This window comes from Cryptomeria japonica, chromosome 11 (genome assembly GCF_030272615.1).
Source record: "Cryptomeria japonica chromosome 11, Sugi_1.0, whole genome shotgun sequence".
NCBI lineage: Eukaryota > Viridiplantae > Streptophyta > Pinopsida > Cupressales > Cupressaceae > Cryptomeria > Cryptomeria japonica.
This window is the reverse complement of record NC_081415.1, coordinates 379671979-379816157: the sequence shown is the minus strand read 5'-3', so window position 1 is coordinate 379816157 and position 144179 is coordinate 379671979. Positions and strand designations below refer to the sequence as shown.

Sequence of the window (144179 nt, the reverse complement as noted above, 5' to 3'; positions counted from 1 at the left end):
TGAAAGGAAATTTTTTGAGAACCAGTGATTCACCCCTCCCCCTCTCAGTGATTCTCCATCTTGGGTAGATTTCGGCCTGAGGACACAATGGTTTGTTTAGTATCTATCTCTACTCCAATTTTTGATGGCTCAATTTTTTCTATTTGGAGTCGCAGAATGGAAGTTTTTCTATCCTCTTTAGGATTTGATGTATGGATGTCAGTAGTAGATGGTCTCCCTAGAAAGGTTAGTCTTCCTACTAAATTTGTAGAAGAAAGAAGAAACCAGTGCAATGAAGAAGCCATGAAGGCTACTCTCAGTGGACTCACCGGTGATGTCTCTTCACAGGTGGACAGGTGTAAAATAGCAAAGAGCTTATGGGAAAGATTGAAGAAGCTCTATGGAAATGAACCCTCAACTGTAGAACCAGAAATCAAAACAAATATGAGAAATACCTTTCATATTTATCTAGATGAGGAAGATGGATCTTCCAGCAGCCGCAATAGTGAAGAAGAAGGAGGTCAACTCTTTGTGGTCCAAGAATTTAAAAGTGGTTGGGCAATCACCTCTCCTCAACAAGATGTGTTGAGCAGTGATGATGATGAAGAGGAAGATGTGGCAGATAGATCTAGCCATCAAGATCCTTCTGATGATGAAGAAGCAGGAGAAGTGGACCTTGAAGGAGAGCTTGTAAATACACTTGAAGAACTCAATAGAGTTAAAAGAGAATACAATCTATTCAAGAATGTTGCTATTGTGGAATAAAACTGGTTAGTCAAATGCCTTGAAGAATCGGAGAAATGCATCTCAGAGTTGAAGACTTGGGCAAAAGACACCAAGGTATGCTGGTGTGAAGATCTAGCCTCTCAGCTAGAGATAAAAGACAAAAAGCTTTGATGGCTGCTTGAAGGAAACAAAGGCCAGACCTCTCCAGTTAGAAATGTTCCTCTAAAGAAGGTTGACCTGACCATAACTGGTGTGAACCTACAAACAAAAATGAAGTTCAATGCTGCAAGAAGGCATCTTCATACAGATCCCAGAGGTAAGTGGAAGATGGGAGAGGAAAAACTCACCGGAAGCAGGAAGATGATGAAGCAGCAAAGGAGACCCTCCACCAGAAGAGGGCAAAGAAATGCTACCACCCACAGGGGGAAGCAAGTGTGGGAGAAGAAGAAGAGATCATATGAAAGAGGTGCTCATAATGGACAACCAAGGGTCCATTCCCAAAAAGGAAAAGATGGGGATGCAAAACCGGCAAGATCTTCTCATTCATGGTAGAATAAATATGTAAGCCATATGTCATCATTTACCAGTTATTGTTTTACATGTAATGTTTATGGCCATAAGGAAAGGGAGTGTATAATGAGATATAGAAAGGATAATGTAGGATCTCATAGAAATCATGCTTATGGGAAGGATGTATCCAGAAGTAGATACATCCATGTTCCTTCTCCCAGTCATGCAAAGATTGTTTGTCATAACTAAAATGGATCTGGTCATGAAAAGTTTGAATGCAGAAAGAGGAACCCGCTATCACATGGAGGCCGACAAAATGGCCATGCTCTGCAAAAAAGTGTAAACAGAGCATATGGAAGGCAGAGACCTACATGGAACCAAAGGAGATATGTCCCTACAGGAGTAAGAGGTCCACCGGTTCCCGTTGTTAGTCAAAGCAGCATGACCAAGAGAAGATGGTCAAACTGGTATGAAAAGAGATTCCCCAAACATGAAGTTGGAATGGATGTTGTGTGCTACTATAGCACTATTTCCTGTTGTAATGCAGAGACCAGAAAAGAAAGAGCCCATCAGCAAAAGAAGGCAAACCCTGCTCCCAAGTCCAAAAGTGGGGAGAAGAATGAGATTAAGCAGGTATGGAGGAAGAAGACCATGGACCAGCTTTGTGCATTTAATGCACAAGTGATATCTCCTAAAGTCTAAAGGAGATGCAGGATCGTAGGGGAAGTAGCACATCGAATTTATCATTCACCCCCTCAGTAATGAAGGCAACATGGAAAACCATGTTGTTGTCAGTATGGAGGAAGAAGATGACAAGTGTATGAAGAAGTTTTTCTATCTACACACCTACTTATCAGTGTTGGATCACCATTGCATGATTCAAAGAGTTAAGGTTAACAATTGGTATCAAGTGTTAACCGGTATAAGAAGGATGTCACCGACATGTATACAAAATAGGTTATGTAAGATAATGATGTTGGGAATCATTGCAATAACCTCAGTAGCATGGAAGGTTGAGTTCATGTCTCAGATGGCATTGGAAAATACCTGAATGACATATGATTGGCCTCGTTATTGATAATGCAAGCATGCATATTTTTGGGCTAACCGATTTTGATTTTTGGCATGATGATAACATTTTTTGGCATTGTGTAGATCCAAAATCATGTCACAAGTTGTGGTGGATCTAATGGAGTTGAAGGATCATCAAATGATCACATATGCATAGCTAAACTGGTATATGGAGGAAATTGGAGTCCCAATATTGTATGTGACTAGAGATGAGGACCTGAGATGTATGACTCATGAGGAGTTCAAGTTCTCATCATGAAGAGTCTCATAATGAAGAGCCGACTTGCTTGAACTTGCAAGGATACTGACTACCCAAACTGTAAGAGATGGAAATTGTAGAGGTGTTGTAGGTTGACTGGCAAGTAAGCAGTATTCACTGACACATCAACAATCGGTATTAGTCTTTCATGGCTTCGGACCTGCATACTCAATTGGTGTTAGTTGATGGTTAAGATCCTCATCTCAAGTGTTGTGACTTGAGAAGATGTAACAACCGGTGACAAGATAACAAGTGGTATCAAAGGAAGTGTTACATCCAATTAAGACAAAGGGAGAGAAAGAGTTATGTCAGTAACCAAAAAATACAGGGAGGAATGATATTCTGACAATGCCCTTTGTCATTTTTGTCAAAGGGGGAGAAGGATTATGTAGTATACCAGATACTACATGTGTTGACATCAATGCCAAAGGGGGAGATTGTTGGCATTGTGTTGTCATTGATGTTTATGTAGTATACCAGATACTACATGTGTTGACATCAATGCCAAAGGGGGAGATTATTGGCATTGTGTTGTCATTGATGTCAACCGGTATGGGATGACCACCGATAGTAGAGATGTATGTGAAACACTGCTATGAAGAAGTCTTGCATATCACCTTGTGTTGCAGAACATTAGAAATGGTAAGGAAGATGACCTCAGGAGTCACCAGTACAACGGGTTAATGCCTGACTTGTGTGATAAGATAGAAAGGTGTTTTGAGCGGCTATTTGTGATGAAGAGGCAAAATGTTATCTAAATCACATCAACACTAGAAGAGAAGGATGAACTGGTATGTTGTAAGGATGCAAAACAGTAGGACTCCCACCAGATGAAGTTGCAGTCATCATGAGAAGCAATGACTGACAGTGAATATGCTCACATAGGTGTTACCCACATGAGCAGATGACAGGGTGTTACTTCACCAAGTAAGTAGGGCTTATCTCCTATATGCATTAAGTGCATTATAGTGTGGAGAGATAAGAGTGAAGAGGTAAAGGCAACCACTTGAAGGATCACACCAGATCTACCGGTGAATTGAAGGAATGCCCTAAATGCTTAAGATTAGGGTCTTGCACTAAACTGACAAGAGAAGGCATGATTAAGATGCCAGTACAGAGGAAGTGTGAAGTGTTTGTCATCTTCACAAATCGGTAGAGGAAGAAACAACATCAATCAGGAAGAAAGGCTGAGTAGATGTAAACATAGGAATCTGACCTCACTGAAAGAAGATAGGAGTCTTGTGAAGTTTGATGACATGGTGCTATCAAGAGTGGTAACCGGTATATGAGTCCATTGGTTATATAAGCAAGGTGCAGTTGTAGAAGATTTCCCACTTGTGGAAATGAGCATTATTTGGATTTACCAGTCTGGAGATTGGTTTGAGACTTCTATCGACAGTTCAAGATGAGAGTAGATATGATAAGGTAACCAGTAAGATGGTTGAGACCGGAAGGGTTAGCAAACTAGCAAAAGTAAGGAACAAGTAGGGTGGTTGGTCGGTGATTCTACTTGGACCGACTTGAAGTGCCAAGCTGGTAGATAGTGGATATGGATGCCACATGGAGTCAACATGGCCCATGTTTGGATAAAGATAGACTGTACATCGACAGGGTTGTTGTAGGGTTGGTTAGCTTTAATGAAAAGTCACCCAAATCACGGGACATGTTGCAAAGCTATTGTAGGGGTTTGAAGCTCGAGGTCTAGAGGACAACTACAAATAGCTAAGAGAAATTAAGAAGATTGAGGCGATGAAGGAAACAACAGGACAACTCATTTGTGATTGACCGAGGGATTAGCTATGAGGGTAAAAAGCAAGTCGCCAGAAATGGAAGGCGTGATCTAGGAGATGCGACTATGGCAGAGTTGTGCGTTCAGATGTCAAAAAGATCAGATCGTGTAAGATCTGATTGGATTTGGTTTGCCTCAAGGATGGTGAGGAAACCCTAACCGCCTAGTTTTTGAATTGGTTTTTGGAGGGAAAACCAGTCTATAAGTATACGACAAAAGAGGAAGAATAGTGTTGCTGAATAGAGGAATATAGTGTGATTACGAGGTTGAAGACTTCTGCAAGCAAGATCAAATCAGCCAAGTGCTCAAGGAGCATCTGTGAGAAGAGTGGAAGTGAGAGAGAATCGGGTTGAAGCTTTCAACCGGTTGAAGGAAAGAACCGATAGTGTTCATACTGGCAGAGCAGAAGTGAAGGAGGGTGAAGAGAGGTAAATTGATAGTGCTTATCAGCAGAGAAGCAGTAGGTGAAGAGTTGTAGAGAAGTGAGTCGGTGAAGCAAAGAAGGTATCTTGTCGATAGCACAAGATATATGTAATGGTTGCAAGATTCACTTGTGACAAGATAGCCACTTATGTATTTGATATTTACTTTGTGAACACTGAGTTGTATCTCGGTGCAGGGGTTGTAGCTCCTTGGGTTGGTGCTCTAAAGTCAAGGGTTGGTGCTCCTTTGGGTTGTAGCCCACAAATCAGGTAGGGGTTGGTGCCCTAAACTTTGTAACTATGTTTTACTGTGAGGTTGGATTGGAGCAGTAGACTCCAGCAACATTTCTCACTGAGGTTTTTCCCATCTTGAGTTTTCCTCGTATATGTTGGTGTTATGTGATGTCTCCTTGTGTGTGTCTATATTTGAGTTAGTCTCATCACTAACGGGTAAGTGTGTATTGTGTTTGATTCACAAACCAGTATTCCTCACAAAGGAGAGTTGAAAGGAAAATTTTTGAGAACCACTGATTCACCCCCTACCCCTCTCAGTGGTGCATTGTGTCTAACAAGGCCGACCTTGTTCATTTTGCACGTTAGGTCTTGTTCTTCGAGTTTTGATCCCTTTTGGGCCGACTGGATCCTTTGGATTGATATATATATTTATAATCATGCTTTACAATGTAATCAATAGAGAATAAATAGAAGATCAATTAGGATCAATCAAAGATAGACTGTGCCTAGAAGATAGATCTTTCGATTCAAGGTCCTGGTTGTGACCTATTCTACTAGGCCTATGTGTCGGTATGTTGTAACTTGATTGTTATCGGTTGGATTTAATCAAAATTCATACAATAAAACTATCTATTCTACATTGCTCCATCATATCTGTGTATTTCCATTGTGTTTACTCTTGTTGACCGGTTTGGACTAATCTCCTTGAGGTCCCTCCTCACCGGTGAATACTTCATTCTTGAAATAAATGGTATCCACAATATCATCATTAGTATCTTCCCATGTATCTAGAATCCTGGCTAGATTCAATTTTTCAATCTGCTCAAGTGTGAGGCAACTGAAATCAAGTTTCCTCACGTCTTCATAATCTCTACAATCTGCCCAAACATCCTTTAGCCAATGCACATGTACATAATTCCTATGGATCTTATTATTCATTCCATGGAAATCAAAGTTATTATGGCCTTTTATTCTTCTCATTATCACCCACTACATTTCCTCCTCCATGTTCTTGGCTTTAGGGGTGGTTAGTACTGAATATTTGACAATAGACTAAGAAGAATTGAGACCAGTCTTGTGTGAAGAAGAATGTCTCACATGTACATACACTAACTGATGACACAACTCCATTACAATAATCTTATCAGAGGGATACCTTGGTAGCATAAAAAGTTTGCCTGTGAAGAAACCTACATAGATGTATGTGAATGTAGAAAATTGCAAGAAGAGACATCCATACTCACAAACTTTGTTATATGTTGCATCAAAAAGTCTCTTTTTTCTACAACTCCTTGTCAAATAAGCACTTCCATACAACAAAGAAAGCATCATTGACACTTCAGAAGTGACTTCTCCAATTGGAAATGGTCAACCAGAGAATAATAATCCTCATACTGGAGTCTACCTTCTATCACCTTTTGTAGATAGTCTTGGAAATTGCCTCATGGAGGTGGCTACATATACAAGGTAGGAAGTCATATAAAACTTCAAGGTGGTTCTGACTTCCTTCAATTGTTCACAAATCGAATCACTGATTAGCTCACCTCAGTCTATCTTATCATTTCCTTTTCTGATGATATTCATATATAAGCACATCCATGTTTAAAAAAATGAGAATCTAGAAGTCCTTTTATCCATGGCAACAAGGTGACAATATCATTATACTCCTGAGTGAAATCACTTCTATGAAAGAGCTTTGGACAACAAGATGTTGTAGAGTTTCTAGCACTTTGCAAGAAAACCTTATTGATTATTTTCTTACGCTTGTCTTCATTCTCCTCATACCATTTCTATGCACTTGCTAGAGTGATATCCACAACTTCCTCTGTATAAGAACCTTTGAAAATACTTTTTAAATATTCACTATCAAGACGAATGACTACATTCCCACCTGCATCTTTGATTTGTCTAGTAGTAGGATCAAAGCGTTCTGATGGTGCCAATACAAAGTCAAGGTTGTGAGCTGCTACTAGGAAAGATGCATATTTGTGGAGCTCGCTAGCTATAAGGAAGGTCATCCTTTATTAGAATAATACTTTATTATTTTATTATTAATGCTCAATATTGTAAACTTAGTGTAAATATCTTAATAAGATCTTGCTTGATCTTATTGGCAGTTTCTTTTTAGAAACTTGCCCTCTTGTAATTCTTTGTAATCCTATTTATTGAGCGTTTGCTCATTGTTAATAGAAATTCAATTTTTTACCAATTACTTGTGTAATATGGTATCAGAGCCAAGTTATTTTTGAAATAATTTTTCAATTAAAAATTCGTCACGAATTTTTAACAGTTTTTTTTTGAAATTTTTCTTTGTTTATTCGAAATTGCTACTTTGGCAGTTCATTTTTTGCTATAGCTACTAGAGTTTTCTCGCTATTTTCTGCCCTCTCCCGCGGCCCATCTCTCTTGCATTTTCCATAACCACATGACGCATTTTTTCTCCCGCCTGCAATTTTTTTCTGCCATTTTTGGACGGAAATCTACATTTTTTATTAGGGTTTTTACCCTTCAAATCAAGTCAAAAAAAATTTTGATTGCAGATTCTTGGTGGATTTTTTGAGATCTCAACTGGGTCGTCATTAGAATTTTCTGGGTGCCTTTATTTTCGAGCTAGCAGATCCAGATTCCGAAAACAAATTCTTTTTGGGTTTTTCACAAGGATTTATGGGTTGTCTTTGGATTTTTTTGGGTCAACCAGAATTTTTTTCTTGAAATTTGTGCCAACTGTACTTCATTTTTTGAAGTTTGTACCTGCATCTGCCTCTGTTTCTACATTGGGATTCAAATTTTTTGAATTTTGTGCCAGCGCCTCTTCTCAGTTCTTTTCATTTTTCATGCATTGGGAAACATGCAAGATGGCGTCATTGACCAACTTGATGTTGGAAGGCAGTCAACGATTTAATGGGAAAAATTATAATAGCTAGAAGCGGCGCATGCTGACTATTTTTGAATATCATTTCTTAGATAATCTTGTTTTGGGCACAGAGTCCCGTCCTCAAACACTTGGAGCTGACCAAGACAAGTTTGATGACCACAATCGAGAAGTTGTTATACATCTCAAGCTCTTTGTTACAGATGACCAGCCACCTCAGATTCCTTCCAGCAAGTCAGCTACAGAAATCTGGAAGCATTTGAAGGATTTGCATGAGACATCCAACAAGAGTCGAGCCTTTTTTCTGAAGAATCAATTGTTCTCCATTATGATGGATGAACGCATGTCCTTACAGGAGCATCTTACAAAGATTAAGGACATTCAAGATTAGCTCGAAGCTATTGGTCGGCAAATGGAGGAAGAGGATATGGTAGTCATTACTCTGAAAATTCTACCAAAACCATATGAGCACTTTATAAAGACTCTCAACATTACTTCTACTAAAGTTGATCTAAAATTTCCAGAGTTATGCACCAAACTTTTGGAGCAGGATCATTGGAAACAACATTTTGGCAGTGGTGCTACTTCAGCCTCCTCAGAACATGCCTTTGCTGCTAAATCCTTTCACAAGGATAAAGGAAAATCCCAGTCATCCCAGTCCTTTCAGCAGAAGGCCTCTTCTCAGTCTCAGGATGGTTCCAAGAAAAAGAAGGTGCAATGCAATTACTATCACAAATTTGGTCATATGATCAAAGATTGTCATACCAGATTGGCTTCTGAGCAGTGAAAGCAGGGAGGGTCTCAGCCTAAAGACAATGTTGTTGAGCACACAGAGCATAAATAGTCTACCTTTTATGCCTTCATGGCTAAAAGACCTGCAGATCATGTGAAGTCTTATGTCTGGTACATTGATTCTAGTGCTTCTCATCATTTCACTCACAGGTGTGACTGGTTTGTTGAGTTCTCTCCCTACACTGATTCAGTTATTTTTGGAGGTGGTGAAGAGTACACTGTTGTCAGCAAGGGCAACATTCAGATACAGTCTGGAGGGAGGAATCTCATATTCCTCAATGTGTACTATGTTCCTGGTATGGAACTTAACCTCCTTTCTATCAGTCAGATTATGTGGCATTCTCCTTAGCTGGATGTCATTTTCAGTACACATAAGTGCTCGATTGTTGATCATGCTTCTAGCACTACTGTAGTTGTTGGCATTGAAAATCATGGTCTATATAGACTTGTGGATACAGGTGATTCTCTTGAGCATGCCTTCACAGCTAAATCTTCATCTATCGGCAATCTCTGGCATCAGTGATATGGTCACCTGAACATTCATTAGCTTGCACAGCTTGTTCGGGAAGACTTAGTACATGGTCTCCCTGATATTCAGACTCAGAATCATCGCGTTTGTGAAGCTTGCCAGGCTGGGAAACAACACCGGACACCATTCAAGGATGGTGACTCGTGGCGAGCCTCTAAGGTACTACAGCTGGTCCACGCTGATGTATGTGGTCCTTTGAATACTACTTCTGTTACTGGGTGCAAGTATTTCTTGCATTTTGTTGATGATTTCAGTCGTAAAATGTGGGTGTATTTCCTTAAGCACAAATCAGATGTGTTTACTGTATTTCAGAAATTTAAGGCCTTAGTAGAAAAAGAGTCTAGTTCTTCTATTATTACTCTTAGGTCTGATAATGGGGGGGATTTTTGTTCTTCTGCTTTCTCTACTTTCTATGATACACATGGCATCAAATGTTAGTTAACCACACCATACACCCCTTAACAATACGACATTGTAGAACATCGTAACCGCACCATTACAGATATGGCTAGGTCTATGATGGAACATAGAAACATTCCTAAGATATATTGGGTAGAAGCAGTGTTCACAGTAGTCTATCTTCTTAATAGGTCACCCACTCATGCTATTAAAAATAAGACTCCTAAGGAAGCATGGTCTGGTCGCAAACCTAGGATCAGCCATTTGAACATTTTTGGCTCTTTAGCTTATTTGTGGATTCTTGATGCCAAGCACACTAAGTTGGATTCCAAGAGTCAGAAGCTCATGTTTATAGGGTATAGTGACAACCATAAGGCTTACCGACTGATTGATGTAGACTCTTATCGTCTTATCTTCAGTCGTGATGTTGTCTTTGATGAAGAACGAGGACCATTTCAGCTTTCCTCATCTCAGCAACATTCTGAGGATCAGCCTTTGAAGGCTTTTGACTTAGATATCTATCTTCCATTTGGTTCACCTGAACGGAGGGATGATGCACTACCTGAGTTTCCTCTGGAAGATGTTCATCTTCCTCCTCCTGATCCTGATCCACTTCCTCTTCCAGATATTTCTCCTGCTCCTGATGTTGGCACATCTACTCTTCGGCCTAAATGGTGGGCTAAGACCATCAGTGATCTTCATCCTTGTGTGGGGGAAAAAGCGAGACTAGGTTATCATGCCCTAATCCTACCTTTTGTCACACATTACGGAATACGAAAGAGCCTAGAGGTATCACACAATTCGCTACTTCTTTTTGTGAAAGAGAGAGCCACGGGCTACCTATTAGGGTTTCTATTCCTTTGTTGTAATTGAAAGGTAAGATTATGCAAGTTCAATTCCTAACCCTAGAATGCAAGTATGAACTAATAACAAGATTAAAGAATTGAACTTAAACAATGGAAAGCTATAAATACAAGGATGAAATAAGAATGCAGATGTGTACCCGGAGTCAAAATCGGACTGAAAATGTGCAGGATGGGGGCGCAGGTGCCACTGTCATGATTCTGTCCTAAAAACTACACCGGAAACTGCTGTTTTGCACTCTGGAACACTATCGAAAACTGTCGGAAATGTTGCCTGTCCGGAGGACCAGGGCGCCCAGCGCCCCTATCCCAATCTTTTGCTCTGCAATTTGATGCAAAGTGCTGTCTCGACCTGTTCTCTCTGGATCTATATGCTGCGGCGTCGTCCGAGTCCCGAAACCTGCACTTATATCTAAAAAAGGGTGTATGGGCGCCTATATAGGGTTTTGCCTTAGTCAAACCCCCGCTTCAGTGATTTCCACATCCACGAATAGCCAAGTTGTTTTGTAAAATGTATTGTGTGTGCAGACCTAGTGTGTGTGCAAGGTCCTAAAATGCAAGAAAGCAAACTAGAGCAACCTAGAAAGTAAACCCTAATTGCTTGTAAATGATAACGTAAATGCTCTAAATCAAGATGCAAAGTGATCTAAAGCATGAATAAATGAGATATTGAAGCTTTATGCAAAAGACATGAAAACAACATGAAATCGTACCCAACCCTCAAGGGAGAGGTACAAGCCAATCTTCAGTCGGTAATCTCCTATTGTTCTTCAATGTCTTCCAAGCCCTAAATGGATGAATGGAATTGATAAATGCTTGATAGAGGGATGTTGTAAGATGTTGAAGTCTTCAAAGATCTGCTCTTTCACTGCATATGAGGTTCCTGGAAACAAAAATCCGATCCCTTCAAATGAAGAAAGAGAGCTCTTATGTATGAAACCCTAGGTCGCAATTTCGTCTTTTGGCCGACCTAGAGATTGAATATCCCGCCAATTTCTTGGGGTTAAGCTTTATTTTATGATTGGATCGCGCTCCTAAAATTTCGGGAAAAATGTCCGGGACCGTGTGCACTCCGGGCGCCACGGTCCTGACAACTTTTCACCAAATTTTCAGGGCCGTCAGATATGATGTTTTTAGAGAGAATCCCGAAGTTACAGGTGATTTCGAGATGTTTTGACCCCCAAAATCAAGCCCCCAAGTTCGAAATAGGACTTAATTAGGGTTTTCGATTAGATGATACATTGGAGGAATAGAATGAAAGGGGCACGCTTTAATGAAAGGGCCCGACTTTGTGATGTGGAAGATGATGAAATAGAACCTTTAGACCTAATTAATTTAATTAATTAAGTGCTAAAGGGGAAATGAAATGCAAAATGCAACTGCGCCAAGGCTGGTGCTAAACTAGGTGTTAAATTGTACCACTTTAGCAAGTGCGTACAATTTATGACGTTACATTTAGCCCCCACTTTAGCGGTCATATGAGTACTACGTGCATATGCAAGCTAAAGTACAGAAAAGTAAACATCATTTGAAAAAAGGATATATCCATAAGTTGTCGGACGAAGCCCCCAGCGGTATCTGCAGTACACAGTTAGGAACCGCACCCTACAAAACACACGTTAGATCACAAAAATCACCTAATGCTTACTAAGGAAAGTGATGAAATTTGTGAGTAGCTGTATGCCCCCCCCTGTTTCAACTTGCTTATTAGGGAGGTGAAACAGGGTAGCATGTTTACTTACGACAAATTGTGTAAGAGAGCATTGATGAGGGACGTTCACTAAATAGGCTTCATCAGAGAACTTTTTGGAACATCCTGAGAGTAAGGGAATGAAAATACGATTCCTACGCAACGAACGGTTTGAAAATCGCATCTCCCAAACTCAAGTTATGATGAAATGAGTGAAAGAGGAAAATTAGGGTTTTGAAAGTAAAGGTAAAGGAATGAACGTATATACCTTGAAAGAGACATTTGCATTTGTCACTTTGTTGATTCTGAGTACTGTTCATTGCAGCGGAGCCCACATAGCCATCATCATGCCTTCACAATGACCGGAGCGTCCCACGAAGATTGAGATCATGCGACAGGCCATGATCGACGACGAGCCACTGGACGAGGTGAGTTGACTAAACTTTGACTTTTGATTTTCTGCATTTTGAATTTTCTGTGATCGTTTGCGGGCCTTGAAGGCTGACCCGGGCCCCACCCAGGGCACCATGGTCCCTGTGGGGCGCCCTGGTCCCCCCAGGGCGCCATGGTCCCCTCAGGGCGCCATGGTCCCTGACAGGGCGCCATGGTCCCAACCAGGGTGCCATGGTCCCTGACAAGGCGCCATGGTCCCAATCAGGGCTTGGCATACGATGTTCGACAGTTTGCATGAGCGATTTTGATGATCGAGTACTGATTACGGTTATGTTTTTGTGTTGCAGGGCCTTCCATACATGAGAGAGCATACAGCGGGACATATTCTTCGCAGTTTGCAAGATCAGATTCTGCGGCTGACTCAGGTAGAGAGAGACACATTATCGATCATGGGATTATGGTATGTGATCCTCATGCCAGCCATTCGGTTCCATCCTGCAATGCTGATGGCATTGATGGAGCGATGGGATCCTGACACATGCACATTTCATCTTCCAGTAGGGGAGCTGATGGTTACACTCGAGGATGTGTACCGTATACTTTGTCTTCCTATTAGAGGAGCGACTGTTACATATGCGACCGATCGGTCAGCGAAGGATCATCAGAGGGAGCAGGTATATTGCATAGGGAGAGTCATGCCGAGCGAGACGAGAGGTCGCATCATGGTCAGCTGGCTCTTACATCCTATAGGGGAGGTACCCCTTCTGAGACGCCTTATGATCGCCATCATAGCACTAGCCGTCTGCCCTAATGGGCGAGGCATGCACATGCATGGGGGTCTCACATGGTGCATCAGAGCGATGGAGAGACACATGAGAGTGTATGCTTGGGGTCGGAGTATGCTTGTACATCTCTATCACGACCTTGAGGAGTATGTATTTGGACAGGGTTGCAGTTTGATGACATGCACACTTCTGCAGGTATGGATTTTAGAGCACTTCACATGCACCAGGCCTATTGGCTTTCCGCTGAGTACGGCTAGCAAGCGACCTAGGGTGTTTGCTTATCCACTTACCAGCGAGTGGAGATTTGGAGATCTGTTATATTGGAGAGTGATTTTTGATAGACTGACAGCCGAGGTGACGGTGTAGAGACCTTACCTGCGGATGCACAGATGGGATGGGATGGAGAGACAGTTAGCATGCTTACAGAGGAACCGCCTACTGCAGGGACGATATTCACACATCATAGTCCCTTTCTACTTTGACTGAGTACGGAGGCAGTTCGGGCTAGAGCAGTGTGTTCCAGCCGATGTGCCCATCTATACTCGACACTCACGGGTACTTCCCAGACCTAGAGCAGTAGCGAGACCGACGATAGATGACATCGAGACTATAGATATAGAGGGATCTGATCAAGATGTAGTCACTGATTATTCTGCAGAGCCTGGAGCACAGCGCAGGTATGTCTCATGGTTTATGAGATCATATCCAGGTCCTATCTTTCCACCAGATCACCCGACAGGCCATCCAGGCCCATGGAGACATGGAGACCGAGATGAGGACCAAGGATCCAGGTCAGAGGAGCCAGAGGAGGGAGAGGGTCATGAGGAGGTGGGAGATCCTGATCCACCTACAGGCGACTAGCCCAGCGCCGAGGAGAAGGAGGACACAGATAGAGATGAGGACGAGGAGGAGAGAACTGATGATGAGGAGAACGAGGATGCAGATGAGGATGAGGATGCAGATGAGGATAGAGATGATGAGGAGGAGTCAGATGCAGCTCCTCACCATTCAGGGGATGATACCATAGCTCTGGATCCTCCTCTTATTCCCCAACAGGGGGAACATGAGGCGATACGGAGACCTGTTCCTAGTACCGTCCAGCCTACACCCATCGTGCATAGATTAGTCAAGCGAGGGGAGCCTAGTAGATCCCAATCACAGATGCTACTGTATCATGATCCCTACTGGCGTGAGGGAGACCCAGGTATAGTAGGTTTAAATTGATTATTAATGTTTTGATGATATAGAATGGTACTAATACAAAAATCTATTCTACTGCTACAGCTAATGTGCAGGAGTGGCGTTCCCTGATTCAGCAGGCAGTGACAGACATTTCCACGATAGCATAGATCCCCAGTTCCTCACAGATTGCCTATAGGCCTCAGGGGAACGTGGGTCGGCATGAGGACTTGTTTTCCCCATTCCGAGTTTAGGTAGACATATGGAGGGAGAGAGAGAGAATCCTATCAGAGGACCTTCAGTGGGTGCAGTGAGATCTAGCAGCAGCTCAGGCCGAGGCTACCACCTATCGTGTGATCCTTATGGATAGGGATCGTAGGAGTTCCTCTCGGAGTCACTCACGGTCTGTATCGCGCTACACACCCATGGGTCCACCTTCACGGCCAGATCAGGAGGGAGCGTCCAGTCGACACTCTCCAGCCACTAGTCCTAAGGATAGGAGATGATTTTATGATGTAGGAGAGGTCACATTTTGGATGTATAGTGACCTATATTTGTATACGATCCACATATATATATGTATATATACATGCTTCTCTTTTGTCTCAAATGTGTTATCTTTAATGCTTAAAACAATGTATATTTTGCTTTGATTAAATCTAATACATTTGGTAAATGTACATGTATGTTCAAAATTTAAATTCCATATGATTGATTTCTCAATGCACCATGATTAAATTGATACGTGTGTGACTTAATTAAATATTTAATCAAGTACTACATTGATGATAGGGAAGAAATATGCATTAAGTCTAAGAATCATATAACTAACGTGATTTAATTTTGAACTTAAACACCACATGATACGATTCTACTTAACACATAAAGACACTGTATAATATGCTAGCATAATGGAAATGTAAATCTTTTACAACTTACATAAATGAATTCAAGACAAACTATGAAGTAAGGAAACACGCTTGTCAAGAACGAAGCAATATAGATTAAATATCATAACATTTAATTCTATTTTGCTCTAATTAGGAGATACTAACATATTACCCAATGTTGAAGAACTGAAAAGAAGATAAATAAGGAATGAAGAATTAAGCATAATATCTACGCAAGTGCATAGCATTTATAGGTTCTTTAAGAGGCGTACCGTCTACATCCACTATTTTGTAAGCACCTGATCCATAATCCTCAATAACGATATATGGTCCAAGCCAATTAGGACTAAATTTTCCTTTTTCTGCAGGTAAGGCATTCACCTTGCACTGATTCTCATAAAGGACTAAGTCACCTACAGAGAAGGAACGTTGAATAACCTTATCATTATAGCTTCGTTGTAGAGTTTTGTGATACGCTTGAATATGCTCAAGAGCGTTTATACGTTGTTCATCAAGCATCTCAAGCTGTTGAAGTCATTGTTCTCTATAAGAGTCACCATCTACTATACCTTTGAGAGAAACCCTAAGTGATGGAATCTCTAGCTCTAAAGGCATAATAGCATCAGCACCATAAACAAGATTATAAGGAGAAGTTCTCGTAGCAATTCGCACACTCGTTCGGTAGGCCCAAAGAGCATAGATTAGCTGGTTACTCCAATCCTTACCATGCTTATTCACCGTTTTGCGAAGAATTTGTTCGATTATTTTATTGGATGATTCGGCTTGACCATTTGACTGAGGATAGTATGGTGTAGAAAATCGATGTTTGATATGATACTTCTCGAGGAATTTCTTCACGTCCTTGTTCTTAAATGATGTCCCATTATCTGAGATTATAGTAGAAGGTATCCCGAATCGAGAAATGATGTTTTCTAGAAGAAATTGACAAATCACTTCAGCAGTGGTAGAGCGAAGGGGAATAGCTTCTACCCACTTCGTAAAGTAATCTGTTGCGGTTATAATGAAGGTGTGTCCTTGAGATGAAGGAGGAGAGATTTTACCAATAAGATCCAAACCCCATGCGGAAAAAGGCCAAGAAGCTACTTGAGAACGGAGTTCTTGGGCAGGAGCATGAATCAGATTATTATGTTGTTGACATTGATGACATTTCTTAACAAATGAAAAAGAATCCTTCTGCATAGTTTTCCAATAGTATCCCATACGAAGCAATCTATGAACCAAGGATTTGCCTCCAAAATGCCCCCCACAAGCACCTGAATGCGCCTCCTCAAGAGCAACGGGGATTTTTGATTTGTTAAGACAGCGAAGGAGAAGACCATCATAACCCCTTCGGTAAAGGACATTAGAAAGAATGATATATCTAGTAGATAGCTTGCGGATTCTAGCCCTAGTGTTTCTATTAGCGGAATCAGGAAAGGTACCATCGGTCAAATATCTTACAATATGCAAGTACCATTCATCTGAGTCTATAAAGTCACAACATGTTACCAGACTAGGATCATCTACAATAGCTGGAGAAATAAGGTTGTGAATAACAAATTTAAGATCAACCACAGGGTCCTCTAAAGATACAAGAGAAGCCACACATGCCATTGCATCCGCATGTCGATTATCTTTTCGAGGAACAGGTTCCATGGTATAAGAATCAAATTTTTGTAATAAAGAGATGGCAAGGTCTTTATATTGTGATAATTTGTCTTGTTTTGCTTGATATATTCCTGTTACTTGTCTTATAATCAATTGCGAATCTCCATAGATATGTATGTGTTTTATGTTCAGAGCTAAGGCTGCATTTATTCCCGCTATAAGAGCCTCATACTCAGCAATGTTATTGGTACACAGGAAATTTAGACGATAGGATAAGGGAATGGGTTTCTTTGTAGGAGAAATCAGAACAACACCTGCCCCCAATCCCGTACGACACTTAGAGCCATCAAAGTATAACTCCCAAGTTTCATCTTTCTCTATAGAAAGAATGAAGTCGTCAGGAAAAGACTCAGGGTTAGGGAAGGAGAAAGGTGAAGGGGCCTCAGCTAGGTGATCGGTCAACGCTTGCCCTTTAATTGCTCTTTGTGAAACAAATTTAAGGTCAAATTCAGTTAACATCATAACCCACTTAGCTAGGCGTCCTGATAAATCAGTTTTAGAGAAAAGATGCTTCAACGGATCAAACTTTACCATGACGTGGACTTCTGAGTTTAAGAGATAATGTCTCAATTTCTGAGTTGCAAACACCAAGGCCAAGCATTGTCTTTCTATCGCAGAATATCGGGTCTCATAATCGAGTAAGGTACGACTTATGTAATAAACCGGACACTCCTTACCATCTTTATCATGTTGTGCCAATAATGCTGCAAGAGCATGAGAGGACGCAGCCGTATAAAGAAGGAAGGGTTTAGAAAGTTCAGCCGGTCGAAGGATAGGAGGATTAGCCAAATACATTTTTAAATCTTCAAATGCTTGCTGACAATCCTCATTCCATTGAAAAGTGATATTCTTTTTGAGAAGTTGAGTGAAAGGAAAAGTACGATCCGCAAGTTGAGATACAAACCTACGAATAGCTTGAATCTTTCCTTGTAAGCTTTTAAGTTGAGACACATTTCTAGGAGGTGGCATGTTGACAATAGCATCTATTTTCTTAGTGTCCACCTCAATCCCACAATGCGAAACTATGAATCCTAATAGTTTTCCACTATCCACACCAAAAACACATTTTCGGGGATTCAAGCGCATGTGATATTTACGAATCCTTTCAAAGATTTGACGAAGGATTTTAATATGATCCATGCGAAGAAAGGATTTGGCTAAAATGTCATCAACATAATCCTCTAAAATCTTATGCATATAATCATGAAAGATAAGGGTCATCACTCGTTGATAAGTTGCACCGGCATTTTTAAGTCCAAAAGGCATCATTATCCAACAAAACGTACCCCAAGGAGTAGTGAAAGCGGTTTTGAATTGATCTTGAGGGTTAATAAAAATTTGATTGTATCCTGAAAAACCATCCATGAAGGATAACAAGGCATGTCCTGCCGTAGAATCAACTATCATGTCAATGTTTGGAAGAGGAAAATCATCTTTTAAAGAAGCCTTATTTAGATCCCGAAAGTTGGTACACATTCTTATTTTGTTATCTGGTTTAGCCACAGCGACAATATTTGAAATCCATGGGGAATAATCAATAGGGCGGATAAATCCAGCCTCCAATAACTTTTTAATCTCAGCCTTAACAAGCAGAGCCACCTTAGGATTCATTTTTCGAATCTTTGGTTTCACGGGCTTAGCATCAGGAACTAAGACAATGTTATGAGTAACAATCTTAGGATCTATACCAGGCATGTCAGAGTATGTCCAAGCAAAGATCTCGGGAAATTCATGCAATAAATCTTCATATTGTTTTTGTTCCTCTCCGTCCAAACATTTTCCAATTTTAATAACTTTCTCTTTATTGCAAGGGTCCATCTTAACATCAGTGGTGTCACTTATGAGAAGATTACTTTGTTGAGGAGTATCCTTTAGCTAAGGGAATTCTTTCACAATCTCCCCATTATCCGTCTCTTTTCCAAAGTAGGCTTCAGTGTTCAAACAATAAGGGAGTCCCCTATTGTGATGATAACGAGGAAGAGTGTCATATGCTCCTAAAAATTCAGCTAAAGCATCATCGGTAGGGAAAACGTCAAAAGCACAAGCACACGAAGGATCCCCATCAATGTACTCGGGGTGTTGCATTGATAGAGAGGTAGAAATAACATTAACACTAATGCATGGTCTTTTAGAAGCTTTAGTGCACTTGCAGGGATTATAGCCAAGTCCAAAGGCATAACTGTGAAAATTAGTCTCTAGAGGAACTTTTATCCCTTGTTCATGAGCACCGCAACCATTTCCATGATACCCATGCTTAGCAAAAATGCGAAAACCATGACCATAACGATCAGCCATTTCAGGAAGAGAAGGTGGTTTTTCATAAGACAAAGAATCAAACTCTTCATAATTAGAGGTGTGAGGAGAAGAAGTTTGAGAAGCGGCCACAAAATTATTACTCATAGGTTCAGGTAAGATTGATTGATTTTTAGCTTCTTCCTTCTTTTCAACTTTAAGCTCTCTAGAAGGAACCTTATATTCACCTAAAAAGATGGGATTAAAATCAAGAGATCCCCAATCATCTTCTTCGAGGATCTTCCCAGGATCAAAATCCTTCTTATGTGTCGTTTCAAGTTGAGAAGAATCTTCTTCAAGAGCTCCAGACTCATCCAAAGAATTTTGATCATCAGAGAGCGAGGATTCACCGATAGGTATCTTATTTAAAGAGTCATCACTAGATGAGGATGGCTTAGAAGAACCCCCCTTGGAAGTAGATGTTTGCAAACAAGCTTGAAAATTAGTATCACCTATCAAGGTCTATGTCTTATTGTTATAAATAAATTTAACTTGTCTATGCAATGTAGAGGGGACAGCTTGCATACTGTGAATCCAAGGTCTCCCTAGTAGCAAGTTGTACGTTAGATTTCCCGACATAACATGGATAGGTGTAGGCAAAGTAACAGGCCCCACTGTGATGGGTAAGGTGATAGTACCTAATGAAGTTTTAGCCACATTATCAAAGCCTCGAATAGGACGAGAATCCGGTTCAATTAAGGATGTATCCACATTCATCTTATGCAAAAGATTAATGCTACACACATTAAGACCAGAGCCATTATCTACTAGTGTTCGCCTTATAGCAGTGTCTTTCATGATAACCACAATCATCAAGGGATCATATTGATGTTGGATTTCACTAGTAGGCAACTCATCTTGGGTAAACACAATTTGAGCTTTAGGATTCATCACAGAGTTAACCAAAGATGCTATATTACTAGATGTATTCGGTGGAGGAACATTCAAATCTTTCAAGGCATCTTGTAACATTCCATGATGAGTGGAAGAAGTTTGAATCAAATCCCAAAGGGATATCTTAGCAGGGGTAGCTTTAAGTTGTTCTATGAGATCATATTCCTTACTAAGAACTTGCAAAATACGGGGAGCTTGTGGAAGAATCGGTTGAGGATTCGGAAGAGAAACTGGGATAACAGGAGGAGGACTAGGCTGCCTATTATTTCTGGTATGATAAGTATGGGCAACCACATGATAACTCTCTCTAGTTATTTGCTTGGCATAATTATAAGGACTTATAGGTTTTCTTCCTTGCACAGTGATGATTGGTTTATTCGGAGTACGAAAGGAATCATGATCATACCCTCCTTGGATAGTAAGGAGAGGTGATTTAGGACCTTGAAAGGTGGGAGAAGGATAAGCTCCTTGGACTTCAAAGAGAGGCTTTTTATGCTCATTCAAGTTTATCATGTTAACCAATTTAGAAGTCTTGTTCTTGTTTAAAGATTTCGATAAAGCCACAAAGTCATCAAGAGCATCATCCAACAAAGCATGATCATATCTATTAAAAGGTTTATCTTTTGATTCAAAAGGAGACATCTCCTCATAGAGGGGATTGTTGAAAACAACCATGTTACTAGATTTAGTGGAAGAGTTGATAGGAATGTACCCTTGAGAGGACTCATTCAATTTATCTTTCTCATCACAACAAAATGGCATAGTAACAAGGTTTATGAGTTTTTGGTAAAATGAAGGTTTGGTATTTTTAGGGTTCAAAAACTCATCTAAAGCTTCATCTAATTCATCTTGGCTATACTCATAATAATCATCATAAGCATGAACATTTTGCAAATAAAAGTCTGACATTTTGAAATAAAAAGTGCATGAAATTTAAACACACAATGCAAAGAAACACACTCTTTTTTTCTTTTTTTTTTCTTTTTAATGAAAATGAAATGAAAACACACTAAATCTAGATCTAGATCTAATAGATGTAATGCAAGAAGAAGCAATGATAGGTTCACGTCGGGTTCACCAAAATGTGTGGGGGAAAAAGCGAGACTAGGTTATCATGCCCTAATCCTACCTTTTGTCACACATTACGGAATACGAAAAAGCCTAGAGGTATCACACAATTGGCTACTTCTTTTTCTGAAAGAGAGAGCCACGGGCTACCTATTAGGGTTTCTATTCCTTTGTTGTAATTGAAAGGTAAGATTATGCAAGTTCAATTCCTAACCCTAGAATGCAAGTATGAACTAATAACAAGATTACAGAATTGAACTTAAACAATGGAAAGCTGTAAATACAAGGATGAAATAAGAATGCAGATGTGTACCCGGAGTCAAAATCGGACTGAAAATGTGCGGGACAGGGGCGCGGGCGCCACTGTTCTGATTCTGTCCTGAAAACTGCACCGGAAACTGTTGTTTTGCACTCTGGAACACTATCGGAAACTGTCGAAAATGTTGCCTATCCGGAGGACCAAGGCGCCCAGTGCCTCTGTCCCAGGGACCAGGGCGCCCAGCGCCCCTGTCCCAGTCTTTTGCTCTGCAATTTGATGCAAAGTGTTGTCTCGACCTATTCTCTCCGGATCTATATCCTGCGGCGTCGTCCGAGTCCCAAAACCTGCACTTATATCTGAAAAAGGGTGTATGGGCGGCTATATAGGGTTTTACCTTAGTCAAACCCCCGCTTCAGTGATTTCCACATCCACGAATAGCCAAGTTGTTTTGTAAAATGTATTGTGTGTGCAGACCTAGTGTGTGTGCAAGGTCCTAAAATGCAAGAAAGCAAACTAGAGCAACCTAGAAAGTAAACCCTAATTGCTTGTAAATGATAACGTAAATGCTCTAAATCAAGATGCAAAGTGATCTAAAGCATGAATAAATGAGATATTGAAGCTTTATGCAAAAGACATGAAAACAACATGAAATCGTACCCAACCCTCAAGGGAGAGGTACAAGCCAATCTTCAGTCGGTAATCTCCTATTGTTCTTCAATGTCTTCCAAGCCCTAAATGGATGAATGGAATTGATAAATGCTTGATAGAGGGATGTTGTAAGATGTTGAAGTCTTCAAAGATCTGCTCTTTCGCTGCATATGAGGTTCCTGGAAACAAAAATCCGATCCCTTCAAATGAAGAAAGAGAGCTCTTATGTATGAAACCCTAGGTCGCAATTTCGTCTTTTGGCCGACCTAGAGATTGAATATCCCGCCAATTTCTTGGGGTTAAGCTTTATTTTATGATTGGATCGCGCTCCTAAAATTTCGGGAAAAATGTCCGGGACCGTGTGCACTCCGGGCGCCACGGTCCCGACAACTTTTCACCAAATTTTTAGGGCCATCAGATATGATGTTTTTAGAGAGAATCCCGAAGTTACAGGTGATTTCGAGATGTTTTGACCCCCGAAATAAAGCCCCCAAGTTTGAAATAGGACTTAATTAGGGTTTTCGATTAGATGATGCATTGGAGGAATAGAATGAAAGGGGCACGCTTTAATGAAAGGGCCCGACTTTGTGATGTGGAAGATGATGAAATAGAACCTTTAGACCTAATTAATTTGATTAATTAAGTGCTAAAGGGGAAATGAAATGCAAAATGCAACTGCGCCAAGGCGGGTGCTAAACTAGGTGTTAAATTGTACCGCTTTAGCAAGTGCGTACAATTTATGACGTTACAATCCTGATGAGCTCATTGAGGGTAGAGCTTCTAGAAATAAGGGCAAACAACAAAACATAGTTAATTTTTCTCTTATGGTTAACATCCACAGTATGTATGAGCCTCAAACATATGCAGAGGCCAAAGGGATTCCAAAGTGGGAATAGGCAATGGATGCTGAGTTCCAATGTCTTTAGAAGAATCACACCTCGGTTCTTTTAGATCTTCCTCCAGGGAAGAAACCCATTAGCTGTAAATGGGTATATAAGGTCAAGTATCATGTAGATGGTACCTTAGATAAATATAAGGCCAGATTAGTTGCTCAGGGATTCACACAACAAGAAGGCATTGACTATGAGGAGACTTTTGCTCCTACTGCTAAGATGAGTACTATTTCTCTTCTTCTCGCCATTGCAGCTCAATATGCTTGGAAAGTCCATCAGATGGACGTGAAGAGTGCCTTCCTCAATGGTGAATTGCAGGAAGAAGTCCACATGACGCAACCTCCTGGTTTCAAGGTTGTCGGTTCAGAACCACAAGTGTGTAGAGTCTGGAAAGCACTCTATGGACTTAAACAAGCTCCTCTAGCATGGTACATAAAAATTCATCAGTACTTGGTTGCTCATGGCTTTTAGCATAGTCCTTCAGACAGTAATCTGTATATCAAACACTCCGGTAATGATATTCTCTTTCTTGTTGTCTATGTGGATGACTTGATCATAACTGGGAATTCAGCACATTTGATTTCAGAAATCAAACAAGATTTGTGCAACACTTTTGATATGATAGATTTAGGACTTCTTCATTATTATTTGGGTGTTGAGGTTTGGCAGACTGATAGCAACATCTTCCTTTCTCAGTCTAAGTATGCCAGAAGCTTGCTTGACAGGTTTCGAATGGCAGGATTGCAAACCTGCTTCCACACCTATGGAGACTGGTCTGAAATTGTCAGCCAAGTCTGATTCTCCTCTTGTAGATGAAACACAATTCAAGCAACTAGTGGGCAGTCTCACCTATATTGTTGCCACTAGACCTGACCGCAGTTTTGCAGTGAGCTACATCTCAGGCTTCATGACGACCCCCAAGGTTGATCATTGGGTAGCCACGAAGCGTGTCCTGTGCTATGTGAAAGGCACCTCAGATTATGGACTTCTTTACACTAGGAGTGATGATCCTTGACTCGGTGGGTTCACAGATTCAGATTGGGCAGGCGCAGTTGATGACAGGAAATCAACCTCTAGATATGTGTTCAGTTTGGGATCTGGTGCAGTCACCTGGACTAGTAAGAAGTAGCAGGCAGTGGCTCTCTCTTCGACAGAAGCAGAGTATAGAGGAGTTGTTAAGGCAGCTTGTGAGCCAGTTTGGCTTCGTCGGATGCTTGGAGATATGCAAATATCTCAAGCAAGTCCGACTCCCTTATTTTCGGACAATCAGGGAGTTCTCAAACTTGCCAAGAATCCAGTCTTCCATGAAAGAACCAAACATATAGAACTTCATTATCACTACATTTGGCAGTTGGTTGAAGATGGATCCATTTAGTTGTTGTATGTTCCTACCTCAGAGCAATCAACAGATATTTTCACCAAACCCCTCAGTCCAAATAAGTTTGTAAAATTCAGGGGGTCTATTGGTGTAGTTGCTAGATTGAGCATTAAGGGAGGGTATTAGAATAATACTTTATTATTTTATTATTAATGCACAATATTGTAAACTTAGTGTAAATATCTTAATAAGATCTTGCTCGATCTTATTGGTAGTTTCTTTTTAGAAACTTGCCCTCTTGTAATTCTTTGTAATCCTATTTATTGAGTGTTTGCTCATTCTTAATAGACATTCAATTTTTTACCAATTACTTGTGTAATATCCTTGAGGGGGCCTCCCGAACTCTTTTCAGAAACTCCTCCATGTCAACATGCCCTATTTCAATGTCCCAGATCTGGTCCACATTACATTTGATGAAGCTTTTCGAGAGCATGTTCAAGTACTTAGCGTACTTGTACTTCATTTTCTTCCATGTTGATTTGCTAGGAGAGGGCTCGAACATTTGCCAAAGACTGCATTTTAACACCAAAAATTAGTGTTCAGAGAATCATCATCATCAAACTTACATTCTTGCTGATCAGGACGAAAACTAAAAGACAAAAATACATCTGGAGAAAAAAGTAGAAAAATTCAACAGGTTGGGTTTTGAAACCCGACTTGCACTAAGGAAGGTCAATCCTACATATCGGGTTTTAAAACCCGATGTGCAGGATAAAACAAATGGACTAGCAGGTCAGAGAATAAAACCCAACCTATAGGCTTGAGGGTAGTACTAGCATGTTGGGTTTTAAAACCCAACATGCATCTCACAATGAACATAAGGCATGTCAGGTTTTAAAACCCGACATGCTTGCCAAACAAATCAATAGGCAGATCGGGTTTTAAAACCCAACCTGCCCAAAGGGGTAAAGCAAAACTTCATGTCCAAATTTAAATCCCGACATGAAGAACATGCCAGAAGGAGGAAAAAATAACAAGTTGAGATATAAATCCTAACCTGTCCCAAAAGGGTAGATCATCACGCAGGTCAGGATTTATCCCGACCTACTTAGGGTACAACATATCTAAGGGGTGTCAAGTTTTAAATCTCGGCACCTCTTTGGGCATGAATCTGTATGTAGGGTTCTTGAAATCTAACCTTCAAAAAAGGGGAAATAAATACGTCAAGATTTAAAACCCCGTCATGCTAAAGCAAAAATAATTCTTAAAAAAAACCTAACCTGAAGAATGAAAATACGAAAAACCCCAAAATGAGAAAACAGCCAAATAAAATTAAAAATGATACAAAACTTAACTCGAATAACAAAAAGATCAAACAAATCGGCCTTCAAGAACCTCAAAACCCTAAACGCACTCGCAGAGCTCAAGAACAATCAATCAGTGATTAAAAATGACGAATTAAAATGCCAAAAAGGGTTTATAAACTTAATTAAAAGTGCATTAAATTCACTTTCATTAACATGGTGCACTATGCAGGTCAAGAAATAAAACCCTTGACCTACAACCAAAATAAGTTGTAGGTCGAGTTTTATTCCCCAACCTGCAGCTTTGCAAAAAGGTCAACTTCATGTCGAGAAATAAAACCCAACATGCAACTTTAAGCTGAAGATCAACAGATTGGGTTTTAAAACCAGATCTACTCCAAAGAGAAATCTCAATTGTAGGTCGGAAAAAAAAACCCGACCTGCCAGTAAATGGAAGAAAACCTGCACATCGGGTTTTAAAACCTGATGTGCAACTTAAGACTAAAACATGCAAGTCGGGATTAAAAACCCGAGATGCATAAAAAGTGAAAATAAAAGCTAATTCCTACAAATAAAAAAGACATTTAACTAAGACACAAAAAGGGCATGACTTACGAGGAAAGTTGACCAATCTTGGAGTATGTGAGATACGAAATGGACAAGTTTCGTAGGGGTTATCTCACGATTCGGTCCAACTGAATTCAGTGACAACACTTTATCATCTCCAAATCTTACTATACCACCATCATACCTTTCCATATTTACAAATTTACTTTTTATCATCTGTCATATGATGTGAACAACCACTGTCAATTACCCATTCATCTTTCTCTTCAATCTTAGCAGCCAAAGCTTTCTCCTCAACAATCTAGCTTGTAGGATTCACTGGTACCAGATCATCTTCTTTGATAGCAATAAACACAAACTCATCTCCTAAATTCCCATTATCTAATTCCTCTTTTGTCACACCTTCATCAGCAGCATAATAGCATCTCTTCTTATTTTTGTACTTCTAGTAGGGCTTGTAGGGTTTATCATGCTTATCATGCTTCTCATATCTATCATGCTTATAAAATCTATCATGTGTTTCATGCTTATCATACCTAGACATTCTTTCATGTGTTTCATGCTTCTGATAACTTTATTAGAAGAGTTGTCAACAGGGAAGCAAAATGTTCTATCTTATTACAAGATAAACATTTCAAAGGTAAATTTCCATCATACTTATCGACTCCTTTAGGCATTCTCTGAGCAATAAGTGCTTCAAGATCATCCAACTCTTTCTCATGTTCTTCCATCTCTCTCATCTCTCTTTCATATCTTGAAACCCTAGATGAACTCTCTCTCAGATCATACAGTTGCTTCCCGAATATAGAGGCTTTAAATGCAGTCTTAGATTTACCGTGTGATTCTCCAAATTCGCTCAACTCAAATGCAGCCAACTTACCAACCAACATATCTCTTGTCACAATAGTCACACTTTGGATCTCATCAATAGAAGCAACTTTAGCTTTATAAGCAAAAGGCAAGGATCTCAATACCTTAGCAACAAGCTCATCTTCCTCAAGAGTTCAGCTGACACATCTGATGCTCATAACAAGCTCAATTACTTTAGCCATAAAGGAAGTTATGTTTTCATCTTCTCCCATCTTTATGTCTCATATTTTCCCTTCAAAATCTGCAATTTAGCAACTTTAACTTGTGCATCTCCTTCATACAAGACCTCTAGCTTTTTCCATATCTCATGTGCAGTCTGAAGTCCCATCACATTAGTCATCTCTAAATTGGTCAAAGCATGCGGCAAAGCTTCCTTAGCCCTTATGTTATGTTCAACTTCCTTGATCTCATCAACAGTAATAGGTCCATCCGGAGGAACATTATAGACATTCTTTGTAATCTTCCAATATTCTTCACCAAGACACTTTAAAATAACTTCCATCCGGTCCTTCCAAACAGTAGAATTATTTCCATCAAATCTAGGACTCTCTTTTCTTAAACACATAAGTTTTCATCCTAGATCTCCTAAAGCGGTTAAGATTCTTCCAAAGGATCTAGCTCTGATACAACTTGTTGGCAACAACAAGGAAGGAAAACTGAGAGGGGAGGTGAATCAGTTTTCACCGGATTATACCAATTAAGCACAATCTCGAATTTGATCAACTGCAACAAAAAGAAAGATAACAACAATAACAACACACATAACACCAATATTTTTGATGTGGAAAGGGAACCTACCCACAATAAGATGATACTCTGCAATAGTATGTGTAAATATTACAATGGGGAATGCATGTGCATTAAGGCACATTTCCTAGAGCTCGCTGCTCAAATTATAATGAACTAGAAGGTGCCAACCCTCAGGGAAGGTTCACTTCCTTACAAAAAGCTTCAGACTACACTCCAGAAAGAATGAACTACAAAAAATAGCATCTGCTAATGCCTGATGAAAGTTTCGGTTAAGCTCAAAATTTTGCCCTTCACCAATCTCTCCTCAACATACCATAGTGAAAGATTAATTCACCTAATCGCACATACACCACTCTCTAATAATGTAGACTCAATACCATGACTCTAAATTATATGAACATTACACCCATTTATACAAATCATCAACCTTGACTATAAGGTCGACCCAACCCATAGCACCTAATTACAAAATTACATCACACAGTACGTAAATCAACCACCAAACCAATACAATGCCATAGACATCACAACATGGACCTAAATCAACTCCTCAAACATGCACAACCACCAAAAATCTCGCCAAGATCAACCGCAACACATTACACCACCAAAATACGCATAACACAAAGAATATCACCAGACCAAGAAGATCATCAAGAACTCGCACAATAATCAATGCGGACCACCAAGACAAATAGGAAATGGTTAGGAAACACCAATGAGCACATTAGAACCATCCGCAATAGTTGCACCAACACCACTTATGCAAATATCCATCAATCAACATGCTAACATTCAAGAACACTTAACAACAGCAACTCAGATAAGAAAGATAGCTTTCGGAGCACCAAATCATGAACCATTTGAAATGAAGATACACACAAACATCCTAAACACTCTCCCAAATCTACAACATGAGACATGATCATATTGGAGCTCACTGGATCAAACTCTAGAACACTGCAACATTGAACACTGAAAACCAGTCTCCATACTAGAATCTACAACTCGACCAAATCACCACAAAGCATCATGAAATCAATAAAGAATGAAGTAGAGACACTAGAGATACTTCATGTTGAATCACAAATCCAAATCAATTCTCTGCAATCATCAGATTACTAAAATATTTCTCTACAACACCAAAACACAGGCATATGTTGACATCAATGACAACAACATATCCTAGCAGCAGCAATGTCCAACATAGGGAACCAAAATGGATTTAGGAGATGGATTAGAGGAATGCTTAGTTTGTGGATTAGAAAATTTGGATGCCATTGGATATTTTTATTTTGAATATGTTGCTTCCTTTTGTATACACATAAAAATGGCTATGAGCGATTAAATAAATATTTTATATTTATTTAATAATTATTCTTCTATTAAATAGTTAATTTGAAAAGATTAAATTATTTAATTCATTTTTCGTGTCTTTCTATTAATTAATTTAATTGAAATATTTTATTAATTAATTCATCTATTTTATTCCTCTAATTAATTAAATATCTAATATGTAATTATCTCCTTCAATCAATTAAATATCTAATATTTAATGGTTATTCTCCTATCCTATAGTCTCAAATATTAAATGATTTCTTAAATTATTTAATCTCTTATCCAACTCACCTTACATCTCCACTTCATCTTCCCTTTGCCAACTCATCCATCATGTGGCTAAGGAAATTAATATTTCTTAAATATTAATTCATCATTTATCTTCAACCTCCAAATTTAATGAAATATTGTGTACGTACACATATTTCATAACCTCCTTCTATATTCTCTCCAGCATCCCTATATCCTAGGAAGGACTTGAGTCCACTTGTCCTCTCATGCCTAAATTTTCTCCAACCATCCCTAGATTCCCTTAGTCAGCAACCCAGTCAAGGTGAGATGAGTGACACTTGTCTTCTCCTTCCCCCTTTCTCTCAACCTTCACATTTGCTCACAGCCATCCAAATTTGCAGATCTGATCATGACCGTTGATCTGGGCCACATCATCTTATCCTCTCAAAGTCTATAAAATCAGGAGTTTGAGTTGAGAAAGAGTTAGTCTTCAAGTCAATCTTCAAGTGAATTTGCAAGCTAATCATTTGTGAAAACTTATGCATCCATGAGTTTTAATCTCGAAGCAAATAGCATAATCAAATAGCATAATCATTTAGCATTGCATATCATAGTATCAGTTATCAGTCCATTCTTCATATGTCATCTTGGAAGCTATCAGTGCTTGTGAGAGAGCACACCATCTACAACCAGGAACAATGGAGTTAGGACACAATCAGACATAAATCATGAAGGTAAAAATAGTGTTTTTATTTTATATGTATTTCATTTAGTTTCATTGGTTGAGTTTGGATTTCCTGTAGCATTTCCTTGTATTTTGTGAAAATAACATGTTGTAGGTAGCATTTTGATGATTAAATTCAAGTCGACACATTTTGGCGCCCACCGTGGGGCTACAGGACCTCGCATATACTCTTAATATTCTTGCAAAAACAAATTTAATGCATTTGTAATGCCGATTCACGCATGTGTGAATTCTGACAGTGCTTTTCTTTGATAGGTTAGTGCATTTGTCCTTCAGGTTAGCGCATTTGTCATGTAGGTTAGCGCTTTTGTCTAAGAATCCACGCATTTAATCTTCAGGTTAGCGCTTTTGTCCTTTAGGTTAGCATTTTTGTCCTATAGGTTAGCGCTTTTGTCCGAGAATCCACGCATTTAATCTTCAGGTTAGCGCTTTTGTCCTTTAGGTTAGCATTTTTGTCCTATAGGTTAGCGCATTTGTCAGTTTGGTTAACACTTTTGTTGGAGAATTCTCGCTTCTTAGTCCACAAAGCAGCACTTTTATAGTGCAAGTTACTGCTTTTTCCCTGTAGATTAGCGCTTTTGAGGTGATAGATAACACATTTGTTAGAATAGTGCTTTTATTTGCAACTAACAAATTTCCTTGCAGGTCTAAATGTCCAAGAGCTTAAATTTTTCAAACTACTGACATGCATGTGTAGGATCGTGTTTAAAGAAAATTTTATGCATTTCCTTGCCTAGTTAATTAGGAGCTCTATTTTGGAAAGTAACACATCATGTCTTGCTCATTTATTTTAACTAAGGGGATAAATTGATAGCATGCAACTTGCATTTTGAGTGACTTCTTTAAAATAGTTGCATAGTCTTTAAAAGGTTAAAATAAACTTCTGTTTTCCGTGCTTGATGAAGTAGTAGTATGCTCTCACCATCATACGCTGATCATAAAACCAGACCTACTTTCTTTTATGTATAACCTTTTAGAGGGCATGCCTTCCCGAGATGCCTTGAGGGGGCCAGTGAGAGAGGAACGACCCAAAGTGGAAACAGGCTAATACCGAGTCCTTCCAATCCACTCTAAATAAATCGTGTTTGTGACAAAATTCCCAAACAATATGTGCTGATAAGTTCATACCGACACTATGTTTCCCCATAAACCCTATGGAGTGTAACCTCTATAAGTTGGGAACCTTGTGTATTTACAAAGCTGAAAGTGCCGCATGTATGGCCATATGACCGGAAGCCTTTACTAAAAACCACTTGTACTAGTTGCCAAAATCCTTCTAGTTGTTGGTGCAGGAGGTTGGACCTCTAAAGCGGCTCACACACACAGTTCTTAGTAGAGATATAAAGTTTGCCATGGGGAGTTTTCATGAAAATTGGTGCTTGGCTACCCCGGAGAAGTGAGTGTCGAGGGTGGAGCCAGTGGGGTCAAGCATCTAAATATCCGCTTTGAATAGCGTAGCCTCGAGGGAAACCCCATGTGAGATTTAACAATTATAGCCTCAGTCTGCCATAAGATTTGTACTTGCTTGTGCATTTTGTTTCTTAAACATTGTGTCTTCTATGTCAATAACATGCTTCGAATGGTCAAATATTGAAGAAAATCATTATCTAAGAGTGAGCAAAAATCCAACCAATTGCTGGAAAAATTGATCAAAAGGGTAGTACAAAGGCTTTCCAATATTTAAACACCAAATCAAACTAAAGTTTCAAAACATTAGTATCAAAACACTTCTTAAGTAGATTTGTCTCTAAACCATCATGCATTTTCAAACTAGTTCAACAACTGGATCACTAATCCAATAGGTTATTCCCAAAAGGTTTCTATAAGCATAAACATTCAACAAGCTATTGATTCAAACATCTTAAGTGCAAAAGATCAACATCATTGTCAAGTTTCTCATCAAGACATATCAAATCCTCTATCACGAAGCTTGATCTATTTATCCTATATTCATAATCTTGGATATATCTTTCCTATTTTGAAACTAGGTTATATCAAAATCAGAGTTGCACCAACATTGGAATCAAACAAACTTGTAAACTGTCAAATGCTTATATGACTTTTAAGTATCACCTTAAGAAAAGAAAACCCAGTTATAAAGCTACTCAGAAAAGAATAAGATTCTTGTATATCAATCACAAGATCTTATTAAAACATAGGACATTCCTACACCGCTTTCGCCATTATTTTCGTGGCTACAGAACAAAATTTGACGGGGAAATTTTGCAAAGACGTGCTTTTCAACAAAGAGACGCTTTATCACAATGAACAAACAATAGTGAGAAAATCAACAAAGCATATCTTCCTAAACCAATAATCACCTATTCACTTTGTCCTTTGGAAATTTTAAATTTTTTGAAATAATCACATGCTAGTTTGGACTAGAGCTCAATATGAACAACTTAGAAAACAAAAAAAACAAATGGAGGAAGAAGATAATCCTGTATTCCAAACTTTTGGGTATACCGTTGTTGACGAAGAAGCAATCAATAATACCATTAGAGACCTTGAGCAAGATTTCAAATTTGATAGGCTAATGAAAACATTGTTGGCAAAACAAAAAGAGAAATATCTCTTGATGTTGGCAAAATATGGAGCTAAATTGCCACAAGATTTTAACATAGAAATCTTAAAACAAGATGTGGAGACAAGTAACACCCAAAACACAGATGATTCAAACAACGAAGATCTAAACAAAGAGATCATGACGAGATGAGAAAAGAATATGATGATACAAGAAAAGAGCGTAGTGATAAAAGAACTTACGAAGAAATAAAGAGAAGTTATATGGATAATTCGTTGTTAAACCTTACTCAAAAAATGCAAACTCTACAACAACAAATGCAAGATATACAAAATGGAACAAGCTCCAAGAAGTATTCATTGGAAGATATATGCCCATATCCTTTTGATAAAAATTTGAATATGGTACCATTTCCACAACATTGCAAGATCCCTAAATATGACAAATACGATGGAAAATCCGATCCTCGGGATGACATTAGGGAGTTTTGTACTATGAGTATGGAATTTGCCCATGATGAAACCTACCTGATGCATCTTTTTCCTAGGAGTTTAAATGGACAATCAATGGAGTGGTTTTCAAGATTACCATCCAGAATCAAATCTTTTGAAGAACTCGTGAATAGATTTATTTCACAATACTCCTACAATGTAAGGAATGAGATAACAATGTTGGATTTATGCAATGTTAAATAAAAGAATTGTGAACCTTTTATGATTGTCTTACAAAAATGGAAACACATGTTTAATAGGTATCCAAGAGATGTGCCTGATCAAGAAAAAATGGACATATTCATCGATAATCTTATCAGTGAAATGAGTTATCAACTAAGAATGCAATGTCCTCCTTCCTTTGCCAACATGATTGAGAATGGTCTGAAAATAGAGAACGCAATGGTAAAGAAAGGAGAGCTAAAACTTTACAATAACTCTTACAACAACAACAACAAAAATGGCAACAATGACAAACCCAAGTTCTGGTCAAAGAATAGGAGTGTCAGTGTTGGCATTATGTGAACCGGTATGAGGACATAATGATATTGTATGTTGTCATTGATGTCAATATGTGATATGAAGAGAGAACCGGCATATGTGAGAACTGGTATATATGCCAAAGTAAAGTGGTATATTTGCTCAAGGTGAACCAGCATGTCAAGGTGAACCGGCATGTAGTCATGGGAACCGACACATGGAAGCATTATATGACTACCGGTTGGTAGGTAGTTTCCACTTCAGTATTTCCGGTTGGAGTACCTCAAGCCTGTATGACTCAATCGGTGATCTTTGTGTGATGAGTTAGCAGTATAACAAAGAATAGATCATGTTGCCATGTCAGCCTTGTGCGCATGAAGGATCTTGCATGAAGAAGACTATCCCTATCTACCTCGGGAATGTGCGAAGTCTGTAAACGGTGATAACGTGTGATGGGTTATCAGCCGCCATGAAATTGGTGGAAAACAAATGATGGAGAATGTCTTGAGATTGGATCAAGACTGTTGCATTCAATACAGTATGATCAATGGTCAAGATTGAACCGTTTGATCAGGATTGAACCGTTTGAATTGCTTAACCTAACAGGTTTAGGGTTTAAGGTTTATGCTACCGACCTGTTTGTTTCCTATAAGGTCGATGTTGTGTTTCTTTCTGAAGGTGTTGGCAAAAGTTGTGTGTGTGTATCTAAGAGAAGAGATACGTGATTCTTGCCAGACCAAAGGAGAGAAGTCATATCTACAGAGTGTAAGTGTAGAAGGTGAAGAGGAGCTTAAGCGGATCTGCATTGGCATTGAGTGCTATTATCAGGTCATTGATATACCTGTTGATATTTAACCACTTCAACAGTTGTGAAATCCCCTAACAGGGTAGCCTTAACCAGATTGTTGAAAATCCTTTAACAGGGTAACTTGAAGCTACTAAGTCATTGATATCCTTTAGCTATTGAGTTCTTGAAATCCTCTAACAAGGTACCCTTAACAGGGTTTAACCCTTAACCGGGTATTGTAGCCATCCCCTAACTGGGTGATCCCTAACAAGATCAGTTCCTAACAGAACCTATTGTATTTGTCTTTAACAGGACAAGGCTTCTAACAGAGCGGACTTCTAAAGAGTTCAAAAATAGCTTGTGGGTATTCATCCCCACCATGGTTTTTCCCAGTTGGGTTTCCACGTGAAAAATGTGTGTGTCATGTGTGATGCTTTCTTCATGTGATGTTATGATTGTTTTCTGATTAAGTGGTGAAGCATGTTGATCTTGCTATAATATGTACATCTTTGATGGTAGATTGCATGTTCATGCATTAGGGTGAAATGAGAATGAAGAGTTAGATTATATGAGAAGATAAGTGTGAACTGGTCTTTGCTTGTCTCAGTTATATTGGGTTTTGCCGGTTGAGCTCTGTTGAAGGACCGATGCTGTTGTTTGTCTATCGGTGCATAAGTGTTAGTTGACAAACCGGTTTAAGGTTGTGTTTTTGCTTGTACTGATTCACCCCCCCCCCTCTTAGTATCGGTTTGGTACTATTCGTTCATCATTAAGTTATCAATTGGTATTAGAGCATCCTCCAGGTCCTCTATGTTGTAAGCTTAATCGCTTGAGGGAAAGATCCTGTTGTAATGATGAAGAGGGAAGGTTCAAAGTTTAACAAAGAAAATTTCAATATATGGAAAGACAAAATGAAGATATACATTAGAAGCATGGGTGCTCAACACTGGAGCTATGTTGAGAATCCCTATGTTGCCCCTACCGGTACTCTCACCGATGATCAAAAGAGAGAGATACAGGAGAATGGGCAAGTCATGGAAGCCCTAATCAGTAGTTTATCTGATATTGAGTTCATTGATGTCCAAGATAAGGTAAATCCCAAAGAGGTATGGGATGCTCTTGAAAATATCTATGGAGGTGATGAGCATGTAAAACAAGCTAAGGAAGAAAGCCTTAGAGGAAAGTTTGAAGACATGCGAATGGTTGAAGGTGAAACCATTCAACAGTATGGTATTAGAATCAAAACTGTTGTCGGAGATATCAAGAGTGTAGGTGGTAAAATGGAAGATTCCACTATGGAAAGCAAAGTCCTGAGATCCCTATTGCCGGTCTATGCAATAAGAGTTGCTGCTATTCAGGAGTTGAGATTAATAGACAAGACTAAGGTATCCCTGGATTCCATCATTGCAAAGTTGACAGCATATGAGCTAAATAGTTTTGATGGCAGTGTTCAAAAGACTGAATCAGCTTTTAGAGCTTCTGTTGTACCATCCAGGAAAGGAAAAGAAGCAAGCACTAGTGGTGAACCAAGACAGAGCAGAGAAATGGATGATGAGGATATTTTGATGGCATTTTAAGCTCTCCTTGCCAGGAAACTTCCTAAAGGAACTGGCAAATACAAAGGTAAGCTTCCTTTGAAATGCTTTTCTTGCAACCGGATAGGACATATTGTTGTAAACTCTCCTAATGGCGACAACAAGGACAAACTAGAAAGGTTCAATAAATTCAAAGGAGGAAACCGAAGAAACTGTTTTGTGGCAGTTGATGAAGGTGTCACAGACGAAGAGTCAAAAGATGAAGAGAATGAAGACATTGTGTTTGTTGATGTAAAGGAAGATGTGTCAGACAAGAAGGCTCTTGTCTCCCGCTTTGATAATTCCAATGAGTGGATTATTGACAGTGGTTGCTCTCACCATATGACTGGTGACCGGAGCAAGTTTCTATCCTTGGAAGAGTATGATGGTGGTGTGGTTCATTTTGGAAATGATGCACCATGTATGGTTAAAGGAAAAGGGTCCATCTCTCTGAATGGAAAGAGTAGTGCTGACAATGTGTATTGGGTTGATGGTCTCAGACACAACCTTCTGAGTGTTGCCCAGCTGAATGACAGTGGTCTCACTCTGGAATTCAAGAATGCAGTGTGCATAATCAAAGGAAAGAATGGCAAAATTGTGGCTACCGGTATGCAGACCAAAGGTAACCTATTTCAGCTGAATGCAAATATAAGTACATGTCTTATGGCTAAATTTGATGATAGCTGGATATGGCATAGGAGACTCTGCCATGTAAACTTTGATAACATTGTGAAGGCTAGTAAGATCAAGGCAGTTAGAGGGTTGTCGGTGCTAAGAAAACTAGATAATACCTTGTGCGGAGAGTGTCAATTGGGGAGAATGTCTTCCTCAATCTTTAAAAGTAAATCTTTCACTGCTGACAACTTGCTTGATCTTGTGCATACTGATTTGTGTGGTCCTATGAAAACTAGAAGTGTGCAGGGTGATAGGTACTTCATGATTCTCACTGATGACTGCTCAAGAATGATGTGGGTCACATTCTTGAAAGACAAGTCTGAAGCCTTTGTGAAGTTCAAAGCTTTCAGAGCATTAGTGGAGAAGGAAAGCGGTAAAAGTATCAGGTGCCTGAGAACTGATCAAGGAGGGGAATTCACTTCCAGTGAATTCAACAAGTACTGTGAAGAACATGGCATCAAGAGGCAATTGTCTGCCCCCTGGACTCCATAGCAGAATGGCCTAGCGGAGAGGAATAACCGGACTATGGTTGAAGCATCTAAAACCATGTTGATTCAAGGAAAGGTAGCTCACACCTTTTGGAGAGAAGCGGTAAGCACTGCAGTCTACACAATGAACTGGGTACTCATCAAGAAAGGTAAGGACAAAACTCCTTATGAGTATTGGACCGGTAAGACACCTGTGGTTAGCTACTTTAGGGTATTTGGTAGCAAATGTTACATCAAGAGAAGTGAACATTAGGGCAAATTTGAAGCTAAATGTGATGAGGGAATATTCCTAGGATATTCCACCAAGAGTAAAGCTCTCAAGTGTTTCAACAATAGGACTCAGAGAATTATGGAAAGTATCAATGTGAAAGTTGATGAAACCTCTGAGAAACCGGAGGAAACTAGGAGTGAGCAAGCTGTAAATGAACCGGTTGCAACCTTCTGGGAATTGGTTGTCAGTCAACCAAGTACCAGTAACAATGTTCCTGAACCGGTGAATGCTGATACTGATGAAGATGAGGATGAAGAGGAAAAGAAGAAGAACCAGTCAAGACTATTCCTCGGTATGTCAAGCTGTATCATGATCCTAAGTAGATCATAGGAGATAAGGATGCAGGAATCCTTACAAGAAGAAAGATCAGAGAAAACTCATGTATGATCTCTGAATTTGAGCCTAAATCATTCAAAGAGGCTCATAAAGATGAAGATTGGATCAAGGCAATGGAAGAGGAACTTGACCAGATAGAGAAAAATGGTACATGGTCCTTAGTACCCAGACCGGAGCATAAAAATGTCATTGGCACCAAATGGGTGTTCAGAAACAAACTGAATGAGGATGGCATAGTGGTTAGGAACAAAGCTAGATTGGTGTGCAAAGGATATGCTCAAGAAGAAGGAGAAGACTATGGAGAAACCTTTTGCTCCTGTAGCCAGATTGGAAGGAGTTTGTATGCTTCTTGCATATGCAGCTTTTAAAGGATTCAAGATATATCAAATGGATGTAAAATCTGCATTCCTAAACGGTGTACTTGAAGAGGAGGTGTATATAGAGCAACTAGATGGGTTTTCCCTATCTAAAGACAGTGATATGGTGTGCTGGCTACATAAAGCCTTATATGGTCTAAAGCAGGCACCTAGAGCATGGTATGAACATCTACATTCCCATCTTGTGAAGATTGGATTTGAGAGAACAAGTGAAGATAACAATATCTACTTGAAGTCTGAAGGAGATCAGATACTGATCTGTGAGGTTTTTGTTGATGACATTATCTTTGGTGGAGATGACAAGATGAGTCATGAGTTTGCTGATGAGATGAAGGAAGAGTTTGAGATGTCACTCATAGGGGACATTAAGTTCTTCATTGGACTATAGATCCAGCAGATGAAAGATGGAATCTTTATCACTCAATCCAAATATGTCAAAGAAGTGTTGAAGACCTTTGGCATGGAAGATAGAAAATCAGTTGGTACACCGATGGTGACTGGTTGCAAATTATCAAAAGAGGATGATTTCGCATTGGTTGATGAGAAGGAATATCGATCAATGATTGGTAAGTTGCATTATGTAGTGCATAGCAGACCAGATATTGCACATGTAGTTGGCATTACTGCAAGGATCCAGATAAGTCCATGAGAATCCCACTTGGTTGCAGTCAAGCAGATTCTTAGGTATCTGAAGGGAACAGTTGACTATGGATTGTGGTACCCATACAACAATGATTTCAACTTGAAAGTATTCACAGATGTTGATTGGGTAGGTAATGTGGATGATCGGAAAAGCACAACCGGTGGTACATTCTTTCTCAGTGGTAGACTGGTCTCATGGATGAGTAAGAAGCAGAGTTGTATCTCTCAGTCTATAGCGGAAGCGGAGTATGTTGCAGCTTTCATGAACTGCACTCAGACAATCTAGATGAAGCATGTATTAGATGCCTTCAAAATCCCTGTATTTGAACTGGTAAGTATATTCTGTGATAATACAAGTGCTATCAATATTTCAAAGAATCCGGATTTACATTCTAGAACCAAGCATTTTGAGCTTAAGTATCATTTCTTGAGGGAAAAGGTTCAGAATAAAGAGATTGCACTGGAACATGTTTCTAGTATGAAGTAGTTAGCAAACATATTCACCAAGCCTCTCCCAAAGACTACATTTGTGTATTTAAGAGGTGAATTGGGGTTACTGCCCCTTCAAGAGGTAAATTAAAAGTATTTGTTCCACATCAGTCAAGTATTGCATAGTCATTTTTTTTTGTTGATTGATGTGTTGAAGGATGCTACTCCTCAGGGGGAGCAGCATAATGGAACAGGGATGTTTGTGCCTCCACTTTGGCATTGTTGTCAAACGGGGAGAAGAAGTGTAGCAGAGAAGATATCTACAGAAATTGGGGAGAAGATGAGTTAGCAGAGAGATATCTTTGTATATTGCCATCAATGCCAAAGGGGGAGATTGTTAGCATTATGTGAACTGGTATGAGGACATAATGATATTGTATGTTGTCATTGATGTCAATATGTGATATGAAGAGAGAACCAACATATGTGAGAACCAACATATGCCAAAGTAAAGCGGTATATTTGTTCAAGGTGAACCGGCATGTCAAGGTGAACTGGCATGTAGTCATGGGAACCGACACATGGAAGCATTGTATGACTACCGATTGGTAGGTAGTTTCCACTTCAGAATTTCCGGTTGGAGTACCTCAAGCCTATGTGACTCAATCAGTGATCTTTGTGTGATGAGTTAGCAGTATAACAAAGAACAAATCATGTTGCCACGTCAGCCTTGTGCACGTGAAGGATCTTGCATGAAGAAGACTATCCCTATCTACCTCGGGAATGTGCGAAGTCTGTAAACGGTGATAACGTGTGATGGGTTATCAGCCGCCATGAAATCGGTGGAAAATGAACGATGGAGAATGTCTTGAGATTGAATCAAGACTGTTGCATTCAATACAGTATGATCAATGGTTAGGATTGAACCGTTTGAAATGATTAACCTAACAGGTTTAGGGTTTAAGGTTTATGCTACCGACTTGTCTGTTTCCTATAAGGTCGATGTTGTGTTTCTTTCTGAAGGTGTTGGAAAAAGTTGTGTGTGTATCTAAGAGAAGAGATACATGATTCTTGCCAGACTAGAGGAGAGAAGTCATATCTGCAGAGTGTAAGTGCAGAAGGTGAAGAGGAGCTTAAGCGGATCTGCATTGGCATTGAGTGCTATTATCAGGTCATTGATATACCTGTTGATCTTTAACCACTTCAACAGTTGTGAAATCCCCTAACAAGGTAGCCTTAATTGGCTTGTTGAAAATCCTTTAACAGGGTAACTTGAAGCTACTAAGTCATTGATATCCTTTAGCTATTAAGTTCTTGAAATCCTCTAACAAGGTACCCTTAACAGGGTTTAACCCTTAACTGGGTATTGTAGCCATCCCCTAATCGGGTGATCCCTAATAGGATCGGTTCCTAACAGAACCTATTGTATCTGTCTTTAACCGAACAAGGCTTCTAATAGAGTGGACTTCTAAAGAGTTCAAAAATAGCTTGTGGGTATTCATCCCCACCATGGTTTTTCCCAGTTGGGTTTCCACGTGAAAAATGTGTGTCATGTGTGATGCTTTCTTCATGTGATGTTATGATTGTTTTCTGATTAAGTGGCGATGCATGTTGATCTTGCTGTAATATGTACATCTTTGATGGTAGATTGCCTATTCATGCATTAGGGTGAACTGGGAATGAAGAGTTAGATTATATGAGAAGATAAGTGTCAACTGGTCTTTGCTTGTCTCAGTTATACTGGGTTTTGTCAATTGAACTCTATTGAAGGATCGATGCTCCTGTTTGTTTGTCAGTGCATAAGTGTTAGTTGACAAACCAATATAAGGTTGTGTTTTTGCCTATACTGATTCACCCCCCCTCTCAGTACCAGTTTGGTACTATTCATTCATCATTAAGTTATCAGTCAATAATGAAGGAAATGACGATAATAGTGCTACAAAACAACAACAACAACAACAACCAATTTTTAATCTATCAAGTCAAATCCCAAGCAATAACAATCAAGAAAACAATAAAACCAAGTCCTTCTTCTCCAATCCTCGAAGGAAATTCACAAACATTGGAGAACCATTGGAATCAGCTTTAAAAACTTTTCTTGCCAACAAATTGATTGTGTTATGAGAAGAAAGAGGCTATGAACCACAAGTCAAGCCAAATTGGTGGAATGACAATCATTTTTGTAACTACCATTAGAATAAAGGACACCAAACAAATGATTGTCAAAGATTGAAACACCTTATCCAAGATCTAATCGATAATGGAACTATCACAGTGGATAGCCACAAGACAAATGAATCACACCTAGCTTTCAAAACTCCACTTCAAAATTATGACAAAGGTGAACCATCCCAATTAAAAGATGACAAAAGAAAAGACAAAGTGAACTACAGTTATACATATGATGATGTGGTAAACGTTATCATTGTTAAAGATAATCCACCTTCAGAGCCAATCAATGTTATTAGAGAAGCAAAGCAAAGGTTACCTTTCCAGGTATAACAAAAGACCCAACATCTACTTCACAACAATACAATTTAGTAGAGCAATTACAAAGAATACCCGCTCAAATATCAATTTTGGAACTTCTCAAAGTTTCACCTATGCATAAGGAAATTTTGAAAAAAGCTTTAGTGGAAACAACAGTTTCAAAAGACTTGGATATAGATCAGTTTCAAAACATGGTGGGACACCTTATAGCCCCTCATTGCTTATCATTTTCTGAAAATGATGATGCATCCTTACAACATCCTCACAATGATCCCTTACATGTTGAAGTCACCATTAATAAAACACGTGTCACACCCGTACTCATAGATGGTGGAGCCGGCTTAAACATTTGTGATTAAGTTTGATAAAAGCTTTAGGATATTCAAAAAATGCAGTGGATCCAAAGAATAAAATAACCATTAAGGCTTATTATGAAGCAGAGCGTTCTTCTAAAGGAACTGTACGGTGTTACCAATCAAAATAGGACCTGTGGAAAGGAATACATTGTGTCAGTTTTAGATTTGAACCTCTCTTACAACATTCTTCTGGGAAGGCCATGGATTCACAATATGCAAGCAGTTCCTTCTACGTATCATCAATGTGTAAAATTTCCTCACGAAGGACAAGAGATCACTATAATTGCAGATTCTAGTCAATATTGCAATAATTTGAAGCCAACACAAGATACAAGAGCTCCACATAACAAAGAATCAATAAATCCTACCAAAGAAATTCAAGAAAAGTTATGGGAAACCTTTGAGAAAAAGTTCAAATTAAATGATGAAGGAATGGGAAAATATTCTTTGCATAATTTTCCACTTTCCCCTAAGTCATATGGAAAGACTACAAATATCCAATCAAAGACCGCAGAGAGATCAAAAGATATGTTTAACAAAACATTTGTTAGAGATGGAACTCTTGATGAAGAAATCAAAGACAAGGACATTCTTGGTTGGTTGTATAAGGATGAAAATAAAACTATAGCAACAGCTGCAGAAGTTAATATTCCCATAAAACAATATGGCAAAGGTTATGAAATCATGCAAAAAATGGGATATGAAGGAAAAGGACCAATTGGTAAACGACATCAAGGTATTTTGGAACCAATTTGTCCCCACTCACAATCTAAAGAAGATAAGTCAGGACTTGGATATCTAAAGTCAAATCAAAAGCACCATAATTATCAACAATCAAAGTGGAGAAAGAAATTAGTCTCTAAAGAAGAAAATTGGCAAGAAAAGCTACATCAAGCAGCAAAAATAGTAACCAATAAACAAAAGAAACAAGAAGAACATGAAAAGCAAGAAGAAGAGATTATCATCAAAGGAAAAGAAGAATATTTTCAACAAGTTCAAGAAATACGAGCAAATGTAGAATCTAAACAAGATATTCTAGAAGCAATGAAAATAGAGATGGTAGAAATCGGGGAACTTTTTGCACCATACAACATTCCTGTATGGCATAGTGGGGTAGTCCTAGACAATGGTTCAGAGACATATTCAAACGAGTATGAATGGGGTCCAGATGTCTTCTCTAGTACATCAAGTAAACAAAACAATGAAGAACAAACAACTATTACAGAGGAAGACTTGTCTATTACAAAACAAAAGATGGAGTTAGAAAGAAGACGAGAAGAACTCAGAATTCAGAGAAAAGAGGCATACAAAACAACAAAGGAAAGGGAATGACAAAGACAAAGAAGTAACGCCACAAGAAGTACAAACAAAGATAGATCAAGCATCTGGAATATCTAATTTTTATCAAATAAGGAACAAGATGTATCAAGATGTGGCAGAACCATAGAAGAATTAAGAAATAGTCAAGTAGGATTGACTATTAGTCCAAAAGAAGTTGAGTTTGAAAGAAGACAAAATCTAGCAAAAGAATCCTCTTTATCATGTACACAAGTATTGCAAATAATCAAGAAGGAATTTGCAGTATTAAAGACATGTGTGTTGATATAATCCATTCATTTAAGGGACAAATGTCAACTGAAGAATCATTTGAGTGTGAACTACAAAATACTAATACTGATTTTGTTAGAACTAATTGGAAGACACTTGGGAGAGACAATTCTCAAAATCATTCGATCTATGACATTACCTACTCTATGCCAAATTATGATCATTATGTCATGAACTTTGAAGCACCTAACAATAACAATGATTATGACTTACCCCTTCTTCATCCTGAACTAATTTATTGGGATAATTTAGAAAACCCTAAATTAGATGTCTTTTCCAATGATCACGACTTAGCCATGTATCTTAATGTTATCGAACCCATAACACCTAAGATATCTTCCATTGCAGAATCAAGTAATGTTTCTTGTAGTCAAGAGAATGCCAAACTTTCCAGTCGCAAAATTGAAATAAAACAAGGAAAGAGACCTACTGTTGAAAACCATTTCATGGCAACACTAGATCAATCAAAAGGGAAAATAAAGCAGGTATCTGATGGTAAAAACCTCTTTGAGGTGCCAAAAGATGGAAATTTTGACATTCTTCCTACATATTTTCAGGAGAGATCTGTTATCCTAATAGAACCAACAAAAGCAGTAAACATTGGTACATCAAAGGATACTAAGATACTTCATTATGCTGCCTCATTATCAGATGAAGAGAGGAAAGAATACATGAAATTCTTTAAACAAAGACAAATAAATTTTGTTTGGTCCTATGCAGACATGCCAGGACTTAATCCAGATCTTATCATGCATCATCTTAATGTGGATTTAAAAGCAAAACCAGTTAAGAAAAAGCTAAGAAAGATGCATCCACACATTGTTCTTCTTGTAAAAACCAAGCTAAAGAAACTATTAGATGTGGGTTTCATAAGATCTGTTTCTTATCCAGAATGGGTTTCAAGTATTGTACCAGTGTCAAAGCCAGATAAGAGCATAAGAGTCTGTACAAATTTTAGAGATCTGAATAAAGCATGTCCCAAAGATGATTTCCCACTACCAAACATTGATATAAATGTGGACTTATCAGCAGGACATGAGATGTTTTCATTAATGGATGACTTTTGAGGATATAATCAAATAAGAATTGCACCTAAAGATCAAGAAAAGACAGCATTCACCTGTGCATGGGGAACTTATTGCTGGAATGTTATAACATTTGGGCTTAAGAATGCATGAGCGACTTATCAAAGGGCTATGACGATAATTTTCCATGATATGATGCATACATTTATGGAAGATTATGTAGATGATATACTTGCAAAATCTCATACAAGACAAGAACATTTGAATATCTTAAGCAAGATTTTTGACAGGCTGGAAAGATACCAGTTGAGATTAAATCCAAAGAAATGTGTATTTGGAGTAACCTCTAGAAAAATTGTCATATGAATCATAACCTTAGGGAGTCATCATTGCCAATTTGTCGTATTGCCTGCCAGGAATTATCATTTTATAACTAGTATACTGTTGTATGATTCATCATTGTAGAGGTTTATCATTGTCAAGTTTGTCATACTACCAAGTAGGAATTGTTGTCTCACTAGCTTTAAACTGTCGTACGAGTATAAGAAGCAACTCGTACGAGGATCCCAATGTGTCATCTGGAAGTCCTTAAATTGTCGTCTGGGTTATCATATTCTGTCGTACGAGCCTCTGATTTTGTCAGTCCAGAAGCCTGTCTCTTTTTGCATACTTTTTCGTATCTGTCATAATTTCCTAATCAGTCTGTAGTGAGCATATATCTGGTCTTTTTCATCCTGAGCATAAATAATCTTGATAGTGTACCCCTTTCGTTGTGTTACACGATTTTGTCGATTATATCTCAGCTAGTTCAATCAATCCTACATCAATTTGATCAACCTAATCTTCTTAGATCATGTCTTATACATGATAGATCGTTCCTGAAACCAGACTTGGTCTCAATCACTTTACTCAATCATTACCTCAAATGAACAACAAGATTCGATTTGATCTTGACATCTATATCACTTCTAGCTCTCGGTCACATTAATTGTAAATGCGTATTCAAACCAATAGTTCTCATAAGAATGCTGACAAAAGTAAGGACAATCTTACTCATTACAAACTAATCCATTCTTACAAATCAAAATTGTCATAAATCTCCATGGCTACCTTGGCTCAACAAATTCAAGCTCTCAAGAGAGAAATATAAGACATTCAAGCCCAACAAAAAGATTCAATGACCCCTCTTGAGATAAAAATTCATGATATCAAGAACACCAGACTTCAAGAAATGCTAAAACAATTATATAAGGTGGAAAAGAAAGTAATTGAAAATCAAAAGCCAAATCTCATACAAGATCACAAGACACTTTCATCAAGACAAAAAGACATCTATCCCCTAGATAGACAATTTACACCTTTGGGGCAATCTATTGAATCAACTTTGGAAGAGCTTCTTAAACACAATCTTATCATATTGCCTAGCAAGACCACATGACAATGTGAATTTTTGAGTAATTACTGTGCATATCATATGCATAACAAACATAAGACTTCAATGTGCATGGAATTAAAACATAAAATTCAAGACCTCCTTGATGATGGTGTTATTTAAATTGAAGATCCTAATAATTCACCTAAGGAGAAACCAAATGTCATTACCAAGCATGATCAAAATTATGAACCTATGTATAGCAATGGTCCACATGTAGCCTCCATCTCTTCCATGATGCCTCCATCTCCTAAGGTTTTCCAACAACAATCCATACCATATCCCTCAAAAAATGAACCTAGTGATGAAACTTCTCATGTTGACCCTCAAGGGCTATCTCAAGGGCCATCCCATCCAATGGTTGAAAAAGATCCTATCTCCCTAGAATCCCAGGATGATCCCCTTATACCTTTCCATTTATTCCAAGATGATCCCCTTCCATCTCAAGAGAAAAGCATCCTTCCAAATCCCATTCCTAATCCACTTCCTAAGCAAGATCATGATGCCTCTTCCACCTTTTCAAACAATCCTATTCAAAATGAAGAGTCAAACACCCTTCCTACTCTATCCAATGGTCCTCTTCCATGTCAAGATCAAAGTATATCTTCATCTCCTTGTCATAATCCTCCATGTTCACATCAAGGATCCATCATGCCTACAAAGATCTCTCATGATCCTATCATTCCCTACATACCTCATAATGGACTTGCATCTTCTTCCCAAAGCAAAGTGTATCCTACAAGTCAAAATATTTATAAAGGCAAAGGGATAGACCTTCACAAGCAAGAACATCTCCATGTTAAAAAAATATTAAGGTTCATGGCCTCGGTGACATTCCTCGAGATGTTGGTATCCCTGCTAAACCAAAATCCAAATACACGCCTTCCCCTTCATCTCTTCCATCCATTTTAGGACCCTATATCCCTCCATCCCTTATGCAAGATCAACAAAGGCATACATCTTCAATCATCTTCCATCCATCCAAAATACCTTCATATCATTCCTATCTAACCACACATTCTTTTCCATCCCCAAGCAATTTGGATGCCAAGCATAAAATTCATAAGTCATGTAATCCACATGTATTCAAGGATCAACATGTCCCATCTAATCGACATGTCAAAACAAAGTAAAATACGATCCAAAAAGAAGACAAAAAATCTAAAAGGACACAAAGGCCCACTGAGCAAAAGAAAGAAAAAACAAAAGTTATATGGGTTACTAAGGCACTTGTAGAAGCAATGCATTCCAAGGAACTACAAAAGCATGAAAAATAAAAAACCATGTGGATCCCTAAGCGGCTCCCTAAAGCACAACAGTCTAAAGAAAAATTCAAATTGGCACCCAAAATTGTTGTTCCTCCATCCAAACTTTCCAAATCTATTCCTCCATCACCTCCTTCATCCATTTTGGATCATTATGTCCCAAAATCCCTAGTTGTTCCTCCATCCAAATCTCAAAATCTGAGATTCACTTTTCCTCCATCATTCCATTCCTCAAGATGTGTGCCAATGTTGATCCCGCCAACATTTCCATTCACTCATGCACCAACCTTTCAATATCTGATCCATTATCCAACACCTCTTTTTCACCCTTCCATCCCCCTTATCCAATCTTTTTCATAAGACTTTACCCTAGTTTCATCACAAAATCCAAAAACTAAGGAAATCAGCATTGGAGATATTGAACATGTACACTTAGCCGAGTCCTTATATCCCATTGGAAAAGACATCTTTATCCAACTCTTCAAACAAAGACCAATGAACTACCTAGACAAAACTCCCTGACCCTATGAACAACATGCACCTTAAACGATACTATATCTAAGGGCTGGGTTAGTTTCGATTTTGCTTTTTGCATTACATATCGTTTTATTCAAAGCATTTCATCACATATAGTTTCTTTTTTAAATGCATCGTATTCACAAAATTTCGGCATTTGTATATAGCAGCATTAATAAAACAAGGCAACTATCCAAGTTTATCATTTGTTTGCATTCAAAACAAACAAGGGTCGTCTCCTTTCTTAGATATTCAGGCATGGTCTTTGAGGTCCTAAGGTCATTCATTTTCAACATCACCCTGTGATGACGCTTTACTTATGGTTGGGTAGTGATTTCACTATTTGAGACTTGTTAACCCAAAATCTATCAATTGATATATCTTAAACACATTAATAAAATATCTAATTCATTTGAGACACCTAGTTGATCATATGACTAGTGAAAAATCTAAAATTCTACTTCAGCACTGTTGTAATTGTCACACCCAAGTAAGTTTCATTACTTACAAGTCAAGGCAAGAGAAAGAAAAAAGAAAAAGTGTTCTGTCAAATATTCATCTCAAGGCAAAAGAGCAATGATATATAACTTAAATATCACGCATACAAGTGCGACAAAAATCTTGACTATGGGAACATGTGAGTAACTCCGTCAGGGCTATGAACGCCTTCTGGCAATGAAGCAATATTTAAGAAATTACATTCTATAACCTCGTTAGAGCTCTAAAAGCTTGCTGGCAGCGAAGCTCTATTCGGGATGTTTTTGAAGTTAGGATAATCCATGTAGCTAGTCATATAGGATGCTAAGGATCTTTAGTGAACACAAGAGTGGGAATTAACTCATTTGCACTCACATGGGCAAAAAAAGATCAAAGTTTCAACAACCAATGGGGAAGTTTTCCGCATCTCCATTTGTAATTCCTAATCACTAAGTGTGTTAATTTGGATGTTCCAAGGGACCTTAAGGATCAATTGACCTCTTATTTATGAAATTTTTTGTACCTCCAATTCAATTGGTGTATTGTGAAATGCTAAACAAACACGCTCATCCTTGATCGAATAGGAAATGCATCTTCATCATGCATATTGCATTAACATAGGTCATATCGAAAATTCATTGTCTCCACATGCATTTTGCAGATCATCATGTCATATAGGTCTGCATACTGGGGGCATAGCTAAAAAAAACCTTGAAAAAATAAAAAAACTCACAAAATCAAAAACTGAAAAAACAAAGCAAGAAAACATAGACCATCCATCAAACCAAATCAACAACAGACAAACTCTCAAAGTCTGCAATCAAACTTATCACATGTCTTGTTAATCAATCTATCAAAGTCTATCAAACATCAACATTACACTCGAAACCAGACAGATCGTATTCACTCTTTAAAACCAGACATTCATATCAATGATCACACAAATCAAAATGACATAGATCAACATGGTTGCTGGATTTTGTCCAAGTTAGTCTTATTTGTTGTACTGAAGTGCTCCATCTATCAACGCAAATTTGGCATTTCTTGTTTTATTTCCCGCTTTCCTGCATCTTTGCTTTAGCCTGAAAATATCCTTCAGTCGCTTTTGTGATGCCCTGGTTCTTTTTGGAATCATCATGGCTTGAAACTGATCAACGTCCTAATCTTAGGGTAATCGATTGATCAATCTAAATGTCCTAAGTAGTTTAACCAAGTCAGTTTTCTGTCGATAGTACCAGACCACCCAATCTGAGTCAGTCACCTATCTCCAAACCACTATAGGGTTCTACCATTGAGTAAACAAGCAAAACAAGAACAATGAAAAACAATCACTAAAACGATTTGAGATATGATTGACATTTTCTTTGTATACTATCTTTTAAATTGGTTTTCGCTTATTATTCCCTCTGAGTAACTCAAGGAAGTCTATCTTGACTAAGAGGAGCAAGGACTGGGGACATAATACTTTTCTTTGTTTTCCTTCTTATAGGAATGATTCTGATGATTTGAAAAACATCTCATAAGTTGGGTGTCTGTGATAAGTGCCTTCACATCAAGGTGAAATCACCACACATACCTTGGCTCCAATTATTTGTATGCTACAGGGAGGTTGGATTCATTTCCTTGTCTTTTTGAGTAAATTTCTTTATTATGCAATCTGGATGCATGCTTAATCTGTCCTAGGATATGAATGATAAAAGGGTCATTGCGGACAAGATAATCAATATTGCATATGAAAAGGAAGGAACTCTGCTTTGTCTAGTGTGTTTGCATGCAAGAAATATTCAGGTCATCCTAGCTCTTCATGCCTTGGTGCTTATGCTCACTTGCTAAATCAAAAGGATGTGACATTCAGGTCATCCTGACTTTTCATGCCTTGGTGCTTTTTTTTTTTTCCGATATTGTAAAACGCCCAGTGATGATAAATAAGCATACCAAATCCAATGACTAAGTTTTAGGTTGCATTCATACTAAATTTTGTGCATTTCAAGTTATTTCAGCATGATAACATTATTCTCTTCATCCTTTGCACAAGAGCCTGAATTTGAAACAATCATCATTTCTTCGCTAATTTCGAGATAGAAATTGAAATCTAACATCAATTTTCTAGTCAAATTCTTACATGTTGACCACTTGACACTTTCATCTTCGAGTCAATTTTACATAATTATGTGCTCAAATCTTTTCTAAATCAACTCTGATTTCAAATTAATTCTTACATCAATCTTTGTGCTTAGATTATCATTGCTAAATATTTTTTATCAAAATTGCTTAAAATCAATGTGATCTCTCTCTATCTTTCAATTTCGCTCCCGAGGGGACATACTTATTACATCATCATTATTAGTGATTACATCATCGAAAAGTTGAGAAATTTTTCAAATCTTCATCTAAAGTCGAGCAGAAAATCTTTTCAATCAAAAATTAATCAAATATTAATCAAATCAAATCAACTAAAACCTTGTACTAGGGGCATCTTAACTACATCGCATCATATCAAGTTGAGATTCTTCGATGTCAATATAAAATCATCTGAATCAATCTTCAAATAGGTGTTCAGTTTCATCACATCAAATCAAGTTGGACATTTTGTTTCGCTAATCGGTTCGTGTTTAATCAAGTTCGGAATTGGTTTTATCTCTTTACTTAATCAATTCTAGTTCAATCAAGTTCTAAATCGGTGCCCGCTTCTTAATTCATCAAGTTCAAGATCGGTATCTCACTCTTCATCGGTCCTAGTTCAATCAAGTTCAGGATCGGTATCACTTTGATCAACCTATTCAGTTTCATCACTTCAAATCAAGCTGAACATCTCACTCTTCATCGGTTCATGATCCATCAAGTTCAGAATTGATATCTATTTGACATCAACTATTCTTTGAATCAATGCGTTGCTCGCACGTCAATTCAAAGAGGGGCAAATGTAATACCCTAAAAATGGTCATCTAAACCATGGGCCCCTAATCTCGGCTACATCACCAAGGTCTTAGCCAAAGGCAACTAAATCAATCTTGAGCACCTAATTAATTAATTTCTCAATCATCGATGTCACATGGCAAATAAATCATTCTAAATTAATTAAATGTTTATTTAATTAATTAATCATTCCAAGTAGATCATTTTAATCAATTATCCTATTTATTTAATTAAATATCCTAGCATATTTAATTAATAAATAAATTTGCCATTAATTTACAAAAAGGAATTAAATTGAGAAAATAAATCAACTTGAGATATTTATTTTTCTAAAATTGAGATAAGTTGAGATATTTCTTTTTTCTAAAATCGACCTATTGCCTTCTAAAAGATGTGAGTATAGACTTACTCTCATATTTGTCTAAGCAATACCAGTGACTAGACTACACCAAGACGAAGGATTTAATCTATATGAGCACAAAATTGAGCTAAATGGATGCAAGATTAAGCTAAATGGGTGCAAGATTAAGCTAAATGGGTGCAAGATTAAGCTAGATATGCAATATTAAGCTATGAATGATTAAACTAATATGCAAAAAGATAAGATGCAATAATCTCAAAGCATAATATTCTTAATGACTCTAGAGCAAAAACAACATAATAACAATAAATCTCCAGGGTGTCTTGAATGAGAGATGAAAGGTTGAATTTATAGAGAATCCAAAGAGAGACCAACAATCAAGATCGATTAATGATGAGCGGTTGAGATTCCTCAAGAAAAAGCACAATCCAGGTGAATTGAAATAATTGGATGCTTTGATTCAGTTTCAGAGAAGATTAGATTGAGTTAATCTTGAGATAAATTCCAATTAAAGCTCAATTGAATGCATTGAGATTATAAGTCTGAGTTTGCTTTGGAGATAAAATTAGTTGATTCCATGCACATTCCTCTTATTTTCTCAAGGTTTTTATTAGATAATTGAGATAACATGATTAGTGGAGTGGTTTAGGTGGAGATTAGGATTAGGATTAGGATTAGGAGGTAAGTGGGAAAGTTAGGAGAATGCAAGTGGACGAGGGTAAATAGGATTTTTGAATTAATTTTAATTCAAAATTGGAGGAAAGGGGTGATGGGGATTTAATTAAATAAACAAGGGTATTTATTTAATTAATAGATGAAGGTATAAGGGGTAGTGTTGAATAGGTAAATTAATTAAATTAATTACCTTAGAAAGTAGGGTTTAAAATGGAGGAATAAAGATGATTAACTAAATAATAATGAATTATTTAATCAATAGAAATATATAGAATAGATGAATAATGGATATAAATTGAACAAACGTAAGTGATCAATTTTAGGTGTTTATAATATGTTCGTATAGTTCCCTACATTCTCATACATCAATATTGGTTGCTATGAGGGATCCCCTTTCATGCTCCCAAGATATCTGAGTGATAAAATTATCCTTATGGAGTTGAGCCAACAAATAATGATTGTTCACAGTCAATAATCAAAAGCACATAAAGTAGGTTTTAAGTTTCCTCTCTCAATTTGTAGATACTTTGTGACCAAATCATATAAAGGCAAGCAAATGGAAATTGAAATGCAATGGGTCACCATGAAAAGATTCAAAAGAAGAGAGCATTTTGACTACCAGGGAATGAAAGATAAACTCAAGAAGAGTTATATGCAAGTGCATTAGATTGAGGACATATGGGTCGAGTGTAGGACTGAAGAAGATGTAAGAAGGATAGATTACATTTGGCTCACAAATTGAAAATATCAAGCTTGCAAATATTCTTGACACCATGGAAGATGATGGAGACATTATGGACTCGGTGTACATGCAAAACAAGATTGTTGGCACTCCTCTTCCAATGATCTGATGGTCCTAGAAGGAATCAATCTCCATAAGGGAAAGATTCCAGTTCATTCTTACAAATACTAATGTTTGGTTGTAAAAGAAAGGGATCAAGGTAAAGCCCTTCAAAATAGGATTAGAAGAGGACACTATAGGACCTCCTAGAAAGAAGTTACAAACATCTCTCTACCCCAAAGAAAGCACCTAAGCTCAAATTTATAGTGGGGAAAGATAAGAGGAAAGATAAAAGGGAAGCATTCGTTCATGCTCAAGAACAAGTTGTTGAGTAGGTTCTCAAACAAAATGAAGAGCAAGAAAGACAACAAGAGGAGTATCAAGAAGAAGATTTTGTAGGACCTCCTATTACAACAAAACTAGAGTCGGGAGTGGCTCCAAAGGTTTTCTCCTCCATCTCTACCACAACCACTTGTTGTGTCATTAGTGTACAATCTCTCCCCCATGTTTCTTTTGTACCTTCTATACAACCCTTACCTACTGTCTCCATTGTTTCATCTACATCCATTGTTTCTATAGTCCCTATCACCATTCTAATAATCTATATTCATTCTTCTAATTTAAGTGAGTCAATCCTAGACACCCCTCAAGATAACATGGGAAATGTTTTTGGTTCAATTTCCTCCTTTCCTAGTTTGTCGAAGGTGTCTACCACCATGCTCAATGATTCTTTCATTGATTTTAACAAATTCATTTTTGATGCCGTTCCTAGTACCTCGACTGTAGAAATTCCATCTATGGTTATGACCCATACTGCAGCAATTATAACTGCTACTACATCACAACATACACTGTATATTCAAACAACAATTACCAGTGTAGAGGTAGATCTTACTCTTCCTCCTTGGCTACAATCAACTACACCCAAAAGGAAAAAGAAAGCCATCTCCCTAGATGACTTTGACTTTGATCATTTGGTTCCTACCAAACCAAAGGGTGTGAAAATGCCCAAAAACTTTCAAGAGTAAGAGTGGATGAATCCAAAAATAAGTATGCAGAGGTAGCAGTGCCACCACAAAATAAGCCTACTAATGGAGTCCAAGCATTAGATTATGAGATAAGTAGGATTTAACTGGGAAAACCGACCCATGAAAGCACTAATGAGGAGGCTCAGGCTGCACTTGAAGCATTGATTGTAAGGTATGACAGGGACAAAGCTATCAAGGACAAATTTAAGCTTCAAGTGGAACAACTCACTACTGTTCTAATCAAGATCATCCAATATCTTGAGGTGGTTGAACTAGTATGCAGATTAGTGGATCAAGAAGCCATTAAACAATGCATTGGAGTACAAGGAAGGGTAGTGAGCATGTGGATGAATAGAATGCTCTCAAAAGGTGTACTTACTTGTTAAGTTCATCAATCAAATTGTTGAATAATATGGATAATGTAAGGTCTAAATTAGACTGAACAATTGATTTAGTATCTCAAGAGCTGGAAACACAAGAGAAGGACCTTGAAGCTTGGACAATGCTAAAGGAATTCAAGCTAAAAATGTTGGTGAACAATAGAGTGATCCCCACTAGAAAAATGTACATACAACAAAGGGAGGTAATAAAACTTTGGAGAAAATCTCAAGCAATTAATAAAAGATTTGCAAGAAGAAAAAGAGGAATGTATGGAGAAGGAGGTTGATATCACTACCAAGGCCTCTAATCTTCCTTGCAAATTGCTTGATGAAAATCAGAAGTTGTTTCCCATAGACCCAGTTATCCAAGAGTTTAATGCATTGGTCCAAAAAGAGATCACGTCAAAAGAATTCGCCCTGTCATCCATCGATAAGTTGATGGATTTATAGGTGACATTGGATAACTTGGAAACAATTTTAAAGAAGCACAAAATGGGATACATCAAAATAGAGGATTCTATTACATGGGTTCACACCATTTCCGACCATACTATAGGACCCAATGAATCAAAGATGCACGCTTCCCTTCGAAAGTTTGAGGAATTTTTAAGGAAAAATACTGACGAAGAAGAAGTGTCTTCAGACACTTAGTAGATTTTTTATGCTTTGTAGGTTATATTTGCATTTTGTTATCGACATTTTACATGTCTTTTTGTGTATATGAAATTGCATGTAAAGATAATACAAGTCCTAAGTCAAATCAAACAGTACTAGTGAATAAGTCAAAGTAGTTGTATGATCCCTATTTTTGCTCAAGATTTCTCTCTATATAAAGGAGAGAGCCTCACTATAAATGATGATCTTTAATTTATGCATTGAAACTTTATTGGTTTCAGGAGAAATTTGAGACTTTGAGCTTAAGCTATAAATCAGAATTTCAATCAATATATAAAGCATATTGGCATCCGACCTTTGTTTTGGATTCAATGTGTGGATGAAGTGATATTATTCTTATGTTTTTCTTGTTTCATAATTTTATATCAATTTAATTGTGCATTGTGGTAAAGGTATTTATTTTAAGAGAGTCAAATCTAGTTTTGTAGATTTTGTGTTACACTATTATGATTGAAAGTATTGTTATACAATTGACAATAGTTGAAGACTGTGTTATTTTTTGTTATCAATTTAGAGTAGTTAAATTGATTTGTGTGTGTGAGTCTGTGTGATGTGCATGCATCACAATATTGTTAATTAGATCAATTGGTGGAAGCAACGAAAGACTTTGAGCTTGCCTTAGTTTCTTGTTCTTAGTTATTTAGGATTACTAGTAAACTTTTTAGTTATTCTTACATCTAACTGCATTGGATATCGGTTATTGTGGCTCAAATTAGTATCAAGTTGTAATAAGGAGAAAGTCTATTATGAAATAGGAGAATAGAAAGAGCATCTACCTTGAAGCAAGAGGGTAAGGTGAATGTATCACCCATTATAATGTTTAGATACTAGTTGTTGAAATACCACAAGAAGGTAGCCTCCCTTTTTGAAGAGAGATATAATCTTGTAGATGTGGTTGAATCTATGATTTTGTAATCAATCACTCGATTACAAAATGGTGACCCAACATTATTGATACTTAGTAAGAGAATTTTTGGGTCAAGTAGAAGAGGGTTTTTGGGCCTAAGGTTGGGCTCTCTTGTTTTGTAAATTTTGTGCATAATGTAAAAAAAATCAATGTAAAATCCCATGGCCAAGGCTAAGACAAAATAAGCTTCGAGGTGGTTGGGGTGGGTTGGAAAGGGGTGGGAAGATTAACATAAAGGGATTGTATGCATAGAGGATGGCTGAGGAATGAACTAAAATTACAGTGATATGCAATGTAAATTTTGTTTAATATTAATATAAATCTATCTTTAATCGACCAACAAAAATATTATATATGGTTAGAATCAAATTATGGTTATTGAAAATAATTATAATATAATGATATTACTATATATTAGTATAATTATATTTAATAATACAATAATTTATAAATATATACTTATTTAACGTCTTGCATGTTGGATCAGGTCACGATTGCTACTAACTTATATATATATATATTTCTCGAGGTACCTAATTTTAATATTTTTTCACAATAAAATCTAATAAATCTCTCAACATATTTTGTATATATTATAAAATTAAATATATATAGACTAGTTAAATACTTCTACTTGAATAATATCGGGCTAAAGAAAGGGACTAATAAGTCATTAAGGAACGTTAAACATAGAATGAAAAGATACTAATAAATCATTGCGGAACATCAAATATAAAATGAAAATATCAAAAATACAATTCTCAACATATTTCGTATATATTATAAAATTAAATATATATAGACTAGTTAAATACTTCTACTTGAATAATATCGGGCTAAAGAAAGGGACTAATAAGTCATTAAAGAACGTTAAACATAGAATGAAAAGATACTAATAAATCATTGCGGAACATCAAATATAAAATGAAAATATCAAAAATACAATTCTCAACATATTTAGTATATATTATAAAATTAAATATATATAGACTAGTTAAATACTTCTACTTGAATAATATCCCCTAAAAAAAAGGGACTAATAAATCATTAAGGAACGTTAAACATAGAATAGAATAAAAAGTACTAATAAGTGATTGAAATATAGAATGAAAATATCATTAATACAGTTCTCCACCTATATACATGGCGTATACTTTTCCCTTAATGTAGCCCTAGAAGAAGGAAAATATGATTAAACAAACGTAGATAATTAAACAAGTAAATAAATGCAATATACTCGTTAGCTCAGAAATTTTGTCTTTTCCTCGCGAACTCATGAACCTACACCTGAAATTCAATCTCTGAAGAGCTAATCCGACTATATTCACTCCCTGAAACTGCGTTATCCCAATAGCCTGTCTGAAGGTAACAACGTTTGGTAACTTTTAAGGGTTTCATGGCCACTTCCTTGACAGGTTCAGCTTTCCTTATACCTCACTCTGGAATAATTTCAATTCAAAACAAGCCAAAACTACATTCCCAATTATGCGTTCCTCCTCGAGCAAGCGCTTCTATTGCCCAATTTAGCAGCAGAACGAGGGCTGTATTTGCACCTTTAAATCCGGTTATTAGATATCGTTCCAAGTTCGTCGTCTATCAGAAAGTCGCAGAGGCGGATTCCAAGGTTATTCAATGCGTTTACAATTTTCTCTCATTTGTTCATCGTAATTTAAAAAATGTAGTTGCTGTTAATTTTTTCAGGTCACGAAGTGTGTTACAGATGATGTTTATGCTTAGGGTTAACATATATTTTAGTTTCAAGTATAAAGCCGTGGAAAAATTGTATTTCTGATATCACTAGTTAAGCCTTAAAGTTTAGTTCACTTGACACGTGTATTCTCTCTGTAAGACTCTTTAATCACTTATCCTTATCTGTGTTTTTAAAAAAAGAGAAATAAATGTCTACATAATTTTAAGGAAAATTACATGGTTTGACATTTTAGTGAAGCTAAAAGCTGACCATTGACCTAGGCATGATAAATTCTTACCATTGCTTTTTGAGGACTCGAGAATACTGCATAAATTTGTTCTACCTTCTACTTGCTTACAACAAACGAGGTTGTCAAAAATGTATGAATATTGTGAACAAAATCAGAAAATAAACTTGCTCAAGAGATTTCACTGTTTTCTGTGAGGGGAAAACTAGCTTTTGGTTGTGGCAATTGCCTATTACCCAATAGACAAGTAGTGGGTGCAACATCAACTGCCCTCTACTTTCATGTCTATCTTCTACAACCAATGAGCAGTAGAATTCTTTTTTTTCATGCTCTAAATATAGTACTCAAATCAATTTCCTCTCATGCCAGTACACATCCCAAATACCTCTATTTATACTTTCTGAATGTTGGAGCTCCCCCTGAGCCTTAGAAGAAACCTCTTGAAGCTGGAATTGCAAAGGATGCTGTTTTTGTTCTATTCTGAATTATAACAGTAAAGTGTTGATTTTGTCGTGTGGAATCAATCTGGGTCACTTTCATGTTGCAAAATTGATCTGGGTTAATTTTGTGACATGGAATCATCCTGAAAAATGCAAAATGACCCTGTCCCTTCTGCAGTTCTGATTTTTCTCTCACCTATTTTGATCTCTGTCCAATTATTTAATCCACCTTACTGTTCTATGTTTTAATTTCCTGGTGCTTATGGATCAGTTGTTGTTGTTTTTTCATACTAATGAATGATTTAGTCTATTTTTAGCAAGCTTTATAAATCTAGAAGTTAGCAAGTGCATCCTTTACTTGGCATAAAAGTCTTGAAAGACTGGAATGGTTTTCTGTTACAGTGAAGCCTCAAAAGTTTTTGGTTTGCTTCTCCTTCATTAATTATTTAGCCATGATGAAGAATTGAAATATAAGATGATGACCCCTTTGCCTGGTAAAGAAAGGCTTGAAAGACAAAATAGTTTTCTGTTACAGGGAAGCCTCAAAAAGTTTTTGGTTGGCTTCTCCTTCATTAATGTTTTAGCCATAGATGGTTGCCTTAGGCTTTTGATGATTGATAAAACTCAGATTCTTTTGGGCTCGAAATCTAAGATTTTTTGGAAATGGATCATCATCTTTACAGTTACTGTTTTTGTTTGTTAAATTCCATCTACACATTTCTTGGAGACATATGCCCATTGTGAGCTACTTTTTAAAAAGACTAAGAAGTGTAGAATAGACACATTTTTTTAATGTAGAAGTTCAAAATAATGTTGCTATTGGCAAATCTACTCTCATATCAAACACTTTATATCAGCTGCAATGTAGACAATTTTGCGTGTGCACTGTAAATCCTGCATTCAGCTGACACTTGTAGCTTACCAGCAAAGGAGCTGTATAATCCACCAGTAGCTATGCACTTTCAGGATGTTTCTGCTAAACAAAGATTGAAACACATCTAAATGTAAAATCAAATTTAGGTCTCAAATTGGTTGTGAGGATCTTTCAGAGAAACAAATATTCACTTCCTAGACCTTAAGTCTTGTTGTTTTATAATAAAGCTAAAACTCTGTGAAGATGGCCTATCTTGTTCACAGTAGTTGCAAACAGTCAGTTCAAATTGACCTTTGTGCTTTTAGAAAACCTGCTCTGTTTTACTGTGACTTTCATGAGGGATTGGTAGAAGCACTGGTCATATGATTTTTAAATTTTTTAAAGTATGGAAAGTGTGAACAATGACAAATATCAATTTTGGCAATTTATTTCTATGCCCAAAGTTTATTAATTTAGTAATTTACTTATCTTTTATCAATTTCTACTTACTAATGCTGGTTACAATCAGGATAGAAAGTTTGTGTGGAGTTTTACACCCTATTAAGTCTCATAAAAATCATTGGGGACATTGCACATGCACTCTAAGGAGGGTTCTCCTAGAACAACATAGAAAGAGATCTAGAAAACCCAAAAGCAGGCTTAGAAAGAGGTGGTATACCTTCTGGAGGCCGCTCACCAAAACAGAGAAGATAATTACAGAGAGGGAATTATGTACTCATCACATACTGTGGTGTATCAATGTTAAGGCTACATGGAAGTGGTTCATTATGTGTGCAACGACTGCAGTATTTTATAGTTCAAAATGGGCTATGTGCTTTATGTGGAGTTTTACATCCTACAGAGTCTCATAAAATCATTAGGGGCATGCCACATGCACTCTAAGCAGGGTTCTTCTAGAACAACATAGAAAGAGATCTAGAAAACACAAAACCAGACCTGTAAAGATTTGGTAGACCTTCTGGAGCTCACCCACCAAAACAAAGGAGAGAATTACAGAGAGGAAATTGTGTATTCTATTTCATACTGTGATGTATCAATGTTAAGGCTACATAGAAGTCGTTCATCATGTGTGCAATGGCAGCAGTATTTTATGTGTTCAAAATGGAGTATGTACTTTATGGGTTCTTGGGCTCAAAATGGAGTATGTACTTTATGGGTTCTTGGGCTCAAAATGGAGTATGTACTTTATGGGTTCTTGGGCCCATAGTATACCACTTCCTAGGAGGACTACTATAAACATGGAATGTATATGGACTTTTATACGGAGAGAGTCAAATGATGTTGCTTTTTGGCAAATTTACTCCACATTCTCAGAATTTTTGTATTTACTTAACTGCCATATGATTTTTGTCAGTTATGCAATGCTAATTCAAAATAAGGCTGATATGTAACTTGATTGCCTAAGGAGCTTCATAAACCAGTGTGGAAATGTCACATGTATTGTCATCATAATTCTATTATAATCAGATATAAACAATTATAAAGCAGAAGGATAGGAATAGCCTTGGGGGTGATGGAGTTTTCAAAGGTTTGGAACACTATGCCTTAAGCGTAATGAATTCCTCACTTGAGTTCGTGCTACTTGATACAAGAAACAACCTAAAGCATAGAGCTATATTTGAGATTTGGGAAGCCCTCTGGTGCAGGAGCACCTTGATTTCTTGCTAAATTTTCAAAATTTTGGAATGGATGATCCTCAATAGGATCAATGAATGAATAATGGACTGTTGGTAGGTCCACAATAGTGTTTTAGGGTTATTTGAAGTGTGTTTGTCTCTAGTGTTAGTTTGTTTTCTTAGTTTTGGCCAATGTGCCCGTGTAAGCCAAAAATGGCATCATTTTGCAAAATAGTGTAAAACTTTTTGTAAGGCCTCATAAGGCTTTTGGACATGTTTAGTGTTAGGGAACCATTCTAGGGAGTTTAGAGTGAGTAAAGATGCATAAGTTTCAAAAATGCAAAGTGGAGCAAAAGTTGTCATTGTTGGTTGACAACTTTTTGCAACTTTTGGAGCAACTTTTCAAAAATTGATCAAATCGGTGGTTAAGAAACCGATGGGGGGTTGGTTATGAGCAAGGAGGCATATAAAATGCTTTTGAAATTATTGTAAATGGGTTGGAAGATCCAAGAGCAAATTTTGAATAACACTTGAAGGCAATTTTCAGATTTTTGCATAAAACTTGTAATTTTGGTTATAGCAGTCCATACCAGATGGATTGATCTTGGTACTGTCCTTTCATGGTGGTTTAACATACTTTGTTGTGGTGCTTAGGAAGTGTTTATACTCTTTCATAGTGCAGGTTTAGAGCTTTGTTTGTAAATTGTTTTGAACTGCACTGCTCTCGGTCTGAGCAAGGGATTAATACCCTAGCAATGGCTCCAACTTGAAATCCCATTGTGTTTTCTCAATGGCCCTTGGGATTCAAGTCATGGAGCCTGTGTACAATGTGTATATCCATTTTGGTGCCTTGGAGATTGCTTTGAAACAATTTGCTATCAAGTCCTAGGCGAGCTCTATCATAGCCCGGCTAGGGAACTTGACTGTTATGTGCACTTTTGCTTGCAGGGATGATCAAATATGGTTGTGCCAAGTGTTTGGCATGGAAGAAGGAAGCCTAACAGAGTCTCAGTAGAAGTATGGAGCTGTGACAGAGTGTGGGAATCAACAAACCCTATTGGAGAAGGCTCTTAACCCTTAAACCCTCAAAAAGAGCCATTTGGGGTCTGTACTTGTATGGACGTATCAGACAGCCTAACCTCCTGAATCTAAAAGATTGTCCAAAGGGGTATTCGGATCACTAAAGCTCGTAGGAGGTCTTTTGGAGGTTTTCTGAGCAATTGAACAAAAACCGTGAAGGTAGGGCTAATAGGGGCTCTTAGGGATACTAGGCCTAGAAAATAGGAACTAGTGAAAGCGATGGAGAAATGGAGTGAAATCAATCACAAAACCACATGATGGAATTGATACACCATCTCAACATCTTCTTAGTCCCCTACAAGCGAATGTTGAAGCTTTTGACAACTTGATGGTTGGATTTACCTTGGTGAATCCTAGCCATGATCTTGAGTAATGGGAGCAAACAAGTTGATAGTGAGCTTTCCAAAAGAGTTTAGTTGTTGGGATTGATACAAGAGAAGAGCAGGGTGTAAACAAGTATGGAAGCCCACTATAACATCTTTTACCAACTTACTAATCAAGGTCCAACTCTTTTGTGAGATCCTCCCTATCACCCTCCTTCTGATGTGCCTGCCCTTTGCTTAAAGTTCTGTAATCCCTCAAACATAATAAATTTGTTGCTTGAGTATTGTTACTCTATACAGGGAACAATTAAAAAATAGAGTTATCTTTGAGATTTGGGAAGCTATTCTTTTGACATGCCTACCCCAAGTATATAGTTCAGCAAAAGACATGAAGGTGGTGGTCATCTTCCATTGGTTGCCCCAATTGCTTATAATTCAGAACTTAATATTAGCTGAAATATTTTTAAATATCTTGTTATCTTGACAAAAAGAGTTTCTTTGCTACTTGCTTTTGTTTATACACTTTGTAAATTTTCTTTGTTCATAATATCATATCTACATAAACTAGTGATTTTATTTCCTTCAACCAGTACTAAGAAGAGCTGAGTATTTAGTAGTAGAAAAGTGCTAAGGTTCTTAGCGCTAATCAAACAATTCATTTGAGCACAAGAGACTTTAGAATAATTCTGAAAAGAGTGCATAATCTCTGATGTATATGTTTTTGTGTTTTCTGGTGTGAGAAAATGTTAAAATATTTCTGAAAGGAAGGTTAATATTCATCATCTTCTCCTCTTATCTTGTTCCATGCTGCAGCAAGCAGAGGAAGAAAGAGAGGAAGAGCTGAAGGAAAGTGATACAGAAGATGCTAAGAGTGATTCTGTAGAACAGAAACCCACTTCAATTCTACCTACTTTGATCCAGGCATACAAAGAAGCCATTGTAGAAGGTGATGATATTAAAGCTGCTGACATAGAGGCACAGCTTCAGGCAATTGAGGATGAAAAGAGCTTGTTGTCTGTCCAAATTGCTACTTTATCAGAAGAGCTGTCAGCAGGGAAGGAAAAATTCCTTCGTCTAAATGCAGATTTTGACAATTTCAGGAAGAGGTCAGACAAAGAACGCCTTACCTTGGCATCCAACATCCAAGGAGAAGTTATTGAGAGTCTGCTCCCTATGGTGGACAATTTTGAAAGAGCCAAAGCCCAGATAAAGACAGAAACTGAAGGGGAGGAAAAGATTGATAAAAGCTACCAGGGTATCTACAAACAGTTTGTGGAAATCATGAAAGCATTGCGTGTTACAGCAGTAGAGACTGTTGGCAAGCCATTTGATCCAATGGTGAGTTTCTATCTCTAGATTTTTTTGCATTCTGTCATGGCAATAAATTGTTGTGACTGAAAGGTCAATTTATTTATGGAATTAACTTTTAAGATGCTGAGCTACCTTTACATTATATTCTTCAAGATAATGAAATTGTACTAAAAAAAGAAAAGAAATTCCAAAAGCCTTACTGAAAGTGATGCTTTTCAGGATTTGCTATGTATCAGTAATCCTTTACATACATAAGAGATTGAAACAAATATATTAAATCAAGAGTTACACAGCTATGCAGAGTCATTGAGTTAGAAGTTTTCAAACTCATAATTTAATCCTTACCAACAAGGACATTATCAGATGCATTGAGTTAGAAAAGATTACTATGTAATGTCCCCTACTAGGGTTAGGACTGTTTTAACCATAATTAATCCATCTCAACATACTTATGACCTAAACTATATTGATTAGGAGACAAAATCATCTTAACATGAATCCAATCAGTGATTACATAATCTTCTTCCTAGTATTTAATTGGTAATTTAATCTGATTTATAATCTCAGATTTACTTCTTCATTCAAATTATATTAATTATTTTATTTTCAAATAGTATTCTATTATATATTATAGTAATTATAATCACTATATTATTCTCTATAATTATATCATTATTATCAAGTTCTGCATGAGAACATTATCGTGCCTCTTATGTTGAGCATTCATACTATAAGTACTTAACTATGCATACCACCAAGAACAAGGATGTTACTGCCTGTAACTTAATATCAGTTATGATCTGACCTGATTCATGGTAGTCACAAATAGAATGATCACTTCAAACCAGAGATCCATTGCTATGAAGTTAATACGGTGAAATAGATATTACCAGCAGTGCGTTATGGTGCTGGTGCCTTATTTAATGCTCACAGGAACGTGTCCAATGACTGTCTGGTATAGGCCGATTCAATGGGGATTGCTGATGAGATAGTTCGATGCTAGGAATTTGCTTCCTTCTATTTAGATAATACTTAATGCTACTTCCTTTTCTGTCCCATTGATCACCTCTATTATGTTCCAATTTTTCTATGCATATATCTTGCAAAAGAATGGTTGCATCCTTTGAATCTTCAAGAGACATGTCTTTCCCTACAAAATTGATTTTATTAATCAAATCGTACCTCCCCATAATAGATTGCCATTTGTTCTAATTACTGTCCTTAATGATTAGTTATTTTATTTGAATCACTGCCCTTGAAACTTATTAATTTCGTCCTTAGGTGCTGCCTTCCCTATGGACTATAGTTGCTGTTTAAGCGCTGCCTAAACACGTTAATCGCTCGGGATTAAATATCTGATTTCATCAACTATTTGGAATGATGAGAATATAATTGCGTTCCTCCTTCAGCGACACTAACGATTTTCTAAAAATATTGATATCCATGTTAATGTGAATGTCTTTTCCTGACAAATATGATTGTCGTGATTCTTAATGTTCGGTTTTAGATTAATTGATGCTACTAAAATTATATCCCGATACTAATCTGCGCACTTATAATTGAGAGCCTTCAATGCTTGATATTTATTCAGGATGTCTCCCTCTTCTACGGCTAAGGCAATTTCATTTGATAACATTTTTCCACATTACCGTAGTCTTGTGTTCTGATAATTAACTTAGAAACTCCGATCGTATTTGAGATGTCAACCCCTTGATCGTTGAAGACACAAATGCCTGTTGCTGATGATAGATGATATTGGATTTTAGGGTGATTGCAACAATTCATATATTGGTCGCTGCTCTTTACAATCGTTGTTTCCTTAAAAGCACTTTATATATGGATTGCTGCTCATACATGGATGAAACCGACAGTCATATTGAGATCGAGATCACTGCCTTATGTCTTTGTCTCTGCCTTGTTATTTATTCAATAACAATAGTAAGTGTTTCGTTATGTTATCAAGGAGGGGACATGACACACTAGCTCAGAAATTTTTAAATTCCAATTAGAAGATACAAGCATTAGAAGAAGCATGCTTCTCATATCCAGTTTTCTGTAGACCTGTTTCCCATAATACAGTAATTTCCTGATCTGTGGACACTTTAGTTTTCAGTCTTTAGTTGTACACTAAAGCATTGACAAAATTTTGCCTCTTAATTACCTCTTAATGTGATCAAGAGTCTTATGTGTTGAAGCTGTACAAAATCAACTGTCATGGTTGCGATTAGGAGAAATTGACCTAGATGCCAAGGATTGATCACTTTTGATACCTTTGGTTGATAGTAAGATGTAATTATTTGTTTTGAGAATACTTCCTACCTACTATTGACATCTGAAACAAGTACAAATCGTTGTAGGATTTTTTTTTAGTTCTTGCAAATGTTTTAGGACTGATTTATTATTTTCTTTTTTCAGACATACTTTATACAATTGTTTTAGTCCTTAGAAACATATGTAAAGAAGGATGGGATGCTTGACATTCGAGCATATATCATAAGCCAATTTCCTACAAAACAATTATTTCAATTTCCAGTTGTATGGGCATATTTAACACCTTCAAAATCATGACCATGCTTACTTATTCTAGAGTTTAACATTGCGTGACAAGTTCTTTTTGCTTTCCTTGAAAGGTTATCCTTTGCTCCATTGAAACCTTCTTAATCTATTTTTCGGTCTGGATTATGTCCATCCCTGTAGCTAGCTAGATTGATGCAATAAAATTATTTTTAGAATTAATAATCCTGCACAGGATATCTATATTTTTCTTTTAGGATCTAGAGGCATTCTAGATTCTTTGTTCTATGCTTTTTTATTTTCGTGTCATTAAATTTCACATACTTGCACTCTTGGTAATGCCGAAATTCAACCTCTAGCAATATGACGTTGATACATATTGTTGATGTGTTTTCATGCACATACAAACACAAAATAAAATACCCAAAAGTATCTTATCCTCTCTTGAACAAAGTTACTCAAATGCTGAAGATTAGCTTAAGGATCACTTGAGGCAACTCCAAGGTTTTGTTATGTCGGGTCACGACGTGTGGATAAGCTCTTTGGTTTGATGTGATTATGCTGGGATCACAAAGGGACTTACGTTGAATTGTGGAATGCTTGAATCGCTGGAACTTGATCATCTGTTGTTGCAATCTTGTGATGCTTTCTATCCTAAACTAGTTTGAGTTTGAAAAAAGGGCAAAAGATAAGGGTTGAGAGAGTCTACTCTAAGACCTAGAATTTAAGAAGATAGGTGAATGATTAGATGGAATCCTACTGGGCAAGGTCTCACCAACTTGAACAACTTGACACAAGCTTAGTGCAATCTTCTAAGGGATAATCCAAAGATGTTCAAATCATTATCATTAGACATTGATTACCATTCAAGTTAATACATAAGCAATGAACTTATAACAATTTGAATTTAAGGTCATATCACTCCAGTTGACCACGCAAGGCACACTTACAATCAGCAAGAGGCTAGTGGTATGGACTAAACGGATTCCAAACAAATACATTCAACAAATTCCTCCATTCAATCTAATCAACATGAAAGTAAATGAATTGAGAAGTAGAGACCATGCAAATGACACATTAGTTCACCATAACTTCAATGAAATCATATGTTCTCTATAACAAGGTTTGGCAGTAATCTTTGCCTTCTCCTAATCTAACTCCTATTCTAATTGCTATATGCTATTGAACTACTCTCTATTCTATTCTTCTCCTACTACTATTAACCTTTACAAATGAAGAACTTGAGCCTTTTATAATGCTCTCAATACAATTCAATGGCTTAGATCAATTTGAGATCAAAGATCGAGATTTTACAATGAAACCCTAATTAGGGTTTGTTACAACAAACTCAATTTTGGCCAATGAAATAATTGCAACATTTGGACACATGTCATCTCTAGAATATCCGACCAATAGATAACGAGGGTAGGTGTCTCGAAGTTTGTGCCTTCATGGATGAGTGTGGTACATTGTATCTAGACATGTTGATGTGGAACTCCTTTGATTGGTGGAGGTAGTGACTGGGATGCCACTTCAACTTGCTCTCGTACTCGGGAGATTATCATGAATGAATATCATTATCCAGCTTCAGCGGTGATGATGATGATCTTCTAACTTTGATTAACTCTTCTGAAACTATCCTCTTGAATGCCTCGATCATGGAGGTGCAGGGTATAGACTCTGACTTTCTTTTAGTTTTGAAGTATTGATGTTGCCTTGGAACAAACTCTTGATGTCACCACTGCTTCTCTCCTTTGGAATTCCTTCTCTGTGACTCCCTTCATGTTGTTGGTTCTTTCAATGCATCAAATCTTGAATAGCTGGATCATGCCCTTGTATTAGTAAATGTTTCCTGTGTAGTCACCTTCTTGTTCTTGTCTATGAAGTTCCCTTGAGGATATCTTCCTTGTATCTTGATCTTGATGTTGAAATTTGCTCCTTGAGAGACTTGTTTCAATCCTCCTCCAACGTGATCCCCTTGATTTCTTTCTTCATCTCCTGCAAAACAAACAAATGAGCACCAAACACACGATATATAATCTCTATAATCTCTTAATTTGACATAATTTCTAATTTTTGCATGATTTGTAGGTTTGATAAGAGGATTTAGAGAGAATTCGCCTTATGAAGGAGCACTTGAAGTTGAGGTTGCTCCAAAGGAGCACTTGAAGCTATCTTCCAGTTTGCCATTGAACTTGCTTTCACTCATCATCTCCCTTCATTCTATGGGTTCTAGCATTGAGTCTTTCAACCATATATTGATGAAAACATGACAAACTGTCCTTAGGGAAGGCCTCTAGAGGAATTTTGCTCTAAGAGTGGAGCACATGAAGTTCGCTTCACAAGGTGTGCACATGAAGTTCGCCCCAATTTGGGTACTGTTGACGTGTATTTTGTACACCATCATACACAGAATAAAATACCTAAAGGCATCTTATCCTCTCTTGAATAAAGTCTCTAACTGCTGAAGATTTCGCAAGAAGGATCAGTTAGGATGACTCCAATGTTCTGGTTAGTAGGGTCTCTACGTGTGGATAAGCTCCAGCGGTATGATGTGATTTGCTGTGTTCTCAAGGGGCCTTACACTCCGAAAGTCTTACTAAACTAAAGAAGTTTTCAAAAAATGACAAAAGGATAGGGTTTGCAAGAGGTCTAATCTAATCTAACCCTAAGAATGACTTCATGTGGACAAGACTTGGCAAGATTCTACCAACTTCAATTTCGCCATAAAATAACAACTCAATTGAAATTGATGCGATCTTCTAAGGTAACAAATGATTTTCAACGCATCAAGGATCAAAGACACTACCACGAAGGTACATATCCAAGATACAATAATGATTGAAGGTTAAGTGATTCAAATATTTCCAGTCGACCACGCAAGGCGTTCCTACAATCAGCAAGAAGCTAGTGGTATGGGAAGCGAATCCTACCAAAGATCAAGTCTCACACTATGTCCTTCGAATTAACACACTACTTTGATCGAGCATGATTCAAGTAAATTGAACAACCATGAAGATAACCAAGAAAGTTGCAACAAAACACCATAACTTCAATATTTCATTGATTTCAAAGTAATCATATACAACAATTATTTGAATTCCTTTCCTCAAACTCAATCTTGCTACAAAAATAAAAATTGCTTCTAATCTCTCTAATACATCAAACTCTCTCTCTAATCTCTTAACTATCTCTATTACAAATGAAATGAAAATGAGGGTATAAATAGCATCCTCAATTACAATGAATGGTCCAGATTGAAAGCAGATCAACGGTCAAGATCATGACACCTAAACCCTAATTAGGGTTTGTTACAAATAGTTCCCCTTTTATTGCACAACATTAAATGCATAGCCAATTATAAATTTGGCACGAAAATCTAGGAGACATAGACCAATGACAATTAAGGTGCCATGTCATCTATAACAACCTCTCATCTAGAATCTTATTCCCTTTCCAATGCTCCTTTTTAGCATATGCAATGAATCTTGATACGATTCCCTCGATCTCAGCAATTGGAATCTCGGGAAGATTCTTCATTCTCTCTTCCAAGTGGATGACCTGATCAAATGCATCTAGAAGAGCTGCGTCCCATGTAAGTTCAAGTTCCTTAGTCTTTTCAATCAGAAGCATGGTAGCAAACATCTGGTCCTGTTGCTCATCTGTGATATTGACGTCCTTGCAAAAGATGACCTTGATTCTATCTTCCAATTCTTGCAAATCCACATCTGTCTCAACCTCGATCCTCCTGCCAAGAATGGTACGTAGTACCTCAAATACTCTGTCCTGGATCGGGTTGATCACCTCCTCAACATGACTGCACCTAGTACTGATGTCCTCAAAGAGAACTTCCTTCATCTGGAGTAAGGTTGACCACTGAAGTAAACTGTGAGGTCCTCCATCCATAATCTTTTCCTGCGCTAGGACCTTCCTCAATGTTTGTCTAATTACTTTCAAGACAGGAATGATAACGTCCTTGGTATGAGCAAAAGCGGCTACCGTTATCATCAAATTGTGGATGATCTCAAGAACCTGAATAGCCCTATGAATAGTCTTCATCATCCTTGTTGCAAATTCTACGGCAACTGTATGAGATTTATCCATCCAAGTACTCATACGCTGGACCATACTCTTGAATCTCTCTGCTTCACCAATTGATTGAAGGGGAAGTGCCTGTATAGGTGATCTTGCTGGATCTTGACGTCCCAAAGGCTGATTGAGATGGCTGAAATATGTTCTCCATGCACCGACCTCCCTCTCAAGCTTTCTACTCTTCTCCATTTCTTCTCTAAGCTTGTCCTTCAATGCCTCAAAGGAATTGGTGGCGTCATCTAGTGTCTGCTCGGCTGTGGATGGACCTAGCTCAAATGTCTCTACATCATATTCCTCTGCTAGAATCTCACCTTCATACTTGTCTACTGCCGGTGTAGCTATCTGCAATTTTCTGGATCCAGTCTTGTCTCTAATCATCTTGGACATCTTGGTGGCCTTTCTCTTTTCTGTCACTTCCTGGGAATGTCCAACAAGGCTCTCTAAATCAATCACATTGTCTTCGTCCTCGATCACAATCACCTTTGTTAATCTTTCCTTCAACCAATCTGGGATGACTGATCTTGTCTCTCTAACCTGTATCTCCTTATGCAATATTTCTTCTTCTTTGTGAGGAGATGTTACTTCGTCATTATTCTTGTCTTCATGTAACTCATAATCTTGGAGAGATCCACTTGGCGACCCTTGAGGTACTTGTCCTTCTTTATCATTCTGAACCATCGACTCCATAGACTCCTCTACTTCAAGTGTCCTTTTCTCTTGTCGAGAAGATGTACCGGATGAACGATCTCGGTTGGCCTCTTGTTTCTTCTTGGAAGATTCTCTCTTTCCAGGTCTCTCTTTCCTCTTCGAGCCTCTTGGATGGAGATCGCCTTCACTTGCACTTCGAAGGTTGCCTTCATTTGCATTTCTGGGATTAGGATTACCTTCGCTTACACTAGCCCCACCTTCGGCTGGCTTCTCTTCCAAAGTGAAAGTCATAGCTATGCCTTGCTCTCTCAACTTCTGATGCTGCACATCAACCCATCTGCGAGTACAAGACAAGACTGGAGCCATCAAAGCATCTAGATCCACGACCTCGGGCTCATTCCAATCTAACCTTACTGATTTGCTTTCTCGATCATAGGATGACTGGAGATGTCTGCCACTGTCCTGTGCTTGGTCGGCCACTCTGTAAATCTTGCATTTCCTGATGAAATCCAAAGGCAATCTAGAATGCATCTTTCTTTTTACTTCAAGATCATCCAAGAGATTCATCATAAAATCTTCAATCTGAAACTCATGCTTAAACTTCCTACCGACTGTCTCCTCTATATACCCATGTGGATCAAAGCTTTCCCTCAAAGCAAAGAATGGAAAAGAATACAAAGCTAACTCCTTCTCTGCGTCATCCATAGCTAAAGCATTAGGACATACCTCAACTGAATTGCCCAATATGATGGGTACCGGAACTCCATTTCCATGTCTGTGTCTGAATGCCTTCGCATAAGCTGCCAATTGTCTTGTTACCTCAAGTAACACAATTCTGTTTGTCGGATATCTTGGCAACATGTATGGAGGTGAAGGACATCCATGAACTCTGATATAAGTAAACTTTGGAAATTGGATAAACCAAGCACCGTACCTCTTTACTAGTTCCTGTGCATCCTGAGATAATCTGTTGTGAATCCCGCCTTGCAACGTCCTTGTGATGTTCATAGTGAAGGTATCATTAACTAACCTGTAGTTGCTTCCTGGCGGATGATGCAAGTGAACATAGGAATCACAAACTTTGACCTCGCCGGGTCCTCTTCCAATCACTCCTCTGTGAGGTAGTCCTGCGTACTCGAAGCTCCTGATCAAGGCATAGATGACGTATGAACTCATGTGGAAGGACTTGGTAGCTTTGAGTCTCCTCAACTATACGTCCAAGCAATGGCTAATCATTCTAGCCCAATGAATTGTTCCTTTACCCTGAACTATTACCTGGATGAAGTAGAACATCCACTTTTCAAAGTAAAAAGCTTGAGGTGCACTTGTGACTCGGTTGAGCATTGTAATCAAATCTCTGTACTCCTCCTGGAAATCAATCCTGTGTGGTGTGTTCGGTACCTTACTCAGGCGAGGACGACTCTTGAGTAACCAGTTCTTGTTAATGATGCTTAGGCACGCATCTGGATCATCTTCGTACATTGACCTGGCTCCTTCTATGCTCTTGTAGACCATATCTCTGTGCTTTGGAAGATGGAAAGCCTCACTTATAGCTTCCTCTGAAAGATAAGCCAAAGTGTTTCCTTCCTTGGACACGATCGTTCTGGATTGAGGATCATAATGACGAGCACACTCGATCATCAACTCATGACACTGAATTGCTGGAGGGAAGCCGACCGCCTTAATGATGCCACTTTCAATTATCCTCCAGGCGACAGGTGATGGCTTGCCAATGTAAGGGACATCTCGGAACTTCTTTGTGCTGAAGTTGCCCAAGTTAGTATCTCCAATGTTACTCCACTTCGACATGATCTTGGTCTCCACTTCTTCGGTCTTTTGATCTTCCTTCATGAGAGCTGGATGACTGGTGGATGCTCCCGCCTTAGGGGTCGCCATACCTACACAACATTTCACAATAAGTAACTGGATATTGCAATATATATCATAAATTAGAGAGTAAATTTTAGGAAACATCATGATAAGTCTTTGAGTTATCATTTCCTAAATAACGATTGAGCAACTGGAATTCAAAAATTCAAAATTCAAAATGTGAAGCTATGACGATCAACAATTCAAAATTAAAACGATAAAACCATATCGCCATACCTCCCTTGAGAGCTAACTCTAGAATGCAAAACAAATGGATTCGCCTAGGCAAAATTGATATTAGATGGCTTCAACGTGATCTCCTCTTCAAAATAGCAACTTCGCCACCTTTGGGATGTCCTTGACGTGATCTTCCAATGTCTTTGACAAGTTCGCACAAATGAAACTAAGGTTCGCACCCCTTAGATTGATGTTTACGCCTTCCTTTGATGAAATTCGCACCTTAAAACACAACTCGCATTTCTCCTTTGTCTTCCTCAAATCGCATGTAAAGATGATTAAATGACGATGTGAAAATGAAATCTTTCACCTCCCTTTTATAAGCGCTCACCTCTCACAATTACCTTAGGCCGACTTTTTGCAAAATATAGCAATTAAAACGATTTTTAAATAAATAATAAAGCCGACTTTGATAAAATAAACCCAATCCAAGCGCTCCATTTGATTTTTAATTAATTAATAATTAATTATTAAACGCCATCGTTTATCATTTAATAAATTCGATTTTTTACAAGGCAAAAACAATTAATTAATATCTTGCGCAAATTTTAAATGCTATTTTAATTGAATTTTTAAATTTATCGAATTTAGCATTTAAAATAAATTAAAAAATGTTTGTTGGCGCCAAAATTTGAAAATGGAAAAGTACAAACCTCATCGCCCTGGTCCCTGACTGAGGGACAGGAGCGAAATTTCAACTTGGTCTTGACTCTTGCACTTTTGACGTTTAAAATCTCCATCCTTACGTTGGAATTGGCATTCTTGCTATGAATTTCGAACTTGGGTGACTTGACTTTACAAATGAGTGCCTTTTGAGGTGATATCGCTCTGGTCCCTTGGAGAGGGACAGGAGCGAACTTAGTGCTCTTACTTGAAATTCTTCGTTCTTGATTTTAACTCCTCGTTCATTACCTTTCAAACGACGTTTTAAACCCTTTGTAACTTTGCTTTGACATGATCTTTGAAGGATAACAAGTGTTTTAGCAAATATCGCCCTGGTCCCTTGGTGAGGGACAGGAGCGATCCTGGTGTTTCTCTCCTTCATCTTTGTAACTTCGAACTTCAATCTTCATTGTGAGGGATAAACAATGTTATTCTTTCATTCCACTCTCATTTCACTTGACTTCTACAAGGCATATTCGTTATTTGGAAGATTATCGCCCTGGTCCCTTGATGAGGGACAGGAGCGATCTTAGTGCTCTAGCCAACATTCTTCGTACTTAACCTTTAACTTCTCGTTCATTGCCTTCCAAACGACGATCTTGATCTTGTGCGACCTTGTTTTGACATGCTTTTGAAGGAAAATGAATGATTTTGTGAAAATCGCCCTGGTCCTTGCCTGAAGGACAGGAGCGATATAGCTTCCTTGGCTCAATTGATAGTCGTTTGACGTTTGAAACCTTTGTATATCACCTTCTTAAGATGCCTTAGACCCTTTACCATCTCGCATGATCTTGACTTAACGTGATTTTGGAAGGATTTGGCCAATATGATAAATATCGCTCTGGTCCCTGCCTGAGGGACAGGAGCGATCTTCAATGTCTCGGGCTCATGCTTGCTTTTAACAACTTGCCATTACCTTCATCGTGTAAAATGAAGTCCTTTGATCCTTCTTGGCCACTTGATACGCGATCAACTTTCAAAATCTAAGCCCTCATGAAAATTTCGCTCTGGTCCCTGCCTGAGGGACAGGAGCGAACTAGGGTATCTAGTGCAAAATCTTCATCATACTAACTTGCAATTATCTTCAAAGTGCAAAACAATATCCTTTACTCTCTTTCAATCATTCAAAATGTGAATAGCAACCCAAATTTAGCCTCATTTGAATACTTTCGCTCTGGTCCCTGCCTGAGGGACAGGAGCGAACTGGGTGTCTTGGTGTAATTCCTTCAACATTGGCGACCTTGGATACTTCGTTCTTCATTGAGACGCTTCGAAACGCCCTTGCCACCTTTCATCTTGACTTGGAGAGGTTTAAACTTAGCGGAAAGGCAACATAATCATCATATCGCCCTGGTCCCTGACTGAGGGACAGGAGCGATCTTGCTCTTGTAGGCTTCATCTCACTTTGCCAACTTCAAAAATTATCTTCAATGGTCTTGTAGTGCTCCGTTTCACTCATCCATGCCTTGGAATTTGCTCTTACTTGGCAAGAAATTTGTCTAAGGTAAAAATCGCTCTGGTCCCTGACTGAGGGTCAGGAGCGAACTTGGGCATTTGGGTCCTTTGTAGATGTTTTGTAATCTCCAATTTGTCTTCAACGGGTTCAATTCACCTCTTTTCTTGCCATCAAACTTAAAATTTGCTTGATCTTTGTTTAAAACATGCCTTATGAAAAATTTCGCTTTGGTCCCTGGGAGAGGGACGGGAGCTATAATGGATTTCGCCCTGGTCCCTGACTGAGGGACAGGAGCGATTTTTGCAATTTGGTCCACTTTCTTCATGTTTGTGCCTTCAAATTATATTCATCTGGTAAAATACACTCCCTTGGATCTCTCCAAATCGTCAAGTTGTTAAAATCCTGCAAGGACAAAGCAATATTTGATTTTAAGCTCCGGTCCTTCACTGAGGGACAGGAGCGATTTTGCTTCCTGAGGCATTTCTGTGTTTGTGAAATTCTTCAATTTATATTCAACGGAAAGATCACGCCTTTCTTTATTACTTCCAATTCGAAATTCATCTTGACCCTGCAGGGACAGTAAGATTTTTGAAAACGAGCTCCGGTCCTTCACTGAGGGACAGGAGCGATTTTGCTCCTACAGGCCAAAATATCATGATTTCACAAGTTTAATCACTTCACAAGGCAAAAACAAATCATTCCCCATGCCCAGGATCAAATATAAAAAAAACTCAAAATTTGGTCAAAATTACTCATTTTTACAAAATTCGCAATTTCATCATCAACACTTAGACAAATTAAGACTCTGCACTCAAAATTCCAATTGAAAATAGACCATTCTGGCGAATTCATTCCATTCAAAATTGCATCCTACAAAAGGAAGCTTAAAAAGCTCTCAAGACTGACTGGACTCTGGCTTGAAAAGACAGTAACGGAAACCCTAAGGCTTGACCCTCAATCCAGACAACTGACAAACTACCAAAACCCTAAAAAGCAAAGCGAAAGGCGAGCAAAAACAAGCAAAAAGAGGGGGTCCCCATTTGCAATGGGGCGATGTGTGAAATGGTCACAATAGGTACACATGAAGTTCGCTCCAAATGATGGGCACATGAAGTTCGCTCCAGATGCCATGCACATGAAGTTACTTTCAAATCTCGCCTTTCATCTTCTTAACTCAAAATCACTCTTTTCAAACATCAAATCGGCTCAATGTAAACACCCTCACATCTTCTCTTGGGCAAATGAAGGAAATTCGCTCTCATTTAGGAGCACTTGAACCTATGCACTTGAAATTCGCTCTTGAAGGCATGCACATGAAGTTTGCTCTTGAAGGCAGGCATATGAAGTTCGTTCTTGAAGGTAGGCATATGAAGTTCGCTCCTGAAGGCAGGCATATGAAGTTCGTTCCAAGATAGATACACTTGAAGTGAATTTCAAGTCAAAATTGAACTCGCCCTCAATCACTTCATTGTTTCATCAATTCAATCCTTAGGTTTTTCAAACCTTCATTCACAAAAACATGTCAAACTTACCTCATGAATGCCTCAAAGGAAAAATTCACTCCTATCAAAGAGCACATGAAGTGAAATTCGCTCCTTTAGAGGAGCACTCGAAGTTCTTTCAAATCAACACTTTAACTCTTTTTTTTGCTCACTTACACTCATTTTCTTAACTCTAATGCGTCATAGCATGCTCAACATGAGGTCTTAGGAAGAATTTCGCTTTGAGTCTTGAGCGCATGAAGTTCGCTCCGAAGTGGATGCATATGAAGTGAAGTCCGTGTTATTTTAAACCCTAGGTATGTTAATCAGATTTATATATTTGATTATGCCCTAGGTTGTAATCAGATTTGCAGTATTTTAGTAAGCCAACATAGATTAATTGTGCCCTAGATTGTAATCAGATTTGCAGTATTTTAGTAAACGAACATAGATTAATTGTGCCCTAGATTGTAATCAGATTTGCAGTATTTAATAAGCCAACATAAATCAGAAATAGAACAGAAGACAAACAAGCATACCCTGGGAAAACCACCAAGGAGGAAAAACCCAGCATGAAAGACCCACAGGTCAGATTATATATTCTCCTCTAAATATAAGTACAATACTTAGCTCGAATCAGATCTTCACATATTAGATCTGTCCCTTGTATGCTTCAAAGACTTGAATCAAGATCCACTATGTCCTCTTGGACAATTTCGCACCAAGCTGAATAAGTTCGCACCCTTCTTAAGAATTCGCACAGCAGAGCTAAATTGCCTTTTATGTCATTTGACTTGATGATTATTGACTTGCAAATTGTCATTTATTTATATGCATCTTTTATTCTTTGAAATGTAAGTCGGCCTTCTTGGTTTGTCGGCGCCAATGTTAAATGGCGTGTATTTAGCATAGCGTGGCATAGGGTCACGTTACCCTAGGATAGGAACCGGTCCTAAAGGGGGTTCGGATGTTGCCTTAAGGCAATCCGAACCCCTATAACCCTAGTTACAATCAACACTCCCTCTTAACTAGGGAGGAGGAGAATACATAATCTGAGCCTTTAAGTTCCATCTAGCACACAAGCATAGAATGGATCTAGCACACAAGCATAGAATTACATCTTCCACCTAGCACACAAGCATAGGATGGTTCTAGCACACAAGCATAGAAAGTGTAATACACCAGTGGGTCTTTACATTATTACAATTATCCATCTAGCACACAAGCATAGATTGGATGTAATTCATTCTTGCACACACACAAGGAATGATTCAAAGTGCTACACATAGTCACTGAGATTGAAGCTCCCTCTCAATCAGGGTTCCGTTTTCCATGACACCAAGTCTATCTCTGAAGTACTCGAACTTCACTCTGGGTAAAGGTTTGGTGAGGATGTCAGCAATCTGTTCATTTGTGCTAATGTACTTTAGATGAATGGCGCCTCTCTGCACCATATCCCGAATGTAATGATAGTGTGTTTCCACATGTTTGGACCGATCATGAAATACAGGATTTACTGACATCTTTATATAGCTTTGATTATCACAATGAATGGTGGTGGGATCATTGGCTTGACCAAATAATCCAACAAGGAGCTTACGAAGCCACACTGCTTCTTTGGATGCAACAGATGCGGCAATGTACTCAGCTTCTGCAGTGCTTAATGCTACCGAAGATTGCTTTCTGCATGCCCAAGAGATTACTGCGGAACCCAAGTTGAAGCAGATGCCTGAAGTGCTTTTCCTGTCCTTGACACTTCCTGCCCAATCTGAATCTGAGTAGCCTTTCAGGAGAATTGGGGTATTAAGTGAATACTTCAGCCCATAACCAATCGTGCCACGTAGGTATCTTAGAATGTGCTTGGCAGCAACCAGATGAACATGTTTAGGTGAGCTCATGAACTGACTGAGAGCATTAACCGCATAACAGATATCTGGCCTAGTATTGACTAGGTACATCAGGGAGCCAATCAACTGCCTGTACTCAGAGGGATCTGCAAAATCAGAGTTAGCTGTAGAAACACTTAACTTATTTAAGTTAGATTCCATAGGAGTACACATAGGTTTACAATCTGTCATTCTAAATCTTTTCAAAATATCAATAGTGTATTTTCCCTGACTTAGAAAGATTTCATTAGCTCTTTGCCATACCTCTAACCCTAGGAAGTAATGCATTAGACCTAAATCCTTCATTTCAAATTCTGAGGCTAATTCCTTTTTACATCTCATGATTAATTTATTTTCACCCGTGAGAAATAAATCATCTACATACAAAACTAAAATAAGCATCTCATCATTATAAACTTTCAAGTAAATGTTAGCATCAGCATCATTCTTGGAAAACCCTAAACTTAGTAAGTACTTATCAATTCTTTCATACCAAGCGCGAGGAGCCTGTTTGAGCCCATATAAGGCTTTCTTCAACCTGCAAACATGAGAATCTCTTTTATGGATTACATAACCTTCTGGTTGCTCAATATAGACTTCCTCCTCAATGACACCATTAAGGAAGGCTGTCTTAACGTCCATTTGATGCAGCTCCTAACCTTTGGCTGCAACAATAGCTATTATAGACCTAATAGAGGTATATCTAGCAACAGGGGCAAAGGTTTCTTCATAATCTATTCCTTCCTTTTGAGAAAAACCACGTGCTACAAACCTAGCTTTATATTTTTCAATACTACCATCAGCATTATGTTTAATTTTAAACAACCATTTAGAAGAAACGATAGACTTACCTTTGGGTCTGGGTACAATGTCCCAGACATCATTCTTGATGATAGACCCATACTCTTAATCCATGGCTAATTTCCAAGCATGATGGGACATAGCTTCTCCGATATTGTGGGGTTCAGACTCAATTATATTGCACATCACAGAAATGTAGTTGGCGTGATTTTGGACACTCTTGCTATTTTTGAAGGTTCCTCTGGGAGCAGCAAACCCTTCAGCATCTTGAATCGTATTTCTAACCCAAAGTGGTCTCTTCTTGCAGACCACAATATTCTGAGGTATATCGGTAGATTGCATGGGTTCTGATGAGTCATTTTGAACTTCCTGATTTGGAAGATCAGTAGACTCCTCCGGTAACTCGGGGTTAGCATCAACAATTGAATCTTGATTTTCCATCACCATATCATTATTGTTGGTTAATGAACCTTTAGATCTTTTGAAAGCAATATCTTCTTCAAAAGTTACATCTCTACTTACCTCAACATACCTTTGACCTGAAATGTAGATCCTGAAGGCTTTGGAAGATTCACTGTATCCTACTAGGATGCCTTTCTTTCCAGATGGATCCAGCTTGGTTCGTTTTTCTTAAGGCACATGAACATACACAGGGCTTCCGAATATTCTTAGGTGACTGATGTTTGGTTTGATTCCAGAAAAGGCTTCTTCAGGTGTCACATCCTTTAGGACTCGATGAGGACATCTATTTTGAATATAAACTGCGGTTTTGGATGCTTCTGCCCATAGAAAAGGTTGCAAGTCCTGATCATGTATCATGGCTCTTGCAGCTTCAACAATGGTCCTGTTCTTTCTTTCAGCAACTCCATTTTGCTGAGGGTTGTAGGGAACACATAACTCCCTCTTAATTCCTGCTTTAACACAAAAGTCATAGAAGCTACCTGAGGTGTATTCACCTCCATTGTCAGATCTCAAACATTTAATTCAATTTCCTGTAGTATTTTCAACTAAGGCTTTGAATTCTTTAAGTCTGTTTAGGACTTCTTCAGACTCTTTAGTTTTAAGAAAATAGATCCATGTTTTCCTAGAGAAATCATCTATGAAGATAACATAATATAGGAAACCGCTAGGAGATGCTACAGACATAGGACCACATAAATCTGAATGAATAAGTTCTAACCTTTCTTTAGCCCTACTATCGTTTTTATGAAAGGGATTCTTTACATTCTTACCCATTGCACAACCTTTACAAGCATCATCATGAGATAAACTGAGGTTAGGCATACCTTTGACCATTTTACCGAGAGTGGGAAGAGCTTGAAAGTGAAGATGACCCAATCTTCTATGCCATAGCTCGCATGATTCAGGGGTCTCATGAATGAGAGCTTGAATTGGATTAGCTGCAAGCTTATATAAACTATCACATCTATTTCCAATAATACGAGCAGATTTGAAATTAGATTTCTTAGGCCAAGCGAGAACTTTCCCTTCAGAAAATGCTATTTGCAAACCCTTATCTTCTAAAGCCGAAATGGAAATAAGATTTCTTTTAATACCAGGTACAAAGAGAATATCACAGAGTTGTAAGGAAATACCAGAATCTAGTTTTAAAGAGGTAGTGCCAGAACCTTTTACCGAGTATCGAGCATCATTATCGATTACTACATGAAGATTGGTGTCTTTTTCAATCAGATCTGAGAGATGCTCACGAAATCCTGAGATGTGTCTGGAGGCACCACTGTCAAGTATCCATGTATTGTTGTCCGTAGGAACATTGCTGGAAAGAGCAGAGATAAGAAGGTAGTCTTCACTTTGTTCGGCAACTTCATTTAAGTTGGCTTCCCTTTCCTTTGGGTCATTCTGACAATCTCTGGCATAGTGACCATATTTGTCACATCTGAAGCAACGAATGTGAGAGGAATCTCTTGACTTTTTCCTTGGATCATAGGAGGAGGATCTAAAATCTTTGCTTCTCTTCTCTTTCTTCCAATGACCACCTTTCCTAGATTTAGATAAGAGAACATGATTATCTTTGAGAGAGTTCTTGAGTTTTCCTCTTACCTCAATTCGAGATTCCTCTTCGATGCAATCAGATTGAAGACGTTCAAAGTTGGGACGATCGGCTCTTCCACCAATGCTACGAATGAATGGTTCCCATTCATCAGGTAGACCATTTAATGCAATCATAACAAGGTCTTTATCTGAGATTTGGCAATCAGTAGTGCTTAGCTTGTCCTTTAGTTCATTGATCTTCATGAAGTAGGCTATGATTGAGTCTTCTTTCATTTTCATGTGTAGAAGTTGCTGTCTTAGGGCAAGAGCCCTGTTGAGATTGTTGACTTCATACATCCCTTCCAAGTGTTTGATCATTTCTCTGGCAGATACAAACTTTGATATGACAGTGACAAGATGATTCTTGACGGACTCAATTATGATCCTTCTAGCTTTCTTTCTTGAACAGTTTCAGCTCTTCGGCATCTTCTGGAGGAGACAGCCTTTCTTCTTCTACAAATTTCAGTAGGTCATTTTCTTCAAGGATCAATAGAATACGAACTTTCCAAGCAGCAAAATCAATGGCTCCCTCAAGCCTGTCTTCAGCCTTCAAACCTGACATCTTTAATCTGAACACAAACAACAGCTATATGCAACAATTGATTTGCTAAAATCAGAAGTTAATGACACCTATAGCTCTGATACCATGTTATTTTAAACCCTAGGTATGTTAATCAGATTTATATATTTGATTATGCCCTAGGTTGTAATCAGATTTGCAGTATTTTAGTAAACCAACATAGATTAATTGTGCCCTAGATTGTAATCAGATTTGCAGTATTTTAGTAAACCAACATAGATTAATTGTGCCCTAGATTGTAATCAGATTTGTAGTATTTAATAAGCCAACATAAATCAGAAATAGAACAAAAGACAAACAAACATACCCTGGGAAAACCTCCAAGGAGGAAAAACCCAGCATGAAAGACCCACAGGTCAGATTATATATTCTCCTCTAAATATAAGTACAATACTTAGCTCGAATCAGATCTTCACATATTAGATCTGTCCCTTGTATGCTTCAAAGACTTGAATCAAGATCCACTATGTCCTCTTGGACAATTTCGCACCAAGCTGAATAAGTTCGTACCCTTTTTTAAGAATTCGCACAGCAGAGCTAAATCGCCTTTTATGTCATTTGACTTGCAAATTGTCATTTATTTATATGCATCTTTTATTCTTTGAAATGTAAGTCGGCCTTCTTGGTTTTTTGGCGCCAATGTTAAATGGCATGTATTTAGCATAGCGTGGCATAGGGTCACGTTACCCTAGGATAGGACCCGGTCCTAAAGGGGGTTCGGATGTTGCCTTAAGGCAATCCGAACCCCTATAACCCTAGTTACAATCGACAGTCCGCTCCAAAGCGGATGCACCTGAAGTGGATTGAAACTTGACACTTAGTGTTTTTCTTGCTCTTTCATTCCATTCATTCAAGCTTGTTGAAACTAGGCTCATGGTGCATTCTAGGAACAATTTCGCTCTCAACTAAGGGCATTTGAAGTGAATTTCGTTCTCACTAGAGAGCACTTGAAGTTTTTCGCCCTCAACCTTGAGCACTTGAAGTAGCTTGAAAACACACTTTTTAGTTGAATCTTATTACTTTATGCCTTAGTTTATGCCTCCATAGACCTCAAAACTCACCTTGAATATGATTTCTTCTTCGACTTGAGGCAATAAGAGTGAAATTCGCTTTGAGAGAGGGGCACTTGAAGTGAACTTCGCCTCAGAAGAGGAGCACTTGAAGCATCCCTAACTACCAGTCTCTCATTCATTCTTTGTTTGAACTCATGATGGGCTTTACTCCTCATATGATCTAGACGCTACTGAAGGCTAACAATCTCACTCATAACTTTTCATTTCACACCTCACACAAGGCTATCCACCTGACTCTTGGCTTCTTGACCATCTATACCTCTTCAATGCAAAGGCTAATAGCTAAGGACTCTAACACTATCCTAGAGAGCAGAAAAAGAGTGGGGGTCCCCATTCGCAATGGGGCGATGTGTGAATACCTCACAACACATACCCATCACACCTAAAACACAATTCTTTGATAAGTGACTGAGCATGTTGGAAGAAGTGAAAATATCCTTAGGTTAGCTACTTTTACCCTAACAAAGACTATAGAAATAAGATTGCTGTGACAATATCCACTTGATTTGTGATGTCCCCATCCAGACAATCAAAACATGATGATGCCGCTCTAGAATAGAATTTAAAAATTTAAATAATAATACAATTAAAATATGAAATATTTATATATAACCAACAAACAAGATTTAATATATAATTTATATTTGTTAAATATTAATATTAATTTCATATTTATCAAATAATAATTATAAAAGTAACATAAAAAAATGAATAGTAATAAATAAAAAATATCTAATGAGAACATACGAGTAAAGACAACTATGATACATGGACGATTCACCATATGCTAAATAATATCATGACTAAGACAGCCAGATAGAACACGTATCACCATATCCATATAGACGTTGCTAGATGTGTATCGTTTGGATTAATATCGATCAATGCTAAACAATAATCCTAGCCATTAATTAAAGCCAAGTCAAAGAACGGATGCTCCAAAGACGATTCCATACAGAGTTCGATGGTCGGGAATGTATTCTCCGCGGCTCAGCCATGATTACGAACATGAAGGATATCACGATTATCTCTGAAGACACCAAGTATTTTATTGTATGGCTCAGCGATCGATTATGTATATACAACGAATTGAAACAACGTATAATCAATGGTGAGCAATACCGATGATGAATAGAGTCTCCTTATCCAGACGAAATAATATGTAAACCAAATATGATTTAAGGTAGACCAACTCCCACATCCAAACAAGCTTCGATTAATGATAAAAATCAATATTAATTGGAAGATAGCAATTTGTATTGAGAAGACTAATTGGTGGTTTTGAGATGATTACGTTGGCAATATGGAAAGGTGTGATTAGTTAAGTTTGACCAAATATAATAAGAGATGCGATTCGTTTATGTTGTGAAGAGATGTAATCAGGAAAGGATATGTCCTTTCATAATTCAAGAAGTGCATCCCTTCTATCTAGCAGGGTATAAGAGGAAGATCAAACTCTTTCATTTGGGGGGATCGAACATTTTCTTGTTATATACATATCCAATATTGATCTGCTCTTTGAGCACATTGCCTCTCAGCAAATCAGTGGCAGACATTATTGTGAATCAGACAGAGTCAGCAAATTGCGTATACATTAAGATCAGATCAGACACAGCAATTTTTCTTGAATATCAACCCTCTTTGACAGAGAATTCAGATCAGTTATTAATCTTGCTATTTCTATTAAGATATACATCTGTGTTCAAATGTCAAACCATTACTAAAAGAATTATTTCTTAAGCAAACTGAAAGTGATTTCCCTGTATTTGCAAGCTTTAGTATTGCCTAATCTAGGAATATTAATAAGGGGACATTACATGATTCCATTAGCACACCACAACAATATTCACATAAGCATCTGGAATAACATGCAATTATTTATAGATAGAGAGATCTCAACAGATAAATTGCCTTGGACGCTTACACTCTGAGAAGTCAATATTAAAGCTCAAAGAAAACAGAAAATTCTTCAGCTTCTGACAAATACAGTGCCTTGGGCACTCATACTTTGAGAAGTCAATATCAAAGCTCAAAGAAAACAGACAATTCTCCAGCTTCTGCAGTTTCAGAATGACCAACTTCCCACGAGATGCTAGGGTTCAGAGAGAGAGAGAGAGAGAGAGGTCTCAACAAATACACTGCCTTGAACACTCACACTCTGAGAAGTCAATATCAAAGCTCAAAGAGAACAGAAAATCTCGAGCTTCTACAGTTTCAGGATGACCAACTTCGCACTAGCTGCTAGGGTTTTTTCTTTGCATCTCAAGTACAATAATCAACTTTGAGGTGGTGTTTTACAAAGAGTGCATCGGAAATTTAGCAAATTGGAAAAACAGGTGGCTGTACTTCGTAGGCAAATTTTGGTTATTAAAGTCTATTTTACAGGTAGCCCCAATGTACTTGCTGCCCCTTCTCCTTATCCTACTTGTAACAGTAGAGGCAATCATAAGAATTTAATATGGTTGTCTGCAGCAAGGAGTTAGAAAACAACTGAATTACCCTCTTGTTGCATGGACTCAAATCTATACTCCAAAACAACATGGGGATATAAACATCAGGGTCCAGGGATATCAAACTTGTAATTTAGAATTTTGCTATGAGAAGAGCAGGGAGAATCTTGAAACATATCTATGATGATTTTTACATGATATATTCACAATTTCATGGCGAGCTCCACTTTTTCCTCCAGAAAAACTAAAAAGAGGATCACATTGCTTTTCAATCACTAGGAAAGTAGGTAATAACAAGAGCATCCTCTTTTGGGAGCAGAGTTGGAATGGATACCTCATCTGGCAATCTTAAGACAACAGAGAAATTCAACATCACTTCCAATGTAAAGGTGTCAGAAGTATCCACCTAACCTTTCTAAATCAGCTTGCTTGAAACACAGATATGAGCAGCTCCAAACTCAGCAACCTCTAGACATATTGGCCTCTCAACCAATTTTCCTGTCAACTTAGCCAGATGAATCATGGCAACCCATCTTTCATGGATAATGTACAGTTGCTTCAGAATAGAAGATTTTGAACTCAGAGGCACTGACTACAAATACTAAGTGGACTCAACTATCAGCTGTCCCAATCTGGCCAAAAATCAGAGGATTCCGTTAGCTATTAGCCCACAATAGCCTATTGATCATAATTGATCTTCAAACACAAAGATGGACTGGGTCAAATATTTACACAAATTGTTCCTAAGCAGCTGAGACCATTCCATATCTATTTTTTCACATCTCAATTTTATTCAATATCTCAAATCTCAATTTCAAGCAGCTCTCTTAGGCAATATTCAAATGGAAATGTATCAAAATAAGCACAAGTTGCATCCAATGATTGCATCAAATTTCTAAAGTTCATTTTGTGGTATCAAGAAAGAAATTCGCAAAATTTGATAATGTTCAACAAAACAGTTGTCAAGTTTATAGGCAACTCAATTCCAGATTGGAAACACAACTCCCATCTGAAAAAAAAAAGGGAAAGCCAAAATTCTCTGCTTCTGCTAACATGTTGAATTGCTAGTTGGTTCACACTTGCAATATTTCATTCTGTTATACCCTATAGTACAGAAGATGTAATGATCCAAGCTTTTGCCCAAGACATTAACAGAAGAAACACAGGACAAACAAATTTTTTTCTTTACAAGTGCAGCATTTCTTTTTGCATTGCATACTAACACATGTACAAGGTGTTGTGACAAGTGCAATGACACACTAGACAACCATCACCAATGTACTGAGCATGATAGCACAAGCATAAGGCAACAAGATCTGGGACAAATCACCACAATGACCATACGAGACGATGGATCTTTCTCCACAATGCAGATCAAACAGTAGTCCACAATTTTGTTCTCTCGTGAACATTAGGAGTAGGATCAGCACAACACCTACTTCATCCACAATCCAATATGACACCAAAAGACATTCAACCACAAAGGAATACCTACACAAGTGGTTGGTCTACTAGAAGGTACAAGGCCTCAACCAATTGAATCGACGATTAGTTGATTTTGCACCAAGGCATGCATACTAAGGCAAAAGAGAGAATAACATGCATGACATTTTTTGATGAAGTGGTATGATAGGAAGATTGGGTAGGCCTACGGGAACAACTATTGTTTAAGAATTTTCTTTGAAAAAGGTTGAAATGTGCCCACTATTTGACAACAAAGAGAAACAATGCGTAGACTCGACACCAATGCAAAATTTGGGCACCAATACAAATCCTTGACACCACTGCGCTTGCATTTTAGTCCCAATATTGTGTTGTAGTCCAATTTGTGTGTTGTAATCTTGCAAAAGTGTGTGGGATGGGATTTCTTCAAGACTAATTGCTTAGGACTTTTTTTTAGACTTCTCCAAGGGTTTTCTTGCAACCAAATTTGTCCTAGGACAAGATATTCAATCGGAAATAGTCAAACGAGTTCTAGGAATCTAACCACTAGGATTCCAACTTCCACAACATACAACAACACACTTGTAACGGGGGTAGAACAAGTTAAATGTTTGCAAGACTTCTCAAAATGTCACAAATCATCATCATTACACTCTTGCATGCATGGACACACACATGTGACAAGGATGATAATAAAAGTAGGGATACGAACACCCTACAGATACTATTAGCAACCAAATCAAGATACAATTCAATAACATCAATTGGCCAAAGTATATAACTCATCCACACTAGTTTACATGTTTGTTTTACCAATATATGAAACTAGGTGCTCTAATCTATTTTAGCTTCATATTCCAAAATATGATTCGGGTAATTGAAAATGCTAGTCACATTCAATATAACATTAAGACATACCAAAATTAACAATAGGGCCTTTGCCACTTATGTGGGTGGATCAAATCCATCACAATGGAGATTGAAATAACAATTAGATAATTACATGAGAGGGCTCCAATGACCCAAGTTATTCATTTTCTTCCAATTACATAAAAGTGAAATGTTACAACAGTAGAAGATGAAACTCCTTTTGCATGTGTCCCAAGCTACTCCAAATAATCTTGCAAGTCCTCAACGATGGTTCAATGCCACCCAACCATGTGGAACCCTTAGGCCCACCTCTTTGTCCTAGGAGATGGTTCTTTGGGTACCAATCACACTCACACAGAACAAGGAGAATATAGAAACACACGCCAAACAATCATGCATGTGAGGGTACAACAAGCCACCGATGCACATGCAAGTGGTTTCAACACATGTCGGATGCAAAATTTGATGAAACAAATAGAAAGGGAATCTCTCCTTATTATAACGAGGTTGTGGCAAAGATAGTAAGGGTGGGACCATCATATATGCCACCGGGGGAGACCAAATTGAGGACAACAATCTTGGATAAGAACTATTCCAATTTTAATGGAGAAAATGAAGGAATCATGGGTACCTGTTGGTGTCTGTTTTATCATCTTCCAAACATTACAATAAAGTACCCAAAGATAATTTATCCTCTGTTGAAAAATCACCGCGTATGTTAATATTGCTAGAAGATCATATGGCGATTCCAAGGTTTCTTTAGTCAGGTCTTGACGTGTGGATAAGCTCAATGGGCATTGTGATTTGCTGGTAATACACAAAAGGACTTACGCTTGGACGGATTGTTAACAATTTTGGGATTTAGATGGATTTGTCAACTAAAGCTCTCTCTTTCTCTCTCTTTCTCTCTCTTTTTGGGATTTCCAAGGTTTAAGACTTCAAAAAAAGGACAAAGGGATAAGGGTTGAGAGATCTACTCTAATCCTACGAACTCCAGAGATGGTATTGGTTTGATGACCTCAATAAACCACAATTTGCTTCGCCTCATTCACGACAACTGCACAAAATGGGTGCAATCTTCAAAGGACGTGCTTATGGTTTGGAAGTTAAACATGCACAAAGGAAAGCTCAGACTAACTTTGCACAGTAAATGAAAATCATCCATTCACCAAAAGTATGAGCGAAGATACACCATAAACCAATACTTATTAGATCTTTCATTCATTTAACATACATGAAATAAATTCTAACTAATTGGTGGAAGAAATTGAAAACCTTGCTTAATCTTCAAATAAAAGAGATTACAAGGCCTTAAGAGAAAGCACACAAGTAATGTATTATCTGGAAATGACCTTCACACAACAATATTTCAAAAAAACCTCACCACTCTCCAAATGAGAGGAGGCAACCTTATATAGGCACACAAAAGTTTTGAACGATCGAGATCGAATAGCGATCAAGGGCCCAAATTGAAAGATAAAAACCCTAATTAGGGTTTCCCAAAAGTAACTACCCCTCAACCAATAAGAAAATTACGCTTGGGGATACTTGTCCTTCTTGCTAAATATGAACCAACAATGAAAATAGAAGGTTGTTGCATTGTGAAGTGGGCCCTTCTAGAAGCTTCTGGATAAGTCAGGTTCATTGAACCTGGACATGTTGACTCGGAACAATCTGATTGGTTGGGAGATGACGAGGCGCCACCTCAACGTGTTGGATGTCTTCCTTGAATTCTCCAATTTGTGTGAAGAAATTGTCTAAGTATGGAAATTTGTCTCTTCTTGTCACCATCTGATTCTGATTGGGAGCTTGTTTTTTTAATTTCTTCAAGAGATGAAATCCTTCAAGAAGTTGTATGGATGAAATTCCTCAAGAAGTCTGAAATTCTTCTTATCAAGTCTGAGGACTTTTCTTTCTTGATGCCTTGAGATTCTTTCAAGTGCCTTGAATTCGGAGAAGAATTCCTCTAGGCCTTCGTCATAATAGCTCTTCCCATACTTAGCCAAATTTTGGCCATCTTTATGCTCTGACGAATCTCGCTTGTGGACCTGTCTTCAACTCTGAATTTGGCTCGAAACTCCATTCGTGTTTTCTATGATGATCCCGCCTTCAGCTGCCAATTTATGTTATGCGGGAGGAGGGCGAAAAGCTCTGGATAACTCCTCACAAATATGAATTGATGTGATCTAAAGTTCAGCTTTTTAGATATTCATCGCGTTCAACCATCATCCAAAACCTTCAGAATATGTGAATTCGCTCTTCAAAACAGTCAAGAATCTCCTTCAATCTGCGTGTAAACTTGTTGAAAATCTCAGACCTGCACAAAATCTCTCAGAAACTCTCTCTACTTGCTATCCAAAACTCGAACTTCATGTGAGAAAATAAAAGAATGAATTGTATTTGTATTGAAGTTCAGTAATCTCTCTAAAATTTGTTTCTAATTCATCCTCAGTCTTTCAAATCTGCAAGGAATATTTCTAATTCAGTCTTTAGTTGACTTGTCACCACTATCAAGTTCAAAATCTTCATCTTGTCTTTCCAATGCAACTTTCTAAATTGATTTTCAGTTCTGCAATATTCTTCTTTGAAAAAAAAACCTTCTAATTTGGTCTCAGTTCAAACTTTATCATCAAATCTTGCTAACATCACTCAAGAATATTCCTTTTTCTTCAAACTTAGCATATATCTCTCTCCCTTGGGCGGACTTATCTTAAATTGTTGCACTTCAGTTTGTAGGGGAAGGGCGGACTTGAAGAAACTTAAGAACCTTTGCTTATTATCATTCCTTACTTCAAGTCGGACTTCATTAGCATGCTTCCCATCGTGTTGACCAGTCCTAGGCGAACTTCCCTCAGGTCATGCACTTGGAATTGTAGGAGGGCGGACTTGGTGAATTTCATGCACCTCTCTTTGCTGATCAGATTTATCAATGTAGGGCAGGCTTTGGGGAATTCTTTCCCAGCTTGGGCAGATTGGGTGAAGAATGTGCACCACTTGATACACTTAGCCATATTTTCTTTATCTCAAGGCGGACTTGGATTGATCTTTGCACTCCACTTATTGCCTTGGGCGGAGTTCAACTCACTTTGGAACATTTCGTGACTATGGCGGACTTTACCTTGCATTGGACCCTTAACCTTTCTTCCTAATACCTCCAAGATGGACTTTGTTAATTGCATGCACCTTACTCATGGCGGACTTTGTTAATTGCATGCACCTTATGTTAGTCCCAACCGGTGCTGAGAGGGGAGGGGTGAATCAACACTTAATCAAATTTTCACAATTTAACTTTATCTTAAATCTTCATTCATCGAAGATCCAACAATATACTTAATCACTGAAGTAAAATATGCAAGCATGAAAAGTTAACAATGACACCAAGGAGTTATCTCGTGGAAACCCAATAGGGAGAAAACCACGGTGTGAGTAGGAACTCACAAAATTTGCACTCTTCTGGAGTACGCCCGGTTAAGAGCCATCCCTGTTAGGAGATTACAAAGACACTGTTAGGTGCCACTCGGTTAAGGGATTTTGATCAAGGCCGGTTAGTGCCTTTACCCTGTTAAAGGTAGCCTGGTTAGAGGACTTAGAACATCAGTTAAGATGTTACCCGGTTAAGGGATTTTACAAAAGGGACTTGTTAAAGTCCATCCAGTTAAGGGATTTATGTTGCAGTTGTTAGAAAGCAACAGATGGATGATCTGCTGAATTAGCTACTGATAGCTTGATCAGATCTCGATATGCATTCCACTCAATACACACCGGTTGTGTCTTCTCTGCACAACACCGGTTTCCTTCTTACACCTTCGGCTATTCACTCAGTTGGTCACCTATCCCTCGACACTGCACTCTGCCGGTCCTCTGACCTTCGGCTCTGCACTCTGCCGGTCCTCTGTCCTTCGGCTCTGCCCTCAGCATGTTCTTTGTCCTTTGGCTTTGCACTTAGCCGGTTCTCTGTCCTTCGGCTCTGCACTCAGTTGGTTCTCTGTCCTTCAGCTCTGCACTCAGTCAGTTTACCTCACACACACACTCAACTGTGCTAACACCTCTTAGCACTTCCTCTCACTTTGCTCTTCACCTTGGATCGCCTTCAACAAGATTTCCTTGTTTCAAATTCCTCGATAAAAAACTTTCTGAAAGAGCTGAAGAACGTTTTATACATTTTCTGTTGACACCTTCAGGCATATCCTCAATCAAATCAATCAAGGATTTCAGAAGATTTCAATTTCAAAATCTCCCACTCTTTCTCTGCGCGTCTTACAACAATTCCGCCAAGTGTTCAACCAATTCTGCCACCGCATCTCCCAAAGATAGAAACTTCTGAGTCATGTTTAGCCAAATAAATGCGAACCAGAAAACTCGCATGTAATCATGCTTGATTTCATGATAACTAAAAGTTAACCTTACCAACAAATGTTTTGGCGTAGACACAAGCTTACCAACTCATCCTTTGCCACTGCAACTGAATAACCGATCACTGCTCCGAGATTTATGGTGATCACCTATCTTCCTTCTGTCATACTGGTGTACAAGTATGCAACTGCACTTCTTATATTACCGGTTTGTTGTGCTAGCACCAAGTCTCTTCCCTTGTTTACCAGTGAGTTATCAGTTGGTTAGAGCAAACAAGTTTTCTTGCCTGAGTCACCTTTTGTGACTTCACCATCATCAAAGTGACCGATCTTCCCGAATGATAGATCGGTTGACTTAATTTATCTTTCCTTGAGCTGAAGTAACCTTTGATCATTTGATACCAATGTTGTTTCCATTCACTATTTCTTATTGAAAAGCAACACCACTCTACCTATACCACTCCACCGGTTAGTGTCTTCACCGGTAAGTGTTGGACATCAATGACAAACCTTAGCACATATACCGGTTTTCTAGATCGACCGGTTTTGTCAATGCCAGCAATCCAACACCTTACTCATGGCGGACTTTACTAATCTTGAGCTCCATGAAGGCGGACTTTGCTTACTTCATGCCACATTGCTTCATTTCCTAAGGCGAACTTTATGATGTTTAGGAACCTTATGTAGGTTAGGCAGACTTTTATGAAGATTATGCACCACATAGGAGGGCAGACTTTACTTAAGTTGTGCACCACTTTACTCCTGCTAGAGTGGACTTTGTAATGTTTGAGAACCTTTCATTTGCAGCCGGGCGGACTTGGTGGCACTTAGTAACTTCAAGTTGCAAGGTAGGGCGGACTTTGATGATGTGCTGCACCATTACTCTTTTCTTGGCGGACTTCCTTAACTTCATGCACCTTCTTCATGGGCGGAGTTCAAGAGATTCATGCACCATCACCTTGCAGATTGGGCGGACTTAGAGAGACTTAGGCACCAAAATTCATATCTTTGGGTGGACTTTGCTAAGTTCATGCCCCTTGACTTAGCCATATTTCTTCTTCCTCAAGGTAAACTTCACTTTGATTCTTTTCTCAACACCTCCAAGGCAGACTTTACTTGTTTAATGTACCTTGTAATCACTTTCCTAAGGCAGACTTCACTAACTTTGTGAACCATCTCATTTTCATGACTTCCAAGGCGGACTTGCCTTGACTTGGGAACCATCTTCATGTCCTTGGGTGGACTTTGTGAAGGTTATGCACCAACTCATGGCGGATTTCACCAAAATCAAGAACCAAGGAGGGCGGACTTTGTGAATTTCAGGAACCACATGATCAAAACTTGAAATTTCCATAACTTGTGCAATTTTTGCTGGATTGCCTTGAAATTTGAAAACTGTGCTTCAATCATTCATTGAATTCCTCAGGTTCCCTAAAATTTAGGAAATTGGCTTTTTTGATCAAAACTTGAATTTTGGAGGATTTTGATGACTATTTCAGTGTATTTTAGTGCGAACAGTGCAAACCCTTGATCTACTTTCCAAAAATAGAAAAAGCAAGGTTCCCTAAAAAATAGGAAACCTTCAGAGTGATTAGATATGGGGATGCTAATGACCTAGCCTTGGAAAGGTGTATGAGTGCATTGATACTATGCTTGACAAAACGAAGGTTGTTGTGTGACATAAAGTCCCCCCCACATTGCAATTTTACATTGAACATATTCAACCAATCATTCATCATTAATGGTAGAAGCTCAACAACCCCTTGCATAGGGCTGCTTATGCACTGAACTCAAAGTGGTATGTACACCTATATAGGATGCTAATGTGAAGGTAGGGTTCAGGAAGGCTATTCAAAAGATGTATAATTCTACAAATATTGGCATTATTTGTACTAAGAGGACAAAATTTGCCATTTTAGGGGATATTTTAAGGAGGCCAAGATAGATTGTGAGGCTATGGCACAAGAGGACCCAATTTTGTAGTGTATTATGCATAAGCCTACTTCTTTCACTACCTCTCTAGCTATTTGTTTGCTATCCCAAGATTCTAGTTCATTTGTTGTTGAGAAGAATTGGTCTATTTATAGCTTCTTCCACTCTATTAAGAGGAGCAAGCTCACTTGTAGGAGTTTGGAGAAGCTTGTGGCTATACATAGTGCCTTGTGTCTCATTGATTGTAACACACTTACTTACAAGGAGACTAGAGCTAGAGGAGTTAACACAGGTTGATGATGATGTGCCATTGATAGGGTTGGTTGGTATTGGTTTGGAGGAGCTTGAGCATGTGGAGTCTAGCAGTGTTAATCATGAGAAGTTTGGGCATGATTAGAGGCATCACTTCAGGTCATTTTGCCATTTTGAACATTGTAGTCATCATTATGAAATTTTGTATAATGTATGTTCCAAATTCGACATTTTTATTGTTATGTTCAATGCAATCATTGCAATGTGTTTATTGGTTAATAGTTTTAGTTTACTCAGTATGCCAAAGTTTCATTTGTAATTCTAAGTTCTTATACTTATTTCTCACGCGTCTTTTTATGACTATTTTTTCAAGTATCATATGTATATGTGTTGCCCGCTTCCTGCCATCCCTAAACTTAGGGCCTTGGTTCCCTCATCCCTTTGTCAAGAAATTCCATGTAACTATGTTTCAAATGGATAACGCATGCCCTTAAATACAACATAGCACACAAATCAGCACTGCCATGCACTAGGTTGTTTCACAATGACTAGTGAAAAGGATGGCAGGGGTTTAAATTTGAATTTTGAATTTCAAAAGTTTGAGGTTTAGATCACACTTAGGGAACATGAATTGTGTTAATTCCGCACCCACGTATTTGATCTAGGGTGGCAAATGGGAGATCTAGGGAGGGACTAGTGTTTGGGGACATTATAGGATAAGGTCATGAGCCGAATTATAGACTAGAATATGCCACATGTAGACCTCTAGTTGAAGTGGGCTTAAAACATAAAGGAAAAAGGCTTTAGTATGCAATATTCACAATTACAATATTAATATTGTATAATTAAAATTTAATATATTTGTAAGCTGAATTACTATGATGATGCATTTCAAACTAAAACAAGTAGCCAATATGCGAAATAAAATTTTCAAACACTCAAATGATATGAATATAGATGTCGATACTATGAGTGCTCCATTGGAACCTTGCAAAACATGCAACAATTATCTATAACTTGTTTGAAAACAATCCAAATAGTGAAAGTGAAAAAGAAGTATAAGAGATTCCACCAAGCAAAAAGTAGTAAAGCTTTGACTAAGTAGAAAAATGGTAGGCCTTCAATTGTGGGGATGATTTTGATATACCAAAAAGGTTGATAAAGCTCCCTTCAACGTGAGAATGATTATGGGTCTATCACTACAAAACATAACTTACAAAGGAACATGGTGACATATATGCAACCCTCTCCAATTATTTGCATACAAAGGAAGCAAGGATTGAGAGGTAAGAATAAAACATATGATCATGATAAAACATGTAAAAGTGGTAAAAGATATCATCATGTGATAAGGATTTATAAACATAGGTAAGATGTGATCACAAAAACATGAATAATGAGGGAAAGCAAGGTGCCCACCATAGTTGCCCCCAGTGAAGGCAAAGATCAAGAAATTGATAGCCATAGATGCTAGATTTGGATCATGTAAGCACAATGAAGGTATACGACATGAACATGATAAGGATCATAAACATGTAATCATAAGATGTAAGCATGATAAGATCATAACATGTAGGCATGTTGTAAATGCCATAAATATATAGCATACAGGTAACATAAGATATAAAAACAAGAAGCACATGATTATGATAATATAATAAGCATGCAAGAGTGGTATTATAAGTAGGTATAAGTATTAGGACCATATAATTTATGAATATAAACATGAGAAGCATAGGAGTTAAATAACATAAGCATGAAACACAGGAAATTTGAGAACGTCATGGACATGTTACATAGCAACAAATAAGTTAATTAGGAACATGAGAAAACATAAGGGGTAAATAGGGAACAAGGAAAGCATAGGGGCCAAGCATGGAAGAAGAAAAAAAGAAATGTGCCTCAAAGTGAGGAAACAAAGCATAAAGCTTAATTTCGAAGGTGGCATGAGAATAAGAAAAGCACAACAATCATGGCACAAAGAAAAATGAGAAGGAAAAAGTAAATGCTAAAATAAGTAGATAAATAAGTAAAGCATAATAATGCTGAAGGTCTCAAGCAACATAATTGGAGAATCACTATCCAAAAGGTCCTCCTCATCCCAACAAGTAAGATCAAGTTTTTTCATTTTTGTCTTCAATTTAATGGCTTTCATCTTAATAAGAATTGACACTCTTAGTGAAAACATTAGCAATAAGTGCAATTGTTGATATATGTTTCTATAATCATTGTTCTTGCTTCTTTGGAGTTGGCTCCATAGAGAGATTCGAAATAGTGCTTCTGGAATAAATGCGGGTCTATCGTGCGTAATTCCTTTATTCTTCTCTCACTTTCTTGGTATGATTAATTTATTCCTCATAAGGATCATTCTAAGGCATACATATATCAAGACCTTGATGCTTAACATTGTAGGATGTGCAACTTGAGGTTCCTTAGGTGCTTATTCATCATATATTCTAAAATTAGAAGGTGCATGAGTAGCCATAGAGTGAATCACAATATATTCTATTGAAAATTCTTGATTCTTGCTCATATTTGTCCTTTGTTGTCCCTCTTTGTGAAATTTGTGTAAATCACGTATATCATCTTTGGCATAGAATGGAAGAACTTGGGATTCCTATGCATCTTTGAGCAGCTGTCCATAGGCTTTATGAGGAGGTTAAAGTCAAAATCAGAGCTTCAGCTGGCATTTCGGAAAGTTTTAGGAGTGATATTGGTGCCCTTTGTACCCTACCTTTTTTGGTCTGTATGTTGACAAATTTGAACTGTGTTTAAATTTACAATGTGGTGATGGTGTCTTCTTGGGTGAGTTTGTAATAAAGATTTTTTTGTATGCGGATGACCTTATTTTGATTGCTAAATCGGCTCTTGGTTTGCAAGAGCACTTATTTTCCCTTGAGCATTTTTGCAGAATGGTGGGGACGCAAGTCAATATCAGCACGAGGAGAATAATGGTTTTCTCTAATAGAAGAAAATAAACCAACATAAGTTCTACTTTGAAGGCAATATTCTTGAAGAAGTTATAGATTACAAACACCTCAGAATTGACTTAAGCAAAAATCTAAGTTGGGAAGGCTGCAAAAAGAAGAGAACTTAGGAGGTTGGAAAGCATTTTATGCTCTACAAAATAGATGTAGAGTGGCAGAGCTATGGGATTAGAAAACTACACAAACATTTTTTGGGCTTTTAGTGCTTCCGGTTGTACTTTATGGGTGTGAATTGCGGGCCAGCAGTTTCTTTGATTCATAGTGGAAGCAAATTGAGAAAATTCAAAAGCGCTTGATTACAATTTACAAACAAGTTCAAAATTAAAAGTTCACTTTCTTATGATATCATGCTGAGTCAAATAGGGGCTGCTTCTATTGAAGCAATTGCTATGGTGTGTCTGATAAGATATCTAAAGAATCAAGCACATGGAAGATGATAGATGGCCTAAGGTTGTTTTCAATGGCAAATTTTGCAAAAGAAAGAATACTTGGATGTAGCAAAACAACAAATGGATGAGTAAATGGAATATTTACTTGAATACATGCCCCACAAATAATAAAGAGATAAAGGCTTTTGTTATGGATAAGTTCCACAAGCATACTTGTCGTAAAGGGCTAGGGTGAAAGAAAAATCATTATATCGAAGAGTTCAATCCCACTTGTGATCATCATAAAAAAGTGTACATAGGGGCCAATATTTCATGGAGAGCCAAAATTCTTTTTGCTTAGTTAAGAACTAACACTAATCAACTCCATTGTGAAACCGGACATTGGTAAAGGCCAAAAGAAGATTGGGAAGAAATAGTGTGTTTTTTTTTCACTTCCGGGAAAGTGGAAACTGAACGAAATAGTGTGTTTTAGAGTGTGATGCCTTCAAGGACAGCAGGGACAATTATGTAAATATCTTGACAGCTGGCTCTTAGCATAATATATTCAGCAAGGGGACCATTGAGAAGATGGGGGCGCTCATTATCGCCTTGTATAGGAAAAGGACTGAAATGTAGAAGTCAGTTTGATCAGGCAGTCTGTCCCATAGGCTCTTTGTATCCTCTTGGACATTAATTTCTTCTTCTTCTTCTATAGGTCATCATCTAGTAGATACAATAGTAGTTCTTTGGTTAGGTATTGGGGCAATGTTACCTATCTATGAATCTTTAACTGTCTTTTCTGATTTTATTTAATATAGAATATCTTAATATAGGAGAGGAGGGAAATCTTTTGTTTATATATCTAGGGAATAGTTGTTTTAAGACCAAAGAAATGGGACTCGGACTCGGCTTGGACTCGGACTCGGGACTCGGAGTCAGACTCGACTGGACTCGGGAAAGTGAAAACCTCAAGAAATTTAGAGATTTTTAAAGATTTAAAACTTGTTTCAGGCACCCTTAATTGAATACACCTTAAGGACACAATACCATCATCAAACTCGGCTCATTTGATTACATACACAAGTATACATCAATCACATAAGCATAAACACAAATTGTAGCTGAAGGAAATAACAAACATAGATATATAAATATTGTCAAATGTATACAATATTACAAAACTCATGGAATAAAAAATCCATGTCATCATATGATCATCATCAAATGTTTCATACAAATACCAAAGGTAAATACAACTACAAGCCTATGGCTCAGAAGAGCCAGCACGGCTGCACCCTCCGGCCCCGACCCCCTGCAAAGGCGTCTAAGGTAGGTCCTGGATGATTCGATAGCCATAGTCGCTCCCCGTGACACCATGCCATGCTCACCAACATCAGGAACATCTGTGTCACTATCTGCCTCTGAATCTCCTATCTGTGCTCGTGCTCTTCGCTCCTCCTCTGCCATGGCTACAGTCTTAGGCTCTATATCTACCTGGTCGATCCAATCAGTGTCAGACTCGGAGGAATAAATTTCCCTACTTCTATCGATGTAGTTTCCGCCCATATTTTTCGACGGGGGTTTGGGGGCAGTGTCCCCAAGGTGGGGTCAAGGGGCATCGCGTTGGGTGTTATTTTTCTATTGGCTGGCATATTGTAATTCTAATTTTTCTCATTCTCAGGCGGAGGTTGTAGTGAACAAAGACGAGACCATTCATTTTAAAAAAACTTTTTAAAATGTTTTTTTTTTGTCATTTTACGTAACCCAGCTAGTAGCCGAGTTTCAGGCACTGGACTCGCCGAGTTTGGTGAGTTCCAGAGACTCGGCGAGCATGTCTCGGACTCGGACTCGCTGAGTCTAGCGATTTTTGTTTCTCTGTTTAAGACAAATGGTCTCTCCCTAAATATATATTTTTAATCAGATATTTTCTAATATTGTTACAAAATGGTCAAATATTTATTCCATTTAATTTCCAGTCTTCAAAAATGTATCCAAAGTAAATAACTCAATCAGATAATGGCTTATATGGAGTTAAATTAACCTACGAAACCCGGGGACGCGTCCCCTACCTGAAAACCCCCGTCCCAGTCCCGGGGACGTTTCGGGGACTTGGGGACGGCCAGGGGACGTCCCCCCCCGGTCCCCAAATTGCCAGAATTTTGAGGGGACGTCCCCGAAACAGGGGGACGGCTTCCCTAGCTGTGGGGGACGTCCGTACGTCCCGGGGACGGCTGGACGTCCCCCACTTCTAGGGCTAGGAAAAAATATTAAAATAAAAAAAGTCATATTTTCATTTTTTTTTAATGATGTTTTTTGCGTAATTGAGGGAGTGAAATATCTCATGAAGGGTTTTTTGCCAATAGAAAAATAACACCTGACGCCTAAATAAAATAATAAAAGTATTTTTGGCCTCGCGGGGCGCTGCCCCTCGACCCCCGCCCTGTATCGCGACAGGGAGCGCGCAAGGGGCGCTGCCCCTTGACCCCAACTTGGGGGCGCTGCCCCCAAACCCCCGTCGAAAAATATTGGGGGAAACTGCGCTGATGGAAGTAGTGAAAATTTAACCTCCGAGTCTGATTAGGCTCCATTATGTATGTTATTTCTTTAATATCTATTATGATATGCATATTGACAATGTGAATGAATTGAAATTCTGAATTATGAGTGCATATTGAGTATTGAGTCTATTGATAATGTTGTATGTTCGATGTTTGCATTCTAAAATGTTTTCATAGTATCATACACATGCTATATCCATGTTTTCATATGAATATAATGTATAGATGCATGCTTTATTCATGTTTTCATATGAACATTTAGAATTTTCCTATATATTTTAAATTTTCCCTATATTTTATATAGCCGTCCCCTTTGCCGTCCCCCCCGTCCCCAAATTTGGCAAAAAAATTTGCCGTCCCGGAAACTCGTCCCCCCGTCCCCCCGTCCCGGAAACTTGGGGTAACGTAGAAATTTAACTTTAAACACTTTGGCCTTAATGAACAAACTTAATGTAACAAAATATGTTCATGTAAAACATAAGGAAATTACTTTGCACTACTCTATCCGAGTGTCTACCAAGTAATATACCAAATCTATCCAAAGATGGACGAACTTGACATAACATTGGTAGCTTGTCATGTCCCCGTCAATAAGGGAAATCACAGCCATATAAATAAGGTCGCAGCCATAAACTCAGGTGAGCAGGGCCAACCCAGAAAGAAGACAATAAAATAAAAATAAAATAATTGCATTTCAATAAAGGAGGCTGACCTAGGGTTTTTATAAGTCAAATGCAACAATGTAGAAGAAAGGGTGATCACTATATAATTAATGCTGACCATAATAAGGAGATTCAAAAATAAATTTATATAATAAGCCCGTCTTTGGCAAAGGATCACCTCCCTTGAAAGAGTTATATATAGAAGATGAGGAGTTGAAGAGGGAGGAGGCAAGGAGAATTAATTTAATTGAAAGTAGATGAACTAAAGCAAAAATAGCAGAAGGAGAATCAGATCAGAAATTAGAATACACATAATCTACATACAGGAAGAATGGATCATGAAAAGGATCTAAAATATAAGACAGTCTGATCTGCAAAAGGGCATCAAGCAATCATTTTCAAAAGGAACATCGATCCTCATAAAAGAATAAACAATATCCAGCAATTCAATAAATAGATCAAACCATTGAGCAATAGCACTCATCCAAGAGAGCAGCGATCAACATCCAAAGAAGGAAACAGCATCCAGTCAGATCAGTCTAAATTGCAACAGCAGACTGAAAGTATATAACCTGCAGTAATCTTATATTTCTGCAGTTATAGTATGAAATAGTGGAATCAATGATTGTTGTATGATAATGTGAAGTGCATATTCTGAATCATTAATCTAGCTATAACCCTGCAAGCACTCATGTGGAGAAGAGGATGGCATGCAAGCAAAGGGAGTAGATACGAGATCACCATCTAAGTAGATCACCCCATGTTGTATGTCCAATGTGCCTGCCACTTGGGGCCAAGAGGGTGAGTGTCCGCTCTTGGGCTTGGGTAGGAGGATTTCCAAGCACCCTATTGCGATTTCCTTTCCAACCTCTACAATGGTTGATTGTTGGAGAAATCACAGTCATAAGAGGATGAATAAGGAGACATGAATAGGGAGGGCAGATACAAGCATCCCACTTGGTAGACGACCCCATGTTGGATATCCAATGTGCATGCCACTTGGGCCAAGAGGGTGAGTGTCCGCTCTTGGGCTTAGTGTGAGGATTGCTTCAGGCCAACGTATAATGCTCCCTCATTCAAACCTATTGTGATTGAATACTAAAAATGAGTATAGATGTAACATGGCTTATCTAATGAATTATAATGATTATACATATTTGTATTCATATGTGTGATTACTAACCCTAATAGAACTAATTGGATTTATAAATTATATATACACATACAATATTGTCCGACATGATTGCAGGTCCGAAATCAGGTTTTATCTCGTTAAAAGGTATTTAATTGGTAAAGTTATATCTCTAGCTACCTTATAATTCTTATTTTAATGGAATTTGTGATTCTAGGGCAAAATCCAAGGCAACGCCAAAAGGGGACATTACAAAGCTTCATAGGACCAACTCTCAAATGTAAAATGATAGAACCCATGGTCTGAAACAAAATTCCACTAGTCATTATCGATGAACCATCAAAATGTGCATAACCCTGTTATATGATAATTAAATAAAAACTCCTTAGTTTATGTGTTAGATTAGCATGCAAGATGAATGGGAAAGTAAGTGAAGTATAAAATACCAAAGTATTTTACCCCCTCTTGAACAAAATCACCTCAGATGCTAAATATGTGATCAACTAAGACGATTCCAAGGTTTCTACAATCAGTTCTTGACATGTGGGTAACTCAATGGCTTGATGTAACAATGCCGTTTTCACTTGGGAACACACTAGTCAAACTTGGGGATCTTTTCATGAATTTAGAGTTGGAATAAGTTATGCCGATGGCTTAATATTTTGCAATGAAGCTCTTGATTCTATTCTAACAAAGATTTTTAAAAAATGACAAAAGGAATAGGGTTTAGGAATTTCTATTCTAACGCCTAGAATCCGAGGAAAGGGGTGAATGATCCAATGGAATCCTACTAGGCAAGGTCTCACCATCAAGTTGAACAATTTGACACAAGCTTAGTGCGATCATCTAAGGTATATTTCATGGATGTTCAAATCATTAACATCAAACATTGATACCATTCAAGGTAATGCATAACAATGGATGTTAAGTTCATATAAGCTCTAGTTGATAATGCAAAGCTAGCTTACAATCAATAAGAAGCTAGTGGTATGGACTAAATGGATTCTACACAAATGCATTCAACAAATTCTTTCATTCAATCTAAAAAATAATACTTGAAAGCAAATTCTAATCTAACTTGGAGGCAATGAGAACCACAAATGCTTGCAACACTAAAACAAAAATCACCATCAATGGAACAATGATTGGTATTCAAATTTGTAGCATATAACCGACAATTCTCAAAAATATCTCTTACAAATGAGAGGCAATGGGGTTTATATAGAGCCTCAAAAGAAGTGAATGGCCAAGATTCATAAAAAATCAAGGGCCAAGATCATGCCAACACCGCCCTAAAGTTGCCCTAATTAGGGTTACATAAAAAATGGAGCCACCGCCATGTGACCCAATATAATAATGCCTAATCATCAAGTATGGAATCTTCTAGAAGATTCCGACTTGCATCCCTTTCTCTCACAGCATATTCCAAGAATCTAGCCAATACTGAATCTAACTCCATGGTAATGTTGGGTAAAGTATCCTGTTGCACATCAATCACATCCAGCGCATTGGAACAAGCATCCAAAGTATTCTCCCAATCTAGCACAAGCTTCTGCGAATTATGGACATGAATCAACAAGGAAACCAAATCATCAATCTGATTCTTCTTCAAAGAATCCAACTGGCTGAAGTACATGAACTTCATCTTATTTCTCAATTCTCTTGAATCAACATTGACATCTACCCCCAACAATTCTTCAATAGACGTAAGGATCCTCGATTGTATTTCCTGAATCGATCCTTCCATGTCCGCACAATCTTTTTGTGCATGCTCATAAGTGGATTTCTGCATGGCCAATGCACAATGGCCATGGAAATCATATCTATCTTTTGCGTGCACAACTTTCTCTTGAATCAACATGGACATGGGAATTTTTTTCAACACTCTGAGGCGGGGAATAGTCCTCTCCTGAATAGGTTGGAATTCGTCCCAAACTCCCTCCAAATACTGTATCCTGAATGAGTGTCATTGTATTGTCAAACGCTTGGACAAATTGAGTAAGGAAATCATCTGCCTATCACTTCACATCTTCAATCCATTTACCAAATTCTTCATGTGTACTCGTTGCCTCATGATCAAAATGAAGTCCAAGGTCAACTGCAATAGAGGTGACAAAGGCGCGATTCTCTCGCCTCATCTTTGCAATATACTCCTTAAGATTGATGTTCTCTTCCTTATACATGTTTTTCTTCTCAATCTCCCTATCCAACCTTGCATTGACTACCTTGATTGTATCACTGAGTTCCTGGAACTCTTGCTCTTTTGTAGTATGTCCAAGGGCAACCGAAGTGATATGGAAATCCATAGGACTAGCAACATCCATAGTTACATGACCAGTTGGGACAACCACCTGTGCAATCCGTAGTCCTGTTTCATCTCTAGTTGTATTTGAAAGTATCTTAGTCCCCTTATGTTCCTTCTCCTTATTACTCCTGGCTAAGTAGTCATCAATATCATCAATAGGTTGGGCCTCTACCATTTTCTTACTCTTTTCCATGCTCTTCATCAACCAATCGGGAATGGTGGACATTTCCATCCCATCATCAAGACACATTTCCCGATCAAGCCCTCTCAATGCCGAGATAACATCATCCTCCTCCTCGTCCTTAGTCAAATCATAAACATGATTACCCAAGCTAACTTCCAATAGGACAGTAGGAGATCCCGATTGCTCATCATCTTCATTAGGTGGCACAGATCGTGCCTTATCATGCAACTCCTAAATATTATCATCTGGCAAAATCAGTGTATTGGAGCATTATTCAAATTCCTTGCTCCGCTCTGGCATGTCAACTTCTTTGATTGATGAGGAACTAAGGGGAGACAAAGGAGTGCTAGGTTTTTGCTTCTTCTTTTTCTCTTGACTAACTATCTTCTTCCCCTTAGTCTTAGATTCTCCAGGCACACTCTTCCTACGCTTAGGAGCTTGACTCTCCTCATCTGCATGAATCCTCACATCACGAACTGTTCTCTGATCATCCTTAAGAGAGGATTCTGCATGTTTCATCTTCTCATATGTGAAGACAACGCCTATATCTATCAATCAGTTCATTTGCTTGTCTACCCACTCTCTGGAGAAATCCATGACATCTCTCATAAGCACATTCAAATTTGTAACTTCTGGCTGTGACCAACTAGGTAATAGGATAGATTTATTCATTTCATTTTCATACTGTGGATGAGTATGATCACTATCATCCAATATTTGATCAAGAATGAGAAAGAGTTCACATTTTCTCATAAAATCCACGAACATCCTAGACGACATTCTCCTCTTCACTGCTTGTTCATCCATCAGGTTAGCCCAGTAATCTTCAATGTCAACCTTGTGTATGAATTTGTCTCCTTTGATCCTTTCAACATTCTTATGTGGATCAAATCTCTCTCTTTTCTTTAGGTTCCAAGGCAATAGAATGCAAGCTCATCAATCACTGTACTAGTTGCAGCGGCAGATTGACACACTTCTAAAGTTTTCCCTATAGCAATAGGAAAAGTCATCCCTGTTCTATGTTTCTCCTTCTGGATGAAATCGAATTCCAAAAGTTATCTCACCACCTCCAATAGGATCATTCTGTCTATAGGATACCTAGGAAGCTTGTATGGTTCGGATCCGAATCTTTGAATCTCTAGGTGTGTGAAAGTGGGAAATTGTACGTACCATGATCCATATATTCAACTAACTCCGTTGCCGTCTTGGACAACCTCTTGTGGATTCCGCCCTGCAACATACTTGTAATATACATGGTGAATGCATCAGTCACCCTCCTGTAGTCTTCAATTCTATGCATATCAAGTTGTGGATAACATTCATAGCTTCTATTCTGTTCTTATACATTTCCGACTTCACCTTTGCATATCAATCCTTTATATGTGACAAATCTAGCAAGTATATACACAAGGTAGGAAGTCACGGCGAATGACTTAGTCTTCTCCACATTTCTCAACTGAAAATCCAGATTGTCGTTAATAATCTTTCGACCAATTGATCATTGTTCGTTTTATACAATCCTGGATAAAGTAATACATTCATCCTTCAAATAAGGCACCTTGTGGCATCCTCATCACTCGGTTAAGTAGGAATACCAAATCACTATATTCCTCTTTCAAATCTGTGCACATGAGTTTCTTTGGCGCCTTGGAATGATGAGGCCTCAACGCAATTATCCACTCCTTATTCATTATAGTCTTACATGCATCCGCCATAAATTTGTACTTTGCTTCATATTCATTCTTTGTCCTATCCTTCATGTCTGCACTGCGAGGAATTCTGAACACTTTGGCAATTGCATCTTCAGCAAGGTAGGCGATGGTTACCCTTTGGGAGTCCAGATTATCCTGGAGAGAGGAAGGATCATAGTGTCTTGCGCATTCCAAAACTAACTCGTTGCACTTTATGGATTGTGGAAACCCGGCGGTATGATATATGGCACTCATGATATTTGCATAGGCAGAAGAGGGAATCTGGTTCTTCGTTTTGAACAACCCTTTGCCGCATCTGCTCCATATTCAGGGAATTCATGTTTGTATTTGTTATCTCTTTCCATCGGGATGACAATTTGGAATCCGGATAAAATCCCTCCTGGACCATCTTCAACTGCTCCTTCCGAATTCCAATCCTGGATTTAGACATGGTACTTGTATGAAGCTAGAAGTCAATAACTTGGAAAATTATCCTGATAATTATATTCAGAATTAGATAAGTTCTGATTTCTAATGATTTTGACAAATTTAGGAGTGGAAATTAGGAATTCTATCTATATTCTTAACAAATTCTGAAAATAGAATGTAAATTGATATGAATAGGGTATAAAACCCTCATTAAACCTAAAAAAACCCTCATTTTCAGACTTAGATAAGGTCTGATATGAAAAACTAAGTCTGAAAACACCTTACATACTCAGAAAATTATTAAAATAAAACCCAAAAGAGTAATACCAGAATCTGAAAATGCCTTGGAAAGGTGTGAAAAGTCTGATTTTCCATTCTAAAATGTCTGAAGACACCCTTCCAAACTCACTAATGGCTGCCAAAAGGTTTGAAGACAACCTGCAACGCTCAAAATCAATCACTTAACAAGGTTGCAGCCATATAGAAACACTTGCAATTGATGAAATTTTACCTCCCAAAGCCAAAGTGATCAAATCTGGGCAAGAATAAAAAGCTGGTAAAAATAAATCAATCTGAAGATAGGTCTGAAAATGGAGTTTCAGACCTTGCCAACACCTTAGGAAATAATAACACACTCAAAAAATGACCACAAAATATCTTAAAAATGCTTCCTCAATGAAGTCGCCCAGGTGTAAGGTTGGAAGTGAAACTCCAAGTCTGAAGACACTGAAAATGGAGTTTCAGACCTGCAATAACTCTGAAAATGCTTCAAGAATACTCCCAAAATGATCTTCAATCAAAATTGCCTAAGTGGGAGTGATTTGGAAATGGAAGGTTAAGTTTGAAAATTAAGCTCCCAGCCAACAATGGAAGTCAAAGTAGCTCCAGCAATGGTGAAAATGCAGGTTTGAGACAAAAGGCAGCCTCCAAACAGCAATGGCGCCCAGTAAATACAAAGAAATGGCCCCCAAAACGAAAGAAATCACCCTCCAAGCAAAATTGCTGAACTCCCAAGGGTGGCGCCACTCACTAAAATCGCCAAATGTGGTCAAAATGACCATCAAACTCGTAACCTCCTTCAATGGCAGCGCCTAGGTGTATTTGGGCAAATAAATCTCTAACTTGAAGCTTCAACCCTCCAATGGTGTCCAATGGACACTTCTCCAACTTCTCCAAAATCGCCCAGCTGAAAAAAAACTCCTCAGTCAGCCACTTAGCTGTCTTCAATCGATCACATCAGTAAATATAATAATATTATATTGCTGGTTGGGATACTTATTCTTGTTTTCACCTTGTTGATTCACCACACAAGCAATGTGGGATAAAAAAACTTGCCTTTATACCTGCTTGGGGAAAATTGATTTGCTTCTAGAAAATATTTAATCATTAATAATTGTTGCAAATCATTTAATAATTGTTTTTGGTAATTAAATAATTGTTGTTAAATGCAAAAACATTAAATGTGGGCCCCTTTTATTAAAATCTTTCAAAATTCGCCAAGTTTGGGCACTTGGGGCAAAATCACCCCATGTCTGGATAAAAAATTCTAATAAAAAATTATTTAAAACATCATTAAAGCTCATTGGAGGAAAATTGACATCCATTGGGATAAAAATCCCAATAAAAAATCATCAAATTCGTCAATAAATACCTTTGGGGGAAATCGCCATTCATCAGGACTCAAAAATTCACTTCATTTTCATCACTAATTCCAAAAATTCACTTTGGGGGAAAATTGCTCCCTATTTGGATAATTATCCAGATCAAAATTCATCAAAAATGCACTTGGGGAAATTAGGCACTCATCAGGACAATCATATGCATAAAAATCCATTAAATTTGATCACAAACTGGCCTGGTGGAAAATCGATCTTCATCAGGATATCAAATTTCATCCGCATTAAAGTCATTTGCATTCCCAGGGGATAAACATGGGTCATTAGGACAATTTCCCCCACATAGTCAAAATTTAGCCTCTTGGTGGAAAATTGCCCTCCATCAAGAACTTGAATGGGGAAAAGACAGGGTCCATCAGAAATGTGGGGGAAATTCACTTTGTATCAGGATTTTGAGTGGGGGAAAATCATAGGTCATCGGAAATATGGGGGGAAAAGCACCTCTCATTAGGAATTTTGACCTTTTTACCACTAGAACATAGATTTTCATTAGGAATTTAATGATTTTTCCACTCAAAAACATTTGGACACTTCAAATTTCATTAAAACACATCAAGACTTGCCAAATTCATCAAAACTTGAGCGAGAAAATAGGGACTCCATCGGGATAAAGTGCAAATTTGACTTGAATAACCTCCTAGGAGCAAGAAAACAACTCCTAAAGGATTTCTTAACGCTTAGGCACAAAAATATCACTGACTTGGACGCATCAAATTTAATCACGCTCACAAAGTCTATACTTAGACAAAAATGAGGATCACCTAGATATTTCAACATCTTACGCACTTGATCCTATTCAAAACTCAAAAACCTTAATAGCAATTATGTAAGGAAGCTAAGTAGCGGAACAACTTCCTACACTAACCTTGAGAGGAGGGTAATGCAAAAATTTTTACAGATCATTACAACAGTTACAGAAAACAGAAATAGATATAATAACATTCAAACCATAACACACTGATTTACGTGGGGAAAACCCTTTCGGGAGAAAAACCCCACACTCCAAAAGCCGCCCAATATATTATTCCGCAATAAAAAAACAGATTACAATATACTTGCAGAGCAAACTCTTTGCAGGAGTACCACTAATTAGAGATTCAGAGGTAACTCAATAGCCATAAGACTCTTACACAGCCTCTATCTCACACACCTCATATATAGGAGATACAATACAAGGAACCGTCAAATAGTATTACAAAACCATGGGCTAAAACCACCCAATAAGGTGTAGCCGACCTTATCTCCCTTCTAGATGCCCTATGACGTGTCCTTCCCTTTTTACAGTTTATTTATGTGTCCAATGTATTTTATATTTCCTATTTCAGGAGTACAAACTTCCGAAGGCCATAACCTGAGAACCGTGTGTCCTATTGACGAACTGTTTGAAACACCGGAAAGCTCGCGAAGTGCTCTATTGCCTTGTAAACCGCTACGTCGTTTACGCCCACTTTTTAGGGCATTTCGGGGCCTCTAAAGTCCTCAAAATCAAATTTAAACCTTTTATTGGACCCCTCCAAAACGGAAAATTTAATATCTTCAAAACTAGTTGTGATCTTGCGACACAACTTTACCGGAATGTTTATCTAGCCAACCAGAAGCTTCGGGGAGAATTTCGCACCATTTCGTGCTCAAATGAAAACTTACTATAAATAGTAACCTCATGTAAATGCAAGGTTAAGACACCATTTTCCCAACAAATCTCCCACTTGTCGAACACCTTGCAAGAGCAAAGGGAGTATCAACACAATAAATCAATTGCTAGGGGCCATGAGGCCCATAGACTCTGAGCCCATAGACTCTGAGCACCATCTGAACTTCTGTGTGCTCACAGCCTTAGTTAAATAATCTGCAACATTCATCAAAGTTTCTACCTTAACCAGCTTCACCCTGCTATCTTTGACCATATCTTTGACAAAATGATACTGAACATCAATGTGCTTGGTTTGGGCATGAAATGTCGGGTTCTTAGCTAGGCAGATCGCACTCTGACTGTCACGACTCCTTTTTTTATTCCAATGTGTGAACATAGTCTCTTAAGCCAAATGGCCTCTTTACAAGCATGAGTAGCTACCATATACTCTGCTTCAGTAGTGGACAAAGCAAACACAGCCTGTCGCTTACTCATCCAAATAATTGCACCACCAAATAAAGTAAACACATAAGCACTGGTGGATCTTTTGCTATCAATATCCCCTGCCCAGTCTGAATCCACATAACCATGAATATCAAGGGAAATCACGTCTCCAACTGAATTACCATGATAACACAAAGAATACTCTGAGGTACCCTTCATATATCTGAAGACTCTTTTGACTGCATCCCAATGAACTCTACTAGGATTAGACATATATCTAGACAAAATTCCCACTGCTTGGGCAATGTCTAGTCTAGTACAGACCATAGCATACATCAAACTTCCAACTGCACTTTGGTAAGGCACTTTGCTCATGTCTTCCATCTCCGATGGGGATGTAGGACAATCTGCAACAGATAATTTTGTTTCAAATGTAAAAGGAACACACAATGGTCTACAATCCTGCATGTTGAACCTCTGTAACACTAAATTCACATAATTACTCTGGCCTAGCTATAGCTTTCTGTTCACTCTATCTCTTTTAATTTCCATCCCAAGAATGTGTTTTGCTGCACCGAGATCTTTCATTTCAAATTTAGCAGTGAGTTGAGACTTAAGTTCTGAAATCATACCTTTCCCTTTACCAATGAATAACATATCATTAACATACAATGCAATGTACAGGAAACGATCACCATCAAATTTATAATAAATACAGTGATCTGATTTAGAACGCTCAAATCCCAAACTCAACACATATGTATCAAATTTCTGGTACCACATCCTAGGACTTTGTTTGAGGCCATACAGGGATTTCTTTAATTTACAGACCAAATTACTTTTACCTTTCAACACATAGTGCTGTGACATATATATATCCTCCTCCAAATCACCATGAAGGAAAGCAGTTTTCACATCCATTTGCTCAACCTCTAAATCATAAGCAACAACAACAGAAAGCAAAAATCTAATGAATGTCATTTTGGCAACAGGAGAAAACAACCAACAGGCTTTCGTCCTTCAGGCAATGGTACAAGATCCCATGTATCATTCTTTTTCAAAGTTGCCATTTCTTCTTTCATAGCAATCTTCCAGGATTCTGTATCATTCATACCTAATGCCTCTTCTACAGATTTCGGTTCATCCACATTAGTATTTAAAGCAAAAATACATCTCCAATCATCAGGTGAATACCTTTCAGGTGGTTGTCTATGTCTTGTAGACCTTCGAACAAGCTGACTTGGAGGTTCTTCCTCCTCTTCTGAAGATTCAGAGCTAGACGAGCTCTCTTCAACTTCTTGCCTATCTAGGGGTCTCGATTCAACTCTTTCAGGTGTAGAAGGAAATTGAATCACATCTTCCTTTTTGGTCTGTTCTGGCTGCAATGTAACAAAAGGAGACTTAATTTCTCTAAAAATAATACTTCTACTATGAATTACCTTTTGTGCAACAGGATCACAAAGCTTGTATCCTTTCACACCAAAATTATATCCGATGAAGATACATTTCACAACCTAGTTCTCCAACTTTGTCCGCTTCTCCTTTGGCACATGTGCATATGCCTCACAACCCAAAACTCTAAGATGTCTCAATGAAGGCTTGTGACCGGACCATGCTTCCATAGGCGTTTTATCAACAAGGGCTGATGTAGGAGACCTGTTAATCAGGTAGCAAGTAGTGGCATCAACTTCAGCCCAAAATTTTTGTTCTAGACCAGCACCACTTAGCATACTCCTAGCCTTCTCCATCAGTGTCCTGTTCATTCTTTCTGCAACTCCATTCTGCTGTGGAGAATATGGAGTTGTTTTTTGTCTGTTAATGCCACAGTCTTTACAAAATCTATCAAAATCATTAGAGCAAAATTCACCGCCATTATCAGTCCTCAAACTTTTAATTTTCTTTCCAGTTTGCAACTCAACCATTGCTTTAAATTCTTTAAATCGACTGAAAACTTCAGATTTACTCTTTAGAAAATATATCCATGTCCTACTAAAATCATCAATAAATGATACATAATATGTGGATTTTCCAATCGAAGGAACGTCTACAGGACCAAACACATCAAAATGAATAAGATCCAAAACACCACAAGGTTTATGAGAACTCGAGTAAAACTAAATGCGGTTTTGTTTTCCATAAATGCAATGCTCACAAAAATCAAAGTCAAGATTACAATCATTCAAACCTTCAACATGGTTTTTATTTTTCAAGGTCCTTAAACCCTTTTCTCCAATGTGGGCAAGCCTCTGGTGCCCTAACATAATCTTCTCTGTAGGTAACTTTGCTTTAGAAGAAAGAGCACCCCTAGGTACTCAAAAGCCATTTGCTGAAGGTGAAACCCTCAAATCTTCCACAAATTTACTTTTTACAGAAGTGCTATTACACTCAACAGTGTATGCGTCTAGCTTATACAAAGTGCTGAATCTGACACCTCTAGCAATTACCATAGCACCCTTAATCATTTTACATTCTGCTTCAGAAAAGACTATCTGCACACCCGCATCTATCAGTTTGTTCACAGATAACAGATTTCGTTTTAAACCAAGGATATGCAGCACACCATTAATCCTTTTTATTCTACCATCAGAAAACCTGATTCTAACTTTACCTCGACCAACAATGTCTAAATATGAATCATCACCCAAGTACACCTTACCTCCATTAAATTCTTCATATTCAGAAAACCAATCTCTATTGGCAGTCATATGAAAAGAGGCACCTGAGTCAATTAACCATGCATCATTGCCAACATGAGTTGCCAAAGCTGCAATAAAGGCATCACCATTTTCCTTCTCAGACTCAGAATCAGAATCGATCTTTCTTTTCTTCTTTTCTTCTTTGCATTCCTTACGGATGTGAGCTGGGTTCTGTTTGCTCAAAACCCTGCTGTCCTTCTCCCATTTCTGGGTGAGGCTGGCAGCCGTTTCATCTCTATCAGCTTCTTGATTCTATATTCTTGCATGATCTTGTTCCAGGATTCTTGGCTTTGGGCCTTGGTTTGGCTTTTGTTTCTTCGTGAAAGTCAGGAGGTTCTCCTAGCTCAAGAATCTAAAATGGATGGAGGTTAAGTCTCTACTAATGCACAATTGGAGTTCCAACAAGCCCACAAAAGCTCCATATAATTATGATTGAATCAATTCTTCATCCAGTACATAATCATGTTTCCATCACTTCATTTATGCACTTCAAGTTGTGCAGTTGATTAAAACATCTTTAAGGGATCTGCTGCGGTGATAAGTTATTAATACAGTCAAGCTGAAATATCCCAAAATCGGGATAATAGAAATTTTACAATATTTTGCTGCAAATGTTTATTCTGTACTACTGATTGCCTTATTTCAGATATTTTATACTTTTAAATACAGATTGTATTAATGTCCAGAAACAAAACATCATCAAATTTGCAATAAAATGCCAAGAAAATTCATACACAAACAGTTTATTTGATTTTTCTTCCAGAACTGATCTGATACAGATATTCCCAGATCTCAATAAGTTTATATGTGATGAGGAATTAACATCTGACAGAAAGAACAAAACTGTATATGGAAAACTGTATATGGAAAAATAACAACAGGTGTAAAATACCTCTCATGTGGTTATACTGGACGATGTATTGAAAAGAGACAATGATAATGACTGTAAATTCCCACGTCTTTTGTGCAAGTATGGTTCTCCAAGAGGAAAGAAGACCCTACGCTGAACAGAGGCTTAGCCGATGAAGCCGTGTCTAAACCAAGACAGACCACGATCCAATAAGAGGAACTCATGATTCAGAAACCAACCAAATATGGAACGGCTAATATATACTTCGACTTTCCTCATGCCCAAAGCAGAGATAAGAACCTTCACACCTTAACTAAACCACACCCAACTTGACTTTGTTGATGGTTAAGGAAAGCTGTGCATACCAGAATTATCTGGCTAATAACAGTTGTATCCCTCAGAAGGCAATTAATTAGTTATGCCATTTTTAACCAAGATTTCATGCCCTGAGATAATAATCCCGAAATATTAAGCTCAGGCAACTTTCCAATTATCCTCAGTAGCAAATGTTCAGATGAAATATTTATTTCAAACCGTAATCTTTCACCTTAGAATATCCGTGATATAATATTTCGATCTTTCAAAATTTGGCCCAACCCATATGCAGCACTTCAGAAAATATATCTCCAATCACACATTAACGAGTCCGCAATATCAACCAAGCCATGACTATCAAAATAATCACCAGGTATAAACTTTATTATTCCTGAGTATGGAAGCCACAAAATATATAATAGCAAACTTCCTTAATTAATCCCTTATGCCAAGGATTTAATCGGCAACCTTTATTACTAGCTCGGCCAAATAATTGAAACTCGCGACTTTGCTATATAATCGAAATCCTTATTCATTCTGTAGATAATAATTAACCTGCAATAGGCCCATATCCAATGTAAATTGTAATAGTCGGAATCAAATATTCTTATTGCCTAGAAAAATACAAATGACCTCACATATGCAACTATCTTTATTCTATGCAAATTTGTTTTAAAGGAGACTTCATAAATTTGCCTGGATAAATACAAATTACCTCACATATGCAACTGTCTTTATTCTATGCACTTCACAAATTTGGCTCAGCTGTAAACTCTGTCCCGAAGCCACTCTCAGAAGAGTCAGGTTTTGTCCAACCGGTCTGTGGAACTCCTAAAATTTGTCTCCAAAAATCATAAATCCTTTATCAAATCTATAAGCATGCTTTACTTCATTATCAAAAGTGATTATTATTTATATTTTCAAAATAAACCTAGATTTTTATAATGTTGGGATTTATATTTTTAAACTTAATATATTAAGAAATTATTTATCAGGTGATTAAGGATGAGGGATGTATGTAGTTAGATAAGCTAGATGGCAGCTCTGCACATCTGAGCAGGAAGCACGAAGAATTCAAGGCAGCCGGGGAGCCTAGGATCGAGTCGCAGGGGAATGCTGGGAGGATTGAAATTGACTTCTCCGAAGAAATAGAGGAAGATAGCAGACTGTGGATAGAACATACCCTAATTGCGAGGATCATTGGATTAAACTGGCCCAGAAGAAAGATCAAAGACTGGGTTAAAGACTCATGGGGGTCCCAAACAGTTATTAAATTTCTGCCGAAAGGTTTTTTCGTGGTTTTGTTTGAAGATGAGGCAGAAAGGGAGAGGATTCTTAACCAGGAGAATTGGTTTGTTGTGGGTCATGCGATGTATATACAGCTGTGGACTCCGAATTTTAACCCGATCCCCTTGGTGGTATATTCAAATCCAATTTGGATCAGTTTGTATAATTTGCCGATTGAGTATTGGGGCGAGGTGTATTTAGAGAAGATTGGTAGGATGCTTGGCACGGTTTTAGAAGTTGATTTCGATGATGAAAGGGATTTGTGTAAAATTGTTAGAATTCGGGTTGCTGCAGTGCGAAAGATACTGGAAGTGGTTTTCCTTCGCACCACTAATGGGATTTGGTGACAATTTGTGGAGGTTGAAAATGTTACCAGTCCATGCGAAAGATGTGGTAGCAACCGTCACAACCAGGAATAGTGCAAAATGTTTGTTAGAAGAGTGTATAACCTACCAAGAAAACCTGTCCAGCATTGGAGGCGAAAGAAGGTTACACCTTTGGTTACGGCTTCTGAGTCTGGGCCCTCGCTGGATGGCCTAAGATTGGCGTCTCAGAAGGACATGGTCCTTGCTACGGAGATCGGGGTCGGTGAGGCTGAGAAGGAAAGTGATGGGGCTGAGAATTTGGTGACGGATGGGGTCAAGGAGGCGGATGGTGGAGTGGGCACCAATGAGGATATCCATGACGGGGCGATGAAGGCAATTCCGCTTACTCCTAACTCGGCTTTCATGGGTAGGGGTCTCTTTGATACTGAAGCAGATTATGTAAAAGAAGCAGCATAAGGCGATATAGAAGCAGACGAACTGGAAAACTTAGATCCAAGGTGCTTAAGCCAATCGGCCAACGCATTACTTGGCAAAGGTAAAGGGATTTGCGGTAGGAGAAGCAATAAGTAGAAAAGGGAAGAAGGGCAAAAGAGAAAGGGATCATCAGTGTGATAGATTTCATGAAAAAGGCTAAGGGAGAGGGGCTCTCCCTTGGCTACAGATGAAGATCACGACGTGGAATGTCAGGGGTCTATCGGCCCCTGACAAAAAGCGCCTGGTAAAACGGGCGATGTGTAGGTTAGGAAGCGAAATCATTGCGCTGCAAGAGACCAAATTATGCAGTGATCAGGCTATCAATTTTTTGAAATATTGCAGAGGATGGGAAGGGATGTTTAAGGCGGCTATCGGTAATGCTGGAGGGCTTGGTGTGATGTGGAATCCCTTATCAGTTAAGGTTGATCTGGTAGAACAAGCTCATCATTGGATGATCTGCAACGTTTTGTCTGTTAAGGAGAATCTAGACTTTCCTCTTATCAATGTCCACGGTCCCACAAATACAGTGGAAAAACAAAATGTTTGGAAGGTGTTGACTGAGAAGATAGAAGTGCTGTAGAGCAAGAAGATTGTGGTTACGAGAGATTTTAACGCATTGTTGGATCTTGATGAGAAGATGGGTGGTCTCAGGATGTCAAACAAGGTAATGGAAGACCTCAGAGAATTTGTATAGATCAACAAACTCATAGATGTTGTTCCGAAAAATGGATTGTTCACATGGACTAACTTGGTTTTGCTCACATCTCTGAAAGATTGGATAGACATTTTATAGGCGGGTTTTGGTCGAATTCTGCTATGCAAATAGAGGCGTTCATTCACCCTATCTCCCTGTTAGATCACTTCCCTGTAGAGCTTAAATTGAGCGAGGCTAAACCTAGAGGGAAGAGCTGCTGCAGATTTCAAAGTATGTGGTGGTGTGATCCGGAGTTCGGCGCCCATCTCGAAGGCTGGTGGAAGGAAAGCGACATTTATTCTGGAACACCGTCATTCACGTTCACTAAAAGATAAAAATTTTTAAAGGGAAAGATTTTGGCTTGGAACAGGGACATTTTTAAAAACATTTTTGCTGAAAAAGTAAGGATCGAATTGGAATTAAACTCAATCAATTCTATAACCATTGCGCACGGTATGTCTTCGGATACCTACTTCAAGGAAAAAACTCTCAAAGCAGAACTTGCAGAGCTACTGTTAAGGGAAGAATTGTACTTGAGAGATAAAGCCAGAGAATTGTGGATCAAGGAAGGGGATTCTAATACTAAATTCTCTCATGCCTCGGTGAAGGCAAAAAGCAGCAGGAATTTGATTTGCTCGATTCTGGACGAAGAGGGAGTTCGACATTCTTTGCCTGAAGATGTTGAAAAGGAGGCAGTTAATTATTTCTCAAAAATATTGGGAGAGGCTGATGGATCCAACTTGTTGCAGTCTCATCCAATGACAGAGGTCATTAACAGGATGGTTATAGCGGAGGATAACAATATGCCATGCGGCCCTTATTCTTTAGAGGAGGTGAGAAGGGCCGTATTCGATCTTCACCCGAACAAGGCTCCGGGTCTTGATGGATTCACAATGGATTTCTATCAGAATTGCTGGGGTTTCTTAGGCAATGATATTCTTCGTATATTGGAGGATTTCAGAAAGCAGGGCAGATTCGTCAAGGAGATCAATCATACTAATATTGCCCTCATACCCAAAAAACCGGATTGCTCCTCCTTCATCGACTTTCGGCCAATCTCGTTATGCAATTCTTTATATAAAATCATATCAAAGGTAATGGTGAACAGACTGAAATTGATTTTGAATAAGATAATTTCCTCGGAGCAGCATGGGTTCACACCTAGTAGAGAGATTCTGGACAGCATTGTCCTGGCTGCCGAAACTATCCACTCTATGAAGACGACTAATTTCCACGGTATGGTGATTAAGCTCGATGTATCTAAAGCCTACGATAGAGTTTTTTGGAGTTTCTTGTTCTAAGGAGGTTTGGTTTTGATGAAAAATGGCTGAAGTGCATTATACATTGTTTCTCTACCGTTACCTTCTCTATCCTTGTAAATGGTTCAGCATCTGGTTTCTTTCCTGCGACCAACGAGCTTCGGCGGGGGGATCCATTGTCGCCCTTCTTGTTTGTGCTGATGGCAGAAGTGATAGGTAGAAGCATCAAAAGCAAAGTGGGGTTGGGCCTTTGGAAGGGTGTCTCCATTTCCGACTCTCTTGATCCTATTTCACACTCGCAATTCGCGGATGATATGATCCTATTTGGAGAGGCTTTGGTTTGGGAGGCTAAAGTCATTCAAGGGGTATTGGAGGAGTATGAAAAGGATTCTGGACAAAGTATGAACAGGCACAAGTCTACGCTCTATTTTATTAATGTGAGTAAAAAATGCCAAATGAAGATTGTGAGTGTGTTACAGTTTGGTATTGGTCAGTTCCCGATCGAATACCTTGGTGTTCCCTTATTCGTTGGTAGGTTGGACAACAGAATTTGGGAGGAGGTGGTGAATAGATGTAAGGTTAAATCTATGGCTTGGACTGACAATTGGTTGTCTCAAGCCGGACGCATACAAATGGTTAAAACTGTTTTGTCAGCCGTTCCTATATACTATATGTCATGCTATGGGTTGTCGTGCAAGGCGGCTTCTGCTTTGGACGGGCTGCTGAAAAAAATCTTATGGGATGGGGCGAAGGAGGTAAAGAAAGTCCCTTTAATCAATTGGGACACTGCTTGTAAACTTAAGGCGGAGGGGGGCGCGGAATTAAGGCACATGAAACTGCAGAATGTGGCCTTGGGGGCCAAGTTGGTGTGGAAATTGTTTAGCAGCCCAAATAAAGGCTGGTGTAAAGTTATGACTGTGAAGTACATAGACTCGGATGAACCAAAAAGAATTTTCACCATGGCCAATGCGGCTGGGGGTTCCCCCATATGGAAGTTTTTATGGGAAAGTCGGAGAATTATCATCGACCATCTTTCTTGGAAAATCGGGAATGGGAAAAAAGAAAAATTTTGGAGGGATTCGTGGAATGGCGAAGAAGCTTTGATTGACTTACTAGAGGACAAAGATTGGATTTTGCAGATGGAATCAGAAATTGGTGTCCATGTGGCAGATTATGTGGAAGTTGAATCCACCGTGGCATCGCCTGTGCAATGGAAAAAGGTGGGAGTTGAATTTTGTGCGAACAGTATCCAGATTGGAGAGATACTAAACGGTAGGAAGGTATTCCTATCGGGTGAAGAAGATTCTGTGGTATGGTGTGCGGCCAAGTCAGGGAAGTACAGTGTTAAGTTGGGGTACGAATTGCAGAGGAAGAGGCAGCAGGATGAGTCATGGCCGGTCAAGTTGTGTTGGGACAAATGCGTCCTGCCAAAGGCCGGGGCCTTCCTTTGGATCGCTTTGCATGGGAGGATCTTAACCAGTGAAAGGCTTAAAAGTATTGGTATATCAGGTCCAAATAGGTGCGTTTTGTGCAAATTGGATGAAGAATTTGTGGACCATTTGTTATATAATTGCATATTCACTAAGTTGTGTTGGGATTGGTTGATGGAGAAGCTGCAGTTCCAAACTGTCCGAAATCAATGTTTTAGAGACTTTATTTTCTCTTGGCCTATCAGTGGCAAGGGTTCAAAATGGGGCAAGCTATGGCTGGTGTGTCCGTCAATGCTAGTATGGCATGTGTGGAAAGAGAGGAATCGTAGGATCTTCAAGGAAACAGAGATGGAGGTGGATGTTTTAACGGCAAAAATTCAATTGGCCATTGAAGAGGTTATCAATGGGAAGTCTATTAAATGCAGATATACATACTACTCGAGGTGGGATATGGAGATGGAGCAGGTGTGGTATTTTAGGCAGTGGAGTTGTCATACTAAAAAGTCCAAAAATTCAGAAAGGAGTCTTGTCAAGTGGTCTTTGCCCCCGGCTGGGTGGAAAAAGATGAATTTTGACGGTGCCAGCAGGGGCAACCCGAGTGTTTCGGGGTTCGGCGCTGTGATCAGAGATGAAGTTGGGAACCTTATTGGGGCTCTGAGCGGGCCAATTGGTGTGGCAACCAACAACGTTGCGGAAATTACAGCTTTGGCGGAGGGCCTAAATTGGGCTTACTCAAAAGGTATTTCAAAAATTGTGATAGAGGGAGACTCTCGAATTATTCTAGATGGGATTGTTAAAAAATGCTTCTCCAATTGGAAACTTGATACATGGAGCACTAGAATTGGCTTGTTGTTATCCAAATTCGACGACTTTCGAGTACATCATATATTCTGGGAGGGGAACAAAGTTACTGATTTCCTTGCTAATCAAGGAATATCAGATGATTTGACGGTGGTCGTGTTTGAGGCAGATGATTCTTGTAGGGAACTACAGGTGTTGATTTCAGAAGACCGCGATCAGATCCCACGGGATGGTATAGGCTAAGATGTGTTCTTTGAGGTTGCTGGGGGTATGGTTGGCCACGATGTGCGTACGTCTATTCTCTTTTGCGGACACGTGTGGTATCCGACCCTTGCTGTTGGATCGGTTTGGATGGTGTTGTACTGGTTGTGGATTCGGTGGCTGCGGTAGATGTTGGTTTCGTGTTGCGTGCTTTGAATGGTCGCTGCCTTCTGGTTATTTATAGCATGGGTAATGTTTGTGAGGCTGCATAACATTCTGTATTGACATTTTGTGTGAGGCAAAATGGTGCATCGGTTTGGGCTAAGTTGCATGTGCTGGGTGGAGTCTTTGGAAGAGCAATGCTCCAGGATGTTCATTATCGAGCAGAATGGTCTTGATGCCATTTTGGGATTGCTTCAGATGGTGCTGAACGATGAGCATCATACTTGCGATGGGCAAATTTATGATACCGTGCTATGTCTGTGGGTAGATGTTGCCTTCGAAGGAGGCTTGTGTGGTACGAATGGAGGGTCTGGTTAGTGCTGTTGACTTGGAGGCAGTGGCTAATGCTGTGGTTGAGGTGGAAGAGGTATGGGCGAGTATATTGGGGCCCTTACTTTAATCCGGGATTTCTATTGGAGGATGCGTGTTCTGAGTCTGACGAAGATGCTCGGGAGGTGTCGGCTGCTGAGTGTAGTAGGAAGGTGGAGTTCATGGCGAAGGCATGGGAAGTGTTCAGAGCAGGGGTTGTCAACATTGACATGGGGCCCTTTCGAAGGATGATGGGTGGCTGTCTGATCGGAAGGTGAATCAGGTGGCTTCCATAGGGGAGTCTGTGGGGATGATTTTGGCTTGCATCTAAGGTCGCTGCTCTTGTGTATTACGGTTCATTCACATGAACCGTGGTAGTCCTTTTTTCCGTGTAGTATGTCAAATAGGGTGGGATGTTACTGTTTTGTTCGTGCCCATGAGTTGGGTGGCAGGTATTTGCTGTTACATCAATATAGGGCGCTATCCCCATCTAGATAGCACTTGACTTTAAAAAAAAAAAAAAAAGAAATATTTATCTAAAATTTTTTAAGCTATAAGAACAAATTTTTAAGAATGATAGATTTTTTAAGTTTTTTTATATTTCTTTATATTTAAAAAAGAAAGGTCTATTTTAAATAGTTGTTTTTTAATTTTTTATTTATAATTATTTATAATTAAATTTTTTTATTTTATTTTATAGGCTTTTTAAATTGAATTAAATAAAAAATTAAAATATTTCATTACAAGCATTACACAACAATATTTGTATTAAAAAATAAACTCAATTATTGTATTTTTTTAATAACTATAATTCTGTATGATTTTTCTTGAAATCATCTATTTGGTAATACTTTTTAAAAATCACAATTTTATTTATTATCATTTTAATATATATAAAATAATTTAATAACTTTTAATCATAAATTCATATATTTTTGTAGTAAAAAATACATATTTTCACTCTAATGTTTACATTATACAAATTTATAATTATTAGTAGTTATTTTATTAAGATTAGTTATAATTAATATTACATATATATATAATTTAAATTATATAATATTAAACTTATAATTAATAATTAAGGTTAAAATAAATTTTATTATTATAATTATAATTATATAAGATTTTTATTAGTTTAGTATATTTTTACTATAATATATATATTATATTTCAATTATTAATACTATTTTATTAAAGTGAGAATTATAATTAATATTATATAAATATAATTAAAATATTATAATTAAAAAATAATAATAATTATGATAACTAAAAATTTAAAATTATTTTTATTACAATATTATTAAGAGCACTTGTTTTATTACAAATTTGGGGACATTGCACAAGCTTTGATTATTTATGAAGCAGTTTCTATATCTTAGCTTCATTCAAGTACGTGAATGTGAGAATATCATGGTCTAGTTTGTAACTGAGAGGCTTCACAAGTCTGGTGCATGATTTGACTTACACTGGAGCAATTTGTCAAAAAAGTCAATTCCGGCGCTTTCTATCTATTCTTTTGTCTCAGCAGTGTTCCGTTAGGGCTGTGTTGAGCTGTCTCTAACTTGTATATGTCGACTTCTTGTAATAAGCAACATGATGTTTGAGAAGAGCCTTATATTTCAAGAAGTAGAACCTTTATAAGAGCATTCCAAGGACCTGATGTGTACACATGAATTTACTGTAAAGTCTTTAAGATAACACACGAGCAGTTTTAGATATTCAACGTACAGGCTCCTTCCATTTCATTTAGATACACCAGGATTTTTCTCATATGATAAAAGCATCTTTACAATTAGAAAATTCCAAACAAAGTATGCCTGGACAGTCGACTGCCATATTTTTATTGGAAAGCAGCTTGTCTTCCTTCTTTTATTTGCTTTGTATGATACCTGGACAGTCGACTACCATATCTTTATTGGAAAGCAGTTTGTCTTCCTTCTTTTATATGCTTTGCACGTGCTCTTTGGCAAATTGTATAACTCTAAGCTTTAGGCTGAGGATAAGTTATACGAATGAAAGAGTTATTTGATAGAAGAATCCTTTTTAAGCTTTGCTTCTTTTGTCTTGTGCTGACTTAATCAAATTTCTTCATGTAAAAGCTACATGAGGCAATCATGCAGGAGGAATCTACGTCATTTGAAGAAGGAATTATTATTCAAGAGTTCAGGAGAGGATTTATTCTTGGTGACAGACTTCTGCGTCCTGCTATGGTAAAAGTGTCAGCAGGACCAGGCCCTGCAAAACCTACAGAAGATTCTGTAAATTCAGTTGAAGAATCCAAGGAAACAACGGTGGAGTCTAGTCCATCTGAATCTTCTAAAGATTCTGAGAAAGAGGCATAATGTTCTGCTGCCCAAATTTTGTAGGCTTCTTCTTATTATCTGGCAAAAATCATTAAATCTGTAGAAGGTAGCCTCATTGGCCCTCACCTGTTGTGAAGAAGTATCTTCAACTTTATTTGAGGCATCTCATTTTTCCCTTTAAAAAAGTGGTTAATCTGAGCCATTTGTATTATCTCCAACATTCTTTCCATACTGCTTACAACTTGCATGTGTCGATTTATAATTAGCATGAGAGAGACTTACGATTGATTTTCTCCATCTCGATAAAGAGCTTTTTGGCAAAGCATACTTGACCTTTTTTAATCTGGAGCGCCTGGGTCTAGATGTTGTAACTTATTTCTGCAGTTCGATATTCCATCTTTGTTTTATGCTGTTCATGCAACTGTTCTACCCAAGTTCTGGTTATCATTTGACAGTTAGTTTGGATGGAATTTAAATTTAAAGATTATGCCGTTCAAAGGGGAGAGTGGCAACCAATAGTTGTTAGTGTATTTAGGAAACCAAATGACTATATTTTCTTTCTTACGTGTATTTATTTATATGTATCGCACAGAGACCACTTTTTGTTTGAAAAGGAGTCATTAGATGTGATTTTTAAAACTAGTGTTTCGATAGCTATCTTGTCATTAATAAATTTAAAATCATATGATATTACAGTTAAATGAACGAGTTATAGACTAATGTAATTTCTTTCATATGAAAAATATCCGCTTGACCTTCCCACTTAATCCAAATGTCTAAAATACAATTTTATTTTCACCACATGCTATTTATCTTACTGTAAAAATTCAACTTGCATAGGTTGCAAAGGAGAGCAGCAAACACGTCGACACACAACTGGCTTGTCTGTTTTTTTTCATTTTCCATGCTAGACTTGATTTCTTTGTTTCAGTGGGATTCTATGGCAGGATAGATTTATATAACTGGATAATCCAACAAGAAAGTACACGTGGCTTTTGACTTAATGAGTGTCACATATTGACAATGGATGTTTCTAAAACATGTTGATGGACTCACCTTTTTACAAGAAATTAAAAATCTATTAAAATTTGATCTGATGAAGCTCTTGTTTGTAGCCCAATTTATCTGGTGTATGACACTATATTTGACTTAATATTACAAACTGTATTCACACACATTTAGGAAATCTTTTTGAGATGTATATAGCTAAATAAAACGTGGACGCTGAATTGATGATTTTCAATAAATCAGTTTATAAGGTACAAATTTCCCCAGAATTTCTGTACTTACTAGATTTAACACCCTCAAAAGTTTCAACTAGCAGTGATTTTGAGATTAATAACTATCTTTGTTCTATGATTATAGTATTAGCCGAAATTATGTTTCGACACCCTTTGCATTTCAAAGATGAGAAGCTATTGAAATAATTTAGTGTCTAACAAGATATGTTAATATATAAAAAAAATTGTCATTAGTGATGTGATTGAAAATAGAGGCATTTTCTCATGTTCTTAATGTAATGCTTTTGTATTAAGGTTTGAAACTTTTGTAAATTTTAGTAATAATATTAAAATTTTGACATCTTTAAATAATAATTGAAAATTCTTTTATTAAATTAAGAAAAAATCACATGATTTTATTAAATATAAAATATAAAAGAAATAAACCACTATGAATATAAAGGTTTAAGTTTCTCTAGGATAGTGAAATTCAAGAGAAACAATTAGAAAATGTAGCTACAAAATAAAAAAAAACATTTAAAATCCTCAAAAAAGTTCTTTTATTTAGTTTAAAGTATTGTGAGCATAAGTTGAACCATGAATTTTAGAAGGAAAAAATGCCTTAGAAATAAAATAATATATATTACTATTTATCAAAATTGACAAAATATCAGAGTCCACACCAAAAAAAAATAGTAAATCTTCTCACAAATAACATTGAGGAAAGTTTAACCTTGAAGCATCTATATTTAACAAGAGATGCATTATATTGATTCTTGTCCTGAAATTTATAACGTGTTGTAAAACTAGATATGTTTAACAAGAGATGCATTATATCGATTCTTGTCCTGAAATTTATAACGTGTTGTAAAACTAGATATGTTTAACAAGAGATGCATTATATCGATTCTTGTCCTGAAATTTATAACGTGTTGTAAAACTAGATATGTGTTGTAGAGGTTTTGCTAAAAAAAAAGTGTATCAAATTAGAATTAAAATTCGATGTACAATAATTTTTAATCATTAAGTAAAATTAATTAATATATAATTATAATACCTATATAACTATTATTGTTAATTAATTAAATATTATAATAATAATGATAACTAGTCATGCATAATTACATTTGTAAAAATTAATATATATTATAATAATAAGTATTATTTATTTAATCATATTTAAGTTTTTTATTAAATTAATATATTATAATTATTTTATTAATATGTATAGATTATATTAAATTATATATTAATTATCATATGATTGTCTAATAATTTTTTATATAATATGATATAAGAAATTATTATCTCATCTTTATATAAATGGATTAGTTATAGCTACAAATTCAACGTTTTTTATATGTTCAATATTTATATTTTTATGTATTTTTTAAATTATTATTATTAAAAATCAAATGGCTTTATCAATAATTGCATTTGGAAAGAAATAGGACAATAGTTACTATTACATAATAGTGGCACTTGTGTAAAATACAATTGTATGAATACGTGAGGGGTGCCAATACATTTTTTTATGTATCTCAATGAATAGGACAAAATGTTTGTGCCTTGTCCAGTCAATAGTCCAATTGGAGGGTAAAATTACTATTTTTTCCCCTGTCAGATGCATTTGTCACATGTTCCAATCCCATTTGTCAAATTGTGCATTGTTCGAAATGTGCATGGGCCCACCTCGTTAGCTTGCCCCTAAAATTTCTCATATTTGACAGAGTGGCTGTGTGGAATTCGATCACGTGGCCACCTTATTCACCATCTTGCCTATTTCTACTACTCCCTACCACCCTACATTCTTTCTCTTACTTGCATCAACTCCACACCGCTTCACCTTACTACCACCACATAGCTCAGCCTTCCCGACCAGGATGGCATTGAATGCAACTGCTTTTATGCCTTTCCTTCCCAACTTTCCTTTTGTTTTCTCTCCCTTCTTCTCGAGTCTTCGAGAGATTATAGACCAGAACGTGTTCACCCAACCATCGAAACATGCTCGCCTTGGCACCCGCTCTGCATTCTTCGTTGGTGTTGGCTACCACTCTCCCTGCATGTTCGGTGAAGGGTATGGCTCCACTCTACGACTTTTATTTCGCAGGGCTTTAGAGTATTGAGGTAACCAAGCACAAGTTCTTTCCCTAAAACGTTTTTTGATGGTTTTTTTGCATTGTAAAACTTGCAAGTGTGTGGTTACTTCCCTTTCTCACCTTGTAGGTAGTCACAGAGTGGCTTGAGCATGGCTGTGGAGCTCGCAGGGGTGGATTTTGGGTCTTCGTGTTTGACCTAGGTGAGGAAAACTCTTCACTAAGGCCTTCCATTGTTCGATGTTTGCTTGTAATGTTCTATGTTTGGTTTCTTGTTTTTTTTTTTTTTTTGTTCTTTGTGTTTTACGTGCTCTGTAGTTTCTGTAAAATGTAAAGATGCTTTGTGTTATCACAATGTGCTCTATATTTGTGGGTTCTTCATCTGCAATATGTTATGATGCGTGGTTTTGTTGTATTTGACTATAGTGACGATTAATTCTCACAATGAATTTCCAATAGCATTATTCATTTCAGAGGGATTTTTATTGTAGTCTCAAATGCAAATTTGGACACTTTGCAAGTTGTAATGTGCTCTATATTTGTGGGCTATTCGTTTGTAATATGTTATGATGCATAATGTTTAACATTTTATTGTTTCCTTGGTCGTTGCTCGGTATTGGTCGATTTTTTGTGAGGGTTTGTGTTTTTGAATAGTAAAATATGTGTTCATGAACACAAATATCCCCAAAAGGGAAATGTGGTCTTCGGTTCAACCTTCTTTAGTATTATGAAAATGTGTAAATTTGTATAAATGTTTTTGTTGCTTTGCAGAGGGATTTCATTTTATTATCCTCTCAAAAAATGACCTACTTTTGATTTGTTCTATATGTGTCGCATAATTTCAAAGGCCTATTTTACATGATGCAGGATAATTTATGTTCTATTGGTTTATGAATTTTAAGTGCACTTTAATTTCTTGTTAAACAGAACTTATAACACAAATAGCTTTGTTACGGTTAATTGTTATATGGACCAGATTACATAAGTAGTCTGTAGCATTAAAATTATATTTATACCATTTGTATATACACATAGTTATAATGGTTAATTGTTATGGTTAACTGTTGTAGTAATATGATAATTACTATATCTCTAAACCATAAACATTGTTCAATATTCAACTTGTCATTGATTATTGAGTTTGGACGTGAACGAAAAAATACACCATAAACCATAAACTATAAACACAGTTATTGTAGACACCTAAAAATATCTCATTAATTCTGCACTAATTATTCGTCTATTTAATTAAGTAATTCTTTAATTATTTGATTAAACTAACCATTTCTTCTAATCATCACCCTTCAATACTTCTAATTATTCTATTTCTATTCTCAAATCATTTTAATTAGTTAACCATATCTCAATTATTAATTAAATATCAATTATTTAATTAATTGCGACCTTTTCCTTAGTTAAATAATCTTTATTATTTAATTAATTCAATCTCCTAAGTTTAAAAAATTTCATTTAAATTTTTTAAATTAATTAATTAAATTCCTCCAATTCCCCAAATTATAATTCCAATTAATTCCATCTAATTTCATTTCATATTTCCCCAAATTCGAATTTCACAAAATTTCATCTAATTTCACATTCCCCAAATTCACATTTCACCAAATCTAAATTTCAGTTAATTTCAGCATTCGAAAGACCAAATTCAAATCCAAATTGAAAATGAAAATCAAATTCAATTTCAAATTCCTACAACACATGCAAAATCAGAATTGATTGATCAAATAAGTTGTCTAATCAGTTAACTCAGTTAACTCATCAATCATCTTTTTTAACTCAGAATCAACTTTTTATGACTAATCCATCAATTCAGTCATCTCCCTAGTCGATTCAGTTCACTGATCAATCAAATGAGTTTACTAGTCAATCTATTGAGTTCACTCTCCAATCAATCCTGTTAACAGATCAATCTATTGAGTTAACAAATCAATCATGACTAGTTCACTGATAAATCAATTTCAGTTATCTATCAATCAACACTTGAGTTCTATTTCTCACCCCCTTTGTGTTGAAAATCTATAAATTCAAACCCTTTTCATCAATTCAATCTAGCTTTTTTAGAATCACAGAATCAGAGTCTTCAAAATATTTTTATGTAGGAAATTGGTGCAATACCTGAGAGCCACCAACCACTCAAATTGGAGAAGCATAATGGAAGCAAAGATGTAGAATGAGGGAGTCTTTATTTGAATTCATTTCTCGTTTTGTATTGATTTTCATTGATTATGTTTGATGTTTGTTAGCTAGTTGAGAATTGGTGATTCGTTCTTATTTGCTAATTAGCTTAATAACATATGACATTCAGGTGTAGAAACAATGGTGAACCCAACATGAATCATGTTAACCTTATTTTATTTTGTTTTAAATGACTTTGCAGATCTGTGCATGAAACAGGATCCAGATTTCACACTTGATTAAGTAGAAATTCACAATTGCCAGTACTGCACTACAATTTCTAGCATAATACATCGCAATTGATCAGTCATTGCACCGCAATTGCAAAAGTGTCTCGCAATTGCCATAGAGGGTTGCAAAATTGAATTGTCTTGTATCATTTCTTCATTATCTAGTCTTGCACACCTAACCCAGAAATTTCATCAAATTCTGGAAATTTTAATTTCTGCATATAAAATGTATTTAATCCAATGGCAGGAAAGGTGACTTTCAGAATTTCAGGTGCAAGGAAGGAAAAAAAGCATAGGAGACAACAAAGGAGGTATCAAAGATTCTTAAAGGTAGAAAGGGAGCTCCGTGAAATTGAAGAAAAAGAGGAGATTGCTCAATATCACAGAAATATCCACCATTTCTTAACCAAGTACAAATTTTATGATGACATTGATGTGATGGCTCGAGTGGTGTGGGACAATATCATTCATCCAGGGGCCAAGTTATCAGTCATCACATTGCAATTTCTTAAACAATAATTCACAATTGATGATATATCAATTCAGTTATCAGTTATCAGTAATTGATCAGTCATCACATTGCAATTTCTTAAATAGTAATTTACAATTGATGATATATCAATTCACAGTTGATCTGACATCAATTCACATTTTCTATGTAGGTAAGTTGCAATTGTTAGATTAAATTTTTCTCTTGTTCTCCTGTTTCAGCTCTGGTTTTTATCAAAATATCTTTCTGTCTGTAAAAAGACAGAACTCTGTAATTGGAAAATTAGGCTGGATAGCCTACCATGTGCTTACTAACATCATTTTCTGCAGGGGTAGCTTAGAAACACTTCAATTTGGTGCTAATAAAATAAACCACAAACAAACTTTTCTTCTATTTCACAATTGCGATGAAGGTTAAAATTGAACCCCATGCTTTTTTGGAGCAACATCTCCAACTAGATTAGAAAATCATTGCGATGAAAAGTTACAAAGAACCCTTGTTTTTTGTGTCTTCGAAGGGATAGGTATTATGCTCTCCCCTTCAATGGGTGATCAAAAACCTAGACTCTCTTCTTTCATGCTTTCATTTATTTTTGCAATTAAATCCTTTAGAAGGCTTTCCCTCCTGAGTTGCCCTTAGGGTGCCATTAAGGCCGGTGAGAGGGGAACGACCTAAGTGGCAACGACTAAAGCCAAGTAATCCAAGCCACTATAAATAAATGCGTATGTGATGAAAATCATGTGCGACAAGTGTTACATGTTGTCACAACGACGTTATGCCTCCCTCAGTGCCTATACAGTGCGTTAAAATCTATAGAGCATAACCTCTATAGACTGGGAGACCTCCCTCAACAGAGTGTAAAATGGTGCTGATTGTGACCACTCGAACGAAACCCTATCTAAACACCATAGAAATTAGAAGCCAAACTGAGTCAGTAACCAGACACTTGTTTTATCAGAGTGCAAGGGTGGGGAAGAATCCACCCCCAAGACACTCACCATATATCTCCCAGGATAAGGAACCAATTGAGGAGCAATCTTCTTTGGTCTAATTTCTGGAAAAAGGCAAAAAAACGGGCGCACCCTAGGGTGTGACAGGGCTATTTGAGCTGACAAAGCATCAAGATGTGGGTTGTGGTAATACTTGTGACCTTTTGACCTTAGGAGAGTCTATTTGATGTGATATCGAATTGCCCCAACATATCAAGAACAAAATGAGATCTTGAGAAAGATCCCAACATTCATAGAAACTTGAAAAAAAAATCCTTAAACAAATGTTCTTTTCATGGTTTTATTCTTTTGATGTGATTGTTGTGTCCTTTGCTACACTTCGACAAATTCAAAACATTATAGGAAACAAATCACAATCTCAACAAAGTCAAGCTTCAGTGTTCAACAAGATCGAGCAAAAACCTTAACAAAGTTTTAGTGTTCAACAAGATCAAACAAAACCTCAACAAAGTTAAGTGTCAACATTAACACCAACGTCATATCCAAACCTTTGCACAAATTCAAAGATGATATACATGTTACTTTCAAGTGATCTTAGGTCCTAGGAATTCAATTCATGTAGAAGTACCATTAGAATCATCACACAAAGTCCCAACACAAGTCATTTCATCAAGTTGTCATTCACTCACTTAAGATTTAGTGTTGCATTAGAGTATAAGAATCATACCTAAGTCCATGGGTATTAGAGGAGACAGAGAATTTCTATTCGAACAACCCAATCTTGGGCCAAACAATGACCAATTAGAAATAATTGATGGTTTAGATAACCTCGCTTGGGAAGTCAGAGTCAATCATGCCCAATATGACATAGTTGAGGCCGTCATAGATGATGAAATCCAGAAGTCTGTTCATCTTGATGAAAAACTAAGGAAAAGATACAAAGAGCAACTCAGAAAGAAGCCATTAGACAATTGGTAGAAAAGACCATAGCAACATTTCTCAAACCTTGTTAAAAAAAGCAAAGTGTCAGTCATTTCTAGGGTCTACATTGTTTGCATAGTAGTCTTCAATGTATGGGTCTAAAAGGAAACGATAAATTCCCATTTGAACAACCCAATCTTGGGCCAAACAATGTTCAATTAGAAATAATTGACGGTTTGAATATGCTTGCTGAGAAATTAATAGTTGATCAAGACCAATACGACATAGTCCAAGCTGTAATAGATGATGAAGTTTGGAAGTCAGTACAAATAGACATAGACCTCGAAAATTGAATAAAAGAAGAGGCAGAATTAGAAGCTTTTTGACAATACGCTGAAAATCTTGTGTTCGAATTTTAGAATCCTCGATAGCAAGTCATCATTCATAGATTGCATTGTCTGCACTTTAGTCTTTAGGAAGTCATAGAAGCATACTTAGCTGCATTTAATCGAGTCTTGCATACACATCTTAGAGAGTCAAGATCATTTTGGAACAATATTCATGCCATTAACGTGTGCTCAAAAGGAAAAACACCAGATGGATCCTAATAATGATCCCTTGGTTAATCCCACATGGAATATGGATCTATCCACACAACAACAAACACATGGTCGCACACCCGCAACACTGTCAACAAACACAAACATGATGCCTTCCATTGATGAAATACAACATAATTTGACAAAAGAAGAATTGGAAGTAGCCCAACAAGATCCCATGACACTTATAATTCTCAATGCTCTCATCAATAATAATACAAACAAATATCTCTCTCTTAGTCTAGAATGGGGCCAAGTTACCTCCAGGGGTAGACATTTCAACGATATTGCCACAAGGTGTGACATTGAATCAAAATATACCTCAAATGCCTATTGCAACACAGACTCAAGCAGTAGTTGCTACATCAACGCAAGGTATATCTCAAAGTGCCCATATGGATACAACCTCAACACAGTCAACAATGACATCAACAAGTACCAATCTTACATCTCTGACAACGCCCAACGTCACGATGCAAGCTCCAATGGCTCACAACGCTACTTTGGCAAATATAACTCAACCCTCAGTTTCAGTTGGTTCCACCTACAATAGCCAGACCTACAATAGCCAGAATGTGAATCAAGGGACAACTAACTCAGCTCAGCCTAATGTGAGTCCACAATTTGTATACTTTACACCACCTAGTGGAACTTATGGTGCACAATTATCTGGTCAGTCTACATTTCAACAAGCTCAAAGGTACTCAAATATTATCCCTTTTGTTGGAAACACTCATCAAGTCAATACACCATTAACCCAAACAGAGATCCTAACCCAACAAATGGAGAACCTTCAAAAGAAAATGGCCAGTATGCAAGCAGTTAATGATAAAAAGAGCTACACAATGAAGGACCTCTGTTCGTATCCTTTTGACAGAAAGTTATACATGCCACCTTTTCCCCCACATTTTGAAACTCCAAAGTTTGACAAGTATAGAGGGAAAGGTGATCCTCAAGATCATGTCAGGGAATTCTTCACGTCATGTATTGACGTAGCTCACAATGATACATACTTAATTAGGCTATTTTCCAAAAGTCTTGGAGGAACAACATTGGAATGGTTTTCACACCTTCCACCTAGAATTACTTCATGGGGAGAATTGGTTGAGTTATTTATATCCAGCTTTGCGTTCAACATAGATAATCCAATTACCTTAATGGATTTATGTGCAACAAAGAAAAAAGAAGGTGAAAATTTCGCCACATTCTTGCAAAGATGGAGAGGCCTATATCGCAGATGTCTTAGTCACATCCCTGAAGCTAAGCAAGTAGACATTTTCAATGAAAATCTTGTGCCTCCATTTAAGTATCCATTACAAATGCAATGTCTGAACAATTTTAAAAACATAACAGAAAAAGGCATCAAATGTGAGAGAGGCCTATTAGAACAAGGGATACTAAAACACCACAAAGATAGTGGACCAACCACCAATATAAACAATGAAAGGCCAAAATTTTTGTCTAGGAACAAAAATGTCACAAACGATGGAGTTGTTGATGCACGTGTTGTAAACAAAGCTCAACCAACAATATCTCTACAAGGACGAGTTGATTTTGCCAATAAGAACCAGTCTCAGACAAACAACACCAATGCGCTACAGTCAAACAATCCAAGGCCACCAAGGATAGGCGCACCCAGAAAAAAATTTACACCCCTCGGTGAATTTATTGAATCAACACTGAAAAAGTTTATATAGAGCAATGCCATAACTTTACCGAAATCTTGGCCATATGAAACAGGTCCATTTAAGCCCTCTTGGTGGAATGACAATGATTTCTGTGAGTATCACCGCAATAAGGGTCACAAGACAACAAGTTGCTACAAATTGAAAAACCTCATTCAAGATCTCATTGATCAAGGTGACATTATTGTGGATACCAATAAGGCACCAAACACATTTCATACCATTTTTAAGGATCCTTTCGTCAAACATGACAAAGGAAAGGCTTCTAGTTCTAATGCAAAAAACAATACTGCCAATTATATCAATGTTGCATTTGACTATGCCATAAACACACTAAGCACAAAAGATGAAATGGTAGCTACTATCATAGTGAATCCTAAAATAAGAGATTGTGCTATTATCACTAGAAGATCAAAGGTCACATTGCAAGGGGTTCCTTCAAACCCCCCTTCAATAACTAGCAACTACAATATGGTGGATCAGTTGAAGCAAAAAACAGCCCAAATTTCATTATTTGAGTTATTGAACATCTCCCCGACTCATAAGGCAGTCCTCGACAAAGCCTTACAAGATTTGGTTGTTGCTAGAGATATTGATGAGAACACATTCGAATCCATGGTTTGAAACTTGGCAGCTTCAAAGGCCGCATTCACTAAACATGATGTACCTACAGACCGACCCATGCATAATGCTCCCTTGCACTTGGAAGCTTTGGTTGACCGAAGGAAGGTTCGAAGAGTACTTATAGATGGTGGAGTTGGCCTTAATATATGCACACTATGTTTGATCAAAGCTTTAGGATATTCTGAACATTATATTGATTCTACCAAGAGAATCAATATCAAATCCTATGGTGACGAGGAACACCCCTCTAAGGGTGTGGTGACTTTACCAGTACAAGTGGGACCAACTAGAACAAACATCACCTTTCAAGTCCTAGATAGAGAATTGGGTTACAATATGCTGTTAGGTCGCCCATGGATACATACAATGCAAGCAGTACCATCAACTTTTCACCAATGTGTAAAGTTCCCATACTCATAGAGATCACTGTCCATGGTGACCCAAACCCTTTTCAACACTGTAATTATTTAAGGGAAAGCACATACAATCAAGTACCAAACAATCAGGAGGCCCCACTTCACTTACAAATGGAATCATTATCAATTAGAGAAATAGAGAAAAATACACCAACCACATCTTCTTTGCAAATTAAGGAAGTTGGTTGTGGAGAATATTCTATTTCGAGTACAACAGATGGCAAACAATCATCTTTTTCTCCCAGGTCTTTTGGGAAGCCTCAAAACACAACAATGGAGAAAGATAAAGGAAAAGAGATAGTGAAGTACTCAAATTCATGCTCTTTCATTAGATGGGGATACTTATAAGAAGAATCTCTAAATGAAGATGTCAATCACTGGATATACAGAGAAGAAGATGACATGATAGTACCCAGGTTAAATCTACATCAATATAGAAACGGTTTCAAGATGTTACCAAAACATGGGCATGATGGCACCACAAGATTGGGACTACAAAAGCAAGGAATATTAGAACCTATTTCACCACATGAAAACTTAAAGAATCAAGGCTTGGGATACAAACATGTGCCACAAATAATATAAGCAAGACAATGCACATTAGATATACTGAACAAGCCTAGGTTACCCTCATAATACATACCTCAAAATCAATCATCAACAAGAATGTATTCCTCTTCATCTCAGAAAAGGAAGAGAGCACCAACATCTCCTATCATGGAATCAGATGGTGAAGACATGACGCAACCTCTACAAGAAACTAGCACATAGACATCTAGCAGTACAGTACCTGAAACATCTGCACAACCAAACATGGTAGCAAATATAGGCTTAACACCAATAGATGAGCCAAATCCTTGGTTGTTGTCAATACTTTTGCCAAGGGAAACAAATTCAGGTCCTCCATTTGAGTTAGATGAAGAAAGACTGCAAAGACTAATACCAGGATTAAGAAGGGTATCCACAATACAAAGAAGATCCACTGATCTACAACAAACTTAGTTACAAGAACAAGAGCAGGTGAGTGGAACAAAATCAAAAAGTGAAATATACATAGAAAGTGTCAAAAATTCTCATGACTATGAATTCCCATCTGATAATGAAGACAATCCACTACTGATTTATGATGAGGACACATCAGGTCATAACCAAGTATGCATGATATTAGGATCTTCTATGATAGCAGGAAATAAAGACTTACCCCTTATACATCCATATTTAATTGACTGGGGGAAAAAAGGAAATCCACAATTATATTGGTTTCAAAATGATGAAGCCATAACTGAATTCTTGGGTGCAAGGGACAAACTCCCTTATAATGATCACAAAGCTGGCTTTGCAATAGATTTAGATAGAATTGCATATTTTGGAGAAGCAATCTTCTCTTGTAATTAAGACAATGATAATAAAGTAGAACACATAATGGATGCTCTACCTATTGATAAAGAACATTCAACATTATTGGTAGAAGAAACTGAGGAAATCAACATCGGTGATGCTGAGAAAGTTCGTAACATTCACTGGCAAAATCCCTAAATCCAATAGAAAAAGAGAAATTTATCAAATTCTTTAAGCAAAGACCAATCAATTTTGCATGGTCTTATGCAGATATGCCTAGATTAGACCCCGAATTGGTCTTACATCACTTGCCATTGCTTCCAGGATTAAAACCATATAAGAAGAAGCTCAGGAAGATGCACCCTGACATGGCCTTGTTAGTCAAAATTGAGCTACAAAAATTGTTAGATGTGGGTTTCATTAGGCCCATAGACTATGATGAATGGAATTCAAATCTAGTCCCGATATCCAAGCATACCGGAGGTATCAAGATCTGCACCGACTTCAGAGATCTCAACAAGGCTTTCCCAAAATATGACTTTCCACTACCTAACATAGACATCATAGTGGACTTGACGACTGGAAATGAAATGCTATCACTCACGGATGGTTTTTCTGGTTATAATAAAATCAAAATTGCACCAGAAGACCAACCTAAAACAAGATTCACTTGTCCATGGGGAACATATTGCTGGAATGTGATGCCATTTGGCCTTAAAAATGTAGGCGCCACTTATCAAAGGGAAATGAACACCTTATTCCATGACATGATACACACAATCATGGAGGATTATGTAGATGACTTGCTAGCAATGTCCAACACAAGGGATAGTCATCTAGACATATTGGCTAAGATCTTTGATAGACTTGAGCAATACAATGTAAGACTCAATCCAAAAAAATGTGTCTTCGGAGTAACATCCAGCAAACTCTTGGGCTTCATTGTATCCAATCATGGCATTGAGATAAATCCAGAGAAAGTGAAAGCTATTTTAGACATGCCATCACCTGCTACACTCAAGCAACTCAGAAGTCAGCAAGGCAGATTACTGTCCATAAGGCGTTTCATTGCCCAATTGACAGAAAAGTGCCAACCATTTCAACATCTTTTAAAGAAAGGCGTTACATTCAAATGGACACAACGATGCTAAGAGGCATTTGAGACACTAAAAGAATATCTTTTGTCCACATCAATTTTGGTTCCACCCGTGCATGGGAAATAATTACTCATGTATATAGCTGCAACAAACTCCTCCTTAGGTGCTCTCCTATCACAACATGATGAACAAGGAAAAGAGAGAGCTGTCTACTACATCAGTAGAACACTCATTGGGTATGAACTCAACTACACACCAATAGAAAGAACATGTCTTGTAGTATTTTTTGCATCACAAAAATTGAGACATTATATGTTGAGTCATAAAGTACAACTCATTGCACAATTTGATCTGCTCAAGTACCTGATGAATAGAGCAACACTAACCAGAAGACTCACAAAGTGGGTCCTGATACTTAGTGAATTTGACATTGAATATATCAATAGAAAATCCATAAAAGGACAAATCATAGTAGATCAGCTTGCAGAAGCACCCTTACAAGGTAATCATGCAATGGTGATAGATTTTCCAGATGAATCAGTATTTGCACTATCAACACAAACACATTGGAAATTATTCTTTGATGGTTCACATACAAATCATGGAGAAAGAGCAGGAATTCTGTTCATAACTCCTCAAGGAGATTCAATTTCCAAATCATTCAGGATTAACTTCCCTTGCATTAATAACATTGTTAAATATGAAGCCCTGATGGTAGGACTATGCACTGCACTACAATGGAAGATCAAGGACCTATAGGTCTTTGGAGACTCACAACTTATTATTAATCAAGTCAACGATGATTACAATACAAAATATGATAAGCTAACACTGTACAAACAATTGGTGGAAGAATAAAAGAAACACTTTGCCAAGTCACATTTGAATAGATATCGAGGGCGCAAAATGAGGCAACAGATGCAATGGAAATAGTAGGATCTCTCTTAGATATGCCAAATGATGGAACTCACTTTGAATTTCAAGTGGAACAACTCATTGTCCCAGCTTATGAAATACCATCCATTGAATATGTATGTATGATAATAGGACATGAGTCCCCATGGTATAAAGATATATTTGCATACCTTCATGATCAATATATACCCCCCGATCTTTCACGAAATCAAAGGAAGACACTCATCCAACAATCATCAAAACATTCAATTATTGTTGACACTTTGTACAGAAAAAGTGTAGATGACACCTTACTCAGATGCCTTAATGTTGAGGAGGCACAAATCGCCTTAAAATAAGTGCATGATGGCATATGTGGCGCACATTCTTCAAGACCTTCTCTAGCAAAAACACTATTGCGAATAGGTTATTATTGGCCTACAATGGAAAAGGAAACTTACAAGTATGTCCAAAGATGCAAGCAATGCCAAATACATGGGAACCTGATTCATGCACCTGCCCAAGATCTTCAGCCAATAACATCACCATGGCCATTTTCATAGTGGGGATTAGATCTTGTAGGGAAAATAAACCCTACCTCCTCCAACAGACATAAGTTTATCCTCACAACTATGGAATATTTCACAAAATGGGTTGAAGCAATCTCGATAACTTTCATAATAGGAAAGCAAATAGCTAAATTCATTTTGAATTATATCATTTTCAGATATGGAGTGCCCATGTGCATTGTAACTAAAAATAGACGAGCCTTCAAAAATCAAGAAGTGGGTAAACTTTGCGAACAATTTAACATCCAACAACGTTTTGCAACACCCTACTACCCCCAAAGCAATTGTCAAGCTGAGGCAAGAAACAAAACTATTTTGAAAATTTTAAAGAAAGTTGTCAATGACAGTGGATGAGATTGGCATCTCCAATTGAATCCGGCTCTCTGAGCTTATCAAACTAGTGTCCGCATGACAATTGGTACCACACTGTTCTCTTTGGTTTATGGTGCAAAAGATAATTTTCCTATCGAGGTAGGATTGCCATCCCTAAGGGTCTCTCTGAAAAACATTATCTCAGAAGAAGACTATAGAGTAGCACGTTTGCAAGAATCCGAATTACTAGACAAAAAATGACAAAGTGCTCTGAATCATTTGCAAGGATATCAAAACAAAATGAGAAGAAGCTACAATAAAAGAGTCAATCCACGTTGCTTCAAAATAGGAGACATCATTCTTAAAGAAAATCAAAGGAATTTCACTAAACGCGAAAAACCAGGAAAATTTGAGCCTAACTGGTTAGGTCCGTTTATCATAACGAAAGTAATTGGAAACAACGCTTATCATTTGAAAACAATGGATGGAGATTCACTCCCTAATCCCATTAACAACATGCACCTAAAAAGATATTATATCTAAGGGTGAATTCATTTCAATTTAAATACTGCATTTGCATATTTCTTTACCGCATTGCATTGCATACAACCATTGCACGACATGTAACTGCATATCATTATTCCTGCCTCATATAGTTGCATCAATAAGTAAAGATGATTGTTTAAGTCATTCACTTGTCTGCACTGAAATGGAATGAAGGTTGTCTCATATCCTAGATACTTGTTCATCAAGTCTTTAGGAGGCCTTTAGTCATTCATCTTCAACGTCACATTGAGATTAATCTTTATCCTTGGTTGGGTAGAGGTTTCACTATCAAGTCTTGTTACCAAAATTCTATCAATTTCTATATCTCACACATTAATCAAATGCTCTAAGTCATTACAGATACCTAGTTGGTCATGTGGCAAGTGAAAAATTTAATATTCCGCTTCAGCGCCACTGTAATTATCATACCAAATTAGGTTGCATTACTTACAAGTCAAGGCAAAAAAATGACAGAAAGAAAGGAAAAGAAAAAAAAATGCTATGCCAATAGCCATCTCAAGGCAAAATAAACAATGATATATAACTAAAATATCATGTGCAATAAAAGCTTTGTTATGAGAACATGCAAGTAACTCCATCAGGGCTATGGATGCCTGCTAGCAATGGAGCAATATTTGAGAGATTATGCTATATAACCTCATCGGAGCCCTAAAAGCTTTCTTTTAAAGTCAGAATAACTCACGTAGCTAGCCACATAGGATTCCAAGGGTCTTTTATGGTTATAAGAGTCAGAATAAACTCAATTGTACACACATGGGCAAAATAAGATCAAAGTTTCAAGAATTGATGGAGAAGTTTTCCATGCCTCTATTCATAAATCTTGGTTACATAGTGTGTTAGGTTGGATGATCTAAGTCTTTTGAGAACGGATTGAACTCCTATCTCTCAAACATTTCGCACCTTTAATCCAATTAGTGCATTTCAGAATGAAACACACACACTCATCCTTGTTCGAATAGGAACTAAATTCTTGTCATGCATCCTGCATTAGTATAACTCATATAAAAAAATCATTGTCTCCATATGCATCATCATGCTATCATCATAGGCCTGCACTTGGGGGCATAAGTGAAAAAATTCTAAAAATTAGATAAAGTCCTGAAAAAAGTCTAAAAATCAGATAAAGTCCTGAAAAAATCAATAAAAAACAAATCAGATAAAGTCCTGAAAAAAACCCTAAAAAATCAAATAAATTCTTGAAAAAATCACAACAAAAACATTCAGATATCAATCCTGAAAAAAAAGAACAAAAACATTGAGAAAATGCCAAAAAAAGCTAAACATCGAAAAGCTCTTAAAAAACAAATTAAAAATAAAAAAACATAAAAAACATGCAATAAATTGTCTCGCAAGAAGCAAACACCATAGCAGATATCCAACAAACACTTTGCACAAAGTTAAGCAAAGGATACAACTATCTTGTCAAAACGTCTGCAATCAAGCTGATCAATTGTCTAATCTATCAAATCACTATCAAACTATCAATGTGATCAACATCCTGTCTTAAACAAAATAAATACACTCGAAATTAGACAGGTTAGTCTTAAACGGGGTCTGAAACTTCTCAAACTAGACATTATCAAAATCACATCAAACATATCAAAGCAAAGGCATAGTTAGTCCAACTGATGAATTTTGTGTATTTTGGTTGACTCTTTTTATCAAATTGGAGAAGATCATTGCTTTTAGCTACTCAAGGATGTCCAAAAAGTGACTAGAGGAGTCGTGATGGGAATGATCCTTTTCTTTGTTTGCTGTTTGTGGTTTGAATCAATGAAGTTCTGGGGCATTTGCTCTAGTGGGTGTCTATGATAGGAGGATTCAACTTGTGAATGCCACACATACCTCGACCCCTAGCGTAATTCCCAGAATGGAGGGTTCATTCCTTTTCTGCTACATGTTTGTTTCTTTGCAATGAGATATCTATACATCTTGGTTCATCATACCTTGGTGTAATAAGCTCCATTGTTACATAATAAGGCTCAATGATGATAATGTATTGCACTACGAATAAAGCAATGAAGACTTTCTCAGCAAAATTTTATCAAAATCATTTCTATCATATCTATTTCTAGAATAAACAAAGTTTGATTCAATTGATTGATCATTTCATATCTATTCTACGTCTAACAACTAACAAATCATCCAAATTATCGATTTTCAAAACCTATTTTGATACAACAAAATAATAAACATCATCACATGACATTTTCATATATATCATTTCATAATTTTAGTCCATTGCATTATAATAAGAATTTCATCAAATAAAGGTACATCACATCACTGCATGATACCACACTCACATTGCATTCATCATCACAATAGCATAAAACACAATAAAGAAACATTAGACCACGAAGTTCATCATCAAATAGCTCATCAAGAATGTATATCATATAGAAATGTGTCAAAATCCACCGTATCTATGATACAACTTCAATATCAAATCTCTCAACCTACGCTGCCTCTATTAGTAGGTGCATCTCGCCTAACTCCAGTCTATCTCAACGATGCCCTAGGTGGACCCATCACTCCTCCATTGCTAGTCTGTCGAGAGGTAGATCAACTTGATCTTCTCCCCATGAAAGCACTAAAACTAGGCTCCCTTTGACCCTCAAGAATAACTCTCTCATAAGCCTATCTATAATAAATAGCCTCTTGTGCAACAACAAAATATCTATCTGCCTGGCTTTGTGCCTCTGTCACCGACCCAAATAACTGATCGTATGCATCCATGGTGATCTGAGCTATCCTAACTACCTCATCCCTCTCCCTCTGCTGTCGATCTCTCTCAATAGCTATCCGATCCCTCTCTGCAATCAACTCCTCCTTCGCCTGCCGCTACTGATCTCATCCTCCATCAACCACTGCTGCAAAGTAGCGACCAGGTCCTCAAGCGCCTAACCCAATCTCTAAATCCCTCCTCATTTCCTCTCTTCGCACCTCCAGACTCCATAGCCTGATGCATCTCAACATCATGTCCACTATCCCCACCCTCATCCCCATTGCTGCTCGATGAGCCTGATGCTAACTCATCGCCCTCATCAGAACTGCTCATAGATGCAGTCTCTCCACTAATATCCACATCCTCCTCTCCACTATCTACCTGCTCTACAACCGCTGCTATCAGATCTATACTACCTCTCCCAGCTCCATATATACCTCCTCCATCTCTCCCCCACCTCTCCCTCTTCCCCTGGGACCCCTGCCATGTCTAATCTACTAAGAACCAATCGAAACTGTTGAATTTGTCAAAGGTATAGGTCTGTGTTGTATCCACCATACACTATACTATCCTGTGGACCCTAGATCTGCTACACCAACACAACATCCCCACTGAACAAGAGTAAGAGCATAAAACTCAACAATAACAACATGAGGCTACACACAAGCACCCCAATCACCAACCTATCGAGTAATGTGAGCAAAATAAGCTGTCACATCCGCAATACCCTGTATCTCCCCGAACTGTTAGAGTATACAACTAGGAAGATGCATATCAATAACCGTGTGACCACCCACGTCTTGACCAATAAGATATCTCTGCCATCGATAAAAAGGAAGATTCTAGGCATCATCAGCCTAACTAGGGCAAGTAAGATAAGGTGTCCATAAGAAATACTATAAGATATAAATTTGATGATGCCAATACAAGATGTTACCCGATTCCCTATGTCTCACACCAACAATGTAATTGTAAGCATATGGCTGATCTGGCTCTAAATCAATATGTAATGCATGATGAAAGATAGCTATATGCTCCCAAGCCCATGTCTGGAGAAAACTAATGCCACATCCAACTGATTTTTTCTGCAAGTAAACAATCCCATGCATCTGATGATACAAAAAGGCAAGAAGATAAGGACCCCAAGCAAACACACGTCTATCAATAATCATATCATGTATGACTCATCCCCATCCAACACTCATCCCCATCCAACATGAAAATCATGGGTACATCGATTAGGGATCAATAATCCAACAACAGTGCAAGCAAGGACAACAGTGAGATCATCATAATCAAAATCATCCCAACAAATCTTGTAACAACCATGAATATATAGATCCTGCTCCTCACACTCGAACAATGTACACAAAGCAGAAACACCATCATGACGATCAAAAGTAACTTGTGTACCAAATATAAGAGTGTGTAAGATATGCCACACATCTTCAAGTGTGATGGACACCTCACCTATCGGTAGATGAAAATAACATGTCTTTGAATGCCACCTCTCAATCAAAGTAGTAATCATGGCCCTATTGGTTGTAACCTCAGACAAATGCGCTATGCAATACAATCCAACCCGTCGT

General features: G+C 37.7%; 1 protein-coding gene across 1 annotated transcript; it reads left to right on the top strand.

The window, feature by feature from the left end:
* The first annotated feature begins 57364 nt into the window (after positions 1-57364).
* Positions 57365-124078, top strand: LOC131071630 (uncharacterized). Its single transcript, XM_058007561.1, has 3 exons — positions 57365-57817; positions 63277-63801; positions 123461-124078. Exons 1-3 carry the CDS (start codon positions 57590-57592, stop codon positions 123701-123703), a joined length of 996 nt encoding a protein of 331 aa, XP_057863544.1. The 5' UTR covers positions 57365-57589; the 3' UTR covers positions 123704-124078.
* Positions 124079-144179: the final 20101 nt, after the last annotated feature.

Excerpts from the sequence above, each read along its gene's own strand:
- LOC131071630 (XM_058007561.1), top strand. The coding sequence starts at position 57,590 with ATGGCCACTTCCTTGACAGGTTCAGCTTTCCTTATACCTCACTCTGGA. Across the intron at positions 57,818-63,276 it reads TCGCAGAGGCGGATTCCAAG|CAAGCAGAGGAAGAAAGAGA; the intron begins GTTATTCAATGC and ends TCCATGCTGCAG. Across the intron at positions 63,802-123,460 it reads GCAAGCCATTTGATCCAATG|CTACATGAGGCAATCATGCA; the intron begins GTGAGTTTCTAT and ends TTCATGTAAAAG.